At 42.4% G+C, this 144,179-nt stretch overlaps 3 protein-coding genes across 8 annotated transcripts; 2 read left to right on the forward strand and 1 right to left on the reverse strand.

Annotated features, from left to right (window-relative positions):
• Positions 1 to 8,433: 8,433 nt before the first annotated feature.
• On the reverse strand, positions 8,434 to 89,950 carry SEPTIN6 (septin 6). Of its 5 annotated transcripts, none has more exons than XM_073599331.1 (11): positions 89,811 to 89,950; positions 64,343 to 64,457; positions 53,007 to 53,202; positions 49,838 to 50,024; positions 44,973 to 45,134; positions 44,190 to 44,286; positions 43,045 to 43,213; positions 38,270 to 38,402; positions 29,378 to 29,568; positions 27,498 to 27,532; positions 8,434 to 10,083 (listed from the first exon to the last, which is right to left on the reverse strand). In XM_073599331.1, exons 1-10 carry the CDS (start codon positions 89,838 to 89,840, stop codon positions 27,529 to 27,531), a joined length of 1,284 nt encoding a protein of 427 aa, XP_073455432.1. In that variant the 5' UTR covers positions 89,841 to 89,950; the 3' UTR covers positions 8,434 to 10,083; positions 27,498 to 27,528. The 5 variants fall into 5 exon arrangements, with proteins under 5 accessions (XP_073455432.1, XP_073455430.1, XP_073455428.1 ...); XM_073599330.1 differs by lacking the exon at positions 8,434 to 10,083 and adding an exon at positions 19,486 to 19,854; XM_073599329.1 differs by lacking the exon at positions 27,498 to 27,532.
• Positions 89,951 to 110,459: 20,509 nt separating this feature from the next.
• Positions 110,460 to 115,748, forward strand: LOC141107251 (uncharacterized). The gene is made up of 4 exons (XM_073597958.1): positions 110,460 to 110,690; positions 111,009 to 111,380; positions 112,659 to 112,845; positions 113,992 to 115,748. The coding sequence occupies exons 1-4, from the start codon at positions 110,624 to 110,626 to the stop codon at positions 114,065 to 114,067; spliced, it is 702 nt and encodes a 233-aa protein (XP_073454059.1). The 5' UTR covers positions 110,460 to 110,623; the 3' UTR covers positions 114,068 to 115,748.
• A 4,984-nt stretch (positions 115,749 to 120,732) lies between these two features.
• SOWAHD (sosondowah ankyrin repeat domain family member D) lies at positions 120,733 to 141,725 on the forward strand. 2 transcript variants are annotated; one of them, XM_073599333.1, is made up of 2 exons: positions 120,733 to 120,899; positions 134,755 to 141,725. In XM_073599333.1, exon 2 carries the CDS (start codon positions 134,900 to 134,902, stop codon positions 135,833 to 135,835), a length of 936 nt encoding a protein of 311 aa, XP_073455434.1. In that variant the 5' UTR covers positions 120,733 to 120,899; positions 134,755 to 134,899; the 3' UTR covers positions 135,836 to 141,725. The 2 variants fall into 2 exon arrangements, with proteins under 2 accessions (XP_073455434.1, XP_073455433.1); XM_073599332.1 differs by lacking the exon at positions 120,733 to 120,899 and adding an exon at positions 120,910 to 121,035.
• Positions 141,726 to 144,179: the final 2,454 nt, after the last annotated feature.

Below are 144,179 nucleotides of genomic sequence, written 5' to 3' on the forward strand. Positions count from 1 at the left end.
TGTCAGTTTATTAAAGGGAGGATATATGTATAACTGTTGCTCACAGTTCCACAGACCTCTCCCAAATTCTTTTGATGTAGTTATTTTAAAAGAAGCGCCCCCTGACATTTTTATCCAAAGCTTCAAATATTGAATCAGACTTCACTAAATGTAGCAGTGTGAAAACCTGTTCAATCATAATAAATGTGAATCTAAACAGAAGGCACACATACCATGCTTCTAAGGTAAAACAAAATACAAAACTTTCTTTTTAGATTTGGATAGAGTGGTATGAACCCTTGTCAGGCTTCTATTGCTGTCTGTGTACCCTTTAGTAGGTTCACTGTCTCCAAATGTCCTGATCCCCAATGTCACGGGGCAGTTGACAAAAAAAAGGAAATCTTCTAAAATGGGAACAGTTGATCCTGTGACAGCTGTCTAAAAGGGGAACAGTTGATCCTGTGACAGCTTTCTAAAAGGGGATTTCCCTCATATTGAAAAGAAATCCTCTTATTTACTGTTCAGTCTGCAGGACAGAAGGTGAATGGAAATCTCCCGAATAAGACAAAAGTTGGGTAAAAATTTACAAAAAAAACTAACAGCAGCTATAAAGAAAAACATTTATCTAAACCCAGAACAAAACTTAATTGTTTGGCAGCTTATCAGTCTTTAGATGTGGTGGCTGCATTTACTTATCTTTTTTTTTAATTTTATATAAAGCAACACCTTGTATAAAGGTCTTGACAAAAAAGTGTGAAGCATAGTTTATTTTTGAATAGAAAGGATAATGGCAGATACCTGACCCTTTAGAGGACTAAGAGACAGATGCTGGTCCAGACCAGACTTGAGGAAGGCCTGGATGTGAAAAATAGAATATTCTCAGGCTTAAGGGGCCTGCTCTTCACTAACCAAAGTAGGCCATCCAGTTGCAGTGGTAGTTCCTACGAGAGGCAGATTTTCTTACCTTGAGAAAGAAGGGAATGAAAGTGGCAGTAATGCCCCTAGCCTTAGAACAGCCTTTCTCAACCAGGGTGCCGCAGCACCCTGGGATGCCACCTGAGGTTGTCAGGGGTGCCACGGCATCCTGGTTGAGAAAGGGCATCACATCAGACCAAGCTCCTGCTCTGCCGAACCGTACATCAGCACAGCACACAGCAGATGCTTGGTCAGGACAGTGAAGCGGAAGGGTGAGGCATCTTGCTGAGTCATCAGCTCTCTGCCTCCCCCTACAGGGCAGTGCAGGTACAGTACTACCAATTTTAAAAAGGAGGTGCGTGTGTGTGGCTTTTTAGGGTTCGTTATAGTGGCAAGGTCTGCAGCTTCTGTGAAACGAACGGTGAACAGGCAATGTTTCCACCTTACCACCTGTTTTAACACCCTAAATGCAGCATCACTGTACCACAATTTGTTTGGGCAGTTGCAGAACAGCCCCATTCAACTGGGGGTATACTTCCAGTCATGGCCATAGCATATGCACGTACCTGGAGGCTTTTCTTTAAAATCATGCCACACTAGAACCGCATTGCATTTGCCAATGTTTGGGGGTACATCACGAATAATGGCAAGTCTGCTAAAGGGCAGTCCCTTTGTTGCCATGTCAGGAACGTGCGTGATTTTGGGCATGCTTCCCTACACACAGTAATGTGAACCTAGCCTTAGACTGGGGTGCCTCAAGACTGAAAATACTTTTCAAGGGCGCCCTCACTGCAAAAAAGGTTGCGAAACAATCCTTTAGAAAATGGGTTTCAACAGCCATGCCATTTAAAGCAGTGACTGAAAATCAGGGTGGAACAGTGGGCCCTGTGACACGAGGTCCGGCCTGCTTTAAAAGGCCAAGGCTCATCCAACAGGAATCTGTGTAGGTCTGTGTACCAAGTTTTTCTTGACCATTTTTTGAATAAGGAGGATCACTGGAGTTCTTTCTTCCTCTATCTCACGGAGCAGTCAAGGGAGAATCTTGAATGAAGGGAATGTATGTGCCGATGTAAACAGTGACAGAACATCGACTGTGAAGACTAGGGAATCCCTGGACCAGGCTAAATACCTGTCCAACTTCTGTATCTGGAGGCCATGATGAATCGCTGGGATTCTGCCACTGATCGCTAATCACATTGCAATAGTGGCTAAATGCACCACACCTGTTTGGGTGCCATTCATTTTTATTGCGCGATTGCGGCAAAACGGAAAAATGAATAGCACCCAAACACACGTGGTGCATTTTATCACTATTGTAGCACATCTGCCCGCAATCCCAATGCATCAGATGTGAATGGGGCTAGGTTTTATAAGGGCAGAATTTCCCAAAGATATCAGATGTAGTAGCAGTGAAATCTGCCCCTGACAGTTAGGCCTGTCTAGAATTAGAGGAAGCAAACTGTGTCAAGATATCGGTTCTCTGTGCTGAAGAAAGGTCCTAACAACCTGAGCATTTTGCTGGTATTCCTCAATGCTGTTACAGGCCATTGGGCCCTTTTTTCTCAGCTCCTCTGTGCCTTGTCTCCGCCATCACTAAGGCTGGCCATAGAGAGATCAAAATTTGGCAGGTTCAGCAGGGAATGGTCAAATTTCAATTCATCTATGCCCTTTCCCGCTCAACAGAAGTCAATCTAACGATCGACTTCTTTCAAAACAGGGCTGTTGGAAAAATTTCATTCAATTAGTGGCTGCAACAGGAGTCCCCACGGTCAGAATACAATAGCACAGCGGGGAGAATTCCTCAATCCACCTCACTTACTGGTTGATCAAAAAAAAAAAAAAAGACCCATGTATGGGCAGCCCAAGTGAGGGAATTCCCTGTAGGGTACTTACAAAATGGATGTGGAATGAGAAGGCATTAGCGTGTCTAGGAAAGGAGCTGCAATGCAAATTTGCTTCTCAGCAGAGATGGCAGGTGAAAGAGCATCATCCAGAAGGCATAGTGTAACTATGTTATAAAAGCCAATTCTTTGTAAACCTAAATAACATTACTAATATAGTAGAGATATTTACACTGGTGAAAAACAAATTAAAGTGAATAAACACCCCACATGTATAAACAAGACCCAGTCACAAATACAGGAGAACCATGCCGTACCTCACCCATGCTGCAAGTTCCCAGAGGGAACCAAACTTCACCCGTCATGTGTGGAAGGAAAGAAAATTGCTTGAGATTCTCTCCCCCCCCCCATCAGCACTGACTGAATGCCTCCCACAGTAATAATTGTGTTCTGCTTGGGGGGGGGGGGGGGGGGGCATGGGAGCCTTCTTGGCTGGTAAAACACAAGGATTACTGCTGGCGGCTATAGCCATCAGCAGTATTTGGGTACAACAAGCCTGCCCATAGATGGATTAAATCTCAGCAGGTCCCTGCTGAAGCTGAACTGGCCAAGATTCAATCCATCTATGGCTGTCTTCAAAGTGCTGAAGTAAACAGGTCAATGTGACAGCCAAGCACCTAGGATTTTGCAGAGGAAATGGCAGCAATGGCAACCTCCATGTTTTTTTCAGTGACAGGGTTCCTTTGAAATCGTTGGAGACTTAGGCTGTAACATACATTTAAGTTGAATCTGTCACAAAGCAAGATACCACTTTAGAAACCTTCAATGTAAGCTACCATTCTTGGAATGAAGACCAGGCATACATTTCAGAGCAGTCTCTTTACTCACATTGAAGCTTAATTGTAGATGCTGACATTTTAAAATGTTCAGAACAACTTCTGGTGTTCTCATGTTTTCTAAAACATGGCTTTATTAATATTGGGCACTGGTTGACCAACACCTAGAGTGGCAAGGTTAGTGATGGGCCACACAAAGCCTCAATAATTAGAGTGTACTAAAATGTATTTTCATCTCCTCTTCTGTCAAATTCTTACCAAGACCAATTTTGTGGCAGGGCTTAACAGTAAATAAGCTCTAAAACAAACCCTCGCTGACTTCTGGAGCTGTAGATACGGTGTCAGGAATTCATCCTCAAGGCTACCAGCAGAAGCACTGAAGTCATTCTTTTGGCAGGGTGAGCTGAGCTGTCTTAAACAACTTTAGTTTTTTTACTGTGAACATTGAGAATAAACTGCTGCACAGTGCCTGCAACTACAAAGGTCAGTAAGACAAGTCTTCTACTAAAGCTCATTTACTGCTTGTTTAGGATATATAAAAACATGAATGTTCTTGGCCTGATAACTCTGATCATGTGTTCATTGCAGTGCATCCATAACAAACAGGTGTAATTTACAATAGACCAACAAGTTAAAACACACTTTACTATGCACATTACCAGTGCTCCTCGTACTGGATTACCAAATATGACCAATATTGCTAACATCATGTAATGCAAAGCATGACAAAAAAAAAGTCAAAGTATTCGTTTTTTTTTTTTTTTTTTATTTAAAATGTATGTAAAAGTATTACATGAGATAGTGTTGGTTCTTTAAGTTCAGAAAGAAATATGTATCAGCATCCTACCATCCACACCTTATCTTCACGTTTTACACCTTTAAAGGAAACCCGCATATACGGGAATATGTAGGGTGCAATTAGGGGGCTCCTTTTGAAAATGCTGGTTGCTTAGCTGTCTCTGCCTTTGATATCTTATTTAACAAGCATGTAGGTGATAAATCAGCGCTAAGCAAATCTCCTGATCTGCATACAGGTGCCAAGTCAATGATTTAAATTATCAGTAAAACAACCAGGCAATAAGCATTTTCAGGCCAGCATTGGCAGCCTACACATTACGCTTAGTACAGGCATACCCCACTTTTAAGTACACAATGGAGTTTATTTACTAAAGCTGGAAAGTGCAAAATCAGGCTCCCTTCTGCATAAAAACCAATGAGTTTCTAGGTTTTATAAGCTGGGGTTAGAAGCTCATTGGTTTCTATGCAGAAGTGAGCCTGATTTTGCACTTTCCAGCTTTAGTAAATAAACCCAATTGTGTACCCAAAAGTGGGGCATGCCTGTACAGGAGTCTTTCAAGCAAATTCTGCCTTGCTAGTTGCTGAACTATTGTTACACTTGATTGTGCAACTGGAAGAGCTTGGTGGGAATTGTAGTTCAACAGTGTGTGGTGTGCTAAAATTTTTTAAACCTTATTTAGCAAGAACAAAGAACATTGTAAAGCACTGAGGACTGTAGCAGAGATAAAAGGAAATACAGTTTCTGTACCCAGTCACTAATGAGAGAAGGGGGATAATTTTTGTATATGACCTAAATGTCACAGATGTGGGAATAACCATTTCATTGATGGGTAGCCTTAGCAATGTGGCAAGATGTACAGTATGTCACAAAAGTGAGTACACCCCTCACATTTTTGTAAATATTTTATTATATCTTTTCATGTGACAACAATGAAGAAATGACACTTTGCTACAATGTAAAGTAGTGAGTGTACAGCTTGTATAACAGTGTAAATTTGCTGTCCCCTCAAAATAACAACATATAGCCATTAATGTCTAAACCACTGGCAACAAAAATGAGTACACCCCTAAGTGAAAATGTACAAATTGGGCCCAATTATCCATTTTTCCTCCCCGGTGTCATGTGATTCGTTAGCCTCAGTTCACACTGAGACGACTTGTCAGGCGACCTAGTCACTTGACAAGTAGCGTCCCGTTCTGTGCAATGGAACCGTTGCGTCGCTCCGACTTAGAAAAAGGTACCTGTACTACTTTGGGGGCGACTTGCATTGACTTCTATACAGAAGTCGTTTTGCAAGTCACGCTGAGTCGTGTCCTGGGTCACCTGCGGCAGTTGCGCTGCCTCAGTGTAAACCGACTCTTAGTGTTACAAGGTCTCAGGTGTGAATGAGGAGCAGGTGTGTTAAATATGGTGTTATCGCTCTCACTCTCTCATACTGGTCACTGGAAGTTCAAAATGGCACCTCAAGGCAAATAATTCTCTGAGGATCTGAAAAAAATAATTCTTGCTCTACATAAAGATGGCCTAGGCTATAAGAAGATTGCCAAGACCCTGAAACTGAGCTGCAGCATGGTGGCCAAGACCATACAGCGGTTTAACAGGACAAGTTCCACTCAGAACAGGGCTCCCATGGTCGCACAAAGAAGTTGAGTGCACGTGCTCAGCGTCATATCCAGAGGTTGTCTTTGGGAAATAGATTTACAAGTGCTGCCAGCATTGCTGCAGAGGTTGAAGGGGTGGGGGTCAGTCTGTCAGTGCTCAGACCATACGCCACACACTGCATCAAATTGGTCTGCATGGCTGTCGTCCCAGAAAGAAGCCTCTTCTAAAGATGATGCACAAGAAAGCCTGCAAATAGTTTGCTGAAGATAGGCAGACTAAGGACATGGATTACTGGAACCATGTCCTGTGGTCTGATGAGACCAAGATAAACTAATTTGGTTCAGATGGTGTCAAGTGTGTGTGGCAGCAACCAGGTGATAAGTACAAAGACAAGTGTGTCTTGCCTACAGTCAGGCATGGTGGTGGGAGTGTCATGTTCTGGGGCTGCATGAGTGCTGCTGGCACTGGGGAGCTACAGTTCATTGAGGGAACCATGAATGCCAACATGTACTGTGACATACTGAAGCAGAGCATGATCCCCTCCCTTCAGAGACTGGGTCACAGGGCAGTATTCGACCCCAAACAAACACACCTTCAAGATGACCACGGCCTTGCTAAAGAAGCTGGGGGTAAAGGTGATGGACTGGCCAAGCATGTCTCCAGACATAAACCCTATTGAGCATCTGTGGGGCATCCTCAAATGAAAGGTGGAAGAGCGCAAAGTCTCTAACATCCACCAGCTCCGTGATTTCATCATGGAGGAGTGGAAGAGGACTCCAGTGGCAACCTGTGAAGCTCTGGTGAACCCCATGCCCAAGAGGGTTAAGGCAGTGCTGGAAAATAATAGTGGCCACACAAAATATTGACACTTTGGGCCCAATTTGGACATTTTCACTTAGGGGTGTACTCACTTTTGTTGCCAGCAGTTTAGTCATTAATAGCTGTGTGTTGAGTTATTTTGAGGGGACAGCAAATAAACACTGTTATACAAGTTGTACACTCATTACATTGTAGCAAAGTGTAATTTCTTCAGTGTTGTCACATGAAAGTATATAATAAAATATTTACAAAAATGTGAGGGGTGTACTCACTTTAGATAATGTATGTAAAGCACAGGTATGACTATGGCACAGCTTCAAATAGTTTTAATTTTCAGCTTTTTCATAGGATGGCAATGAATATTTCCATATTTTCACATAAAATGCATGTGCAGCTAGAGCATAGACCTATGTTGGTGGGCTTTTGTTTGCCTCAAGCAGGTTTTGTATTCCCATAAAAAAAATAAATCAACTGCAGGTCAGTTGCACCAGTTGCACCTGTCAGTAAATTCCTAATGGTCTCTGAAGCATCTTAAACTGATTCTATTGACACAGGTGGACAATATGCGGGTTAGGAGACCAAATGGTGTTTCCAGGATCCTTTTTTGAACCCCTTCATAATTTTTTTCCGACACCTAAAAACCCAAACAAATTTAAGCCCATTTGTTTCCTAAAAGTATTATTTACAGTGTGTACTTTCACAGCTTTTATTAGTTTGATGACTAAAGTAATAAGCAGAATTGTGTTCGAAGCACAGAAACAGCCCATTAAAAATGTTTTGTGCATGCCTGGGAAATTCAACCTTTGGGTTCTTAGAGTAAAATGGAGATTTATACAGTAGCTGAACTCTGAAAGCTGTGCCCAGAAAAGGCAGGCAGAGAACAAAGGGCTAGTCACCAATCTAAAGTGACACTAAACTCTTAAAAAAGAAACATGTCAGAGCCTCTAGTTAGAGCAGCACAGCAGTGACATCACCAAATCTCATGAGACTAGCAGGCAGAGGCAGCAGTGCCTTAAAATGTTACCAAACCCAAGAACACTGCATCCACTATATCTGGTCTTCAACAGTACACAGAACATGGAAATGCAATTATTTTAGTAAATATAAACTGCTAAATAGCTTTTCTCATCAGCGGTATATAGCAGTCTTATGACTTCTGAGTTTCTGGTTAAAGCTTATAGGAGGAATTCTATTTTGACTGTCCTATGAGGCTTCAGGATTCTGACCCTCTGTCTGTACAGTGCTGATTGGCACCCCATGCTGATCACATGCACCCTCCCAAGGGGGGAAAAAAAAAAAAAAAGCTCTGGAAATACACACCAAACTAAGCATGTGCTGCTTGCCCCCAAGGCATTGTACTATCAGGAGATGGATTGGGGACTGTGGAAGAAGGGAAGGATCAGAGAAGACTGAATTAAGAGCGGAGGATTAACCCCCTAGGTTCCACTGTGAGTAGAACAAGCATGCTTTACTGCATATAAAGACTAATTTTACGGTTGTGGGTTTAGTAACACTAACACTCACACTGCAGATATACAGCTATGATGCTCTGGGTCACATTCACATACTCGGAAGTGAGCTGCTTTTTTTTTTAAGTAAGAATGTAAGGTACACACTGCCGACAGTTGCCTGCCTGTTAGTGCATCAATATTGAAGCAAAAAGGTTCGCTATCACAAAACAAGTCTGCCAATAAGGAGTTCAGACATCTTCTGGGGCAGTGACTCAAAAAGAGAGGATCAGCATAAAAGTCAAGCAACTTGAACTGCCATAAAGAGATCAGCAAAAGGCAGCCATATGTTTATTTCAGGAATGGCTTATGTTATGAGCTTTAGAACCTTTTCTTCCAATATTAGGCAAGCCTTGTAGGATATTCCCTGTGTGCCCTTTTTAAAGGAGTCACAATTTGTTAACCTTTACACAGTATGATAGATAAAAATAATTTACAATCATATATGTTAAAGAACTTCTGGGTAGAGAAACAAAGAGAATTTGAGTTGTTAGTTGGGGCAGTTTTGTCACAAACTTGGTAAAATCTCTCACACACACACACACACACACACACACACACATCAATATCAGTACAAGAGTGAAGGAGGCACATGAAGGATCCATACACAACATCTCATTGTATCAATACTAATCTTACTGCATAACCGTTATTTCTTTGCAGATTCTAATCGATAGTTTCAGCTAATATTGAATTGAGCAGTAATTTTAGGGTAGAGTATGGTTATTGTGGGATTTCTCTATAGCAAATACATCATCAGCATCTATGGTAATTTAACTAATAATGAAGGTCTTGGCTTCATAAAGGGGTGGCTAACAGTTGCAGTCTTTGCAAAAATGAAAAAATCCTTTTTTTAATTTACACAAATTGCTGCTTAGCTTAAAACACTGCTCTTCTGATTAACTTCATTGCCAAATCTGAAGTTGACTAAAACAAAGCTTTCCCATCTTATGGTGGACATAGGTCTTAGTGAAAACAATGAATAGTAGGAAATCTGTACATCTTGAACAAGTCATGTGCCATCAACACCCATCAAGATCTGTCTTCCTAATCAGCAGCATGAAAAATGCTGCAATTTAAAGGCGAACTTCATCTTTTTCACCATGTTACACCCATATTTAGGGTATAATAACATGTAAACTGATGCAAATTGGTTATCTCCACAATATCTTTATAAAACATGCTGGGAATTTGGGAAACACTGTTCTGGATCCAGATAAAGAACATCTGAATGTTTGCAAAAGCTGACAAAGATAAAGAGCGTGTGCTTCAACATACCATCACACATCCACACTTACCATTTCCATTAAGCCTTACCCCACTATCAGATAAAATGACGCCCTCCTTTCTCTGCTCCATCATTGAACACATTCACAAAGCTGAGAACTACTTGTGAAAATGGCTTTGTTAGCACTGACCTGAGCATTGCTCTCTTGGTAAATAGAATAGCAATATGCATTAGCCAATGTCCATCCCAAGCATGGCAATAGTTACAGTATGTATAGGTACTTTTGTTAGTGACAGATGTTATTATGCAGTACGGTTTAATCTGATTAATAGGCTGCATATACCATCTAAATGTTAACCATTTCCCAACATCTCAATGGATACCATGCAAGTCACAGAAGCACACTGTTCAATTATTGACACCATTGGTTAGGATAATTATGTTTTTTTTTTTTTAATCTATTGTTCCTCTCTCTCTCCCAGATAAAACGGGACCTCTACATCTTCTACAGAGCAGTCTTCTCCTTTTGACAGATGCGGAGACAGATTAAAAGAAGCTATGAAGGGAAAAAAAGGAGAGAAAAGAGGGCATTATCAAGTGGCAGATAAATGCGCAGTGATTAAAGCTTATCAGCCAAAGAGCATTAACGTTATTAGCATTCAGCAGCAGTAAAGAAAATAGTAGTTAAGGAAAGCAAAAGCCATAAAACTTGACTGAGATACACAAATAGATCAATATACTAACAGCCATCCAACTTCAAGCAGACCTGTATTAAACCTAAACCTGTAAAAAATAGGTAAACAAAAGGTGTCCAAACCCAAAAGGACAAAAATGTAATTATTCAGGTGTATTTAGACCTTACATCTATCAAACTGGTAATCGCAAATAGCGCAAACCAAAGTATAGAAGGTTTCCAAACATTATACCCGTTCATAAACTAAGTACAAAAAAAGGATTAAAAATGAGGTAAATCAAAATGAAAACTTCTCTGAACAAATGAAGAAGTGCATTATCAAACCTTAAAGCGGAGCGTCACCCAAAAGGGGAAGTTCTGCTTTAAGACCTCCTCCCTCTTGATAATGAAATGGCACTTTTGAGAAAGGGGGACATGATTTAGAAGTTGTCTCCCTCCCCCTGCAGCTTTCTGGGACATGTCACAGGTCCCAGAAGACTGCGGGACTATTCACAATGCTGAGCGTGGCTCATGCATACGCATTGGGCACCCGGCGAAGCTGTAACAGCCAGGTGCCCACAGTTCAGATGCTGGAGACTGAAGAATGAAGGTGAAAACGGCTGGGGTGAGCACAGTGCTGGATCGTAGGACAGGTGAGTGGCTGTTTATTAAAATACATTTTTACACAGGAGACTGGAGCTCCTCTTTAAGGGTTTGTTCACACCAGCGCACACACACTAAAACAATCTCATGATGTGCAGGCTGGTGTTCCATGTGTACGAATGGCACCTTTTTCTTTTAACTTCATGGGAATATCACAGATGACATGTGAGCTGTGGTGCATTGTGGAACATTGTAGCATGTCTACATTTTTACACAATGCACTGCACCCCACCTTAAAGGGGAAATTCAGTTTCTGTTTCCCTACAGCACATACTGTAGCTGTTGGCTTTTAAAAAACAAGTACTTACCAGTGGCTGGAGTCTAGTGCTGGTTCTTGCAGCCATCAGCTGAACCACATGGTGCACTGTGAATTATCCTTCAGCCTCCTGCGACACAAGACAAGTCCAAGGAGACTGCGAGAGAGGAGGCATCGGGGCAAGTTGCATCATCCTCGCCTAGTCAAGGATTGCAGAAGTAGGAGCAGGTACTTGCCCCCGAAAAAAACCTGCAACTCAGTTACACGCTGGAGGGGAGGGAGTGAATTAGTGGTACCTCACATTTTGAGTGAAGTTCTGCTTTAAGGCAGCATTACGGTATGTACAAGTCACATAGAAAACAATTATTTCCTGTGTGCCCTTGCCCCCTGGCAGTGACCCTGCATTGATTTGTGCAGAATTTATTCAGTTCTGCATTCATTAATACATTAATTTTAATTTTTTTACTGCAAACACCTGAATCAGACTTTGATAAGCCTCTTGCAATCGCTGTACAGCAAAGCTCAGACTTGGAGAAAGAGAAGCAAAGGAGCCAGCAAGTTGTACTGCGGTGTTCATGTGCTAAAAAGCAGCAAGTGTGAGAGGGAGCAGGGATCACCTGTCTTCTGCTTCTCTTTTTATTGTCTAGTCTCTGACTGGGAGGGGAAGGAGAAGACCAGACCTGTGTTAATGGCAGCAGAAAAAAAAAATGAGGCTGCACTGTATGGCAGAGCTTTGTAAACCTCAGGATTAAACCCACAGAAACACAAATCCTGTGACAGGCAAACCAGCTTATTTTACACAGAATGTCTTTCTTCTGTGTATTTAGCCATTTACAAGTTCAGGTTTAAAGAATAAACTTTTTTGGTTATGCCATAACAATTTACCCACTAAAATCCTTTATCATGAATTGCTTTTTTAAACACTGCTTTTTTTTTTCTTCTCTTCCAGGTCTCTAGCTCATAGGGACCTATAGGGAGTCTCAGATGGACAGTCTACAAGTGAGCTGCTAATGCTGGGCTTTCTAGAAACCCAGAATGCTTTGAAAATAATGCCATGATAGACCATGTATTAAACATTTATTTTTAAAATGAGGCTTTTATACAATAAAATTGTGACATACCTCCACACACTTTTAGAAATTTAACAAAAAACGGGAAATAAACAGACCAAGAATTTTGTGATTGCAAAATGCAGCATGTATGATGACAACACACAGCAGGGTGTCGCGGGCCCCCTGGAGCTGAACGCGGGGTTGATATGGCGACTCCTGCACCCCTTCATGCTACGCCCATGGGCAGAACATTAACAGACAAGGTCATTGCACATAGATAGATTAGGTAATGGTATTGTTGTGTCTATGTTAATAAAAAGATTTAAGTGTTAGAGAATAATGAATTCATTATACATTACTACATTAAAGTTGATGAAAAGTCAATCTCATGTCACCAAATGTATTTTTATTTACTTCAATACAAAACACATAGACCGATAAAAAAAAGGACAAATTGAAGCCATGAAATGACTATAGGACAGAAATGCTTTGGGTGTAACATTTTAGGAAGGTATGGGTCATGTAACATCATCAAAACATTAAATGACTAAACAAACACAAAGGGTTACACCTTACAATAAAGCCTTTAATGTATAACATACTAATATTTAAAATACTCCAGAAATGTAAGGAGAATCCATTTTCCATAGTTCTAGAACAAGCCTGAACGCAATTATATAGTGCAAAGCAGTGATGCATACAAACCAACAAGGATTGGAATTTTTTAGCCTAATCACTCAAACTGAAGACTACATTCTGATTGGTTATCCAAGATCACTACACATCACACCTGTCAAGTGACAACTTAAACAGATCAAACAATCCTTTAAAAGACTTACAGACTGGAAGATTTGGCTGCTTAATGACCAGGTCATTTTTTGCGATACGGCGCTGCGCACATTTAACTGACAATTGCGCAGTCGTGCAACACTGTACCCAAACAAAATTGACATCCTTTTTTCCCTACAAATAGAGCTTTCTTTGGTGGTATTTGCTCACCTCTGCGGTTTTTATTTTTTGCGCTATAAAACAAAAAGAGCGACAATTTTGGGGAAAAAAAAAAAAAAAAAACTATATATTTTTTAAATTTTGCTATAATAAATATCCCCAAAAATGTTTTTAAAAAACAAAATTTCTTCCTCAGTTTAGGCCAATAGATATTCTACATATTTTTGGTAAAAAAAAAAAAATCGCAATAAGCGTATATTAATTGGTTTGCGCAAACGTTATAGTGTATACAAACTATAGGAAATATTTATGGCGTTTTTATTATTTTTTTACTAGTCATGGCGGTGATCTGCGATTTTTAGCAGAACTGCGACATTGCGGTGGACAAATCGGACACTTGACACATTTTTGGGACCATTGACATTTATACAGCGATCAATGCTATAAAAGGGCACTGTTTACTGTGTAAATGTCACTGGCAGGGAAGAAGTTAACACTAGGGGGCGATCAAGGGGTTAAATGTGTGTTCCCCGGGTGTGTTCTAACTGTGAGGGGATAGGACTGAGTAAGAGGAGACATATCATTTGTTCCTACTTAGTAGGAACAAACGATATGTCTCTTCTCTCCTGACAGAACAGGGATTTATGTGTTTACATACACAAATCCCTGTTCCTGCTCTTGTGCACGCGATTGCGCCCGCCGGCCACGCGCATCGGGTTACCCGCCGTGCGGCACGCACGCTTCTGCTATCGCCCTTAAAAGTTACAGACACACCCATACGGCAATTCGCGGGAACAAACCACTATGCCACCGTATATTGGCGTGAGCCGGTCGGCAAGTGATTAAAACCCAACACCAGCCAATACCTTTATTCAATATAGCAGGACAGAGTTAGAACCTCAGGTTTCTACTGCAGTCTGTGTTCTTGTTGGGAAGATTTCGCCTCACTTGGTGTCCAGGTAAAGTGAGGCTAAAAGGTTAGGAAGTGGGGGAAAATTTCTCCAATTGGGACAGACAGCACTGCACAGTAGCCTCACCCCAATTAACACAGAGAAAGGTTATCAAAATGCTACTTTTTATTTTAAATGAGAAAATTGGTCTAGAAAAAGGAATATAATTTACTGATCTATTTGAAGAACAGAAGCCAAGTTTGGAGTCAACTTGTAATATGAGAGTTATAAATAAGATAGGCAGACTAAATAGGCATGTTCATAAGAAAAAATAGCTTCTTTACGATAGAGTTGTAATAAAGCCTGGATTTACCCTCAATGTAGGATGCCATGTTTAGAGTTACATTTTGGGGACAAGCCTGTAAACATTTATCATTTTCAGTAGTAATTTAAAATAAAATAGAAGTTTCTTCTTTTTACATTTTAGGTTTTTTCAAAGCATGGCAAACAGGATGACACACCTTGACTGAAGCTTAATAGGAAGGTTTTGGGTCCTCAGTATTTTTTACAAAACACATCAGATATATATATATATCTATATAGATATATATATAGATATATATATCTATATAGATATATATATATTCTCCTTTTATCAACCATTCTCAGATCTGCAATGAGAAGATGAAACAAGGAATGTTGGTGCTATTTACAACAGCTTAAAGGGACAGTATAGTGTCATTTCAGTGAGTTTATATTTTGGATTCTTATTGCAATCTTTGCCTTAAAGTTATTTGTTAAATAACTTTCACATAAGAATTTTAGATCAGCAAACGCTGCCTTACACCTATGTATTTTAAAACCACGTATGTACATAGAAAAACACCATGTGCCTATTACCAGAAGCAGACTCTGCCTCCTGCTTTTGCAGTGCTATACATCCACCTAATAGAGAAACTTGAGTAAGCCAGCGTTTGCTGATCTAAAATTCTTATGTGAAAGTTATTTAACAAATAACTTTTATGCAGCGTACACACGACCGGACTTTTCGGCATCAAAGGTCCGACGGAACAAATTCGTCGGACAATTCGATCATGTGTGGGCTTCATTGGACCTTTTCTGTCTAAAAATCTGACGGACCTTAGAAATAGAACAAGTTTCAAATCTTTGACGGACTCGATTCCTATTGAAAAATCTGTTCTTCTGTATGCTAGTCCGACGGACCAAAAACTACGCAAGGGCAGCTATTGGCTACTGGCTATAAACTTCCTTATTCTAGTCAGGTCATTTGTCATCACGTTCGAAAGGATCGGACTTTGGTGTGATCGTGTGTAGGCAAGTCTGTTTCCTCGGAACTCCATCGAAAAGTCCTTCGGTGTTCAGTCCGTCGAAAAGTCCTTCGGGGTTCAGTCAGACTAAAAGTCTGCTCCTGTGTACGCGGCATAAGGCAAAGATTGCAATAAGAACCCAAAATATAAACTCACTGAAATGACACTATACTGTCCCTTTAAGCTGTTGTAAATAGCACCAACATTCCTTGTTCCATCTTCCCACTGCAGATCTGGGAATGGTTGATAAAAGGCAACTATATACAATGGTTCTACTTTCTACTTTTGCCCCAGTATTTATAAAAACCTTTTAAAAATGACAAAAAAAGGAAACAATTGTGACAAAAAAAGTAGGTGTAAACTAGCATACTGATTTGATCTTGGATCAAAATGATAAACAGGATATCGATGCTAATTTAGAAAAGGCATCTTCCATCACTGTAGAAGACTACTCAGTGCACAGCCAAGGGTTACTGGAAAGAAAAAAGTGTAAATACTAAGTTAATATGATGTAATCAAACATACAGTAAATAAATCACCAGTACAAAAGAAGGTTTGCATTTTTATTTAAACGTAATCGATAAAGTTCCCAAATGTATCATATATCTTCACATACAGTATATTTACTATTTATGCACTGATAAATGCACTGATGATGCTATTCCTGCTCTTACACACTCATTCAATCTGCAGGATTAAGAGAAACATGCTATAAGAAATAATGTAGCCTGGCCTGCCATTCTTAACCCCTGCTTCCAAAAGTGTCTGTAACGTGAAAAGTATGGGTGCTGCACTTGCTGATCACCCCTTTGCGTTTGTTGTATCCCTAGCTGTTATGCTGATCCTTGGGTTTCAATACTATCCAAATTCCTGACCCAGAACAAGTATAGTGATGGGGCATTTTTTTTGCACCCTTGTTTGTTCAGAAGCATTGAAGCAACTATCATTTTTAAGAAAGAACCAAAAATGGCAGCCCCCATTCTTTTTTGATGACAGAATTGTTTCCTGCCTGTCTTCCGTACTTTGAGTCACTGACCCAGAAGAGGTATGCAGATGTGGTAAGTTAGAGTGAAGTCGGAATTCCTGATCCCTAGATTTATTCCAGGTCAGGAACCTATAGTACTGAAGCCATTACAGCTGCATGACAGCCAAGAAATTTGCATTTTCCAAAAGTAAAGCTCTGCATTGGTATATTCAATGCTGTCTAAGTACAGGCTTCCTTGAAAAAGAAATTTTGGGCAATAAGTGAAATTTAATCATTAAACTACTAAAAAGGTATCCCAGAAACACTGCAGTTCTTGTAAATCTATAAAGCCCACTCATATTACTTAATTCTGAGTTCAATTAAATTAAGTGCAGCCAGATACTAGAGACTTTCTCGTGTGTGTGGTAGGTGGCCCCATTTGTGTGTTGTAGAATTTGTGTTGTGTAACCCCTCCCTCTGCTTGACAATCAACTTCATGTATTGAAAGGATTAAAACTAATGAACCCCCCAGTAAAATATATTGCAGCTTACCATTCCTTGGTAGCTGCATTACTTTTCATTTTTAAGGCAAAGAACATTTTAGAGCAAGTATAGTAAATACTTGACGATCTTCCCAGAAATGCAGTTTCCTTTTTACTTCGTATGAGTTGAAAAGGCGGCAACAACCATATTTCTTTTGTAATCTACTAATCCCCCCCACCCCAGGGAAATGTTTGCGGGCCCCCCCCAACAAGCCAGATGGCCTCCTTACCTCCTCACTCTGACCCCCCCCCAGTTCGAGCCGTGGAGCGCCGCCATGGGTGAGCCAATTCAGTGGCGGCTGATGGGTCTTCTCCAGCCGTGCTCTCTGCTCTCCTCTCTCCGCCTAGGCATCCAATAGGATCACCTGGCATTTTGGCCAACCGGGAAACTGGTCTCATAATCCGCTTCCCAATTGGCCAGGAGGGGATTTGTGTGAGAATAGTAAATATTAATTCGCTGTTGTCACACAACCGGGTGGGCTCGGAGTGCAGTGCTCTGCACCCTGAGCCCACCCTTTTTTGAAGCCTCTTAGAGCCTCCGGCTTTATTCACGTGCCGGTACCCCCCCACCAATGGAATCCATGGTCCGGAGTCCCTGTATGTAGATCAAGGGGCTGGACGCATGGATAGGGGGAGGGGGGGCAGCACCCGTGCTCCCTTTATGGATGGGCTGGGTTTCCTTCATAGATACAAATGCTGTAGCCTGAAAGGTCAAGTAGTGTTTTGTTTGCAGGATTACAGGATTAAAATAAAAAGAAAAAAGCCTAAAAAATTAAATCTAGTGAAGCTGCAATATATTACATTCTTGTTTTCGGGCTTAGATAGACTTCAAAGTATAGAGACATTTGTGTTCTTCTTTTACCAGATATTTAGAAATGACAGCCCTGTTGAGCCAAGTGGTGAAGAGAGGGCCACTTGCAGGTGGAATTTAGACGAATCAGCCAAAATATGAGCAGTGTATGGCAGGCTTTATGCTAAAGCTGACCTTTTACCTGTACAACTTCATTCACACATTTAAGAGATTCATGGTACCTCCATAGACTAAAATTTTGAACGACATTTTGTGTGACTTCCAGGCCAATGTCTCAGTTTTAATAGAACATACATTCTGAAAAACGCATGCGGAGAAGACCAGTTCTGATTTTTCTTAGCTGAGAGGAAATGCAACTATTATATTGTTTGCTCCCAATATCAGCAGAAAGTGTCCATCCGTTTTTCGTCTTCCCTGCTTGAAACTGTGATTGATTGTTGAATTGTAACCTTTAACTTTTAAAGGTAATTGAGCAAATGTTCTGAAAATGACAATTTTCTAATGAAATTCTACACTTGTAAAGGCCAGCCTAATACTGATGTACATTAACCCTAAGGTCCCTTTCACACTTGTGTGACTTGTCCTGTGACTCAGGACTGCAAAGTCACGTGATAAGTCATACCCCATGATTACCAATGAGTACCATTCATATCTGTGCGACTTCAAGTCGCACCGACTTCAAAGTAGTCCCTGTACTACTTTGATCTGACTGATGCGAGTTACATAGGCATTCCCTGAAATTGTGTCGAAATTGCAGCTTTGCAGTCATTGTAGTGTGAAAGGGGCCTTAGGCAGGTTTGATTAAAACTTCAATGCAACATCTTCACCAAAAATTGATACATCAGGCTGCCTTTTCACGAGACACCGTGAAGCCCCCTCCTATAGTAGAAATTTGTCAAGATCCTTTACCACAGGACAAAACAGGGTCACTGATCACCAACATCTCCAGGCATAAGCACCATTACCAGTGGCACACCTAGAGACCAAAAGGTGTGTGTGTCCGTCAGTCCACATCAACTTGCAGGGTGCTCACTGCTAATGAATTGGATTACACTGTGACTGAGACATGCAAATGATTAAGCAGCCAGCAGTGTTGCAGCCGAGTTATCTGTGCTACCTTCTATCTCCTCATTCATATTGTTCTGCCCACCACAGCGGCTTGGTCTCTCACCCGAGTCTGTAGCAACACTGCTGATGAAAGCATGCCCAATCATTGTGCCACATCACGCCCATATCAAGATACACACAGGGGAAGAGAAGCAAGAAAATTCTTAGCTCCTGTAAAGGGATTTTTCTTGGGGAAGGCAGGCAAGATTTTGGTCACATTTTGCCACAATTGCCCATTTTCGGTCTGCCTAATGTCATTATCACCAATATATTGTCTCCATGATATCACAATTGCCCATTTTTGCATATATTGTCACATTTGTTGCCAGCATATTAACACAATTAATTTAGTCCCCTGTAGGCCTGTCATTTTGAAGCCATGCTGCCATTATCCTTAATTTGCCTCAGTACACTATGGGTGCCACTATTAAACCCTGAATTTGATTTAGAGCACCATTATCATTCCCATGTTTGGCCATGGCACACTAAGTGTGCAGCTATTCAAACTTTGGATTGTATCCCCCCCCCAAAAAAAAACATGAGTATAAAACTAATAAAGCAGAAATTTGTATAGGATACTAGGGAAGACATAGCAGGGGAGAGGGGAGGGGAGAGAGGAGAGGGGAATGCAAAAGGGATAATGTTGTACTTGAGTGTTCGGCTCTCTACACAGAGCAAAATGTTTGCTTTCAGATTATTGCAGGAAGATACACAGAAACAGAACTTTGTGGCACCAACTTTATTACTGAAAACCTAACCCTGAGCATGAACAATATTGTAGTCAACAGCCATATAAAATTCTAGCTATGTCCCCTACAACAGACATGGAAAAAAAAATACACAGAATAGATTTTGGTTATCTCCTTGTAATTAAACATGCATATAACAAAACATGCAAATGAAAAATAAGGTGACAATGAATGTATGTTGTAAAAATTCCGCATGCTACGAATTTCATCTTCTACAAGCAGACAGAAACTTGCAGGTTTTCATGCAAAGGAGTGAATTACGATTGACCAGGGGTCAAGGATCATTAAATGATTGATGGAGGGAAACAGTGTGCCAGGAATAAGCATGTTACAGGAAACCAGAACTGTAAATGAGAAATTAAAATAACGATTAATATTTACACAATTATGACTTAGGTATCAGTTAGTGAATGAAATGCCAATTTGGCAAAAGAACAGACATGCAATGGAAAAAAAAAAAATCTCAAACAAGTAAAAAACTAAAAAGAAAAGAAAAAGGCAGAACGTGATGATCAACACATTACTGTCAGAGTCGCAGATCATCCAAGCATTTCATTTGTTTATCCATTTTTTGACATGCACAGCCAATGATCTGCTACAAGGTGGTGTCTCAACTCACTAAGAGCAGCAATGCAGATTTCAGAATACAAGCTCCAATCTCCCCTGTAAAACCTTCTATACCTGCCAAAGCCAATGTGTAGCAGTGAAAGCAGCTGCTAGGGGGTACAAACGGCTCAATGTGAAAAAACACCCTCCAACTGTAAATCCTATATATTACTAAAGGCTTTTTTTTTTTTTTTTTGCACAATCTGGTTACAGAAGCAGAAAGTCATAGGAATGTGTCTGCCCCTCTTCTCTACCCCAAGGTTTCCAATCAATTTGATTAAATGCATCCTTCTAGTATTGCTTTCATAACGTATGGTGGATAACAGATCCAACCCACAGAATGCTGGAAAGGTTTTAATGCACTGTGATTTACATAATGCAGTGTAAATGGCTTTGTATTGCATATTCCTAGAATTTTTCCATTCCAAAATATGAATGTGAAGATATAATGGTGTGAACAGATGAGGCTTTGTGAAGATAGCTAAAGTCCTTTTTAAGGAATTTTACAGAAGAAACCCGTTGTGTCCCCCACCCACTCCCTCACATCCCATACCCCCTCTGATCAAAAGGTGATGTAGCTAATTTGCTGGCCAATTTTGTCCAATGTCTTTCCAAGGCTGGGAAGGGTTATACTAGAAAACACAAAAGATCTTGCTGATGCAATAGTCTCAGAAGCTCAGTAAAGTAGATGTAAGCCCCAGTTGAATGACATTTAGAAGCATATTTATAACATAGCGAATGTGACATGTACTGCAGGCAAATCAGTAATTTGAACCACATTCACCAGAAGATACACATGGACTAAATGTTTAGTGAAGGCCACACTTACTGCTTTATACAGTGCCTTGAAAACGTATTCATACCCCTTAAAATGTTTCACATTTGGTCATGTTATCCTATAAAAAAATATGAGCTTTGAACATCTCAGGGAGCACTGTTCAATCCATCACCTGAAAATGGAAAGAATATGGCACAACTGCAAACCTACCAAGACATGGCCCTCCACCTAAACTGACAGGCCAGGCAAGGATAGCATTAATCAGAGAAGCAGCCAAGAGGCCCATGGTAACCCTGGGAGGAGCTTCAGAGATCCACAGCTCAGGTGGGAGAATCTGTCCACAGGACATCTATTAAATTGTCCACTCCACAAATCTGGCCTTGGAAGAGTGGCAAGAAGAAAGCCATTGTTGAAAGAAAGCCATAAAAAGTCGCTTTTGTAGTTTGCGATAAGCCATGTGGGGGACACAGCAAACATGTGGAAGAAGGTGCCCTGGTCAGATGAGACCAAAATTGAACTTTTTGGCCTAAAAGGAAAAACGCTATGTGTGGCAGAAAACTAACACTATAAGACAGAAGAGAGAGGCGCCTCAAAGTGCAGAATTAGTAGCTGTTTATTTCCCCAAACAAGATTAAAAACGCTTACAAAATCTGGCGAATTAAAAAGCGTGTAGTCATTGATAATGCAAATGGTCCTGCAGGCGAATGGGTCCCCGGCATGTAAAGACTCACAATTGTGTCCTGTGCTGTACCAAAAACATAGAGCTACCGGTAAGCTGATGAATGGGTACACACTGCGAGTTCATGATGGACGGAGATCCCGGAAGTGATGTCAGCAGTGAGAGACGGGAGCCAGCATGAACTGGATGTAGTCATGCTGGCTCCGGTCTCTCACTGCTGACATCACTTCCGGGATCTCCGTCCATCATGAACTCGCAGTGTGTACCCATTCATCAGCTTACCGGTAGCTCTATGTTTCTGGTAAAGCACAGGACACAATTGTGAGTCTTTACATGCCGGGGACCCATCCGCCTGCAGGACCATTTGCATTATCAATGACTACATGCTTTTTAATTCGCCAGATTTTGTAAGTGTTTTTAATCTTATTTGGGGAAATAAACAGCTACTAATTCTGCACTTAGAGGCACCTCTCTCTTCTGTCTTATTTTGTTTCAGAGTTTTCTCCTCTTTTCTGAGTGCAGCTCTCAGTGTTGGATATATATCATTGGACCCTTGCCTCTCTAGAGATACTGTCTGCTTGGTCCTCATGCTCAGAGCACCCTTATACACATACCCAGAAAACTAACACTGCACATCACTCTGAACACACCATCCCCACTGTGAAACATGGTGGTGGCAGCATCATGTTGTAGGGATGCTTTTCTTCAGCAGGGACAGGGAAGTTGGTCAGAGTTCATGGGAAGATAGATGGAACCAAATACAGGGCAATCTTAGAGAAAACCCAGCCTTTAGACTGGGGTGGAGGTTCACCTTCCAGCAGGACAACAACCCTAAACATACAGCCAGAGCTACAATGGAATGGTTTGGATCAAAGCATATTCATGTGTTAGAATGGCCTGGTCAAAGTCCAGACCTAAATCCAATTAAGAATCTGTGGCAGGACTTGAAAATTGCTGTTCAGACACATCCAATCTGACAGAGCTTGAGCTATTTTGCAAAGGAGAATGGGCAAAAATGTCACTCCTATTTTTTTTATTATTGGTTACATTTTAGTGCTCTGATCTACTGCTGCCTCTTTGAAGTCACATCCTGTCTACACATGTGCTTCAGTGGCAGCTGCACTGCATTTCTCAGAGCAGAATTCTAAATAGTGAAAATGCACATCAGATGAAAGGGTTCTGAATGATTGAATCTCTGAGTGTTTGGCTAGCTTGATTAACGCTAAATTAGATCTTTGGGCTGTACAAGTTATGACAGAGTCCTGAAATATATCACTAAACACATAGCAAAATTGTAGATCTGAAAACATTGATGCCATTCTGTCTATACATACACTCTGGTGGCAGCTGCATGGCATTTCTCAGGGCAGGTTTCCAGATGGTGACAACAGTGGACCGTGCTGCATAATATGTGCTGAAACTGCCACTTTAGCGTCCATCAAAATCCTGTGTGACATAGCAGATGAACGATTGGGAAACAGAGATAGAGGGATTGTCACTCTAACAGCAAGTATCTGAACAAGGCCCTTCATGGCAGGATCACCGGGTATAACATTTAGTAGTCTTTTGACATTACATTAACAAAATTAACTTCTATGAAATTTTAGTGATTGGGTTTGCATACATTTTCATGGCTTACTCCATATAGCTGAAGAATGGGGGGAATGAGCTATAGTAATAGTGTGCAGGAGTTTGTACATCACTGTTGTCCACCTTCTAAGTGCAAGTAGAAGAATTTTTCAACAAATGCTGCCATATCAATCAATAATTATTACACTGCTGCAGAACAGGTGTACAGCTCCCTATAGAACTATTACATAATAAACTCATGGAAAATATTTAAAACTGCCAAACCGGTTCCTAGACTATTGTGGCAATTGAAAAAAAAAAAATTATCCCAGGTACCCATATCAATTAGCACAAACTCAGGATTTTAAAAATGTATTCTGAAAACTGCACTGTAGAGTACCTTTTTTTTTTTTTTTTTAATTTGCCTTTTTTTTTTTTTTCCAGGGCTGTTTACAGCAATAATCTTTTATGCAAATCATTTACAAAAAACAAAAACAAAATACACTGCTACCACAGCTTAAGCTCCCTGGCACAAATGAAAATAAAGAAGCAACAATGTATGCGTAACACTGTCGGTTACATGTATAAAAATTATTATTGTTGTAGTAGTACAGTCGGATTGGTTACTCCTGCAGCCATTTGTATTACAACTCACATTCTGACTCCACTTATTTCCTGCTACAGCAACACATGCAGTCCAGGCACAATACTAACAGAAAAACTGCTAGGAAGAGACGTGAGCTAATCACAAAAGCAGAAAAGTTATGTTTTAGAGGAATGTTGTGCAGACCAAAATAATACATAAATTACCCCTATATATATATATAGGAACCATGCTTAATTTTTCCAGTTTTGTGAAATTGTAGGAGTCTGCAGAATGCACTGGACAAGTTGTCTTTATTAACACTGAACTACAAAAAAAAAAAACAAAACAAAAAAAAAAAAAAGGCTTGCGTAGAAACTTTACAGGCATGTGCAAACAAGTGTATAAAGAAAAAAATTCCCTGTGAAAATTTGCAAAGCTCAAGGAGAACTGGCTCAGCAGAACAGACATTTAGCAATTTCCTATACTGTTCCAGCTTTAATTTTTAAATTCACAGAAATGCCTAGTTCTTAAAGTTCCTTCCTCCTGTTTCCTTGCACAATAGCGGAGTGTTCTCCTGTAGGCATTTAAGGGAAGCTTTATAGTGGCTTATACAGAGTGTCACTATAGCTTTCTCACAAAGACAATTGCTGGGGAAAAAATGTACATAGCAGTGGTTAGGGCAGAAGTCCATTTACTTAATGCAAGCAAAAAAATAGACAATACTAAAAAAAAAATTTAAAAAAATAAAAGTCAGGCAGAATTTTAAATTCCATCAGTACCTAGTGTTTAGTATAAAAATTACCAACTGAGATGGTTTGTGGTGAAATATACAAGCGTAAAAGTTAGCAAATACAACAAGGATTAACACGTGCAACTAAATACGTTGCTTTGGTTATCAATGAGAGTCAAAATGTTTTGCATTGACTCAATTTTTACAATGTTTAACAGATGATTAAGGCTCACATTATCATGGCCCTGTGAACCACATTTTGCACAGACATGGCAGCTCATTCATTTGAAAAAAAGGAAAGGCAAAAAAGGCAGAAATCACAGCCTGCATGGGAACTGCAAGTGCAGTATGGGAGCGATTTCCAGTGTGTGCGGTGTGCCATTAGAACTACTGGCACACGCACGCATCTCCTGTATTTCACTGTGCGGGTGATTGTGGCTGCAGGAACAGGTGTGGACCCGCAGTGGTAACCACCCACACAAGTGTGAACCTAGACTTCTACAAGATTTAAAAAAAAAAAACACTTCATAAAGTGTTCTAAAGCAGTATGTGAATTTGCCTGATATGAACATAATTGTGAAAATGCACATCAGATGTAAGGTTTTTGAATGATTGAATCCCTGCGTGTTTGGCTAGCTAGATTAGCTGTAAGTTAGATATTTGAGCTGCGAGGGTCCTGAAATAGATCACTAAACAGGTGATAAAAGTAGCAAAGCATGATAATATAATAATGCAAAGCAACTCATTTAACTAGATATATATACACTCCAGTGACAGATGCATTGCAGTTCTCAGGCCAGATTTCTGGATGGTGACAACAGTGGACCACGCCTGCAAAACATGCGATACAACTGCCCTTTTAGTCTCATCTAGTCAATAGACCATTATTTCAAAAAAAAAAAAAAAAATAATAATAATAGTCTATGGACCACAAAAAAAGAAAAAGAAAATAAAAAAATAAAAAGACTGAGAAATAGGTTTCACAAAAATATGCTGTGTACGCACTGTGGGTTCTTTTCATCGTTTTTTTTTTTTTTTTAGACATTCTAAAAACTGTCCTCTGAAAGGGGTTGTAAAAGGTAAAAAAGTTTTTTCACCTTAATGCATTCTATGCATTAAGGTGAAAAAACATCTGACAATATCGCCCCCCCCCCCCCCAGCCCCTCCGTTTTATTTACCTAACCCCTCGAAAGTCCCGTGCTCGCTCCCGCTCTTCGCCACTTAGCCTGGCCGATGATTGGCTAGAGTGGATGGATTGAAAGCAGCGCAGCCATTGGCTCGTGCTTCTGTCAATCACATCCAATGACGCGGCGCGCCGGAGGCGGGGCCGAGTGATACATTGAGCGGCTATGGCCTCCGGCTGTATCACGGGAGCGCGCCCGCAAGCACTCAACACCATGCGAGGGAGCTCGCATGAAAGTGTTGAGTCCTTGCGGGGGGGAGCCAAGACAGCCGCCGAGAGACCCCAGAGGACGAGGTTCGGGGCCACTCTGTGCAAAACGAGCTGCACAGGGGAGGCAAGTATAACATGTTTGTTATTTAAAAAAAAAAAAAATAGCTTTAGTGATCCTTTAGTGATAAGCTATCTTAAGTATGTTTCTTAATAGAAAAAAATGTACATTTTTATATGCAGAACAGCTATAGGCGTGGCATCAAGTGGATGCTCCGTTTTGACCTGAAGACTTTGGACACTGGTCACTCTTTTTATGAAATTTTTTGCTAGATTTACCAAGCAGATGACCTCACGCCACAATCAACATATAGATAGAGACGTGTCAGCACAGCTCAAAAGTTAACTGAAGCACAATATACAGTATATCTGATTCAATACAATTTGCCCTCATCTCTGACTACTGTATTATGCTAATCAAAAGGGGTAAATTGGTGGCTGAGGAGTTAAGTGATGAAGCTCACCAACACATTATGAACCTCCATAAAGAAGGCTATAAACCACTTCAGCCCCAGAAGGTTTTACCTCCCTAATGACCAGACCATTTTTTTTTGCGATACGGCAATGCGTTAGAATAACTAACAATTGCGCGGTTGTGCGATGCTGTACCCAAATAAAATTGAAGTCCTTTTTGCCCCACAAATAGAGCTTTCTTTTGGTGGCATTTGATCACCTCTGCGGTTTTTATTTTTTGTGCTATAAAGAAAAAAAGAGCAACAATTTAAAAAAAAAATCTATATTTTTTACTTTCTGCTATACAACATATCCAATAATAAAAAAAAAAAGTTAAAAAAAAGAAAAATCTAATTTCTTCATCAATTTAGGCCACTATGTATTCAGCTACATATTTTTGGTAAAACAAAAAAATCCCAATAAGTATGTATTAATTGGTTTGCGCAAAAGTTTTGTGGGGGTTGCTCTGACTGGATGAAGACAGATCGGTGTTCCTGCTTAGCAGATGCACAAGATCTCCATCTTCTTCCCTGCCAAAAAAGCGATCTGCCTTTCAGGCAGATCGCCGTTCTGCCTCTCTGGGGAACGATCGTGGGTCGCTGGCGGACATCGGGTCCGCCGGATCCACAGATTAGCATCCTCTGTGTCCAATGGGATGCACAGCACCCAGTGGCTATTGCACAAAATGACACACAGGTACGCGATTTATAATAGAGCCAACCTGCCACAGTAAATATGCGGTAGGCAAGTGGTAAATAAGAACAGGAAAGTTCTAACAGACAATCAGTTTTTCCTGTTCCTGCTGCTAGAAAATGGACTGAAGTGGTTTACCATTAAAGATGAAATACAGTTTTGTGAACACCTAGCTCTTTTAAAGAAGAAAAACCTCCACTAAAGTTTTTACCCAAAACATGGCTCAGTCCAAGGGAATTCCTTTTTAATCCATCTCTTGATCACAAGCATATTACTGTGTTAACACAACATTAATTAAGTAAACATTTATGAGCAATAGCAGCATGTCATTTTTTATTAGGAGTTACAGCTTGGTTGTACAAAGTGGTTATACACATTGCCATCTTCAGTCAAGTTTGTCCTACATACAAAGCCTGAGTAGTTCTAACATGTTAATCGCTTACCAAAGCCATGCGCCCATGCAGCAAACAGCAGTTAACTGTAAAAACAGCACAGAGGTAACAACGAATGGGAGAATGAAATGTTAATAGGAAAAACAGAATAGTGAAATAAATGAAAACAGAACAAAAGAATGACAAATGAGCAAACCTGAGAAAAAAAAAAAAAAAAATCATCATATGTGGGAGTGCAGTAGATTTTGCCTCTTTCCTATTGTCATACAACTGACATTTAATGATTCCCTTGTTATGTTGCGAGCTTGACATTAGTGCCAATTACAGACTAGCGTGATCTGTACCACATCTGTGACCATAGCACTTTGACAGGTGCATGGAAAAAACACCATATTATTTCCCTTCTCCGTGCAAAATATACTGTACAGTATATTGGATGAAAGAGATGGGGCTAGGTATAGTTGACAATTATACACAGAAGATGTGAAGTCATCCACTATTTGTCCATTGAGATTTCTTTCTTCAGCTGTTGGAATTCACAGCCACTACAGTGGACCATGAAAACTGCTCATTAAAAGTGAATTCAACCTTCTAAAGAGTAGCTGTGTAGCATCTTCCTTTACCATAGGAGGAGACCACCTCCACATTTACCCATATAACCCATTCTCTAAAACACACACAATTTTTGCTGCACACCCCGGAATGCTTTTCTCTGCTGCCTGCCCCATTTCTAAATCGTCAGAAAGTTTCCCACATACCCTAAAAGATATGCTTTCATTTAAATTTTAAAAAATACCTGTTGATCCTGCAACTGAATTCCACTTTATGCTGCTTCCTGTGATGGGAAAACAATGCTGTACTACCCCTAAATTCAGAGCAGCATTGCCACCCTCATGCAGGCTGTGCCTGCTTGCACTATGGTAGTATAATGCCCCGTACACATGGTCGGATTTTCCGACAGAAAATGTTCGATGGGAGCTTGTTGTTGGAAATTCTGACCGTGTGTAGGCTCCATCGGACATTTTCCATCGGAATTTCCGTCACAAAAAATTTGATAGCCAGTTCTCAAATTTTCCGACAACAAAATCCTTTGTCGTAAATTCCGATTGTGTGTACACAATTCCGACGCACAAAGATCCACGCATGCTCGGAATCAAGCAGAAGAGCTGCACTGGCTATTGAACTTCCTTTTTCTCGGCTCTGTGCACGTGTTGTACATCACCGCGTTCTTGACGTTTGGAATTTCCGACAAGATTTGTTTGACCGTGTGTATGTAAGACAAGTTTGAGCCAGCATCTGTCGGAAAAAATCCATGGATTTTGTTGTCGGAATGTCTGATCGTGTGTACGGGGCATTAGAAGACTTTGCAAGGTATGGCTATCAGCCCTTTCCCTGCTAATTCCCAAGCCTGTAGCTTATTAATCAATAGTTGGACACATCTAGCCATACCCATTGCTTTCTGGATTGACAGCACTCCCCGTGCTGCTAAAACCTTCCCAATGTAGGCTAGTGTCTAGAAAGGAGAGTGTGTGAGACATTTTTCACTTTATAGGGCTTGTGCATAACCCCCCCCCCCCCCTTTGTACATAATTTAAGAACATCATATTTCACTTCATAACCTAGTGAAATCTCAGTGCTTGGTTGTTGTGTATTCACAGACACTTTACAGGGAAATCAGCCCTTCCACAAAGGAGACAGAGCATTCAAGTAAATAGCATTTTTGTATTGTATTGCATTGTATTTTTTTTAAATACCTTTATCTGCAGGTAAAAAATATCCATACAAAAGGAACAGAAATGTATCCTTCTCATTAGTCCATGTTCATTAAAGAACTGTCAGACTATGCACAAATATATACACCTGATATGATCCATACATTAGTAAATGATTTTCTGTACACACCAATCACTACTTGTAATAAATGTACTTACTTTTTCCTCTCCTTTTCCCTTTTTAGGGTCTGTGATCCTCCTGCTTGTTGTGCTTGGGACTGGAGTAATTCTGTTGCGGTCTTGCGTTTCTTGAATTCGTTGACTTCATCCTCCAGACTTTTCTTTTTATCCTCAAGCTTCTTCTTCTCCTCCTGGTGTAATTTCTTCAAGCGGTCAAACTTTTCATGAAGCTTTCAAAAATTAGATTAAAAAAAAAAAAAAAAAAAACACACATCAATGGGCTACCTGATCAAGAACTTTTCCAGAGCGGAAAGATTTAGCAGAATTGATTTATTTACTTATGTATTCTTGCCCAATTATACTAGAAAATCTACAATCAGAATGTAATTACTTATGAGCGCTTCAAGAGAACTAGATGCTATTGAACTCAGCAAGAAGTTATTGAAATTGAGCAGGTAATTCTTGCAAATTATTTATATCCCCCCCCCCTTTAATTATGCAGACTTGCCTGGAAAACATTTATATCCTCCCCTTTCTTATTTGAACTAAAAAGTTGCATCACAACGGGTTTTCTTTGAAGGAGTTCTACAGTGCTACATGATAAATTAACCACTAGCCGCTCCATTAACACTGGCAATAAAGCAGCCACATTCAATAATATATCTGCACAGCAGACATTTTCAATTGCTTTCAGCTGATGAGTCAAAAACATATGAAAAAAATTGGTGAAGAGCTATAGTACACTTGACATTGTGAATAAAATAAATCAATAGTAAACAAAAAGGTTAGTGTCCAGCATAAAATTTATAAATGCAACTTAAGAGTCGCCATGTCAATTTTTGCATTGTTTGAGACTGAACAAAATTACTGGTCGTGAGAAAAATTTCTTTTTAGAGGCAAATAATATATATATATATATATATACACGATATAAAATATCACAGGAGTTCTAAGAGGTGCATGTGGCTCCCACACCAGTGGTTGTGGATCATAGACACAAAATACCTATAAGGGAATTAACATCTGAATAGAGAATCTTCAACTGCAATCCATATAAAGTCAAAGCTGTTAGCTGAAAAGAAAAAGGTGTCACTTAAAGCGCAGTTCCTAAAAAAAAAATTGACAGTTACTTATAGGTAACTTCTTTTCTAGGATATCTTCCAGGACGGCACACCTGAGAGATGACTGGTCCACCTGACAGGAAACACAATCAACACATGAGGTTAAAAGGACCCTCCCTTCCCCCTGCACCTCAGTTCTACCAAAGAAATAGGTTATCCGGGTGCCAGAGAGAGAAACTCTTCCCGTAGTACTTACATCAAACCAGGGGTGGGAAGTAGGCCTGTCGTCCTGGAAGATATCCTAGAAAAGCAGTTACCGGTAAGTAACTGTCAATTTTCTCTAGTCATCTTCCAGGACGGCACACCTGAGGGGATGGACAAGAAGTTTAAGGCATACCTTAGGGTGGGACCACTGCTTTTAAGACCTTCCTTCCAGACGTCAGATCCTGAGGCGACAGCAGTTCCACTCTATAGTGCTTCTAGAAGGTGTCCTGCTTCGCCCATGTGGCTGTTCGACAGATCTGTTCTATTGAGGCCCCAGCTCTTTCTGCCCAAGAGGCCACCAAAGATCTCATTGAATGGGCTTTAAGGTTAACTGGTACTGGGGAACCTGTCTGCTCATAAGCCATTTCTATGGTTTGTCTGATCCACCTAGCCACTGTAGATCTAGATGCCTGCCCTCCCTTTCTAGGGCCGCTAAATAGAACCAAAATGTGACTCGACTTCCTGAAATCTTTCACTCTAAGTATGTCAGCAAACACCTCCTGACATCTAATAACTTACATTTTTTCTCTCCCTCGTTTTTCGTGGTTTTCAAAAAAGGAGGGCAAAATGATCTCTTGAGATCTATGAAACTGGGATGCGACCTTGGGAAGATATAGCGGGTCTTGTCTCAGCACCACTCTATCTTCCAGTACCAACAGAAAGGGCTCCTTAATTGACAGGGCCTGCAGGTTGCTTACCCTGGCTGTAGTGATGGCCAGTAAAAAGGCTAACTTAAGCGTCAAAAATTTTATTGAGATCTCCTGAGCGGGTTCGAAAGGCGCTTTCGTCAAAGCCTCCAGGACCAGCTTCCATGGTGGGAATCTATTAATTTTTACGGGGGTTAACCTCTCCCTTGATAGTAGAAATCTCTTAATCAGGGGCTCTAGCGGGAGCCTCTGGTCCAGAAATACAGACAGGGCTGCTAGCTGTACCTTCACGGTGTTTGGGGCAATCCCCTGATCCACCCCAGCTTGTAAGAATTCAAGTACCACTGGTACCGAAGGATTGGAAACCTCTCTATCCTGCCACCAGTGTGAGAAGAAATTCCAGATTCTTGAGTAGATCTTCCTAGTGATCGGTTTCCAGCTACCTAGGAGGGTCTCAATTACTCTTTCGAGTATCCCTTGTCTTGAATCTCCCTTTCAAGAGCCATGCCGTCAACTTGAAGAACCCCGGGTCAGGGTGAAGGACTGGCCCTTGTAGAAGGAGATCCTGCCTGGGCAGCAGACAGAGTGGAGGAGAAACCGACCATTTTCTCAGAGTAGCAAACCATGTCCTCTTTGGCCACCATGGGGCTATCGGGATCAGCTTGCACTCTGAGTGGGCAAGCCTCTGTAGAACCCGAGGTATTAAGGCTAGTGAAGGGAAAGCATATGCTAGGTAGCAATCCCAGTCCTGAGATAGAGCATCCACTCCCTGCGATCCCCCCCTCTTTGATGAGAGAGAAAAAACGCTCCACTTTTCTATTCCCTCTGTGGGCGAAAAGGTCTATCTCTGGTAATCCAAACCTGTGACCTATCTGGAGGAATATGTCCTGGTTTAATTCCCATTCCCCCTGGTGGATGGGCCGTCGGCTTAGGAAATCTGCCACCACATTGGCAGTCCCCTTTATGTGGACCGCCAATATGGACTGAAGGTTTCCTTTGGCCCAATCTAGAATATCCAAAGCCAGGTTCAGTAGTTTCCTGGACCTCGTGCCACCCTGATGGTTCAGATAAGAGACAGCTGTCACGTTGTCCGTCAGGACTTGGACCTCTAGTCTCTGAAGCCTGCCTACAAAAGCCTTCAATGCCTGACCCACCGCAAGGATCTCCCTGTGGTTGAAGGAAACCCTTGCTTGGGTCAGGGGCCAGGATCCCTGTGCTTGGAGGTCCCCCAAGTGAGCGCCCCAACCCCAAGCGCTTGCATCGGTGGTAATCCTTATAGGATTCCACTGGTCCCAGGGACGACCCAGCATGAGCCTGTCCTGACCCAGCCACCAATTTAGGAAGGCCCTTACCCTTGCTGGAATGGACACCTTTTTCCATCAAGCGGCTCCCTCTTTCTGTCCCAGGAGGATAGTAGGAAAAACTGCAACTCCCTGGAATGGAGCTGAGCCCAGGGAACCTCTGGAATACAGGAGGTCAAGCTTAGGACCCTCATAACCTGTCTGCGAGAGCAGTCCCTGTGTTCTGTTAGGGAGGAGATTGCTGTTACCACTTTTAACCTTTTTTCCTCTGGGGGAAAATGTTTGAGCCCCTGCATCCACCAAGTATCCTAGGAAGGTTTTAATTTTGGATGGTACGAGAGATGATTTCTCCCGGTTCACTATCCAGCCCAGGGTCTCCAAAGTGAGGATCACTGTGTCTACGTCTGCTCTCACTTGTTCTAGAGACTGCCCATAGATCAAGGTCATCTAGATAAGGTGTAAGGGATACCCTCTGTAGATGCAGGTAAGCTACAACCTTTGCCAGGACCTTTGTGAAAACTCTTGGGCTTGCAGTTAATCCAAGGGAAGAGCTCGTAATTGCCAGTGTTGTAACCCTTTGCTCGTAAGGATCCTTGAGGAGATGGGTCAGGATAAAGTTTTGAGGGGGAGGAGAGAGAAGTTCCAGCCAATATCCCTCTGTCAGAATCTGTAAGATATAGGGGCTTTCAGGGATCTTCCTCCACTGAGGGACAAAGCGAGAAAGTCTCCCCCCCCCTACCCGGACGCTGGCGTCACTTTGACTGCTTGCTGGTGTCTTTAGGTCCAGAAAAGAGCAGGCCACCCTTCTCCCACCTTCTAATCGTGTTCTTCTTGGTCTTGAATTGGCTCTGGCACAAAAAAACGTTTTGCCTTTCTCTCTCCTGGCTCTTACCGGGAACTTTTTCCCCATTTCCGACGATCGTGATGAGACCTGATCCAAGCCAGGCCCAAAAAGCTGGAACCCTTAAAAGGGCAACCCGCAGAGCTGTGACCTGGACATATGGTCCCCTTCCCACGATTTAACCCACACCGCGCTTCTTGCGGAGTTAAGGAAGGATGCTGACTTACCCGTGGTCCTGACAGTTTCCACTGCCGCATCTGCAAAATATGCCACAGCCTTGCTTATTATCTCTACAGCAGGGGTCTCAAACTGGCGGCCCTCCAGCTGTTGCGAAACTACAAGTCCCATCATGTGTCTGCCTGTGGGAGTCATGCTTGTAACTGTCAGCCTTGCAATGCCTCATAGGACTTGTAGTTTCACAACAGCTGGAGGGCCGCCAGTTTGAGACCCCTGCTCTACAGAGTCTGTGACTTCTTTGGAATTATTCCTTCTAGTAACATGGCCAGAGAGCCTGCCCAGCCAAGCATCCACATTCCTTGCTACGCAGGCTGACGCTAAGGCAGGGGCCATGGCTGCCGCATTGGCATCCCACGCCCTTCGCAGTAGCATTTCAGCCCTTCTGTCCATTTGGTCTTTAATGTTACCCGAGTCCTCAAAAGACAAATCAGATTTCTTAGAGATCTATGACAGGGCTGCATCTAATTTGCAGGTCTTGAAGAACTTTTCTTCTTCCTCCCCAAAGGGAAACCTCCTCTTCCAAGTTTTGAGCTTAAGGACCTTTCTCTCCGGGTCCTTCCACTCTCTCAAAATTACCACTTTGAGAGTTTGATGATCTGGGAATACCTTGGACTGAGGTTTACCCAACCTCCTGTACATCTTATCCTGGGCTGTCGCCTGAACTAGAGGTTCTGGGATATCCTCAGAGGCACAGATTTCCCTGACTAACTGCCCCATGTCCTCCATGGGAAAAGTGTGTCTTTTAAGTCTAGGACTATCACTACCCTGGCTCTCAGAGTCTGAGTTTTCCCCCTCTTCTAATGATCTTTCATCTGACACCCCAGAATCCTCAAACTCATCTACTCCCAAAGTGAAAGAGGAGGGAGGCCTCTGCGGGGTTCTCGGACATCTGTCGGATGTACCCCTTTGAGAGGAGGTACCTTCTCTAGAGCAGTGGTCATCAACCCTGTCCTCAGGGCCCACTAACAGACCAGGTTTTATGTATTACCTTGGGGAGATGCAACTAGAATACTGCAATCACTGAGCAGCAAATGATATCACATGTAATGCATTTCAGTTATCTTGCAAGCCTGGCCTGTTAGTGGGCCCTGAGGAAAGGGTTGATGACCACTGCTCTAGAGCAGTGTTTCTCAACTCCAGTCCTCAAGGCGCCCCAACAGGTCATGTTTTCAGGCTTCCCATTATTTTGCACAGGTGATTTGATCAGTTTCACTGCCTTAGTAATTACAACAGCCATTTCATCTGAAGGAAATCCTGAAAACATGACCTGTTGGGGCGCCTTGAGGACTGGAGTTGAGAAACACTGCTCTAGAGGACAGAGTATCTCTGCCACTAGTGCTAGGCCCTTCTTTAGATGCTAAAACCATCTTCAGAGATTGGAGCGTAGAAAGCATCTCGGACTGTACTGTAAGGAAGTCCCTCATAACCTGTGAGGTTTCCTTTCCCGACAACTTATGTATGCATCTAACAAAAAGGTTTTACATGATCTTGTGGGAGTTTTTCATTGCAATATCAACACATTTTTGTTCTAGGGGGAGGAGGGTTTTTGCCTTTAGCCTTGTGGGGTTCTTGAGCAGATCCACTGGATTCTAAGGAGACAAAAGACAAGACAGCACCCATACATTAACAGTCTGTACTCTCTCTCCTGCCCCCCCCCCAAGGGGTGTGGGTAAGACCCTTCTTAACCCACCACCAGACAGAGGAGGACTCACCACCCGTGGTCTCCTCCTGGGTTGTAGCCACCGCTGTGTCCTCCTCTTTCCATTCCTGGTCCCCGCTGGTTCCGTTCCAAGGAGCCCTGCTGTGAGGATCCAGAAGGTTATAGGGGCCTGTTGGACCTCCACTTGGCTCCACCAGACTCTTATGACCAGGGCGCGCCATTTTGCTGGAGTCCCGCCGCCAGAAGGAGCGTCTTGGTCTCTTGTCTCCGGATCCGCCATTTTGGCGTAGTCCGGAAACGGAAGTGATGCCGCACAGAAACAGAAGCGGCGCCATCTTGCTCCACCCAGTCAGAACACTCACTCATATCCCAGGAGTGTTTCCAGCGTTCCCTATAGAGCCACAATTGCGGGAAACAGACGCCCTCCGCCCCTCCAGTGGCCTGGACTCCAGCTGACCCTCCGGCTCCTTCAGCCCCCATGCACCTGGTCTGGGTGGAAGGCAAGGGATGAGGTATGTGCCCACAGGAGCTCCGGGATACATCTCTGTGCCTGGGAGGCTTCTTGCCGGGGAGTGCCCCCGGCCCTTGGGTCTCAGGGACTGAGCCCTGGCTGGACCCGCAGCCCTCCCTGGCTGTGGCGTCCAGCTCCCGGGGGCAGCAAGAAATAAACGTTTTGCTGCCGGGAAACAAAATCAAGAACTGAGGTGCAGGGGGAAGGGAGGGGCCTTTTAACCTCATTTGTTGATGGTGTTTCCTGTCAGGTGGACCAGTCATCTCTCAGGTGTGCCATCCTGGGAGATGACTAGAGAAAAAAAAATTAAAGTCAGCAGCTACAAATACTGCAGCTGGCGATTTTTAAAATAAGGACACTTACCTGTCCAGGGCGCCCGGCAATGTCCTCACCCGAAGCCAACCCGTTCCCCGGCTCCAGGTGGAGGCGCCAGCATAGCTAGTAAGGGACTCAGGAAGCGAAGCCCTGCGACTTCACAGCCTGGTTCCCTACTGCGCATGCGCAAGTCACGCTGCGCGTTCTGAGTGGTCCCTGCTGCTGTCTTCTGGGACCTGTGTGTCTCTCAGAAGAAAGCAAGCGGGGGGGGCCTTTGGGGGGGGGCAGGACATGGCGTAGATCGCCACGGATACTGCAGCGATCTTTCGCCGGAAGTAGGAGCAAAAACCTGTATTAGAAGTTCCATTTTTGGGTGGAACTCCGCTTGCTTTAAAGCCTAAAAGAAGTTTTCTTTAGGCATATCCAATGTCAAAACTTTTTCTTTTAAAACAGTTTATAACAGGGGTGTCCAAACTTTTTTCAAAGAGGGCCAAATTTGATGAAGTGAACATGCGTGAAGGCCGACCATTTTGCCTGACATTCTTTGAGCCATTAAAATTAAATGCAAATTAACTATTTTTTGCAAAGTTTACTTTTCATTTCGCCATATGGATGACAAACCTAAACAGGTGTTAAATCCCTGCCTTTCATATCAGATGGGAAAAAAAAAATCCAGGAAGCTGAAATATATGTCAGGAACATTGTAAAGTACATTACATATCATTGGTAATAAAGGTTGTCTGTTAACGTTTAAGTTAAAAAAATATGAACAGGAGCATAACACCAAGTATACATGTTGCATCCAAATATATTTAGACCAACTGACATTAACTGAGATTTTACAAAGCTATTCATCTCAATTGAAAAAAAAAAAAAAAAAACTTGCCTGCACACTGCTGTGTCTAAGGATGAGCTTGGACGTGTTATTTGGAGAATATATATATATATATATATATATATATATATATATATATATATATATATATATATATATATATATATATATATATATATATATATATATATATATATATACACACACACACATATATACATACACACACACACTGTACATACATACATACATATATACACACACATATATATATATATATTTCAAATAACACGCCCAAGCTCATCCTTAGTGGCGCTCGGGGATTAGTTGGGGGCCACAAAAGAGATATCTATCTCTAGATAGATATCTCTTTTGTGGCCCCCAACGAATCCCCGAATGCCGCTCAGTACTCAGGATGAGCTTGGGCGTGTTCCCGGCAGGCTCGAGCACGTGGAGTTGTGAAGCTGACAGTGCCAATCACAGGCACTGAGACATTTCCTGATCTCTGCAACTGCGGACCGGGAAATGTCTCGGTGCCTGTGATTGGCAATGCACGCTGTCAGCTTCCCGGCGGGCTCGGGCATGTGGAGTTGTTACCACGCCCGAGCTCATCCTTAGTCCTGAGCGGTGCTCGGGGATTTGTTGGGGGCCACAAAAGATATATATCCAAAATTACCAGTGGGGCTGTGTTAAAACAGAACACGGGCCACAATTGGCCCGCGGACCGGACTTTGGACATGCCGGTTTATTGAAAAAAAAGAATGAAACTGAGAAGTTATGTTCATAGCATGTTACACCCATATTCAGGGTGGAAGATGTAACATTTTACTGTTACAGCAGCCCCCGCACCCCCCCCCCCCCCAATCCCCCGCTGTGACAGGGAGCGGAGGATCTTCTTCGCGCACTTGTGGTCACAATTTAGGAAAACAAAACATGGCTGTTCGGGGCTACACCCACCCGGCTGCGTCATTCATTCACAGACTTCTGTAAAAATGTGAGAACTACAAGTACTAATAACCTGTGCAACTGTTGGTTTGTAGTTCTCAATGATCTACCAGGGCGCTGATACTTGCGCATAAGTTAACAGAGTGATGACTTCACAAGTGTGCAACTGCTTCTTCACCACCGTCACAACTCCAAATCCTGGGTTTTTATTCAGAGGATTCAAGCCATGAGTTTTCAGACTGATGTGGGGTTTTCCTTACAAAAACAAAGTTTGTCTGCACATGTAATTATGATGTTTTAAGTCAAACAAGTACCTCTTTTTCTGCTTCTTTTAATTCGGCTTCCTTCTCTTTAACCCTTTGCACAAACATTTGTCTCATTTCTTCCTCTTTCTTCTGTAATTCACCCAGAAACTCATTTCTTTTTGCTTCATATGTCTCTTGTAAGCTAAATACAGAAAAATAAATAACATTTGTATGCAATGTTTTAAAACAGGATGGGTTAAGTCCAGGTATAGCAGGCCTACCAAAAAATGTGTTCAGCTGGTGTATGCCCAGATACACCCCAATTTGCGTAGTTTGTGCTTTCTGAAACAAGAATGTAATTTATATATTGCACTCAGTACCTTAACACTGGGACCTAAAATCGAGGGTAATGCCATACAAAAGAACAGGATACCTTACAGGGGACAGAATATTTATTTATATTTCTAACTACATTGCCATCTACACTATATTACCAAAAGTATTGGGACGCCTGCCTTTAAACCGCACATGAACTTTAATGGCATCCCAGTTCGTAGGGTTCAATAATGAATTGGCCCACCCTTTGCAGCTATAACAGCTTCAACTCTTCTGGGAAGGCTGTCCACAAGGTTTAGAAGTGTGTCTATGGGAATGTTTGACCGTTCTTCCAGAAGCGCATTTGTGAGATCAGGCACTGATGTTGGATGAGAATGCCTAGCTCTCAGTCTCTGCTTTAATTCATCCCAAAGGTGTTCTATCGGGTTGAGGTCAGGACTTTGTGTAGGCCAGTCAAGTTCCTCCACTTTAAACTCCTTATCCATGCCTTTATGGACCTTGCTTTGTGCACTGGTCCAAATCATTTGGTGGAGGGGGGGGGGGGGGGGGGGGGATTATGGTGTGGGGTTGTTTTTCAGGGGTTGGGCCTGGCCCCTTAGTTCCAGTTAAGGGAACTCTTAAGGCTTCAGCATACCAAGACATTTCAGACAATTTCAGGCTCTAAACTTTGTGGGAACAGTTTGGGGATGGCCCCTTCCTGTTCTAACATGACTGCTCACCAGTGCACAAAGCAAGGTCCATAAAGACATGGATGAGAGAGTTTGGGGTGGAGGAACTTGAATGGCCTGCACAGAGTCCTGACCTCAACCCTATAGAACACCTTTGGGATGAATAAGAGTGGAAACTGCGAACCAGGCATTCTCATCCAACATCCGTGTCAAACACGAATGTTTGACACGGATGTTGGATGAGAAATATAAATAAATATTCTGTCCCTTCTGTGGGAATACAGACACTCCTAAACCTTGTGGACTGCCTTCCCAGAAGAGTTGAAGCTGTTATAGCTGCAAAGGTTGGGCCAACTCAATATTGAACCCTACAGACCAAGGCTGGGATGCCATTAAAGTTCATGTGCATGTAAAGACAGTATTGGGGGGTGGTAAAACCGCATAGTTAACCACTTTAGGCCTCTTTCTGAGATTTGGTGTTTACAAGTTAAAAACAGTTTTTTTTTGCTAGAAAATTACTTAGAACCCCCAAACATTATATATATTTTTTTCTAACATCCTACAGAATAAAATGGCGGTCATTGCAATACTTTCTGTCGTATTTGTGCAGCGCTCTTACAGGCACATTTTTTTGGAAAAAAAACACTGAGTTAAAAAATAACACAACAGTAAAGTTAGCCCAATTTTTTTTATATTGTGAAAGATAATGTTACGCAGAGTAAATTGATACCCAACATGTCACGCTTCAAAAATGCGCCTGCTTGTGGAATGGTGACAAACTTTTACCCTTAAAAATCTCCATAGGCGACGTTTAAAAAATTCTACAGGTTGCATGTTTAGACTTACAGAAGAGGTCTAGGGCTATAATTATTGCTCTCGCTCTACCGATCTTGGTGATACCTCACATGTGTGGTTTGAACACAGTTTTCATATGCGGGAGCTGCTCACCTATGCGTTCGGTTCTGCACACGAGCTCGGCGGGACGGGGCGCGTTTAAAAACTTTTATTTTTTTTTCTTATTTATTTTACCTTTTATTTTTTACACTGTTCTTTAAAAAAAAAAAAAATTAAAAAAATTAAAAATTGTGTCATTTTTATTCCTATTACAAGGAATGTAAACATCCCTTGTAATAGAAAAAAGCATGACAGGTCCTCTTAAATATGAGATCTGGGGTCAAAAAGACCTCAGATCTCATATTTACACTAAAATGCAATAAAAAAAAAAAAAAAAAAAAGAGAAAAAAAAAAAAGAAATTTATGTCAAAGTAGCGTCGTAAAACGACGGCGGGTGGTCCGTAATTGCTTAAGATGTGTTTTTACCACCCCCACCCCAACCGCACCCACTGCCGTCTATCTCCCACACGCCATCTATCTTTACCATTCCCGCTCCCACCGCCCCAACTGCACCAGCTTCCATTGCCTGCCAGCTTGTTCCATACAGCAAACAAGGGGTTAAAGCAGGCAGTGTTGTGTTGCTTTCTCACCATCTGCTTTAAATCCTTGGACCCTGCAGAAGCATGCAGCTACGGGGCGCTTGCAGAGCGGCCACATTTGGCAGGTGGCAGCACCTACCAAAAAAAAAAAAAAAAACAGGGGGCTTAATTCCGGCTGCAGCATGTGTACACCTTTAGCTGTTGGGGTAGGTATTGGGGGTGGTAAACTCAACCGCAGGGTTTTACCACCCCCAACGTTACATGTGAACGAGCCCTAAGGGTGCTGCTGCGGAATGCAACTAAGGGCTCATTCCCAAGTGCAGCAGGCACTGCTGTTCCTCTGAAAAGTGATCTGAGTATTTGACAGGTGGTGAGGAGGAAATATGTTGCCTCCTCACCACCTGATTTAAACCCATGATTGCAGTGCAATGCACGCAACTGAAACACGTAGTATGGCAATTAGAGGTTTAAATCATGTGTGAGGAGGTGACATTGGGCAACACGGTGCCCTGAGATCTTTGACTTCTCCCAAGTTGTTTAGGTAGATCTCCACCTCTTTAACCACTTGCCTACAGGGCACTTGCACCCCCTTCCTGCCCAAGCCATTTTTCAGCTCTCAGTGCTGTGGCATTTGAATGACAATTGTGTGGTCATACAACACTGTACCCAAACATTTTTTTTTATTATTTTCAACACACAAATAGAGCTTTCTTTTGGTGGTATTTATTCACTGCTGGGTTTTTTATTTTTTACAAAAAAAAAAGACCAAAAATGTTGAAAATATTTTTACTTTTTTTCTGTCAGTAAATTTTGTAACTAAGTCATTTTTCGCCTTCACTGTGCGCTGATAGGCTGAACTGGTAGGCATTGATGAGGTGGCACTTATGGGCACTGATTAGGTGGCACTGATGAGGAGGCACTAATATGCCGCACTTATGGGCAACAATAGGTGGCACTGATAGGCGGCGCGGATAGGTGGCACAGATAGGCACTGATGGGCATTGATCGACAGCAGTGATAAGCATTGATGGGCAGCACTGATTGGCATTGCTAATGGGAACTGATTAGTGGCACTTGTGGGCACTGATTGCTGGCATTGGTAGGAAATAGTGGGCATTGATTGGTAACACTATATTGTAATCAGGGCATTGATGATCAGTGCCCTGATCACATTCCTAGATGTCCCCCTGCGTGGAGATGCCGCTGACCGGCTCTCCTCACCACACACTCTGTCAGTGTGAGGCAAGGAGAGCCAATTACCGGCATCTCTGTGTTTACATGTGACCGGCTGTGATTGGACACGGACCCGGCTCTTTACAGAGATTGGGGTCGCGCCGTGTCCTAGCAACATGGCGCGGCCGAGAACGCCGTGCTGTACGCCCCCGTGGGCGTGCGAGAGTGGCCATTTTGGGACACTATCATATGATGTCGTCCCAGAATGAGAGCTGCACCGTCCAGCCGTCATTTGACAGTGGGCGGGCAGCAAGCAGTTAAAGTGTTACTAAACCCAGTAATATGAAAATAGTTAAACTGCCCCACCCACAGCACCCACAGCTTAGAGCCCTTGCACACTGGGGCGGGGGGCGGCGTCGGCGGTAAAACGCCGCTATTATTAGCGGCGTTTTACCGTCGGTATGCGGCCGCTAGCGGGGCGGTTTTACCCCCCGCTAGAGGCCGAGAAAGGGTTAAATACCACCGCAAAGCGCCTCTGCAGAGGCGCTTTGCCGGCGGTATAGCCGCGCCGTCCCATTGATTTCAATGGGCAGGAGCGGTAAAGGAGCGGTATACACACACCGCTCCTAAGATGCTGCTGGCAGGACTTTTTTTACCGTCCTGCCAGCGCATCGCTCCAGTGTGCAAGCCCTCGGGGCTTGCACACTGGGATGACAGCAGCGGCACTTTCGGGGCGGTTTGCAGGCGCTATTATTAGCGCAATAGCGCCTGCAAACCTCCCCAGTGTGCAAGGGCTCTTATAAATCTTTTTTACAATAAAATATTGCCACTATATACCTTTTTGGCTGACATGTACAACACGGTCAGTGATAAACTGCAGTTTCTCCAGTGCCTATATACACGCCCACATGTGTGATGTCAATATCATGTGACCTGGCTGGCTCTGAGAACAAGTAATTATTCTCTCCAGCATAAAAGACACAACTGAGCATGTGCAGGTTGGCTACTCAGCCTGTGTTAGCTGGCTTTCCCCAGATAGACAGTGCAGGAGGGAGGAATCTGTGCATACAGGATAAAAACAGTCTTTTTACACAATGCAGAGGATTAACCCCTGAAGTTCCACAGTGAGTATAACAAGCATGCTATGCTGCATATACAGACTGATTTTACTGTTGGGGGTTTAGTAACACTTTAATGGTTGCTAGAAATTATTTTTTTGTAAAAATATCAATACCTGAATGGTTTACAGTCAGGGTCGGTGTCTTTGAAGCCCATTTCATCCATCTTGCACCGTCGGTACAACTCATAATGATGCGTGTGTGTCTGTTCCCGTAGATCTTCCATGTTCACCCGTATAAGCATTTCTCGTAACTTTACAAAGTCACAGTGCGATTCATTTTCAACTGGAAGAAAAGAAAGACTGCAGTAAGAAGTTTAGATGTACACAAGTAGGTCTCTGTCAAATAGCAAGCAATGTGCTACAACTTTAAAGTGGGATCAAAAACAAAAATATTTTGTAGTTTACCAATCCGTACAGGTGGTGGCTGCATTTGTTTGTTTTTTTAAGCTTTTTCCCTCTGTTTTCACCTGGTGATCTGCCCAGTAACACTTACCCTATTAGGATGCCTACATTCAACAAAGAATCAACAGAGACATCTTTGGACAGCAGAATTTCCAGTCCGGGGGGAGGGTAGTGTTAGATGTACTAGCATATTTAGATACACTAACAAACTGGAGCCCAACTCCAGCAAATACTTTTTAAGCAGTTACAGCTACAGTTTTTTTTTTCCCTTTTGGAAGAAAGTGTTTTACATAAATAAAATCGGATTTTAAGCACCTCGGTTAGTGGTTTTTCTCAACCCTCTGAAAAACAGACTTAATGGCCTGATCACCAGGTGAAAAATAAATACATTAAAAAAAAAAAAATAAAAAAGGAATGAAAGCCTAAAAATAAAAACAAATGCAGCAATAACATAAGAAAATCGGTAAGCTAATAATAACAACATTTTTGATAGAGATTTTATATATATATATATATATATATATATATATATATATATATATATATATATATATATATATATATATATATATATATATATATATATATATATATATATATATATATATATATATATATATATATTTTTTTTTTTAGGAACACATTAAAATTTGAATACTTTTTCTTGGGCTTTGTCTGAAGTTACACCATTACAAACTAATCAGCATTAGTTTGCATCAGGTTGCCAATTGTCTACAGTAGCAGGTTACTTATTCAGAGCCACGAAAGGGAATATTTCCATGTGGAAAAGAGAGGATTCAGGCACAACCAGCAAAAGTCTATAGACTTGAAAAATAAACAAATAGTCAACCAAATACCTTGAACAGTGCCCCATGGGTATTGCCGGACCTTCATCATTTTGTTTCCAATTTTGGCTTCCTCTGTGCTCCCAACAACTGCAAACGGTAAGTGAGCCTGCAGAAACCAAAAGTGTTAAAGTGGAACTTCACTCTCTCCATCAACACTGATTATTTTTAATCCTCATGCTGCTAGCATTAGTAAGTAGATAGGAAAGTATGTCATATTTACTTGTTTTAAACATTTTTTTGTTACGGGTCTTCAGTTACTTCCTGGTTTCTTGCCTAGGCAAATGATGTCATACATACCAGGAGTCTTCAGGAGGGTCAACAACTGGGTTACTTTTTAAGTAACCCAGGAGTTCTCAGGATGGAAGGAGAGGAAGAGGGGCTTTCTCAACTAAGAACACTCCTGCATGCATGGTTCAGCTAAGGGCAGATGGATTTCAGGAAGTAAATGCTACATGTATCATTTGCCCTTACTCAAGATGGCCACAGCCATAAATGCTAGGTGGTTGTTTTTCAAAGTGATTTCTCAACAACAAAAAAAGAAGAATCGAAACATGGATGGATGGGGTAGTTTGCTTTGAATATTAAAAATAAATTAACTAGAGTTTTTGATTTGTAGTTCTCAGATGCAGTAAAGTTCTGCTTTAAATGGCAACAACAAAACAATGCAAACATTAATTCATAAAACTAGAATATATACAAAATTTTATTCAGGTTCATTTTTAAATATTTACATTCTTCGTGACAAGGTAAATGTAAAAGTTTATCAAAGAATATAGTCTGCAGAACACTTACATTCATTGTTCCATTAATTTCTGCCACAGTTTCATCATCCGTGGGAAACTGATAGATCTGCACACCATTACTGACCAACTCACTCGTGATTTTAATCTTAAATTTAGTTAGCTCATTTTTAGAAATGGAGTCTGACTTTGCAATGATAGGAATGATGTTAACCTGCAGAGGAAAATGAAATACACCACAGTTTAGTATCTTTTATGTGCCGGCCTTTACCACGTATGTACAATCATGGAGCCTGGTAAAGGGCTTGTTTGAATGTGATGGATGATTGGATTTAAGAAAAAAACAAAACAAACAATCATGCTTTTTTCAAATTAAATTGCTCAACACTGTAATAACAAAGCAATTAATAAAATTGTGACCCCTAACCAGTGCTTACTATGAAATCTGAAGGAAGCAACCAAGCTGAATGATAGACAGCTTATGCTATATATAATCTCTGTGGTGAGAGGGCACCATCCTGTGAGAAGACCCAAACGCCTAGAATTCCATCTCATAATAGAGACTAGGCACCGGGTACATCCTAAAAGCTCCTCTGATATTCATCTGGTGATCAGTAAATCTTACTGATGTGCGTTACAGTTTAAAAAAAAAAAAACACACTATAATTATATGTGTATGTACAGTGTATCCATATCTGAATTCTGCTATACAATGCTACACGATGGTTGCGCTTTGCACAATGCAAGTCTATGAGCCATCCAACACCTAGAATGCAATGCACTTCCTGTCCTGATGATATTTTAATTCAGAGACAGAGAGATTATACTGAGCTCTCTAGCTAAAAATCTTTAGATCAGGCATGTCCAAAGTCCGGCCCGTGTTCCGTTTTAATACGGCCCGACTGGTAATTTGGATAGATAGAGAATATAATAATTTATATATTATAATATAATAGATAGATATCTATCTCTCTTTTGTTGCCCTCAACGAATCCCCGAGTGCCACTCAGGACTAAGGATGCGCTCGGGCGTTTTTACAACTACACGTGCCCGAGTCCACCGGGAAGCTGACAGCGTGCAGTGCTAATCACAGGCACTTCTTGGTCCGCAGCTGCAGAGATCGGGAAATATCTCAGTGCCTGTGATTGGCGCTGCCAGCTTCCCAGCGGGCTCAGGCACGTGGGACTCGTGAATATGCCCGAGCTCATCCTTAGTCCTTCCTGAGCGGCGCTCGGGGATTCGTTGGGGCCACAAAAGAGATAGATATATAATCTCCAAATAACACGCCCAAACTCATCCTAAAGCAGGGGTGCCCAAACTTTTTTCAAAGAGGGCCAGATTTAATGAAGTGAACATGCGTGAGGTCCGACCAGTTTGCCTGACATTCTTTGAACCATTAAAATTCGGTCTACGTGTGTTCGTTCGAGCACTACACTGCCCAACAAGAATTCTCTTGCCTTTGTGACTGTGTGTGTGAGTAAAGAGAGGAGCTTGGGCATGTTATTTGGATATACCGCATTTATTGGCGTATAACACGCACCTTCACTTTAAGAGGGAAGTTTCAGGAAAAAAAAAAAAAAAATCTTAAAAATTGTAAATGTAATCCAAACTGTGAAGCAAAATAAGGGTTAGTGCCCATCTGCAGCCTCACAAGTGCCATGCGTGCAGCACCCCCATTGACATGAGTGCAGCCCCACCATTGCCAGGAATGCAGCACCCACCACTGCCATCAGTGCAGCCTGATTGATGCTCATCCAACAGCAGCCTCAGGGGGGACAGGGAGGGGGGGGCGGGACGAGCGCCAAAAGATTACATATAGGAAAAACTCCTGTTTTCTCAGCGGCCTCTTTAATACAAAGTCCCACCTCCTATGACGGACAGAACAGTCGTCCAATGGCAGCGCAGGAGATGGGACTTCCTATTACAGAGGCTGCAGTGTAAACAGGAAATTCTCCTGTGTGTACACTCGTCCCACCTCCTCCCTGTCCCCTCCAAGGCAGCCAGCATATATATCTTTTGTGGCCCCGGCGCTGGGAGATCGTTGGGGGCCACAAAAGATATACATGTCCGAAAAACCAGGCGGGCCGTTCAAAACCGGAACGCGGACCGGGATTGGCCCGCGGGCCAGACTTTGGACATGCCTGTCCTAAAGCTTCACACACACGGTACGGTTGTTGGCCAACTGAGCGTCTGATTTTTGTCAAAAGGGCGTGTGCCAGGATCTTATCTTGCATACTAACGGTACACAATTGTCGTGCAACACACGTGAACTTAGTGACGTACTACAAGGAATTTCAGCTCTTGCGTGCCACCTTTTATGCCCCTTCTGCTCATTTTGTGTGTGGCGAACATCGATTAGGAGCATACGTGTTTGTACTTTTGACTTTTTTGTGACGGATTTGTGTACTGACCATACGAAAATCTGACGTCAAACCATTGTCTGCCGAAAATTTACTAGCCTGTCATGCAACATTTGTTGGCCGAAAGTTGGACAACAATTGTCAAAAGGAGCATACTAATGGTAATATTTTAGGACAACAGTCTGTCAACAGACAATCCCCTGCCAACAATCATACCATGTGTACGAGGCTTTAGACTCTTCACCACACACAGCAGTGTGCAGGCAAGTTTTTTTTCAAAATGAGATGAATATAGTGGCGGAACTATAGGGGTCGCTGCAGTCGCACTTGCGACTGGGCCCTGACGTTCTGCCGTTGTGGGGGGGCAAGACCCGGCATCTCCCCCTGCACCCCTGGCTGTCAGTTTAACATGCACGGGAGGGATGTGGGAGGCCGCGATCGGCAGCTCTATGGTGCCCGCAAGCTGCTGAATCTCCCTGGGGCTTGTAGTTCTCTCTCCTACTGTATCCACTGGAGAAGGAAGGGGCCCCCGACCTGGGCATGTATCACCTTCACTCTTCAGTGAGTCGCTCTGCTTCTACAATGTTGCTGATACATGCCCGGGTCAGAGGCCCCTCCCCTTTCCAGTGTATAGACTCAGGGAGAGAACTACAAGCCCCAGGAAGGTCTCACCACCCACACCATAGAGCTACCAATCGCTGCCTCCCACCTCTCCCCAGGTGGGGGAGGGGAGGTACAGATATGTGCTGGGGGTCCAAGGTGCACAGCTGAGACCAGCCAGGTACAGGGGAACCTCTGGAAAGAGAGGGAGGGGGGACTCTCTGGGGACCCTGATGTTAAGGAAGGGGCTCTCTGGGGACCCTGATGTTAGAGGGGGGGCTCGCTGGGGACCCTGAGGTAAGGGGGAGGCTCTCTGGGGACCCTGAAGAGGAGGCTCTCTGGGGACCCTGATATAAGGGGGGGGGGGGAATCTACTAATGAGATAGAGAGATATATATATATATATATATATATATATATATATATATATATATACATACATACATACATATATATACACATATATATATATATATATATATATATATATACATACATATATACACATATACATATGCACACATATACACACACAATGCATTCTATATACATGTATATGCCCGCCCAAGCGTATGACTTTCTTTACTTCGCTGCTATGGGCTCTAGCCCGAGATCTTTTGTAGATCTAGCAACACCCCTGGTGGGGGCCCTTCATGGTTTCTTGCACCAGGGCCCTGAAGATTCTAGTTACGCCTCTGGATGAATACATTGTAAAATCTCAGTTATTGTCAGTTGGTCTAAATCAGTTATAAATATATTTGGACACATGTATAACTTGGTGTTATGTTCGTGTTCATATTTTTTGAACTTAAAGGTTGACAGACAACCTTTATTACCAATAATATGTACTGTACAATGTTCCTGACATATATTTCAGTTTCCTGGATTTTTTTTCCATCTGGCCTTCAGATATGAAAGGCAGGGGGAATTAACACGTGTTTAGATTTGTCATCCATGTGTCGAAATGAAAAGAATACCGCTTGCACTAAACTTTGCATAAAGTAGTTAATTGCTTTTAATTTTAATGGTTCAAAGAATGTCAGGCAAAATGGTCGTCCCTCAAACATGTTCACTTCATCAAATTTGACCCTCTTTGAAAAAAGTTTGGACACCCCTGCATTAAGGTAAAAAACACCAAGTCTTTAGAACCACTTTAAAGGCCTCGTTCACACCATCTGTGCATAAAAAAAATTCACAGATGCATAAAAAAAAAAAAAAAAAACCATACATTTGACTTGCATAGGCTTGATCACATCATGTGCAGAGACATGCATATTTATTAGGTACGTCTCAGCAAGGACACAAAGAAAACTGCTATGTGTCCTGTTCACACCATACCACATGTTGCAGATTCCGGCGCAAAAACAAAAAATCTGCACATGATACAGTGTTGTGGTGTGCACAGGCACGTAAAAGAAAAAAAAAAAACGTTTCTTTGCAGAACGCATGCAGAAAAACTCAGCCATTTTTTTCTGTAAAAAAGCTCCACACAAAGTATGAATTGCACAGATATTTAGCCCGATGTGACCATAACCAACAAAAGTGTATTTGCAGAATGATAGTCTTTAACATTAGGAGGTCATAATCAGGCATACTGGATTAGCTAGCCCAGTTATATGTAACCATGAATATGGTCACTGCCTAAGCTTGAGATAAAACATCACATGCCCAGATCTGTAATAACGGTTTAGATATACAGTAAAAATGGCTAAACCAAAAAGAAATGTAGGTGCTCCTTATTTTATCTACAGTAGTTCCACTTTCCTACGTGGGCAACACATGTATGGCTAATATTTTAGCACATGAGCAGGGCCCTGTGAACCCTCTTGCACGGAAATGTATTGTAACTGTACGGTCTTCCTTTATTTGGTAAAGCATTGGTACTATATAAATCCTGTAAAATAATATGTTAAATAGGAGACGGCTGTGCAACCTTAGCCCGTTTTCCGACACTGACCTTGCTGTCCAGTTTCTTCATAGTGACCAGGTCTATAGATTTCAGGGAATGGCCAGTGGGGGCAATGAAGTACAGGCATGCATGAATACGAGAATCGTGGTAGTTATGAAGAACTCGCTTAATCTTCAGCTCTTCCTGTAAGTAGGCTTCATACTGGGAGTCAATGAACTCGACAAGGGACTTGTAACTAAGATAAAAATGGACAAGTGTGTGGGTATTTAAAACAAAAGATCTTTTATAACCTAGTCACATGTATATTGTGTCCACTCTGTTTGGTAGAAATCACTTAAAGATTTACTGCACAAAGTTCACTAAATAGAGGGGCCAATATAAAAAGTCACAGGACGTAATATGAAGGCAATATCCAAAACAGATCCCATTACAGCTTCAGTATGGCAGATGAAAAAAAAACAAAAAAAAAAAAAAACAAAAAGCAGCAACTGGCTGCTATAAGCAACTTCAGACTTCCAGGATTTTTGTTTTTGGCTTGGAAGTGCATGCATTAGTACAATGAATATACAGTTAGGTTTATACAGGAAAGTTAAATTACATTTTTACATTTATAACACCATATTAGTACCTACCTATGACATATCTGCTATGGGTTTTCTCAATTATTGAACTCCAGCCAAATCACTAAATACCCATCTAAAATTTATGTGTGAACTTATTTATCTGAATATTCATGGTTCTGTTCATCAACATATCTCCACTGCAACGATTACAGAGGAGGGTGGCACACTCTCTATATTACAGCGAAGAATATCATGGGGTCACCTACTTGTTCCATTCCATTGACTGGACAATGAAAAAGCAGTAGCCCACTGATGAAATCAAATCTGTGTGCTCTCCTCTTAGGACTTATTGACATGGACGCACTATACTCTGTGAACAGCGTATGATTATGCACCGAGCTGTGCACTCGTCTATGGGCCCATTCAAATTGCTGCTTAAAAAAAAATATCCATAACTGTAATTTTATCCATATTTTTGCTGTATGCATGTAAAGGTTTGTGCTAATGCTTACATGTGTACAAGCAGAAAGCATTCAGAAACACTTTTGAAAGCCACCAATAGATTAGAGATTCATAAATGACTGCTCGAGGTCATTCTGCCCATACATGGTGGGTGACTCAATGACTGATTCAGACGGACAGTGCGTAATCAGCAACTACTACAGGTTACACATTGTTGATATTGACCCTAGCAGCTGCAGCCAATAGGGTCCCTGTACATGTGTAAATGTTGCACAAAACATTACATGTATACAGTGAATTTACTAATTAGGTGACTTCTGAAGGCATTAGATTTTAGTTAGGGGTAGCAGAGTAAAGGGGGCTGAATACAAATGCACACCACCCTTTTCACATATTTGTAAAAAAATTGAAAACCATTTATCATTTTCCTTTCACTTTACAATTATCTGCCACTTTGTGTTGGTCTATCACATAAAATCCCAATAAAATACATTTACGTTTTTGGTTATATGACAAAATGTGGAAAATTTCAAGGAGGTATGATATTTTTTCGAGCCACTGTATATGGACCGCACTATGCAAAAGAATCAAGAAGCCTTTCATCTCCCGGTCTAAATACGGCTGTGCAGGAAATTTTATAAACAAATTCAGATACCTGTGACAGATTTATAAGTTGGACTCCAGGTAAGGTTTTATTACATAGTTACATTGGTCCAGCTTGGATCAATGTAAGTACACATATTCCATACCTGGAGGTGAGACTGCTGTGGAAGCTGATAATCAGTACTTCTACAGTGATCACCATGGTCCTCTGGGGTAAATTTACTAAAACTGGAGAGCAAAATCTGGTGCAGCCCTGTAGTCAATCAACTTCTAACTTCAGCTTGTTCAATTAAGCTTTGACCAAAACAAAAAACAAAAAACAAAAACACAACCTGGAAGCTGATTGGTTTCTACGCAGAGCTGCACCTAATTTTGCACTCTTCAGTTTTAGTAAATCAACCACAGAGGGCCATTTCCTCGTCACACCCACCATTTACAGAACACCTTGCAATTTTTTTTTTTATATTTAAATATTTTATTAAGTAGAGTATCACAAAAAGCCACATAACGACCATCATATACAGGGAATGCTTCCACGCAAGGAGTGGTACATTATCAAACGCAATTAATATGTCAAAACAAACAACAGCTGTATACAATAGGCCAATCAAATTATGAACAAAGATATTCCATTAAATGATGGCTTTCAGCAACCTAACCTAGGTAAAGTAGAGGTTAAAAAAAAGATAAAGAGCTGACGTTCGGATGGCCCACCACAACCATGGCTTGGGGGAAAACTAGGACCAAGCAAAGTCAGCAAATTATCCAGCAATGTAATAATATACAAGAGAAAAAGGTAGAGAAGTAGTGGGGGAAGGGGGTAAAAAGGAGAGGGATGGTTCCAAAGATTGAACCAGCCACGGTCCCAAGAGCACAGTCAACCGACAAGTATAAACAGGACAGCTAAGGCTCCATAAAGGAAGCCTCAAAATTACGGGGCCAAAGATTAAAAAACCCAAGGTTGCCAGATTTTGGGGTATCATCTCACCTTTTCTTTTTTTTTCAATGAATGCATGGCTTTCTCTGAATGGATGAAGGGGGGGGGGGGAGACACCATCACAATTTCCACCTCATTTAGAGTGCTAATGTCCAAATGCTCATACACAATTGCACTGACAGAGTTCCCTTTGTATCTTGCTCCCTTGCTCCAGTGACAACTCTAAAGTGTGCATTTCCTACTATTTGTTCTGGTGATAATGGTCAGGTGAGGATGAATCACCCCAACAAGGACGCAGATAAAAATGAAGCTTGATGTTAATCTTCTCAACTCTATACAGAACTAGAAGCATCCCACTCCTGCATGTGGCACTACAACCCTGTGGCCACTGATCTGTGGTCAAGAGGATGTGCCCATCAATGTATGGGAGGTAGACATTTTGGCTGGAGTTTTATTTTAATGACCAAACTTCACCTAAATAAAAAAAAAGTCTTTATTAAAAAATCCAAAACTAGCCAACACTTGCAAACATTTGAACTGTGATCATCTTAATTCCATATGAATCGTTCTTAGGTTTTCACTTTGAATTAAAAAAAAATAAATAAAAAATACAATTGACAAGTCCTTATTACATAATCTATATAAAACTCACCTGTCTTCCTTATTAATTTGGTCCCCAAAGCCTATGGAATTAACTATAGTCATTTTCAGACGTACGTTACTCTCTGTGAGATCATAAGTGCAGGATTTCAGCTGAACTCCAGGCTGGGAGTGAGAACTTTGTTCCCCCTCAAACGTTGTGTTAAACAATGTATCCATAAGGGTGGATTTTCCAAGACCAGTTTCACCTTTAAGACAAAAAAAAAACAAAAAACAAACAACATTAAAAAGTTAAATCAATACCTACAGCAGCAATAAAGAACAAACTACTGCTGGCGAAGAAAGGAAAGGTTTTGTGTTTAAGTGTGGTAGTGAGAGGATGTTACCACCATTCATGAAGCCAGAATCTAAAAGAAGACATAATAAAAAGGTGTATGACCAAGTCCTTTGAGCTTTCCATGTAGCAACAATACGACACCCCCTCATATATTTCTCATGGATAAAAACTTGTAGTGGACAGATAGCGTCTTGTGAGTTTTCTATAAATTCTCTGTGCCAAAACTGAACATAAGAAAAATGGTTTCAGTAGGCCAGCCATTTTCAACCAGGGTTCCTCCAGAGGTTTCTAGAGTTTCCTTAAACTTGATTGACCTCTATTTTGATTGTGCCTGCATAGTTCTAAGGCCAACACCACTTGCCACAGTCAACTGCATGACACAGTTATCTTTTTAGCTGTCTGTAAGGGTGGTACTCGGACCACCACTGTACAGTAAAAGGAAAATTGATCCCCTGGTGATTTTGTACGTTTGCACACTGACAAGGAAATAATCAGTCTATAATTTTAATGGTAGGTTTATTTTAACAGAGAGAGACAGAACTAAAATATCCAGAAAAACGCATGTCAAAAAAGTTATACATTGATTTGCATTTTATTGAGTGAAATAAGTATTTGATCCCTATCAATCAGCAAAATTTCTGGCTCCCAGGTGTCTTCTATACAGGTAACAAGCTGAGATTAGGAGCACTCTTAAAGGGAGTGCTCCTAATCTCAGCTTGTTGCCTGTATAAAAAAAGACATCTGTCCACGGCCAAGACCATAGAGCTGTCCAATGATGTCAGGGACAAGACTGTAGACCTGCACAAAGCTGTTATTGGCTACAAGACCATCGACAAGCAGCTCGGCGAGAGGGTGATAACGGTGCGATTATTCGCAAATGGAAAAACACAAAATAACTGTCAATCTCCCTCGGTCTGGGCTCCATGCAAGATCTCACCTCGTGGAGTTTCAATGATCATGAGAATAGTGAGGAATCAGCCCAGAACAACACACGGGAGACTCTTGTCAATGATCTCAAGGCAGCTGGGACCATGGTCACCAAGAAAACAATTGGTAACACACTACGCTGTGAAGGACTGAAATCCTGCAGCGCTCTTTGGCATCAACTCAACTCGCCATATTTGGAGGAGGAGGAATGCTGCCTACAACCCCAAGAACACCGCCCCCACCGTCAAACATGGAGGTGGAAACATTATGCTTTGGGGATGTTTTTCTGCTAAGGGGACAGGACAACTTCACTACATCAAAAGGGACAATGGACAGGGCCCACGTACCATCAAATCTAGGGTGAGAACCTCCATCCCCCAGTCAGGGCATTAAAAATGGGTCATGGATGGGTATTCCAGCATGACAATGACCCAAAACACATGTCCAAGGTAACAAACAAGTGGCTCAGGAAGCACATTAAGGTCCTGGAGTGACCTAGTCAGTCTCCAGACCTTAATCCGATAGAAAATATGTGGAGGGAGCTGAAGGTTCGAGTTACCAAACGTCAGCCTCGAAACCTTAATGACTTGGAGAGGTTCTGCAAAGAGTGGTAGGACAAAATCCCTCCTGAAGTGTGCAAACCTGGTGGCCAACTACAAAATACATCTGACCTCCGATTGCCAACAAGGGTTTTTCCCACCAAGTACGAAGTCATGTTTTGCGAAGGGGTCAAATACTTATTTCACTCATTAAAATGTGAATCAATTTATAACTTTTTTTGAAATGTGTTGTTCTGGATTTTTTGTTGTTTTCCGGAAATCACTGTTAAAATAAACCTACCATTAAAATTACAGACTGATAATTTCTTTGTCAGTGGGCAAACGTACAAAATCAGCAGGGAGTCAAATACTTTTCCCCTCACTGGTATGGGCGGCATTCTTATCATTTACCATGAATTCCATGCAAAATCTGCGTTTGAATGACAGATTCTGCACAAGCTTAAAGGCTAACTCCACTAGTACACCCATATTTAGGATGTAACATGGTGCCAAGCTGACCCCAAACTCCCGGCGGCATTACAACTTGGAATTAATTAACTACAAATCCCTTTCCCACTCTAGAATAGAGGAGAATATAATAATAATAATAATAATAATAATAATAATAATAATAATAATAATAATAATAAAAATATTATATACTGAAACCGACAAAGAGCATGGGTGAGTGGGCTGCTTAAATACCGTCCGGGCTCCTCCCATAAATTCAGGCCACCATACTGGCCTTCTTATGGTCGTGGCCCTATGACCAAGAGAGATGTGGATCACAAACACGCGACAAGATTTACAACATAAACAGACCTGAATTGTGCCTTGGTGGTCAGGTCGGTATGCCAAGAAAAGGGGGCAAAAGACTCAGATAGGGGAAAATCTCTTGATTCTTGTGGTTCTTGAGCCAGCTTGGTGAAGGCTTGTGCCATTTCTTCCTGAGGATTTGGGATGTATGTGGCAAAACAAGCGGACTTCCATCGGCCTAGTTTCTTGATTAGGTGGTCTGGTACTTCCTGTTGGGAGGCAGCTGAGGCTGCTCCAATCTGGAAGGAATGTCCAGAGAACTGACTGGGGTTGAAGCCCAAGTTACTTAGGAGGATCCTGACATGCTTGATAAACTGGCTGCCACTCAGGGGGCTGGTTAGAAAAGGTAGCAACGAGCTACCATCAGATTGCTGGGTAGATGGGACAGTAGTCAGTCAAGCACCATCACTGGGCACCAGGCGTTGTTAGTCTGAAACAGGTTGATGTCAAGCCCGGGGCCGGTTTGTTGCGTTTTGCAGACTGTGAGATGAAGAGTGTAATGATTCGGAAAGCAAGTCAGGTGGCGTCGGAGCAGTGTCTGACTGCCGGAGCCACCGATGGTAAATTAATTAGGTTGTAGGAAACCGTAGAAGGCCTGGTAGATGGCCGCTTGGGTGACTAGGCTGGGCAAAGCCCCAAAACAAAGAACGAGTAAGGATTTCAGACATGTCCCTGAAGAGGGCACTCGTGATAGGTAGGAGTTTGTCACTGACTACGAGTTAATGCTTCTGTATGCCCTGTAGGAGGGACTTGACTGTATTAGCCGAGAATACCGATGGTTTACTGGGGTCCTGTAAGGAAAAGAAATGCTGGTTGCCGGCTAGGTATAGCCTGATAGTATTGTGAGAAAGGGTCCAGCTGCGTGCAGAAATATGATATGAAGGCTAGGACGTGTCTAACGTCGCCTATCTCTGCTCCGGGGCAAGAGGCCAAAAACTTGCGGTAAGTGTTGCAAGCAGTGCGATAGGCCTTCAGTGTGTTGCGTGCCAAGGAGTGGTTAATGAGCTGGGTTGCATTGGCGAGATGCAACTTCAGTCCATCGTTAGCAATGACCACGCGTAGTTTTTGGGTCGGCTCCAGGGTCCTGCAGGAAAAACAAAGTAAGTTTGAAACAGGACAGCACATCAGCCGCGATTTTGCATTTGCCTGGAATATGCCTACAGAAGATATTAAACTGGTGACAGAGTAACAGCTGCACGAGCCGGTGCAGGAAGGACATGATAGGGAGTGACTTGGAGCTACCTTTATTGATGATGTCGGCCGTGGCCCATTTGCCCGTGGAGAAGAGCACTGTCTGTCCTGTCCAAGTTTGGCCCCAGACCTGGGCATCTGCCACTATGGGATATAGCTCGAAGAGTGATGAAGACTGGGTGAAAGCATAAATTTAAGAGAATTTCTGGGGGCCAAGGTTCGGTGAACCAGTGGCGGCCGAAAAATGGCCGCGAAGCCAGTGGAGGCTGCAACATCAGTGACCACCCATGGTGGCTCAGCTGGCACTGCCGGGATGAACATTGAAATGCCGTTCCAGCTGGTGAGGAACTTGTCCCACATAGTTAAGTCTGCTACTGCTGCTTGTTCTAGTTTGAGAACTTGGTCTGGATCTTGCACTGGTGTGAGAAAAAGACTAAAAGCTGTGATATAAAGGATCGTCCTTGAGGAATAAACCTCACCGCGAAGTTCAGCATCCCTAGTAAGGATTGCAACTGCCTCATGGTGCACCCTTTTGACTGGGAGAAGTCGTGGATAACTGTCCTGGTACAGGCTAGTTTGTCGGGGGGAGGCAGGTTATGGCACGCGTGTCCAGAGTGACACCTAGGAAGGTGATAGAGTGTCCAGGCCTTCCACTCTATGCTTGGCCATGGATACGTTGAGATTGTCGAACACCACTCTCAACCTGTCTAGATCTGCTGGTGGCGTGCTCGGTTGTTCAGTGAGCAGGAAGTCATCGAGGTGGTGGATAACAGTCTGACAATGGGCCTGGTGTGACTTTGCCTGAAATGAACTGGCTCAACCCCGTCATGCGGCTGACCCTGGTGAAGATGCAAACTGTACGTTCTTCCCCTCCTATTTTTTTTTTATCGGAGTCCGACCTGGTGCCAGATGGAAACCTGAACTGTCCTCAGGGAGAAAGACAGGGAAAAGATGAGTGGCCCGCGTGCCACTGGGGATGAATGGCCAACTGGGTGCCGCTGCGTGTTTGTGTGGCTGATTGTTTGCCACTGACGTGTGTTTGCAAGTTAGTTTGCAAGTTAGTTTGCATGCAGGTTTGCACGTAGGTGCGTGCCGAAGTGTTTTATACTACCGGAGACAATATTGCATGGTTGCAAGGGTGTCAGCGAGTTTCAGGTTGCTGGGACGATACTGCGTCGTTGCAGGGGTCTCGATGAGTATCAAGGTTTGTTTTTGAGATGACACTGCGTGGTCGCAAGGGTCTCAGTCTGGTTTGCTGAGACGATATTGCGTGGTCGCAAGGGTCTCGATGAGTATGAGGTTTGTTTTGAGACGGCATTGAGGGGTCGCAAGGGTCTCAGTCAGGTTGCTGAGACGATATTGCGTGGTTGCAAGGGTCTCGTTAAGTATGAGGTTGTTTTGAGATGATATTGCGTGATTGCAAGGGTCTCAGTGGGTGTCAGCCTGCCAACACGATATTGCGTGATTGGAAGGGTCTCGATGAGTATGAGGGTTTTTTTTTTCTTTTAGGATGATATTGTGTGGTCCCAAGGGTCTCAACGAGCAAGGTGTTGCTGAGACAATGTTGCATTTTGCAAGGGTCTCAAATGAGTGTCAGGCTGCTGAGACGATTTTGTATGGATGCAAGGGTCTGAACGGGTGTCAGGTTGCTGAAACGTGGTCGCAAAGATCTAGAGGAATGTGAGGTTGCTCAGATGATATTGCATTTTGACGGTATTGCGTGATTGCAAGGGTCTCAACAAGGGTGTCAGGCTGCTGAGACAATTTTGCGTGGTTGCCAGGGTCTCAACAAGTGTCAGATTGCTGGGCCGAGATTACGTGGTGGCAAAGGGGTTTGTTTTTTTGATGAGTGAGGGGTAGCTGAGACGATATTGCATTTTGCAATGGTCTCAACAAGAGTGACAGGCTGCTGAGACGGTTTGGCATGGCTGCAAGGGTCTCAACGAACGAGAATTGGATTACTGAGGAAAGGATAGAAGCACCTGGTTTGTTTGGCGGCTTACCGTACCCTTAAGCGAGCAGCATAAGGGATAAGGACAACGTCTGTTTGATTCGTAGGAGAAACTAACGAACGATATGAGAGACAACAAATGGTAATGATTTGATAGGACATAAAGAATGTGGTAACAAATCTTACTTGCGACAGTGGGCCATGCGAGTGAGTTCACAGCAGACTGTGGCTGGAGTGCAAAATATCGGGAAGGTGTGGCGCGATGCCGAGCACGGGGCAAAACAACAAAGTTAGGTGTGGAAAATAGAATGCGAGAAGTGCATACGAATGATTCAGGCCACCATACTGGCCTTCTTTATATATTATACACACACACACACACACACACACACATATACATATACACACACACACACACACACATATAATATTACGGATATATTTAGCCTGATTTACTGGCGGAGTTGAGAATCTTCACTCCGTAAGTTGTGTGAATATTCACTTTAAATTATACACTCATGTGAAAAGCAAATTCCCTTTTATTTATTTGATCGGCACGATTACAGTAAACAGATATTCGCTTTTCACCTGGCTGCATAAATTGAAGTGAATATTCACACAATTTATTGAGTGAAGGTTCTCACTTCCTTTGGCAAATCAGCGTCACTGTACAGAGACCCCTCAAAGATACAGCATTTCTACAAATCTAGAAAGGGAAACAGCATTTCCTCTTAAGAGTGAAGTAATGGATTTAACACATACAGTTGTTCTCATAGGTTTACATACTCTGGCAGAATGTATGATTTATTGGCCATTTTTCAAAGAATATGAATGATAAACACAAAAACTTTTTTCACTCATGGTTAGTGTTTGGCTGAAGCCATTTATTATCAATCAACTGTGTTTACTCTTTTTAAATCATACTGGCAACAGAAACTACCCAAATGACCCTGATTAAAAGTTTACATATCCTAGCGATTTTGGCCTGATAACATGCACACAAGTTGACACAAATGGGTTTGAATGGCTATTAAAAGGCATCCATCCTCACCAGTGATCTGTTTGCTTGTAATTAGTGTGTGTGTATAAAAGGTCAATGAGTTTATGGACTCCTGACAGACTCTCACATCTTTCATCCAGTGCTGCTGCACTGATGTTTCTGGATTCTGAGTCATGGGGAAAGCAAAAGAATTGTCAAAAGATATGCGGGAAAAGGTAGTTGAACTGTATAAAACAGGAAAGGGATATAAAAAGATATCCAAGGAATTGAGAATGCCAATCAGCAGTTTTCAAACTCTAATCAAGAAGTGAAAAATTAGGGGTTCTGTTGAAACCAAATCACGGTCAGGTAGACCAACTAAAATTTCAGCCACAACTGCCAGGAAAATTGTTCGGGATGCAAAGAAAAACCTACAAACATCATCAGGTGAAATATAGGACTCTATGAAAACATGTGGTGTGGCTGGTTCAAGATGCACAATAAGGAGGCACTTGAAGAAAGATGGGCTGCATGGTCGAGTCGCCAGAAGAAAGCCATTACTATGCAAATGCCACAAAGTATCCTGCTTACAATACGCCAAATGGCACAGGGACAAGCCTCAAACCTTCTGGCACATAGTCATTTAGAGTGCTGAGACCAAAATTGAGCTTTTTGGTCACAACCATAAAAGCTACATTTGGAGAGGAGTCAACAAGGCCAATGATGAAAGGTACACCATTCCTACTGTGAAATACGGAGGTGGATCGCTGGTGTTTTGGGGATGTGTGAGTTATAAAGGCACAGGAAATTTGGTCAAAATGGCAAGATGAATGTAGTATGTTATCAAAAATACTGGAGGAACAATTGCATTCATCAGCCAGGAAGCTGATGGGACGTACTTGGACATTCCAACATGACAATGATCCAAAACACAAGGCCAAATTCACCTGTGATTGGCTACAGCAGAATAAAGTGAAGGTTCTGGAGTGGTCATCTCAGTCTCCTGACCTCAATTTCATTGATCCACTCTGGGGAGATCTCAAACGTGCAGTTCATATAAGACAGCCCAAGAATTTACAGGAACTGGAGGCTTTTTGCCAAGAGGAATGGTCAGCTTTACCATCTAAGATAAAGAGTCTCATCCACAAATACCACAAAAGACTTCAAGCTGTCATTGATGTTAAAGTGGGGCAATACACAATATTAAGAACTGGGGTATGTAAACTTTTGTCATTTGGGTAGTTTGTTATCATTATGATTTAAAAAGAATAAAAACACAGTTTATTGATAATAAATGGTTACAGCCAAACATTAACCATGACTGAAAGAAAAGTTTTTGTGTTATCATTCATTTTCTCTGAAAAATGGTCAAGAAATCATAAATTCTGCCAGGGTATGTAAACTTACAAGCACAGCTGTATGTAAAACAGGTTAGGGACATTCTGAAAATTAACCATCTCCAAGGCTCTAAAATAACATAACTATATTTAGACAGTTTTTGTTCCCCAAAGTATTTTCGGCACTAGCAAAATGGAACGCTCACAGCAAAAGCAGTTCAGCTATGTGGAAGATGTTTATATATCTTTCAGAAACTTTTCTGAATAATTTAATATGGTTTTTAAAAATGTGCTTAACAAAAAAAAAAAAAAGCCACAACAAAAATCTGATATAGTAGACATATAATTAACAGAAAGAGCCACTCTAACCATTCACAAGAACACATTTTTCTTTCAATGTTCTCTTTAGGAAACGGTCAGACCATTCATGTGTTTACAGCAGATTGTATTGGGGTCAAGCTTTCTATGGTTTTACATTTTTACCCTATTCAACTGAAATCTATCACGTTCATGTCGTACACACAATTATTTGTACTAAAATTTTCATTGTCATTTGAGCATCTCGAATATATAGAGTAAGCACACCACATAGCCAAACTGCTTTAGCAATAAGTTTGCATTAGGCATATATATACATACATACATACCTGCTGTTAGAAACCATGGGGCCCTGTACAGCCTACCTGATGGGGCCCCCCCAACCCCGCCCACTTGCCTCAAAAAAAAAAAAAAAAAAAAAAAATGCTGCATTGCCTTCAAAGTGATTTTTATCTTTCTCTAGGCTGTTATAAATTTGATTAGACTAGGATCTGAACACGCCAGAGCACATTTCTGCTAGAAAATGAGAATGCTGCAGCTGACTGTAAAGCCTAGTACACACGGGTGGAATGTCGGGTGACATCGGCTGGTTCAATAAAAACTGACATTCGGCCCGTGTGTATGGCAGCCGGCCTGAGAGTTTGGAAGAGCATGCTGGAAAACCAGCAGCGGGGCCGTCCCCCTGTGAGAACACAATAGCACAGCAGGGGAGATTGCTGTACTAACATTGGGTTGTTAGTACAGCAACCCCGACTTGAGCTGTCAGTTTTATTCAACCAACCTGCTGGGTTAAAAAAACAAAAGAAAATAGTAGGCCCCTTTCACATGGGCATCTCTGCCTGACAGACTACGCTTGCTCAGGGGGGGATCGCTCTGCTGATCCCCGCTGAGCAGGCGGATGACAGGTCCGTGTCCACTCACTTGGCAGAGCGGGAGATGGACAGATTCCCGCTCTCCTCTATGGGGAGATCAGGTGAAAACAGACTGCCTGTCCGTTATCATCTGGTCAGATCCAATTTGATCCACAGACAGATGGAAAATAGGACCACCATTTGTCTGGAATTTGCAGACAGGATCGGATCGGATAGCGGTGGATGCCAGCGGACATTTTACCACTGGCATCCACTGCTCCATTGGCTCCCTCTCTGGTGCTGCGGGCGCAGCGTGGCTCCCTCTCTGGTGCTGCGGGCGCAGCGTGGCTCCCTCTCTGGTGCTGCGGGCGCAGCGTGGCTCCCTCTCTGGTGCTGCGGGCGCAGCGTGGCTCCCTCTCTGGTGCTGCGGGCGCAGCGTGGCTCCCTCTCTGGTGCTGCGGGCGCAGCGTGGCTCCCTCTCTGGTGCTGCGGGCGCAGCGTGGCTCCCTCTCTGGTGCTGCGGGCGCAGCGTGGCTCCCTCTCTGGCTTTCCCCTACAAAGTCCTCTCTTTTTCCCTTCTCCTGTAGCACTCTGCTTTTTGCCAGGTTCCAAGTTCTCTCTCTCCTCCCTCCAGAGTGCATGTATGCGGGGGGGACCGTAACCTGCTGCCAATTTTCTGGGACTACATTTCCCGTGAAGCGCCCCCCCCCCCCCCCCACAGTGTCTTCTGATTGACCCTCTGCTTTGGCCAATGGAGAGGGAATCAGAGTGGGCAGGAAGCTGGGCGGCGTCGCAGGGAACATGCTTGGAGCCGCTCTCTCTCTTCTCCAGTTCAGCTGACAGGAGAAAGGGGAGGGGGCGAGATACAAGAACGCTGTGCAGCTCTCATCTCTCTGTCACAGTGCTGCTGGCAAACAGAGCAGGGAAAGACAACACGCTTTGCCGGGGTAGGGGGGGGTGACAGCACCTACTACTACTACTACTACTACTACTACTACTACTACTACTACTACTACTACTACTACTACTTCTTGGTGTCAACCGGGTGCAGTCCGCCCCCCACCCCCATAGCGATGCCAGTGCCACTGGATTCAGATGCACTCCCCTGATGGCAGCCCAGCTTGCAGGAGCCAGGAGGAGGGTGAGGGGGCGCCTCTTTTGCCACCCCCCGCAAAGTGCCGCCCTAGGCCAAAATACAGCACTAACAACAGCTACAGATAACAAAGTATGTCATCTAACATCAAGCATAATACAACAAAGATATTCACTCCAAGGTCTAATCATAGCTAAAAACATTCATGCATATGGGTGCAATGAGCTTCACTAAAAACATATAAGAGCTGATGTTCAGAAATCTATACTGTACAGGCAGTCAGTACCCTTGATAGTGTAGTGAAAAAGAAAGCTGAGCCAGATTCTGGTGAAAAGCGAGGAGGAGGAGGAAAACCAACGTTTTGGGGAGGCAAAAACCCCTACCTCCTCAGCTTTCCTTTTCCTTACACTATCAAGGGTACGGAATTCCTGAATGTATTTCTGAACATCAGCTCTTATATGTTTTTAGTGTAGCTCATTGCACCCATATGCATGTGATATGTTAGATGACATACTTGGTTATCTGTACCTGTTGTATAAATGTACAGTATATGCCTAATTTAAACCTATTGCTAAAGCAGTTTGGCTATGTGGTGTGCTTACTCTATATATTCAAAATTATTGTACTAACAGATTGATACACTCTTGAGAGGTTTAAGCACCCTAAATAATATATTATTGGTTGCTGAATGGTGTAGTTAGGAGTGGTGTAAAGACATGTGTTGATAATTACATGTGTTATTTGGATACATTATTATAAGAAAGTCATAATCGTTTTTCTATACCATTCTTATGTGCCTGGACTTGCACTAAAATGGTCCCATCTTTCTCAAATAAAGCACTGCAGTGTTGAATTGATCTTGAATTTGACTTGTTACAAAGCACTGTGTAGCTGGCTGTAAACAAGGCATACACACAATACTGTATTCATCCATGTCCGGCCATTGAATGGGCTCATTTTCAGAAGTCTTGGTCCTCTGGTGCTATTCATACACAATCTTTTGGATCGTTGCCTCTCCTAACAAAGTCAGCATGTCTGCAAATACTCACCCACACAGAGGATATTGAAACAAAAGCCATGATTGATTGATTTGTTAACCAGCTGGTCCGGCAGGCTGTCAAATCCCACATGTCCAGAAAGAGGAAGAGTACGGCACCCTTCACCCTGAAATAACAATAGAAAACCACAGATTAAGTCCAACCTCTTACAATATTTACTTTTCTATTGTATAAATCTGTATTCAGTAAGGAGAAAAGTATTGTGCAAACTGCAGGGGGCCACATCAGCTAATCATAATTTACCAGTCATGTATTTTGTTGCTAGGGGTTACTACAGTCTTCATAACACTAATCGTTGTGCTACCTTACTAAATAACCCCAATAATGTGTAACCATGAGCAGGAATAAAATGTGTGATACTCTGTCAAATACCTGATTGTAATATAAATAAGAGCTCATTCCCCAGATAATAACAGCAGGATTCTATAATAAACAGGATGTTCATTATTCAGCTCTGGAAAAGCTACACAGAGGTGCCCTTTGCTGCTGTGCATGTAAATCAGGTGTCCATTGTATGTGTTACATGAGGCGGAACAGATACGGGCTAAGGAGCAGAAGCCACTAGTAAGCTGCTGAACCAATGACCAGATAAAACAGGCTTCTCAGCGAACAAAAACACACAGAACATGAAGTACAGAAAGGGGGAAAATGTAATGTAATATCCTAGAAATTAGGGAGAGTGACTGAATGATGTGCAGTTTAGGTCCCAGTTTCACACTGATGTGGTGCTGGATTTGCAGCGATTCCAGTGCGTTTCCTGCACTGCATCTCAATTGCACTACGTTCATGTGAATCGCTGCAAGTGTCAAGGTTAACACCCCAAAAACAGTTTGCAAAATGCAGTGTGATTGGCTGGATAGGATCGCATGGGTGTGAAGACCCATGCCATCAGATTTCAGCAAGACAAAACAAAAAAAAGAGCACCTTTTTCATATGGGTGCAGTGCGATTTGAGCCATACAAAATGAACGGGCTCAAATTGCACTGCAAAGAATTGCATGTTTTATTTTAAACAGGAATACGGTGCGATTCCTGTCTGAATCACATGTGATTCCCTGCACTGCATCAGTGTAAACCAGGAATAAAACAATGTAGAATGCATCCTTGGAAAGAACTGAACCCAGCATTGCAAGAATGCTAGCCACTTCCCCCAGCCCATTGCATATGACGGTTTGGATAACCAGGTCATCTTGCTTAAAGCAGTTTTTAAATTTTTCCTTTTTTTATGGGTCCTCCCAGGAGGTTAATGCCATAAGTTGCACTGTATATTGGCACATCATGGCAGATTTACCTGTCAAACTGAGCACTTCAGTGCTGCGCTGTCACCACTCCTGAAGGTCCTGGGCGCTTCCATCGCCATCAGTCTATCTTCTTGGTTTGCACTCTCCAAGCAGTTGAATAGTCAGGCCACAATAATGTCACTTCATGCAGATCGGATGATGTAAATGCAGTCTGAGCTGCGCGTGTGTGGCTCAGATTATATTATTACAGGCCAGGAAAGGAATTTATGACAGAAGAGACCACTTGAGTCTCTTCTGTTATAAAAAACCCTACCTGTCAGTGTTTTTTTTAAAGAATTTACTTAAAGAAGTACAGCCAAAACTCATTTGGCTATACTTCTCCTGTGGATCACAGGAGTGTAGTCCGTTCTGCACTCCTGTGACCCAATTTTAGCAGACAGCGGACTGAAGCCGGCTGAAGTCACAGAGCCGATCCATGCTCAGACAAGATCACGACAATGAAGTCGGGATCCGCCCACATGCCTGGATCAGCCCCTGGCTCAGCCCCTCAGCGAGCCTACATGCTTCCCTTTTAACGCTTCTTTAAAGTTGAATGCCAGCCTTACCCTCAGTCTTGCACATTGTACAGGTTCCTCTCCTGTACTGAAATTGCTTGACTTCACTACACTCTGAGCTTCTCTGTGCATTAGAAGTTACAGCAAGTCAGATAGAGCCCACCTCACTTTATAGCTGGAGAACATCCAGCATCATCTAGTGTTTTCCTCCCCAACTTTACTATTCCTGGCCCATCCCTTTCATTCTGGGTTTGGAGGGGGGAGCATTTGCAAGCCTTTATACCTTTTGAGCAAATGCCACCACTGTGACCCCCCCCCTGCCCGCTCGCCTTCTGTCGGCCACTTACCCTGTCTCGGTGTGGCAGCAGGTGATGCCGGCGAGCAGTGTACTCCATGCGTCTCCTCCCGTCCTCTCCTCCTGATAGGTGTCCAATCACAGCGCCTTTCGTTTCGGCCAGTCAGGTGATGGGTAACAGACCCAAGCACCTGACTGACGGTTCAGTGTTAGGAAAGCAAATATTCATTCACTTATCTAACACACCTGGGTGGCTATTTTGAAGCCTATTAGAGCCTATGGCTCTAATCAGGGGCATCAAAAACACACACCCCCTCCGCCCCCCGCCGCTGTAATTCAGGCGCCCAAAAAGGGGCCGGGCACCTGAAAAGGGGGTGGCAGCAGCGGCCATGGATTGGATTTATGCAATGCATGAATCTATCCATTGGTCATAGAGAGGGTGGCACCCGTGCACCCTTATGGACGCACTGCCACTGCCTCCTACCCTGCTAGATGAGGCTGCTTAGGACTGGATGGGCAGAAATACAAATACTTATGACAAGTAAACAACAAGAGTGTGTGTGTGTGTGTGTATTGGTTTTAAAATTTGACAAAAGCACATTTTACTTACCAAGCTACACAACTCTGTAAACCCCAAAAACATTTATAAAAAAGACTAGAGAGACAAGCCATTTAGCTTCATAACTTGGAAATGGCCATAGAATTTTGCCATGGTAATAATGGAAGTGTGCAATACAAAATATTTATACTTGGGAGCGGTAAGGATCACACATCCGCTACAATGTACAAACACTGCCACTTAGGAAAGCCATGCAGCACACTGTTAATATTAAATGATAAACATTTGCTTTAGAGTTCATGCCAACAGGCAAAGCATGGTACATTAGGGAGCGGTGTTAGTAAATCAAGTATGACAGGTTTACAAGATATGAAAAAAACATGCAGTGTATTAAAATCATTTGCAAATGGATCCGGTTAAAAACAGTTTACTACTACAGTTTACATTTAGGCCCCTTGCTCATAGGGAGTCCAGCTCCTGTGTGTAGTCCTGGCATTGTAGTGCTCATGGGGGCACAGGTGTAATGTCCATCCCCAATATCTGCAGCCTGTCAAAGCCTATAGCAGGCTGATAGCTGTACTATGGGGTACTTGCATTTAAGTCCTCTACTTATGCCTTCAGTCTTACTATAAAGTACAAAATACTAGCTCAATGGCTCATGCTGAATCCAGAGGCTTCAGTGCTAATTCACAAATTCATAAGTATGCAGGCTAGGAGCTCCAACTTATTTCTGACTGTCTTGATTGATTTGGTTTATTGCAGAAAATTTTTCAGATCAGCAATGGCAGCCCTGTTTTAATCTCAGCGTAGCTTTCCTTTAAATTTGTCAAAAGCCCTCCTCTATAAGAAAAAAAAAAAAATGTAAAAGAAAAGAAAAAGAAAAAAGCAAAAAAGGAAAAGAAACGGAAAGGAAACCGTACTAGAAGGCTCATAAATAGCGTACCCTGTGTTCTTATCACAAGTAATAATGTATTGTATAGTGTATGTATGTGCACACAGGAGAGGAAGAGATGCACTCCACCCCTAGAAACTATTCCAAAATGGCAGCTGTACATCTACGGTACCAGATACCCTAACATGACTTTCAAGACCAGCAACATCCCCCAGATATGTATTCAGTTACTTCCTGTACTACATCAGGAAATGTGGTTAAGAAACCATTTCACCGCACCTCACATCCGTTCTAGACAGCTGAAACGACAACGTTAACATAGGTAATAATTAAAGTAAATGTGGAGACGATTCAAATATAACAAGTTAAACTCCTCTCCAGCTTTAAGTGAACACCTCCTCTCCACACCTTGTATTCCTTTTCTCCAAAACGCTCTTCTGGACAGTCACATATTTTTCTTCTTGTCCAGCATCGATTGTGGGCAGTCCTGAACATTGCACATGTAATGATTAGGAGCCTCTCAGGGCAGTAGTACTTAGGTCTGGGCTCACAGTATCTGGGCTGAATGATGCTGGGCACCATTTCACCTGGAAGGTAGCACAATCTGGTGGAGGAGAGGACTTTCTGGTGGGGACAGCACCAAACTGAAGGTGAGTATTGAAGTTATGGACCTATAATTAAAGTCTAAAATTACAAAGTGTAACTAAGATCAGTTAGTAAAAGTGCAGGCACCCTTCATTCTTTCAGCCTCACGGGAGTCAACTGGGAGTTTGACACATAGCTCTTCGGCTTCTGATTACCGCATTACAGTGGCAGCTTCATCAGTAGGACAGGTCTAACCACAGGCCAAGCTGCCCAATGACCTCTTGCTTCACAGTGCTTTGGAATAGATGACCAAATGGTCCTAGGAAAATGAGCAGCTGAAAGTAAAGGTTTTATTATTTACCGCTGACCTGCTATGCACTGGGGTTGATTTACTAAAACTGGAGAGTGCAAAATCTGGTGCAGCTCTGCATAGAAACCGATCAGCTTTCAATTTTTTTTTTTTGTCGAAGCTTAACCTGTTCACAAGTTGTAAAGTGCTGTGCAAACTGTTGGTGCTTTTTAAATCCTGTATAATAATAATAAAAATTGAAAAAGTTGAAGTTAGAAACGGTTTGCCTACCATCCACAGGTGCACCAGATTTTGCACTCTCCAGTTTTAGTAAATCAACCCCATTGCTTAATGGATACGGTTACCAGAGCCTAGGTCCACTACTTTTATTCAATACAGGTTTATTTTAAGCAAGCGCCAGTCTGCAAACTTTTACCTATATTATTTCACATTATACAAAGTACTTCTGCTACTTGCTGCATGTTCAGCTACAGAAATTCACTATCTGGCCAATTTGTCTGTTGATGACAATCAAATATAAATGCTCAGTTTTTAATACAAGCAGTGCATTTTTTTTTTTTACCAAAAAATATGATCAAATGATGGAAACCAGTCATTTACATTGACCCATGTAATGGAAAGCAAAAACACATTGGGGTTGATTTACTTCAAACAAATAGACTGGGCACTTTGCACGTGCAGTTGCACTCTGCAAACAGCTTAGTAAATGAGATAAAGCTTCACTTTGCAAAGAACAGGCAATCACGTGCAAGGAAAATAAAATATAGATAAAAAACCAGCAGCATTTTTTGCACATAATTGGATCAAGGAAATCAGCAGAGCTCCCCATCATTTACTAAGCTCTGGAGCAACAGCATTTTGAAAGTGCACTTTAATAAATTTTTGCCTTTAATAAATCAACCCCAGTAAGTACAGCATAACATGTTGGTAAGTAAGATGCGGAGCTATGGTTAGCACTTTAGATTTTAGTGCTTCTTGTCTAGGGTTCAACGCCAACCAAGTAAATACTTTGTGCACAGGGAGGATGTTCTTCTTGCACTTGTATGGGATTCCTTCAACCCCTTAGACACGGTTTGGGCTAAACTACATATAGAATGGGAGGAAGTTACAACCAACAGCCGGAGGCCTGAGGAAATCTCCCCAAAGATCTATATTCTACCTTTACTTCCTTCTGATTGATGAGGAGGAGGTAAAGTAGAGCTAAACACAAGGCTTTTTTTTTCCATTTTTAGATCAAAAAAGGGAGGGTCATAGCTCAGTTAGGGGTTTTTTGTTTTTTTGTTTTTTTTTGCCATCTATGTCACATTGGGGAGATTTATCTTCACTTCTTGTCCAATAGCCAGAATAGGAAAGTAGAGGAAATCCCTCTAAACTGAAGGAATCCCTGGTTTTCATCAGGGTCACTAGCACTAATGTCCCTATTGGAAGACTTCCCCTCTAAGACCTCTTTCACACTGGGGCGCTTTGCAGGTGCTACAGCGCTAAAAATAGCGCCTGCAAAGCGCCCTGAAACAGCCGCTGCAGTCTCTCCAATGTGAAAGCCCCGAGGGCTTTCACATTGGAGCGGTGCGCTGGCAGGACGCTGAAAAAAGTCATCTTTGGAGCGGTGAAGGAGCGGCGTATACACTTCAGTGCTCCTTCACACTGAAATCAATGGGGCAGCGCGGCTATACCACCATCATATCGCTGCTGCAGTGGCGCTTTGCGGGCGGTTTTAATCCTTTTTCGGCTGCTACCGGGGGTTAAAACCGCCCTGCTATCGGCCGAATAGCGCCGCTAAAACGACGGTAAAGTGGTGCTAAATATAGCGCCGCTTTACCGCCGACGCCGCCCCCGTGTGAAAGGAGCCTTAGGCCTCTTGCACACGGTACTGATGTTTGCGCATCTGCTTTTTTGGACGTAATTTTAGGTGTTTGTTTTGCGTGTATTCACAAATATTTATGCGCACATTTGCATGTATATGACCTTTTTCAACCTGCAGTGTGCAAGAGGCTTTATACTGTTCTAGGGATAACCCAAAAATTGTGATTTTCCTTTACTTTTGATAATAGCTGAAAACATGACAAATAAAGAGTTAGACATTAACCACATACTGCGGCAGGGCGGCCTACTGCGTGAAACGTTGTTTCCTGTAATTAGATACAGGGCGCGCGCGGTGAGACAGGATAGCCCGGTCGACCAGCGGTGGGAGGGGGTGTCCCCTCCCGCTGTTTATAATAACAGTCGAGTGGCTGCTGAGCCACAATCGGTTGTTATTACAATAAAGCCAACCGTCTGCTCTATAGAACTGTATCGGTGTGATGCCTGCAGCTGCAGGCATCACCCTGGTAAAACCCCTTGAAGCAATATCGGTCTAGTATGCGACTGATACCGATTTTTCAGAAAATGCTGATATAGGCCTGTAATAAATGGGCCTTACCAATAATCGGTCGATCTCTAGTCCTAGTCAGTCAGTCAGTCAAAAAAAAAAAAAAAAAAAAAGCTGGCCCCCCTAGTAAAAACAATAAAAAAAAAATATGTAGAAGAAGCATACATATTGGTCTAAACTGATGAAAACATTTGTTTTTTAACATTTTTTTATTGAATATGTATTCTAGCAAAAAGTCAAAAATATAGTTTTTTTTATAGTTTTTTTTTTTTAAATTGTCTCTCTTTTTTTGTTTATAGCGTAAAAAATAAAAACCACAGAGGTGATCAAATACCACCAATAGAAAGCTCAATTTGTGGACAAAATAGGAAAATCAATTTTATTTGGATACAGCGCCGCACGTCCGCGCAATTGTCGGTTACAATAACGCAGTGCCATATCGCTAAAAAAATGGCATGGTCATTAAGTGGGTAAATCCTTCCGGGGCTGAAGTGGTTAAATGAGGCCACTGCATTTCCTTGAACAGGTTTGCTTTAAGCTGAGAACGACTTCATGGAAGGATCTCTGGCATGCTACATCATTCCCATCCATGTCAGACACCATCTGCTAAGGTATTATTAACTACCTAAGCTCCAGAAGATTTTACCCCCTTCATGACCAGGCCATTTTTTTTGCAATTTAGCACTGTGCCACCAGTAGTCATACAACACTGTACCTAAATAAAATTTATATAGTTTTTTCACACAGAGACTTCCTTTAGCGGTATTTGATCACCACTGGATTTTTTAATTTTTTGCAATATGATCACAAAAAGGCGGAAAAAAATATATATATTTATTTTTTATTTATATATTTTTAACTTTCTGCCCTAAAAAAACGTATCCAATGTAAAAAAAAAAAAAAAAAAAAAAAAAAAAAAAAATCAAATTTCTTCATAAATTTTGGCCAAATGCATTCTGCTATATGTTTTTGATTTTAAAAAAATCCCAAGCAGCATTTATTGATTGGTTTGCGTGTAGGGTTGTCCCGATACTAGTATCGGTATCGGGACCGATACCGAGCATTTGCACGAGTACTTGTACTCCGACAAATGCTCCCGATGCCTGATCCGATACCTGGTCGGCAGGCGGAGTCAGCGGGTGAAGAGGGTGGACGAAGAGGGTGGGCGGAATCAGCGGACGAACTGAGTCAGTGGGCGGAGTCGGTGGAATGGAGAGCGAGTCCTCACCTTCAGTGAACTAGCTAGGCAAGCTGTCAGGGGTGCAGGGTGCAGCCGTATCAGGATCGGTGACCGGAGCCGTCATATTCGGTCACCGTCAGCGGCTGAACATCCTGACGTCCATCTTGGTACACCCTGCACTAGGCTGTAGCAAGCCACCAGTGGACATCTTGTTACACCCAGCCCATAGAGTTCAGGCTGGGTATAATAAGATGTCTGCTGCTGCTTACTGCGGCCGAGTGCAGGGTGTACCAAGATGGGCGTTGCAGCATAGCATTTCAAAATAAATTCTTTCCTCATGTCATTTATTGCTGCATTTCAGTGCCAGCCATCAGTGCCAACCACCTGTCATTCCCCTTTAAGTGCCGCCTATCACTGCCAGCCACCTGTCAGTGCCACCTATCAGTGCCATCTATCAGTGCCCAAAAGTGACAGCCATCAGTGCCAGCCACCTGTCAGTGCCCATAAGTGCTGCCTATCAGTGCCGGCCATCAGTGCCAGCCAACAGTGCCACCTAACAGTGCCCATAAGTGCCACCTATCAGTTCCCATCAGTCAGTCCCCATCAGTCAGTGCCATCTATCAGTGCCAGTCATCAGTCAGTGCCACCTATCAGTGCCCAGTCAAACTGTCACATGACATTAAAAAAAAAGTATTGGTAATCGGTATTGGCGAGTACTTGAAAAAAAGTATCGGTACTTGTACTCGGTCTTAAAGTGGTATTGGGACAACCCTAGTTGCATGAACGTTATAGTGCTTGCAAACTATAGTATATATGCACAGAAATTCCCCCCCCCCCTCAAATTTTTATACTACCAATGGCGGCAATTGGTGATTTAACAGGACTGCGGCGGTCAATCTGACCCCAACTGAGGCTGCGGGGAACTGACTAACTGCCACTGATATCACCAGTGAGATTAATACAGTGATCAGTTATAATACTTCACTGTACTAATGACACTGGCTGGGAAGAGGTTGACATTTAGGGCGATCAAGGAGTTAAAAGTGTGCCTAACTATGTGTAATGTGTGTGTATTATGTGCTGCCTTTTACTACAGATCTTTTGGTTTCTTATCGCAGTGATAAGAAACACAGAGGTTGTTCCCTTTGAACAGAGTTCTACATTCAATATCAACATTTCTAGACTGTAAGCTCTAACGAGCAGGGCCCTCTGCTCCCTCCTGTATTGATCTGTATTGTAAGTGTACTGTCTGCCCTCATGTTGTAAAGCGATGCGTAAACTGTTGGCGCTATATAAATCCTGTATAATAATAACAATAACAATAACAACAACACAGAGCTCTGGGCTTTGAGTGTACACAGCCGATCAGAAGGTCCCGGTCGAGAATCATTGCCCGGGGTTGCCGACAGCCTCCCGCTGTGTACAATTACAGCGGGGGCGTGCATGCAGGCGACCCAAACTTGTAAGAAGGCACCGACGTATGGGTAAGTCGCTTTTCCTACAGCTGCTCACCCGCAGTACAATGCAGGCGGGCAGCAAGTGCTTAATACTGTCCCCTAATAATCCACTTACACCAACTATAAGGCCAGATTCATACCTGTGCATTAAGGCACAGCAGTAACACATGAAACATGGTGCATTACATTCAGAACCGTCTGACTTCTGATTCATGGGAGGGGAGGGGGATAGATTTACTAAAACTGGAGGAACTGCAGCTTCTAGAGTCAGCTTGACAACAAAACCTAGAAGCTGAACCAGGGGCGGAACTACCACCATAGCGACCCATGCGGGCGCTATGGGGCCTGCAGCCGAGCGGGGCCCGGTGAGGATGAGAGCACCGCCGGCACAGTCTCCCAGCCAGGGGAAGAGAGAGGAGAGGAAGAGGCGAGTTGTCCGTATCAGCAGAGAGCTGAATTGCCCGATGTATTAGCTTTCATTAGAACTTCCAGTGTTCCCGGGGCTCACGTCACATAACTCCACCTCTTGGCCCAGCGCCTTTGATAGACAGAACACCGATCCAATGCAGGACATGTGACGTCATCAAAGGTGTTGGGCCAAGAGGTGGGGCTATGTGACGATGAGCCCCGGGAAGACGGGAAATTCAAATGAAAGCTGTTACAGTGGGCAATCCCGCCCTCTGCTGATCCGGGTGGCTTGCCTCTTCCTCTGCATAGGTGAGGCTGTATGGGGCACAGGCAGACCAGGCTGTATTGGGCACAGGTCACGCTGCATGGGGCACAGGTCACGCTGCATTGACACTAGGGCAGCTGTGGGGGGGGGTGTTTGCAGGGGGGCCCCATACAACATTTTGCTATGGGGCCCTGCTATTTCTAGTTACGCCCCTGAGCTGAACGTTTACAATGCCAAGCTGCACTAGATTCAGTGTGCTCCAGTTTTAGTACCCCCCACCATTGTATTCCTTTGGTTTTTATTCATCTCCCCCAGCTACTGCTACTATGCATTTTCTTGTGCAGCCCGATGCAAAACAAAATCTATAGGCAATATAGCACAATTATAAGATTTTAAAGCCATACAATGTATTTATGATGCCTTAACATGTATATCACTTCCCAACAAAATTACAAGAGAGAAATTAATTCCAGTACTTGGCAATTTGTATGTATAGCTTGTGTGTTTTTCAGACAACAATCATGTCCTGGGGCAGTGGAAAGATGTATTTGCATCAAGATATAAACAAGTTTATATAGATATCGGTACTGTACATGCATGGATGTGTCTGGCTGCTTGCCTGGAACAATACCAAGGACTAGAATCTATAACAAACCTCCATTTTCACATGACTTTATGTATGTTTTTATGCAGACACTTTACTCGGCAGCACTACATAATGTCAGCTCTAATGCCTTCAACAATCCATATTCCACCCAAAGGCAATGCTAGTATTTATTTGTTGCCAGGTTTTCCTCCCAGAACTAATTGGAAAGGACAGCAAGGTCGCCGCATCAGAGCGCCAGGCAAAAGAGGATTTTCACCAATAGGGTATACCCCCTAAACACAGAATATTCCACATTGGCTTCTCATTTAACCACTTGTTATGACCATGTTTAAAGAGGAACTGCAGTCTGCTCACATCATTTGTAATGAAAACATCTTTGCTATTCTGAAGCTTCCCTCCAACCACTTTGCATATTATTTTATATATACTGTGATTTTGTACTTGCCAAATATGCTGCAGAAATCTCCCTCCACTGAGTCTAGCTGCAATCATTTTAACCGTGGGCAGCTGAAGCTGCTGCCTGTTCACTTCCTGGAGTTACACAGACACACAAATGCACACCTCCAGCTCTCATTTGCCCTCTTATGACTCATCCCCCCCTCCCTTCCTGGCAAACTCTCACAAGAGTTTGTAGAGCTGTGCATGATGTCATAAGCCTAGGCTTTTTACCAGACAAGAAACAGGAAGTGGGCTGTATAAGGTATTTAATAATAGAGTAGGAGATAGACGGACAGATTGGGGTAAGGAGTTCCATAGGCTTGAAGAGGCTCTGGAAAAGTCCTGGAGACGAGCATGGGAGGAGGTGATGAGAGAGCTAGAGAGCAGGAGGTCTTGAGAAGATCGAAGAGAACAATTAGGTTGGTATTTTGAGACTAGGTCAGTGGTGTAGTTGGGGGCAGAGTTGCAGATTGCTTTGTAGGTAGTTGTTAGTATTTTGAATTGAATTTGTTGGGTGAGTAGAAGCCAGTGGAGGGATTGACAGAGAGGAGTAGCAGAGACAGAGTGGTTGGTAAGGTGGATGAGTCTGGCAGCAGCATTCATGATGGACTGAAGGGGGAATAGAGTATGCAGAGGTAGGCCAATGAGGAGGGAGTTGCCCATCTATACAAAGTTAAAACAAGGGCAGAAGATTTAATAGCTGGAAAGTTGAAAAAAAAAAAATAGGGTCTGAAAGTCCGCTTTAAGGAGACTAAAACATTGACTGGTGAGCAATTAATGCCCCCTGATGCTGCAAAGCTTACACAATGTAAACCTGATCTAGTGTACAGTACTCCTCTTTAAAATTGTATTTTAATACAGTCCAATGTCAGTTTATTTTCTGTTATGTTGCCGCCTCCATTGCAGTAGATTCCTGGGATTGGGAAAAGTGCTCACTCTCCCTACCTCTCACAAGGAGGCACTTGTAGCCTGACCAGCCTATCACCAAGCATAAACCTTACCACATGAGGTATGGAGGTGCATGTACAGCAGATTGGGATCCACATTGTCCCTGTTGTGCGGTGGAAACCTTCAATTGATTTTCAACTGTACATGGCAAATGGCTTTTAAAATGTATTAAAGCAGCTATCAATCTTTAACCGCTTCCTGCCCGCCGTACGCCAAATTATGTCCTCGGCTTTGAGCGGGGATATCTGAATGATGCCTGTAGCTACAGGCATCATTCAGATATCGTCTTTTAGAGCCGGCGAATGTGTGCACCATAAGAAGGATCATAGCGGCTGTTCCACCGCTTGATCGTTCTTATGGGAGGCGAGAGGGGACGTTCCCCCCCCTCCCGCCACCCTCCGGTGCTTCTACCAACTCACCGCTACAATCGGTGAGTCGAACACTGGATCCACTGGCCCCGGATGTTCAGAATAGAGATTTCCAGCGGACCAGATGGTCACCGGAGTCTCTATGATCGTTCGGAGGCCGGGCGCGATGTTATGACGTCACGCCTGCCCTCTGTATTAAAAAAAACTGCGCCGCACTGCTGCTGGGAAGCAGTGATTTTTTTTTTTTTTTTTTTATTGCAGGCTTCCCAGCCTAGAGGTGAGATGTGGGGTCTTATTGACCCCATATCTCACTGTAAAGAGCACGTGTCATGCCATTTTCCTATTACAAGGGATGTTTACATTCCTTGTAATAGAAATAAAAGTGATCTAAAAAAATTTTTTTGGGAAAAAAAAAAAAAAAGTGTCAAGCTAAAATAAAGTAAAATTAACAATAAAAAAAAAAAAATTTAAAGCGCCCCTGTCCCCGTGTGCTCGCATGCAGAAGCGAACGCATACGTAAGTTCCACCCACATATGAAAACGGTGTTCAAACCGCACATGTGAGGTATCGCCGCAAACATTAGAGCGAGAGCAATAATTCTGGTCCTAGACCTCCTCTGTAACTCAAAACATGAAACCAGTAAAAAAATTTAAAGCGTCGCCTATGGGGATTTTTAAATAGCGAAGTTTGGCGCCATTCCACGAGCGTGTGCAATTTTGAAGCGTCACGTTAGGTATCTATTTACTCAGAATAACTTCATCTTTCACATTATGCAAAAACAATGGGCTAACTTTACTGTTTTGTTTTTTTTTTTTTTTAAAAAGCACAAAACTGTTTTTTTTTTTTTCCAAATAAAAAACCTGCAAGATAAAAAGATGCAATGACCGCCATTGTATTCTCTATGGTCTTTGCTAAAAAAAAAAAAAAAAAAAACATATATAATGGTTTGGTGGTTCTATGTAATTTTCTAGCAAAAAAAAATGATGATAATTTTTACATGCAGGAGAGAAATGTCAGAATTGGCCTGGGTGGCAAGGGGTTAAAGTATATCTAAGGCCAAAAAACTTTGCCCCATTTGGATAGAGTAGTCCTGCAGATGCGACATGACGTGAAGGGATAACTTTCCAATGCGAGGGATATTGCCTCTTATGCCTCGTTTCCACTGAGTGGATCGGTTGGGGTCGGTACAGTTTGAATGGCCTAGAATGGTCTGGTCTATTCTGGTAAGCATTTCCACTGCAAGTGGGACCACAAGGGGCCATACAGGGTTTAGAAAAAATGCCTCAGCATAGCACAGCAGAGGGTTTTCTGTCAGCCAATCAGTGGAATGTATCGTAGCTCCGCCCTAACCGAACCGTTCCATTTTCTATGGCACCACATCTGAAGCAGGACCCTGAATGGAGCGGTACGGTTCGGTTATATGGGCCGCTTTCATAATGGAAGCACCCAAAATAGTGTACCGAACCGATCAGCTCAGTGGAAACGAGGCATTAGTTGTCACAGAAGCGTTTCCATTGGAAAATTTACTCTCCATTTCTGTTCTGCAACAACTCAAAATGTTGGGTTTACTCTTATGCCGCGTACTCACGACCGGACTTTCCGTCAGAGTAGACTCTGACGGTCTTTCCGACGAAGTTCCGCTGAAACGGACTTGCCTACACACAATCACACCAAAGTCCGTTCGTTTAGAACGCGAAGACGTACGACGGGACTAGAAAAAGGAAGTTCAATAGCCAGTAGCCAATAGCTGCCCTTGCATCGCTTTTGGTCCTTCGGACTAGCATACAGACGAACGGTTTTCCCGATAGGAATCAAGTCCATCAGAAAGATCTGAAACATGTTCTATTTCTAGGTCCATCAGAATTTTAAAAAGAAAAAGTCCGATGAAGCCCACACACGATCGGAATGTACGACGGAATGATTCTGTTGGACCTTTTCTGCCAGAAAGTCCGGTCGTGTGTACGCGGCATTACTTTAATTCCCAATGACAATGATGATTAGGAAAACTAGAAAGTGTGTGGACCTCCCTAATGGACACAGAAGGCAATAAAAGCCGCGTAGTGGTACTAAGCCCTCTCAACAAATAAGAGGTGGCATTGAGGAACGGGTGCTGCACATCACACACTGGATGCTCCTATGTGTTACAGATTTCAGTAGAGAAGTGTCAGGCACCGACATACTGTACTTTTATATCTCCTGCTGAAACTTGGGAAGTCTCATCCTCCTGTTGCCTTCTTAAAGTTATAAAGCAAACCTGAAAGTGTGCCTATTTGTCAAATGATAGAAACACAGTGAGACAAAAGGTATGTGTGCCTGGATGAAAAAAAAGAATACGGAAGGCAGGGGGTTAATTTCTGTTTGCTCTTCAAGGACAGGTGTGTGCACAGTGTAGAGCACTAGAGCAGGGGTATCTTAACTTTCTAAGCAAAGTGACAATTTACTGTCCTTCAGGCTTTAGAGGGGACAGATGTGGTCAGTGGGCCCATCCGTGCCCCACTGTTGATACCAAAGAGAAATATAGTGCCCCATTGATGGTACATGGGGGGAGGGGTGCCCCAAGTTATGCTTTCTTGTTAAATAAAAATAGATAAAACTCAAAGTTCAAGTTCCATTCAAGTTATTCCTGTCACAATAGAAGAACCCATGGGAAAGTCCAGAATGATATAATTAATAGAGGGGTACACAAGTAGGACAAGTGGGCATAAACGACCATAAAAGAGCCAGCTGACTGGTAGAAGCACAAAGTGGGGTAACATTTGTCTCCTGAGAAGAGATTTTCTCCCTCAGAACTTTAGTTGTGAGGAACAACTGGTAGAATACTCCGGCGTAAAAGGGTCCAAATAATATGGTAGGGATAGAGAGGTGAAGCCACAATGAGGTGGTGAAATTGGAGACATCTTTTGGCAGCACAAGGTGCAGTATACACTCACAGCTAAAGCCTTGCACTTGCAAGTCTAGTGTTATAAGAATACCTTACCGTAGTTATTTAACTGACGGATAGGTTGAGGCAGATTTTAAAATATTCACACAAACTACTTAGTGAACATTCTCAATGCCTTTGAATCAGCCTCAACATGTGTGATTCAAAAAAAAAAAAAATTATAAGTGAACAGAAGGGAAAAAGATAAAAAAATGTCTCCATGATAATAAACAAATAACCTGAGGTCACTGATGTTCATTGCTCTGATGGGGTTGTGACTGATGATTGGGTCAGGAGCACACAGGCAATAATTAGTCAAGCAATCAATAGGCAAGGAGGGTTCCAGGAGGACAAACAGCATATGGACAATGAAGGACAGACAACGAGGCCCCAATTTCAGTAATAGAGAAGCGGCCAGGCTATCTCGACAAAACCAGCCTATTATCCACAGACAGGAATAGGACAGAGAAGCTGTGGGAAGAGGTTGGGAAGGAGTATGTTGCCATATCACAAAATAGACAATTCACAAATGTCACAGCAGAAAGGCAAACATACTGTTTCCCAAAGCAGGAAACAGGAAGCACTTAGATTAGACCTTTTTGAAACGTTTTCATAACTTTTTTTTTTTTTAATTTGCTTAGTAAAAACTGCTAATCGAACAACAATTGTGCACGATCACATAGATAGAAGACTACCAGATCACCATAATGCTCCTGCCCTTAGTCTAGGAGAGGGGAGCAGGCTGTAGGAGTGTAGAGGGTCACAGGTCTCATCAGTCTATGGAAGGGTTGATGCCACCATTCAACACTGGGCAATGAATGAATGAATGAATGAATGCATCATAACCACAGAGTGGTACTGTGGACGCATATATAGTAGAAAAGTGCTACGTCCTATATTACATGCGAAAAAGAAAATAAAGGGACTTTGGACTTTTTAGGCACAGTAACATCACTAAAGTATAGTATTTATATAAATAGTACATTAATAGTTATTCGTTAAAATACCACAATTCATATTAAATTCAAATATAGATATAAGAGATACTTATTGACATTATTGCTGTTCAAACCCAGTTAAATTTAAACAGAAACATCGGACAAAAAGGACATCCATCCAAAATGTATACTAGTCCGAGGACTGTGGCTGAACAGCAGACCAATGATGGCTATTTTCATATCAAGAGGTGCTCAACATTTTGCGACTTCCTAAAACGCTTCTTCAGGAGCAAATGGAAATGTGGTTATCAAAGATAAATAACAACATACAATTAGTGTATCATAACCTAACAGTGAGCAAAAAACAGTAATATCAGGTATTAATTCAAATCAGCTAAAAACCATGCATCGGCCAGACCACAAAAGCACAAGCTGGGCAACTAAAGGGGTGCGATGAAGAGTCACCACAGGGGCGTATCACACATTATAAAAAAGTGTATACAAGAGTATTCAATAATCATTTATTTATTATTTATTTGAAATAAATGATTATTGAATACTCTTGTATACACTTTTTTATAATGTGTGCTACACCCCTGTGGTTTTTAGCTGATTTGACTTAATACCTGATATTACTGTTTCTTGCTCAGTGTTAGGTTATGATACACTAATTGTATGTTGTCATTTATCTTTGATAGTCACATTTCCATTTGCTCCTGAAGAAACGTTTTAGGAACGCGCAACATGTTGAGCACCTCTTGATATGAAAATAACCATCATTGATCTGCTGTTCAGCCACAGTCCTCGGACTAGTATACATTTTGGATGGATGTCCCTTTTTGTCCGATGTTTCTGTTTAACTTTAACTGGGTTTGAACAGCAATAATATCAATAAGTATCTCTTATATCTATATTTGTATTTAATATGAATTGTGGCATTTTAAATAATAACTATTAATGTTTTTTAATATTTTTTCAATAAACTTATGATTTTTTATATAAATACTATACTTTAGTGATGTCACTGTGCCTAAAATGTCGAAAGTCCCTTCATTTTCTTTTTAACACTGGGCAATCAGTACAGGGATTTGTAGATAGTCATTAAAGTGGATGTAAACCCAATGTCATCCTTTCTAAACTACTGCCATAGGGGTTATCTATAAGGATATACATGCCTCCTGCATGTATCTTTACCTGTCAAATGTCTCCCCTCTGTCTGTTTATTAGACCCAAAAAACTGCAGATTCTGTGGGTGGGTCTGTTGTCTGGAGCTCGGTGGGTGGAGTTGTGATGTCAGTAGACTCCCCGCCCACCTCTACACTTCCCTTGTCAATATGCATTTTCTCCTGTGTATTTCTAACACTGAACTTCTGCTATGATCTCTGACATCCAGTGAAAAGACAGGAAAGTAACCACATGACTTCAGCATGCCAAATCATGCTGAGGTGTGGAACAGCCAATCCTTGCAGAGCTGCTGAAGAAAGGAGTAGGGAGGGAATTAAAAAAAAATGCCTGTGTCTTAGGCTAGTGCACGAGATGTAAATCACCTGTCACTCACAGCAAGGGGGAGGATTTGACAAAGTTTTTCTCACTTTGTCAAGATTTTTCTCACTGAACAATAAAAGAGGATTGCTCAGAGATGGATTAACAATTAATTATACCCACACCAAAAGAAAAATAAATTTGTGGCATGCAATTGAAGAAAATCACACAAAAATATGGTAATAGTTAGATGTAACTCCAGTCTAATCTGCAAGTATATATAGATCTAGCCACCCCCTTTAGATTACTATTTACATGAATAAAACAGGAAATTTATCATAGGATTGAAGGTTTCAAACACATCTGACAAAGACAGCACCACAGACAGTGCAATCATGGGACAATTACATTATGTTTGAATATCTGCAAAACAATGTGTGGAATAATAGAGTCTTATAAGGAGGGACTGCCTGGTGAAAGCTGGCCCCGTTAATGACGGAGAAAGAATGGTTAGGTGAATAAGTGATGGGTGAGATAGCAAAATTCCATGTGAGAAACTATGGGAGAGTAGGCATGTACAATCGGAGTCAATCTTCCACCTCCAAATTTTCAAGAATCCTCCATAATTGAAAAAACAAAACCTGGAATTTTGACATACAGATCTATTACTGCAATATCCAAATGTAAGAAGGCTTCAGCTCTAAGAAATGTATATGAAAATATCAGGGAGGGATGAAGGTAGCCATGCAAGGAAAGGGAGAGGCAGAGAGAGAATAATAATAGTCCATGTGCTGTATAGATCCAACATTTTGCAGTATCCATTATCATTGGAATATTGTGAGGACAGGCAGTGGTACTTTCCCTGTAAAGCCCATAAATCTGCCAACTGCCTCCAAGGCTGCCAAGTCTGCAAACAGCTCATCACTGGGGTTCAAATTATTGGATAACATTTCTACTTTGTTTTAAAGCCCTATTCAAAGACAAAAATGCTCTGAAAATAAATACATAATATGAACTTGCTTTTTGTTTTGGAAAGATCGTACTGCAATACATTTATGAACTTCTACAGAATAACCTGTTTATCTCATTTCTGAAACAACCACCAGAAATTCAGATTTATAACAAACAAAAAAGTGTTATGTTGCAATGAATGCTTTGGCCTGCATAAACAGCATAGATATAGAATGTACCATGACACTGACAGGTCATATAGAGACCGTCACAGTAAAATTACTATGCAACTGCAGTAGCATTATATTTTTTTGTATTGTTTGATTTCAAAGATTATTCTAAACCTGTTTTGTGAATATCTGGAAACAAAGCATCTGCTACATCACCACTAATAAAACTCTACAATGCTAGACTATTAAACAGTCCCTCATTTGTAGGTCGTTGATCGCTGCTCTACCAATGCTATTGCACAGAGTGGTCCCTTTTACTCCTCTTCTGGAGTCCCACACTGGCGCTTTTCTCTCCTCTGAACACCCCTCAGCAAGCCATGTGCAGAAGCACTTCCAAGCTGGGCTGTGTGCATCCATAGATGCACACTGTTTGGCTCCCCCCCTCTCTTCTCACAGGATTCAATGGACAGCAGCAGGAGCCTATGGCTCCCACTGCTCTTAAATTCTCCTGTGAGACCAGAAAGAGAAAGCAATGGCACTGCAGATGGGACTGCATTGGATCCAGAGAGGACTCGGGTACAAACCCAATTCCAAAAAATTTGGGACACTGTAAAATCTACATAAATAGAATGCAATGGTTTGCACATCTCAAACATATTTTATTCACACTAGAAAACATATCAAATGTTTAAACTGAGAAAATGTTTGAAATTGATGGCAACACGTCTTAAAAAAATTGGGACAGGGTAACATAAAGTTGGCAAACTAAGTGGTACTATCAAGGAAGAGCTGGATGAACATTCTGCAATTAATTTGGTTACTTGGCCCCAGGTCAGTAATATGACGGGGTATAAAAAGGCATCATAGAGAGTCAGAATGTCTCAGAAGTAAAGATGGCCAGGAGGTTCACCAATCTGTGAAAAGCTGCATCTACAATTTTTCACACTGTTTCAGATAAATGTTGCTCAATGTAAAATTGCAAATACTTTAAATATATCCTCATCTACAGTACATAATATCAAAAGCTTCAGAGAATCTGGAGAAATCTCTGTGTGCAAAAGGACAAGGCTGAAACGCAATATTGAAAGCCCGGGATCTTTGGGCTCTCAGATGGCACTGTATTAAAAACAGGCATGATTCTGTGATAGACATCACTGCATTGGCTCAGAAATACTTAACACAGTTCACCAAGCCATCCAAAATTGAGTTAAAGCACGATCATGCAAAGAAGAAGCCATATCCAAACATGATCCAGAAATCCAGTAAATTTTAAAGTAAACCTGTTACCAAAATGGGGAACAGAGCACATTAGTCCTCTTGATTGTATAGAACCAACTTTTTTTGGCAATATATAAAAATTTATGATATGCCGAGTAAATCGATGATACCCAACATGTCATGCTTTAAAATTGTGCACTCTCATGAAATGGTAACAAACTACGATTCTTAAAAATCTCCACATACGACACTTTTTTTCAAGCTACCTGTTTAGAGTTAGAGGAGGTACAGCACTAGAATTATTGCTCTCGCTATAATGTTGGCTGCAATACCTCACATGTGTGTTGCGAACACCATTTACATATACGTGTGCAACTTACATATGCATTCACTTATTAAGTATGGAGGGATCAGGACGCTTTAAATTTTTCTCTCATATATATATTTTTTTTTACTATCCCTTCATTTATTTATTTTTGAGCACTTTTATTTCTATTACAAGGAATGTAAACATCCCTTGTAATAAAAATAAGGGACGACAGGTACTCTTTATGGAGAGGTCTATAAGACCCCAAATCTCCCCTCTACTTTTGAAAGCAAAAGATTAAAAAAAATAAAAACATGCACCAAACATTGAACTTATGCTAAAAAGAAAAAAAAAAATAGTTTACTTCCGCCCTACACCAGAAGTGATGTCATGACATCGCTCTTGTCCTCCTAGATCATAGAGGTGGGGAGAAACAATCTGGTCTCGCCTCGTCTCTGTGACCAGCTGTGCAAACCATCGGGTGGCTTCCTGGGCTAGCCGGTAAGAACAGGAAGTCCGAGAAACCCCGGCGAGTGGCAGGAGTGACCCCTCCCACTGCTTCTAAAAGGGATCCAGAGGCTAATCAGCCACTTAGATCACTTTTATGTGAAAAAATAATCGCCAGCTGAAAAAAAGAAAAACAGGGATATGGCTGATAGCTTGAGCCATAACCCTGGTAAACCACACACGTATTGCAGTCATTAAGCTCACTGTTGTGCAGGGAACAGTTTATTACTTAACTCCAGGCACCAGAAAAATTACCCCCTCTCTCCATTAGCGTTAACAAGTATTTAACCCTTGCAGAAAAGGGGGGGCCCACTGTAAGGGTCCCCCCCCCCCCAATCACAGAGCTGGGCTTAGGGCCCTATTCACACCCGGGCATTTTATGTTTGGGGCATTAAAAAAATAAAATACTTTATTGCACTTTTATGAAAAGTCATGTTATATACAGATCAATGTTAACGCACCTAAAACATGTAAAACGCTAAAAATGCAGTTTACAGATATAAATCAGCTCTTAAAGTGCTTGTAACCCCTTCCATGAACCCAGTGAAGTGACTGGCCTCAGGTGATACAAAGAGATGAAACAAAGTTCAGAAAAAAAAGGGGTGGAGAGCTGAAGTTGCACTCCATGGGAGGTCAGTGAGGGGAGTTCCCACACCAGATTGGAGGGAAGGGAAACCACCACCCCTTTCACACAGCACACAAGAACAGAGAGCTGAGGTTGTCAGCCAGAGGCCCCTCCCCTGTCACATTTTTTTTTTCTCTTGGTGTCTTGCTTTGTCATTCTGCTAGCAGAGGAATGAAGCAGCAGACAAAGGTGACACTTAGTGCTCTTACTTGAGACGAGTACACATTATAGATGGATATGCTTTGTTCATATTTTATGTCTGAGGTTTATAACCACTTTAAGCTACAGAGTTGCTTTAACTCCTTTGTGCTGGCGCCTCCCAAGCCTTTAAGGGTATCCAGATGCCGGGAAGTGGAGTTTATGATCATGTGACCGCCGTGATTGGTGGTCACATGATCAGAAAGCTTTGTTTTAAAAGCTGGGAACAGTTCCGGCAGCCCACAGGGAGCGTGCTCTCAGCACAGCTGTGTCTGCAAATTGGTACGCAAATACGCGGCCTCTAGACGCCAAGGCCCACCCGAGAGGCCACATATTTGCGTACTGTCTACGTCTAGGGGTTAACACAAGTCAGCAATGGCAGTTCCCAATGTGCACACTTGGCTTGCATGGATTCCCAGCAAGATAAGGAAAGGAATCCCAACCCCTAATGTTCTTCAGAAGCTTTAGGCTTCATTCCCACGAGGCGGATCCGCTGCCTTGGAGTCCGCCTCTGTCTGCCAGTTCAGCGGGAGATCTCTCCGATGACAGGTCCCTCTCTGCTCACTGAGTGGGGAGGGGCTTGTTGAGCGCTGCTGGTTGCTATGGAGAGATTGGACGAAAAACGGACAGCGTGTCCGTTTTCGTCAGATCTCACCCGATCCGATAGGGACGGATGTGAACGTAGGGCCATCCGTCTGATTTTGGCGGATTGGACCGGGTCGGATGTCAGCGGACATGTGACCGATGACATCCGCCGCTCCACAGCCTTACATGGAGCACCCGTTCAGGTCCGCCGACAAAACTGACAGGCGGACCTGAACGGTCCGTTAGCGTGAAAGTGGCCTTAGTCTTATTTTCCTCTAATAAGAAGCAAGAACCACCTTTTCAAGGCCAACAGGTTCTTTCCACCCGAAAGCCTCTGCTACAAAATGAAAAATATTTATAGATCAAGCTTTGCAAATGCTGAATAAATCAGGAGCATTGCTTCATCAATTAGAACTGATGATATTTATAAATACTACATCATGTCCCTGGAAATGTTTCTGCTGTAGAACAAACCAGATCATAATGCCTTATAAATACATACAAAAGGATGGTAATCGGTTCTACACAAATAACTAATACTAGATGAGGTCTTCTAATCCAAATATGATTTGACAGCGGTGTCTGCACACCTTATCCAGGCAGATGTGCTTAGTAATGATCACTACTCACTGAGAGGACACAAGGTAAACATGCCACTAACCTAAACCATCCAAATTGAACAGACAACAAAATGGAAAAGTTGAGCTTACCTTCAAGGACAACTACAGTACATATCTTGAAGACACATTTATAGACCAGTCTCAACTTTTCCTGCTAAAATGTTTCTGTAATTACTCCCCCCAAAAAAAGGAAATGGCACTACCAAGTGCATGCAGTACATACCTGTAGCCCCTTCTCAATACAACCAAACCAAACCAAATACCACCCTGATCAAGCAAAGTTTTGTAAGTCCTAGCAGTGCTGTATATTGCCCACGTCCCCACAAATCCCAATGGCCCCTTGATCCAGTCTTCCACAATGATGGAGTCATTGGGAAACAGAACAGACAGGCTCCTCCACTACCAGAAATGTTGGAGATCTACTCATCAGAATGACCCAGTGTCAGGGCATATCGTGTACCGGATTTCAGTTTTTTAAAAAGGACAATAATGCAATACTGTGCAGCAATGTTAAAAGAGAAGTTTAGGTTTGAAAAAAAAAGTCAATCATTACCTAGACCAGACTGATGCTACAGCTGTCCCCTGACAGCTCTTCACATGGAACTGAGGGATCAAAGAGTGCTAATCACTCAGTTCTCAGGTGCACTCTGAGGCGAGAGAGGTGACTGTCAGTTACTGCTCTCTGCTCTGCCCCTCCAGTACTCTCAGGAGCGCTGAACTGTGGCGAGGGCAGGGAGCAGATGGCTCAGGCTCCCAGCAGTGAACTGAGAGGCTGAGCCTGCTGCCAGTCAGACATCTGGGTGGATTCAGACATTAGTGTAAAGATCCCAGCAAAGCCTGGACCAGCTCTGTGATGTCAGCCGACTTTACATACTAGGACCCCTAGACTCCATAGTCATTTTCTTGAAAAGGTGAACTTAGTCTTTAAACCAGGTCCTTCATATAAAACCTTCTCACTGCCTGTATTAAAGTGTTACTAAACCTAGACTGCATTCTCTAGATCTGGTCTCCCACAACACACAGCGCATGGAAATGCAATTATTTTAGTCAATATAGATTGCTAAATACCTTTTCTCATCAGCACTATATAGCAGTCTTGTGACTTCTATCAGTGTCCATTTACCGTTTGTAGGAGGAGTTTTCATTCTACTCTAACTGTCCTATGAGGCTGCATGACTCCTTATCCTCTGTCTGGATAGTGCTGATTGGCCCTATGCTGTTTACATGCACTCAAAAAAAAAAAAAAAAAAAAAAAAAACACACACCAACAACCCTCTAACAATACACATCAAACTGAGCATGTGCAGAGTGCCTCCTAGGGCTCTGTTCTATCAGCAGATGGATTGGGGACAGTAAAAAGGGGTGGATGAGAGAAGACAGGATCAAACAGCTTTTTTATACCATGGATTAACCCCTTAGCTTTTGCAGAGAGTATAACAAGCATGCTTTACTACATATACAGATGAATTTCATTGCTGTGGGTTTAGTAACACTTTAAAACCCAAAATGCTGAGCCACCACACAGCATTCTTGTGCATTTCACGTACCTGTGATGCAGCCCCATTTACTTGAATGGGTCATGGTCAGCAATGGTACGGTCAGCCGAATGGGATACGCTGCAAAGGACTGCGTGCACGGCTTAAGCAGCTGCATTTCTGTGTTTAGGTGGGCAGTCAGTGGGGAGGTGGTAAAACCGTGGCTCAACCACCTTCTTTTACTGCTCATTAGGGATTATTTTTTAGAAATACGGATATTGTTTAGTATCACATAAAGTAGAGCTTGTCCTTGCACCTTCCACCATTCTGGATCTCCCCCTGGCCCAACACATTTTACACGTCCTTTTGCGGTAAAGTTGTATAGGAGGCGGGGCCAAGTCTGACTCATAGAAGAAAAGTCTAGATTTGCATAGAACTTCAGCTGATTAACCATTCTGCTTATACATTATTCATCATCAGGTCAGTAACAGGTTCACTTTCCATCTACATTACACACAACCAGATGATGCTGCCTGGTAGCTCTTCCATCCCCTGTGAATGATGGTGACATCTAGAAGCAGAGATGCCACCATCCAGAGACATGGGAGATGTGTCCTCCCCAATCCTTCCTTCCATGCTGGAAGCAATCAGTGGAAGAACAGGCTGCAGACAGCATTAGATCAGTGCTTAGCTTTTGCTTTGCACCTGTTATCCTCCAGATCATCTCCTTGTGATCCTCACATTGCCATCAGCATTGCCAACGCCCTGGCTGTGATGGTGTGAGTGTGGGGCGCCGATCACCGCCTCTACAATGGGGGGGGGGGGGAGCTGCTCCCCACCACAGCCAGGCATGGAGCAGGATGGGCACATGATGCAGCCTGCACCATCACACATGAATAATGCACAGCCAGGCATCCATCACAGGATGGGGGAGTCCCCGGATCAGGGCGATCAGACCCCCCTACAGCTCCCACATCTCCATCACTCACCATCTGCCGAGCGATCTCTGTGGCCGCCATGGTCAGTCCTCAAAGAAACTGAACAGGAAACCTACAAAGAGAAACTGTTACAATCTGGGCGATGCCAAGTCAAGGCGGAGGGGTGTCTGCAACACACAGATCTCTAGTTACAGTGTAATTTATAGTAGTATTTGTGTTTAATTGTTTGTCTATTTGAAGACTTTGAATACAACACATAAGAGAGGGGTTGAATTGTATTGTGGATGTGTTAGAAGGGGTGGAAGAGGAGGAAGCATACAGGACCCCCCTATGTGAGGCAGTGGATGCGTCCACTTTTCAATGAAATGTCATTAATTTGACTTGTGTGAGGCTGCGGTGCTCAGGACTGATCGCTGCAATGCATTCTCCTCCAAAACTGGTCCTATGACAGGGACAAGGAATCCTGAGGATCGAGCTGTCAGCATGACATGGGGGATCTTATCTGTCAGATCTCAGCACACTCCACAATAATAGAAGCAGACAGTCCATCCAGACTGAGCCAAGGACAACCTGCAATGACCCACAGGATAGAGGAATGGGGGGGCTATTCACCTCTTCTTCTGGAAATGTTAATTGCTTGGCTGTAACTCTGGTCCAGTAGCTTAAATTGGTTGTAAAGGTTCACTTTTTTTTTTATATAAAAATAACAAACATGTTATACTTCTCTGCTCTGTGCAAGGGTTTTGCACAAAGCTGCCCTGATCCTTCTTTTCTGGGGTGCCAAGTTGGCGCTGCTGGCTCCTCCTCTTCATTGGGTGCCCCCAGGGAGAGTCGCTTTCCATGGGGGCACCCATGCGGCTGCACTCCCATGTCCCGCTGCTGTGTCCATTGACACAGACAGCAGGACTCAGCCTAGCCCCCTGCTCTTGTGTCACTGGATTTGATTGACAGCAGCGGGAACCAATGGCTCCTGTTGCTATCAATCTATCCAATGAGGACAGAGGCAGCGGCTGGAGCCGCTGGGCTTGTGCATGTCGCTGGAACGGATGGGTTCAGGACAGTGAGAAAAAGGGGGGGGGCTCTGGGGGCAGCTGTAGCAAAGAAGGTTTTTTACCTTAAAAAATTAAAGCAGAGTTTCACCAAAAAATGGAACTTAAGCTGGCCATACACTATACAATTTTCCTGTTCAACTTTCCTTTAGATTTACCAAAACCATATAATATGAGGTCAAACCTAAACCCTTTCAATTTGTATGCAATCAGACAGGCCCTTGCACTACATAGTTGAAGGTAAATCTAAAGGAAATTGAATCAGAAAATTGTATAGTGTATGGCCAGCCTTAAGCTTATCCGGTTCCCTCCCCCACTCTGGTGTCACATTTGGTCTCCTTTAGGGGGGAGGGGGGAGCAGATACCTGTCTAATACGGGTATTTGCTCCCACTTCCGGCGATAGATCGCTGCAGTGTCTGCCGGCGATCTACTCCATGTCCGGCCCCTCCTCCGTCCCCCCCCCCCCGTCTTCTGGGAGACGCACAGGTCCTAGAAGACAGCAGGGACCAGTCAGAACACGCAGCACGACTCATGCATGCGCAGTAGGGACCCAGGCTGTGAAGCCGCAAGGTTTCACGTCCTGATTCAATTACTGAAGATGCTGGCGCGAGCTCACCCGGGAGCCGAGGGACGGGTCGGCTTCGGGTTACCGACATCGCGGGCGCCCTGGACAGGTAAGTGTTCATATTTTAAAAGTCAGCAGCTACAGTATTTGTAGCTGCTGACTTTTAATTATTTTTTTTTTCAGCGGAACTCTGCTTTAAGGTGAAAAACCATGAGACTTTACAACCCCTTTGAAGTGTACCTGTGGTCAAAATATACAATCATATCTTCACTATTGTGTTTCAATTATTTCTAGCCTACTATAAGGCCCCTTTCACACTGGAGCGGTTTTCAGGCGGTATTGCGCTAAAAATACCGCCTGAAAACCGTCCCTAAACAGCCTCCGCTGTTTGTTCAGTGTGAAAGCCCGAGGGCTTTCACACTGAAGCGGTGCGCTCGCAGGACGGTAAAAAAAGTCCTGCGAGCCGCTTCTTTGGAGCGGGGAAGGAGTGGTGTATTCACCGCTCCTAAACCGCTCCTGCCCATTGAAATCAATGGGACAGCGCGGCTATACCGCGGTAATACCGCGGCTATAGCCGCGCTGTACGAGCGGATTTAACCCTTTTTCGGCCGCCAGCGGGGGTTAAAACCGAACCGCTAGCGGCCGAATACCGCTACAAGAACGACGGTACAGCAGCGCTAAAAATAGCACTGTTGTACCGCCGACGCCCCCACCGCCCCAGTGTGAAAGGGGCCTTAATCTGAATGATCTTGTAGTTTGTAAACTTACTCTGTGAAGATGCCCATACATTTACTACTTTAATCCAGTGACACATAGTCACTATGCCCTGTGGGTTGGCACTGCTGTGTCACACATTTCACATATCTTGCCTTCTGACCTACAGAGGTGCTGAGAGGAGGAGTTTAACGGCTTGGAGACCACCTGCCCACAATGTACTGCGGACGGGCAGCCACTGTAGGCAAAGCGACATACTCGTATGCGGCTGCCTACTTCTGAGTCTATGGCGCACACAGGCAGGCCCCCTGCCCAGCACCTGCTGGGATTGCACACAGTGGGAGCCTATCAGCAAGTCCCAGCCAATGATTGACAGCCAGGACCTACTGATTGGCTGTGTACAATCACAGCCCAGAGCTCTGTGTTGGTAAACAACACAGAGCTCTGTACAGAGGGAACGATCTCTCACTTTTTCATTCCTGCAAGGCAGGGATGAGAAACTGAGAGATCTTAGTAAAAGCAGCACACATTACACATAGTTAGACACATATTTAACCCCCTAATGACAGCCGGGACCTACTGATTGGCTGTGTACAATCACAGCCCAGAGCTCTGTGTTGGTAAACAACACAGAGCTCTGTACAGAGGGAACGATCTCTCACTTTTTCATTCCTGCAAGGCAGGGATGAGAAACTGAGAGATCTTAGTAAAAGCAGCACACATTACACATAGTTAGACACATATTTAACCCCCTAATCATCCTAGACCTAGATGTTGTTAACCCCTTCCCAGCCAGTGTCATTAGTACAGTGATAGCGTATAGGTATTATCACTGATCACTGTATTAAAGTGTTACTAAAACCACAAGAGTAAAATCAGTCTGTATATGCAGTAAAGCATGCACTGTGGAACCTAAGGGGTTAACCGCTTCAGCCCCGGAAGATTTTACCTCCTTCCTGACCAGAGCAGTTTTTGCAATTCAGCACTGCATCGCTTTAACTGACAATTATGCGGTCGTGCAACGTTGCACCCAAACAAAATTAACGTCCTTTTTTTTCCACAAATAGAGCTTTCTTTTGGTGGTAATTGATTGCCTCTGCGGTTTTTATTTTTTGCGCTATAAACAAAAAAAAGCGACAATTTTGAAAAAAACTCAATATTTTTACTTTTTGCTATAATAAATATCCCCAAAAATATATAAAAAAACATTTTTTTCCCTCAGTTTAGGGCGATATGTATTCTTCTACATATTTTTGGTAAAAAAAAATCGCAATAAGTGTATATTGATTGGTTTGCGCAAAAGTTATAGCATCTATAAAATAGGGGATAGTTTTATGGCTTTTTTTTATTCATTTTTTTTTTTTTACTAGTAATGGTGGCATTCTGCGATTTTTATCGGGACTGCGACATTATGGCAGACACGTCGGACAATTTTGACACATTTTTGGGACCACTGGCATTTTTACAGCGATCAATGCTATAAAATTGCATTGATTACTGTAAAAATGTCACTGGCAGTGAAGGGGTTAACCACTAGGGGGCAGTGAAGGGGTTAAGTGTGTCCTAGTACATGTCCTAACTGTCCTAGTATATGTTCTAACGTGTTCTACTCTGTATGAACAGACGATCTGTCTGTTCTCCCCTCAGAGAACCAGAAACTGTGTGTTTACACACACAGATCCTGGTTCTCGGTGTGCCCCGAGCAATCACAGGAGCCCGGCAGTGATCGCGACCGCTGGGCACTCCCATCGGCTCCATGTGCGAGCGGGGGTCGTGCGCGCGCCCCCTAGTGGCCATCTATGTTACCGACGTAACATCACAGCGATTCGCGCAGCCGAGCCATGTTGCCGCAGTACAACTGTGTCAGCATGTGGTTAATCCTGTAGATTGTGTAAAAAGGCTGTTTGATTGTGTTTTCTCTGATCCTCCCCTTCTTTTACTGTCCCCAATCCCATAGTACACAGCCTTGCGGATGCTCTGTGCATGCTCAGTTTGGTTTGTATTGCTAGAGAGTTTTTTTTTCTTGGGAGGGTGCATGTGATCGGTACAGGGCCAATCAGCAGTGTCCAGACAGAGGGTCAGGGGTCCTGAAGCCTCATAGGATAGTCAGAGTAGAATGAAAACTCCTCCTACAAGCTTTAACCAGACATTGATAGAAGTCATAAGGCTGCTATATAGCGCTGATGAGAAAAGGTATTTAGCCGTTTATATTTACTAAAACGACTGCATTTCCATGTTCTGTGTACTGTGAGAGATCAAATATAGTGAATGCAGGCTCCTGGGTTTAGTAACACTTTAATGTTACTGGTGATGTCAGTAGCAGTTAATTGGCCCCCCAAGCATCAGTTAGTATGATATATATCGCAGTACCATTATAAGTCGTTGACCGCCGCCATTAGTAGTATAAAAAACATTTAAAAATAAAGATTCCAGTGTATATACCATAGTTTGTAGGCACTATATTTTTCATGCAAACCAATCAATACTTATTGGGGCTTTTTTTTAATCCAAAACATGTAGCAGATGTGACAGCAGGCAGATAAAATCACCTGGTTGCATCCAGGATGGCAAATATGTGTGTCCTAGATTCAGGCTCGATGCCGATTTGTACCACTAGGGGGAAGTGCTGAGAGTCCTGCAGGGTTGGAGGTAATGAGCCCAGCTGAATTAAGTTGGCTCATTAAGGCCTCTACAAAAACTCCCAGCATGCAAAGGGAGTTGCTCCAACCTGGAACCAGTTTTGTGCCTGTTTATATTGGGGCGTGCGATACCGGCCTGTGTGGCAAGCCTCTTTACTAGGGAGATAGGTGCTGGGGAAAGCACAAGGCTAGTGTAGTAAGTGGCCAAGTTGGCAAGGATTTATTTTCATGTTTCTTTTTGTTTTGCTGTTTTTGGACCATTGTAAATAGTGTAAATAAACCACGTTTGTTTTTTCACCTTCACTGTTGTTTGCTGTGCCTAATTTTTGTGTAGTGAACCCATCCAGGGGGTCACACGCCCGCTACCGAGCTAACCCCCCTCACACTTGGAGGAAGCTGGGGCAGTGTTTTTTTTTTTTTTTTTTAAGACCAGCATGGAGGAGATACTGAGACAGCTGGCTCTAGCAAATGAAAATCAGCAGCATACAAATGCAGGTTTGCAAAAGAGCCTTGCAGCTCAACAGCAGACAAATGCAACTTTGCAACAGAGCCTTGCAGCTCAGCAGCAAGCTCGCCAGCAGAATCTGGAAGCTCAGCAGCAATCTGAGGCCCGCTTCATAGATCTATTGCAGGAGCAGAGACTCCAACAACAAATGGAGACATTTAATGCAGCAATGTCCGCAGACCAGTGAGGCAAGTGGTTCCACTGATACTGCATCATTTGGTGTGAGATGTTTAATGCAAAAAAATGACTGGAGAGGATGACCCAGAGTTGTTTTTGACCACATTTGAAAGGACTGCTGAAAGGGAAAAGTGACCTAAGGAGCAGTGGGCTGGACTGATGGCCCCTCTGTTATCTGGGGAATTGCAGAAAGCTTATTACGACCTAGAGCCTGACCAAGCGAAAGACTATATTGTGCTAAAAACAGAAATATTGTCACAGCTGGGTGTCACCCTGGCCATGCGGACTCAGCGTACACCCCCCCCCCCCCCCCCCACAGGTTTCAAATGTATTTTTAAACAAAAAGCTTTTATTAATGTTTGAAAATAACATTGGTACAATCATATTAACATTTGTACATAAGTTTCATATAACAGTGAATAATTGACTTCAATAATAGAGTATTTAATGATAAATTATTTGGAAATACTCTAGCTTTGTATAGAAAAAATCTGTTATTTATAGGTTTCAAATGTATGATCTCATTCACCTGAGCAGGAAGTGGCTTCAGCCAGAGACTTTGACCGCACCAAAGATTGTGGAGCGTGTTGTTATGGATCGGTTCCTGAGATCTCTACCTTTTGCCATCCAAAAGTGGGTAAGCCATGGAGACCCAAAAACCGCTGAGAAGCTTGTTGATCTGGTTGAGAGGTACTTGGCTACAGAGAACCTGACCGCCTCTCCCAGGGACTCACGGACTTTCCACCCTAAGACCAGACCATCCCCAGTGGCGGGTAAGATAACTCCAAGGGGGGAGGGTGAGAGGGCGGGAGTTCTACCTAATGTCTGGTGAGAGCAGCCCGGAAAGTCAAGGCTGCAAACGGCAGCGAAAAATATATTTAGTTGCCGGAAAGAGGGTCATATTGCAGCAAATTGCCCAGTTGTGGATGAACTGATGTAATGTGACTTTTTAAGGGTCAGACGTCAGTCGCTGTTTGCAACAGTTGCATGCACTGCTACTCGGGGAACTGCAAAACATTTCTGCAAAATGTATTTTTTTATTTTTTTTATTTTATTTTAGCCACTTCAGCTAACTTAATCCAGAGGCAGCTTTCAGGTTAGTACTCATATTTGTCTCTAACTCAGTTACATCATTGTGGCCTTACAGATTCCTTTTCTCTTTTCTCTTTACTTTTTTTTTTTTTCTTTTTTGTATTCCAAGCTTAAATAGTCATAATATTACCAAATTATAACACATAGAACACATAACTAATACATCTAGCCCAGCTGGCCACAATCCTCTTGTTACTATTATACGTGGCTATAAAATATTGCTTTTCTATCTAATATACCCTTTCCCCCCGCCCCCCAAAATGTATATTTATGGTAGAAATGTTGTATTACTGGATTCAGGTAGCCTGGTAACGTTGATAGAAGCAGAATTAGTTACTACAGAGGTCTCTGGGAATAAAAGGTGGCTGTTATTTGTGTGCATGGGGACACCAGAGAGTATCCTGTGGCTAACGTGGTTTTTTTTTTTTTTTTTTTTTTGAGACTCCCAAAGGTAACCGCTCACCCCCCCCCCCCCCCCCACTGATGCGCCTATAGACCAGGAAGGTGAATCCCAGAAATCCTCAGAGTGGTGAGGACTCTCCAGAATTTCCCTTGTCGGTATTTCACAGGGGAGACTCAAGAAACTGGGGAGGAGCCAACATCCTCAGAAGAAAACATGCTATCTGTTGAGTTCTTGGATCTAGAGGTTCACAGGGAAAATTTTGCCACAGAACAGTTAAAAGACCCCACCCTAATCGAAGCACGGGAAAATGTGGTAAGAATAGATGGCGAGCTAGTGAACCCAGATATGACTTGCGCTTACCCATTATTCATTGTGGAAAGGGATCTATTGTATCGAGTGGCTCAAATGGCAACCGTTGAGCAACTTGTGGTGCCCAAACCTTACAGGAAGTTGGAGTTAGCCCATGGGCACATTCTTGGAGGTCATTTGGGGGCAGAGAGAGTGTTTGCAGTGATTCTATTGGCCTGGGGTCATGAAAGAAACAGAAAATTATTATTCCTCCTGCCCTGTGCGTCAGAAGTCGGCACCTATGCCACATTTCCGTAACCCACTGGTACCTCTACCAAATCCATTGCGTTCCTCTCAATGAGCTATATACATGTTAAAGTGCAGCTCTGAATTTGATAATAATGAAGAGTAACTCCAATTATACAAACATATATTAGATACACAAAATCACTTGTATGCATAAAAAAATCATGAGAAATATGAGTTATGGTTGGTGAACTCAATATTAAGCATACACAGAAAATTAGTGCAAAATAAGTGGATTAAAGTGCAATGATGCACAGTATAACGTGCATGTGCATTCTTAAGTGCATATAAAGTCCATAAATCTGTGGTCTCAATGAATAAAGTGACTTAAAAGAGGATTCGTGTAGACAAGTTTGTCTGTAGATAGTCCGCCACCAGTAAGAAAAAAGGCTTACCAGACAAGTTGAACCCAAATAGGCGTACGCCTAAAGAGCCAACAGAGCTTTTGGTGTTATACACCTAGGGAAAACGTATATCGGCATACACAACTTCCAATGCGAACATATAAACTGCATTGATCCGTCACAATATGGTTTCCAGTAGATAGCAACCAGGAGATTAGTGACCAAGGACTGGATCAAAAGGATTTTCTCCAAATAGTGCGTTATAAAAAGGGGAGAAAGGCCACATAGTGTAATTCCATTTTAAGCAGGGAACATTTATTGAAAATATAAAAATGAAGACTCACATTTGAGGAGATAAAAAAGCGCTTTGGTAAAATGTAGTGATGCAGTGGCCTCAGCAGTGTTTCGTCTAGTAAGACATCATCTGGGGTGCTAGTCCACTGTGGCCACTGCGTATTTATACAGTAAAGTGTCACCCTTAATGAGAGTCAGCTCCAAGGCAGCCAAAATGTAAATTGTATGACTTCCGGTTGGTTGTGCACCAAACCTCGCTTTGGTGTGCATTGATTACAATGGTATGCGAGTCATGCCTCATTTTAGCTGAGACAGGAGGTAATGAATTCGCTCTAATCTCAACCAAATATGAGTAAATTTCACAAAGTGTGCACTAAAATATAAGAAGGAATAAGTGCACATAAAAAACAAAAGAACAAAACAGACAAACGGCGGCAATCGATATTCGCAACGGCATTCGCCGGGAGCCAACACAATGGTGCACGAAACAGGAGGCGTCGTTCTCTACTGCCAGACATAGCAAACATGCCGCTGGGACAAATAGAAGGTGCGGCTCAAGCCTCCTTCTGGACAAATTGTAGTAATTTCCAGGTGTCAGCAAAGTGGCACACGAACCAGAAGTGCTTACAAACAGTGTTCATATCTGAATGATGACAGTTGTAAAGAACAGGAATTGGGCCTAAAAAAAAAACAGAAAATGTTTAAGCAGCGCCAAATGAAAAAATAGAAATTAAACAAAATAACATAAAAGGAAAAACATTAGAACATGTTGTGCGATGTCCACACTGGGTCATAATCCAAAAATTTGTTAAATTTAGGTGGACAAATGTAATTCTTGGTCAATTAATTCTCTAGTGACAGGGAACTGACCCTCACCATAGGATCGAAAACATCAATGATAGATGACAAACGTGCACAATTATTATTTATACATACATGTCAAGTTACCCATAACCAGGTATATAAAAATGTAATGACTGTATGTAGTCAAAATAAAAATGAGAATAAAAATTAGTAGATCTAGAAATATCAAGAGATATCAAATACACAGATAACCCCACCATAGTATTATCTAAATGCCCTAATGTATGTTTATGTATAGTAGACCTATGCTTTATTAAGAAATGAATTGATGTCCCATTCTACATTGATCCCCAAGGGATGATATGATTGTAATTTGTATATCCAATAATAGTGAGACTCCTCTTGTCATTGCACCACCCCTCCATGGAGGAATATAGCTATCAATCACCAAAAAACTTGTACCTTTGGGGTCACAGTTGTGATGTTCTCTGTAATGTCTTGGTACCGTATGTTTGGCGTTTTTTTTTCTTTTGGCGGTATATTCTCCAACTCTAATTGAAAAAGTGTGGATAGTGGGTCCTATATATTGCTTGCCACATGGACACGTTATCAAATAGACAACGTGTCTAGTGGCACATGTATGGAAGCCTTTGATTGGATATACACAATTGGTGACGGTAGATTTAAATTCCAAAGTCTTGGACCGTCCACATGTGTTTGTGTAAACACACAACACATTTTTTGCAAGGGTAATAGCCCTTTAAGTTGTGAAAAAAAGAAGGGCGAATGGGTGGATTAATGATATTTGGGGCAATTTTGCATTGTAATGAAGGAACTTCCCTAAATGTAACCTTAGCTTGCTCAGGTAGTAGAGGCCCCAAAACTTTGTCTGTCTTAAGAACATCCCAATGTTTATTCAGTATAGTTTTAATGTCCTTGTGTTGTACTGAATAGGAGGTTAAGATTGACCACTTAAAAGAATTATATTGAACTCGTGAAGGACAGTCAGCCAGCAATGAACCTCTATGTCTTGATATTGTAAATCGACAGATATTGGGTCGTATCCCTTATCTGTAAATTTCTTGGTAAGAATAGAGGCTTGTTTTTTAAAAGTCTCAGTGTCTGAACAATTCCTACGAAGTCTTAAAAATTGACTACGTGGAACTGACCGAAGCCATGATTGATGATGGCAACTGTCTACGGGAATAAAACCATTCCAGTCAGTTGGTTTGAAAGTCTGAAATTTGAACTGCCATGAGCTGATCTCGACTTCCAAATTTTAAAAAATGTACCTTTTAGTAAATTTAGTAAGTAAGTAAGTAAGTAGTACTAGTAATTACTTTACTAGTAATTTTAGTAAATTCATAGGTCAAAGAAATACCTCTATCATTGGAATTTAGAGCTGAAAAAAATTATTTAAAGGAATCGGAACTACCGTCCCAGAGGAGGAGGATGTCGTCTATATATCTGGCCTCTCAAAGAGGACCTCAATGATGGAAAGGTCTGATAATGAAGTCTGCTAGGGGGCATCAGTACATTTTGGTTATACTGGACTACACCACCCGCTATCCAGAAGCGATTCCTCTTAAAAAATACCTTGGCCAAGACAATAGCCAAGGAGCTATCTCTTGTTTTTAGCCGTGTGGGTATTTGTAAGGAACTGCTTACAAACCAAGGTACACCCTTTATGTCCCGGGTTATGAAAGAGCTATGCAATTTGTTCAAAGTGACATAATTTTGTACATCTGTGTATCACCCCCAAACAGATGCATTGGTTGAAAGGTTCAACAAAACCCTAAAGCAAATGTTAAAGAAGGTAGTGGATAGAGATGGAAAGGATTGGGACTATCTAACATCCTATTTGATGTTTGCCATTAGGGAGGTATCACAATCCTCTACGGGTTTTTCATCCTTCGAGACACCCAAGAGGGCTGTTGGATATCGCCAAGGAAACTTGGGAAAATGAGAGTTCTTCCCCACAGGAGTGGGATTGAGCATGTCGCCCTGATGCAAGATAGCATTGAACAAGTAATGCCAATCATAAAAGAACATTTAGCCCAAGTGCAGTTAGCACAGCAGAGAGTGTACAATCGTCGGGCCAAGACCCATACCTTTTCCCCGGGGGATAGGGTATTGGTACTAGTCCCTACAGTTGAAAGCAAAATCCTGGCCAAAAGGCAGGGCCCATGTGAGATAATTGAAAAAGTGAGTGAGGCGACCTACAGGGTCAGACAACCAGGGAGGTGAAAGCCGGAACAGATATATCACATTAATATGTTGAAAGCCTCGAGGGGTAGGGAATCCCTAGTCGCAGAGACTTAGGTGTCATTGGCTCAGTCTGATTGCTTGGTTTCTGAGGTTGGAATAGCAGTCACCTTTATCGAAACCCCAACTGGAGGTTAAAGAGTTTGTGCTCTGCAACAAAGAGGTTTTCTCTGAGCTGCCGGGACAAACATCTGGGGTAGAGCATGACATTTATCACCCCGCCAGGTGAAAGGGTAAAACTAAAACCCTATAGAATAAAGGAGGCCCGATGGGAGGCAATACGTGGTGAAGTCCAAAGAATGCTTCAATTGGGTGTGATAGGACTGGACCAGTCACTCTGGGACTCCTCTATCATGTTAGTGCCCAAATCTGATGGGAGCTGGCGATTTTGTAATGATTTTTGACAATAAATTGTAATAAGATTAGAACATTTGACACCTACCCCATGCCTCATATATGATCGACCGGCTGGGAACAGCCTGATACCTGACAACTACACTCGATTTTACCAGGGTATTGCCAAATTACATTTGTAACCCCAGATGGGCATTGCAATATAGAAGAATGCCATTTTGGGTTACAGAATGTGCCGGGCAAAATTCCAGTGGAAAATGGACAAGATTCTGAGGCCCCATCAGAAGTATGCTGCAGCTTACCTGGATGATGTGATTGTCCATAGTACAGACTGGGCCTCACATCTGCCAAAAGTGCAAGCAGTCTTAGACTCTATACGGAAAGCTTGGTTTACTGCCAATCCAAAGAAGACTACCATTGGACAGGAAGAAGCCAGATATCTTGGGTACACTATTGGGAGTGGAGTGATAAAACCCCAAGTCAACAAAGTTGAGGCCATACAGGGTTGGCCACGTCCCAACAGCAAGAAGCAGGTAGGGGCCTTTCTAGGAATCGCTGTCTTTTATTGGTGATTCATTCTCCATTTTGCTTCTCAGGCTGTGCCCCTAACCAACCTAACAAAAAGGAAAGAGTCTGTCATGGTTAAATAGACCCCGGAGGCTAAGGCAGCATTCCAGTCTTTAAAAAAAAGCCTTGTGTAGCCAGCCAGTGTTGTACTCACTGGACTTCTCTAAGGATTTTGTTTTACAAACTGATGCATCAGATGTTGGGTTAGGAGCCGTGTTGTCCCAGGTCTGGAAGGGGGAAGAGCACCCGGTCATTTACCTCAGCAGATAATTGAAGTCCCAAGAGGTAAATTATGCCACGATTGTGAAGGATTGTTTTTGGCTGTGAAGTGGGCGCTAGATTTGTATTTATTTATTTAAAATAATAAATACAAATCAAATAAATACAAATAAATTTATTTATATTTATTTTGTATTTGTATTTACAGTTTATCTCTGTACCCAACTCCTGATGAATGGCATATAGCCATGAAGCGCATTGAGTTTCCATGGGGTGCTCAGTCTAGTCTGACTCATTACCTATTCACTGGCCCATATATACTTTTTATACATTCAAAATTTAATTGAGTACTGTGTAATTGTTAATGTGTATGTTGCATATGGTGTACCAATGCCTGTTAATAGGAAATATCTTGTACTATATTTACAATTAAACATCAAGATTGATATCATTCATCTTATTGCCAAATGTCTTTTCTATGACATGTGTACATGTATGTATTTATACCATTTTATCAACATTAGTTACTTCTCATGTGCTGCTAAGCTGACATATATGTATTGATGTATCCATTATGTGTGTGTGTATGTGTGTGTGTGTGTGTATATATATATATATATATCTCACTTTTTTACTTGTCTCACTATTGTCACAAATAAATCATGTTTACCGACCACTCTACCTCCACAAGTCAATTGCCTCATTTAAAGTCCCACATTCCTTTCTTGTTTGGTGGTCAGAATGTCACCCTTACTGACGGCTAATGTAAGGGGCATTTTTCCCACTGAGCTCCCATGTAACGGGTATTTGTTTTACTGACCACCAATGAATTGGTTTTTGCAAGGGTTTCCCTGAGATCTATAAATTATTTTAAGGCTTCCTCTGTGGTAAAAAGGTGGAGAAAGGCTGCCTTAGAAATTGAAAGCAAACAGAAGAGGAGAATCTAAAAAGCTGTGTACATCGGGAGCTATGCAACTGGTGCTATTCTGACCACGTGCGTTACCACATCTGCTATTTCATCATGGGCAGCAATGATGTCAATGACAACAGCAATGCTGCAATGAGTCGTCGTTTGAGGTGTATTTAATGGCACGCGGGAGTGGAAGAACATCCACTGGAATACGACGAGAGATCAGGAAGAATTCAATGAGCTCAAGCCCCGAAAATGTCAAAACCATTCAGCAACTTGTGCATGATGATCATCGGGGAATAATTGCGCATGCCACTCAAAACACCTCAAACAACGCATTGTAGAATCGCCATAAACTTGCTGAACCATGTCAAACGTCTCGGTGGCAGATTTGCCCAGTTTCACACATAATTTCACGTTTGCTCTTTGTTCTAACTTGCTGTGCACAATGAAATAGCAGATGTGGTCAGAACAGCACCAGTTGCACAGCTCCCAATCTACACAGGACGATGTCTTTTGTCACGCTGATTTATGAAGGTCGGTGCTCCCTGTGACTTTGCGTGCAGCCTTGTGCTGCCCTCTTTTTGATACCACCTGATACTTACTGAGATCAGGCAGCCAAGGCTTCCTCTCCTGGCCATACCTGTGCAGTACAGCCCTATAGAAGTGTAGCACCACCCTAGGTGCATCGCATACTAGCACATTATGTGACACTTACCTGCAAACTAAGCCTGCGCCAACCCTGCTGCAGGCCACATCCATGTTTGGCCCTCTACCTTCCGGGGCCACGGACTCCACCTCTGTGACTGGCCAGAGCCGCGTGACCTCACTCCTGCGCATGTGCATGGGAGCCGCCAGTCGCGGCACTTGCTCGTGAAGAAGCGGCACGGGGGGCCATTTCTTCACAGCACATGCGCTGATGACAAACTGCACATGCTTAGGAAATATTTACAGTACTTATAGGTAAGCCTTATTCTAGGCTTACCTACACAGTAGGTACAACTTCCAGAGAGAGGTTTACAACCTCTTTAACCACTTACCCACCGCCGACTGTCATATGACGTCTTTGACTTTGCAGGGGTATGTCTGAATGATGCCTGCAGCTACAGGCATCATTCAGATATCAGCTTTTTCACCCAGCGATTCCCTACACCATAAGAATGACCATAGCGGCTGTTCTGCCGCTTGATCGTTCTTACAGGCAGCGGAAGGTGGCCACAGAGATTTCCGGCAGACCGAACGATCATCGAGACTCCGGCGGACCAGATGGTCGCCGGAGTCTCTATGATCGTTCGGATGTTATGACATCATGCCCGGCCTCTGCATTCAAACAAACGACGCCGCCTGGGCTGGGAAGTTGAGATCATTTTATTTTATTTTTTTTTATTTCAGGCTTCCCAGCCTAGAGGTGAGATGTGAGGTCTTATTGACCCCATATCTCACTGTAAAGAGGACTGATCATGCCATATTCCTATTACAAGGGATGTTTACATTCCTTGTAATAGGAATAAAAATGATCCGAAAAAAAAAAAAAAATTTTAAAAAGTGTCAAACAAAAAAAAGTAAAATTTAAAGCGGGGTTCCACCCAAATTTTGAACATTATCTCTATGCATTCTCTTCCTTGCCTAGATGCTGACATGCTGTGTTAAAAAATTTAAATCGCCGTAATTACCTTTTTTTTTTTTTCTAATCTTCTTAGCACTTCCTGGTTTTCCTCCCATGGGAGTAGGCGTGTTTCTAGCCTCTCCCAGACCTCCCACAGTCCCCTGGGAGCTAGTCTCAGGCTTCCCAGCATGCATTGTGCAACAGCGTCATCACAACATCTTGGTGAATGCTGGGAGCACAGCATTCACTGCATCCAGGAAATACATGCTTGTGGGCTTCAAATGCCCACAATGAAGATGGAAACCGCCTTCAGTGAATTTTATAAGTTATTCTTTACAACAAAATCTGACACAGGCGGACTTATTACACAGAACATGCGAGTAGATAATCATGAGAAGAAAAGTTTGTGAATGAACTCCAAAAAAAAAAAAACGATAGATAGGTGGACCCCCGCTTTAACAATATAAATAAAAAAATAAATAAATAATTAAAGCACCCCTGCTGTCCCTGTGTGCTCGCGTGCAGAAGCGAACGCATACGTAAGTCTTGCCCACATATGAAAATGGTGTTCAAACCACACATGAGGTATGGCCACAAACGTTAGAGCGGGAGCAATAATTCTAGCTCTAGACCTCCTCTATAACTGAAAACATGTAACCGGTAAAAAATTTTCAAGCGTTGCTTATGGGGATTTTTAAGTACCAAGGTTTGGCGCCATTCCACAAAAACGTGTGTAATTTTGAAGCATGACTTGTTAGGTATCTATTTACTCAGCATAACTTCATCTTTTACATTATGCAAAAAAGTTGGCTAACTTTACTTTACTTTTTTTTTTTTTTTTTTTGTAAAGCACAAAACTGTTTTTTTTTGTTTTTTTTTGTTTTTTTTTAAACGCGTTTGAAAAATTACTGCACAAATACCATATGAGATAAAAAATTGCAACGACCGCCATTGAATTCTCTAGGGTCTTTGCTAAAAAAACATATATAATGTTTGGGGGTTCTATGTAATTTTCTAGCAAAAAAATTATAATTTGTACATGTAGGAGAGAAATGTCAGAATTGGCCTGGTTGGCAAGTGGTTGTAAACTCCCATAGCTTAATTGTACTGTACCTATAGGTAAGCCTGTAATAAGGCTTACCTATGGGTACTGTAAATATTTACTGTATATGGAGCCGATGACGTCATCGGCGTATGCACTCTGAAGGAACGGCCACCCATGCCGTTCCATCAGAGCCCAGTGCTGTGACCAGCGGCATGATGTGCCCGGGAGTGACATCACGCTGCTCCGGCCAGTCACACAGACCCGGAAGAATGACAGGTGAAGATGCATGCGGCCTGCAGCAGTGACAACGCATCGTTGAGGGCTTCGTTTGCTGGAAAGTTTCACATAATGTGCTAGTATGCAATGCATACTAGCACATTAGGCTTTTATTTTGCAGGTCAGGGAAAAAAAAAAGTAACCCTGCAGTTTACTTCCTCTTTAACAGGGTGAATTGATGCAACCAAGGAGTCATGTGTGTTTAACAAGTGTCACTGTATTTTCATTGACTCATCTGTATCCAGGCAGTTTTGGAAATTGCTAGGCGGACAGGAGTGACTCATGCAGATCAGTGGCATGAATATGGATGCCATCCCAGCCAATTGCAGGCATAGGGCCCTATGCATGCTGGAAAGGGGTATTTATATACAGTGAGGAGGCAAAGGGTCTTTGCCTGGAGAGGAGAGTACAGTGAGGAGGGGTGGTTTTCCCTCAAGCCTGCTGCCATGCGAAGCTGGAGAGCTGACCCATGTGTTCTGAGGAGCTGACTGAGGGGAGCCATGCCTGAGAGGATCCGTTTGTGACTTTGGTACAGACCAAGGATCTAGGGACCTGTTCTTTGTGGGCTACCCCTCTGTGCTGGGAAAGTCAGCTACTGGGTACAGCAGAAAGGGCTAGTATCCTGAAGAGCAATAGTCTGTCTCATAAAGAAGTTGCTCAAGAATGCATGTTGCTGCAAATAGTCAAGTTTAATCGGTTGTCCTCTCTGTAATTAGTTCAATCTGGAGTATCCCACTATCTACCCTTCCCTATCCAAATTCTCAAATAAAACATCAAAAACAACTAAAACCCCTAGACTGATTATTCAAGAAACAAGCCTGGCTGTGGAAAATACTGTGTACCTGGCTGAAGACATAAAGCAAGAGAGAATGAATTCAAACAGCTCCTATGGGGGGTAGTGCTACAGAATTCTCTGGGGCTGCAATGTGCAGGTGCAACCTATAGAGGGAACCTTTTACCACTGGATCAATTAACAATCGAGGCCCTGGCTGTCTGATCTCAGTATACATCTGTGGAGGGTGAGGAGGGGGGGTTAAGGTCAAGGAGAAGGAGCAAAATGAAGTCATTTACTTTTCCTGAACGTCCATTTATACATTTAAATGTGGTGGGAAGGTATGTTACATCACTACCTGTTACTGCAGCAGCCACATATGTGCATAAAAAAAGCAAAGCTCTGTATATGCTTAGTAAAGGTTCAAAATCAATATTTGTGATGCCCACATCCCATTCCAGTTTAATAGAATACCCTGCTTCTTGGAATCTGGAATTTGCCTGTCTCTGTTCAGCTCAAATGCAACACTGATCAAAAGACAGGCATGCATTTCTACCCAGCTCTGCGGTACATTCTAGTGGTCAACATGCAAAGTGCAAGTAATTGCAAACTATTTTTGCAGAGAAATAAATCGAACCAGCTAAATTTTAAGTATAAGGAGTTTATGACACTATTGTAGATTAGTACCTTTCTAGTCCAAAAAATGTATATATTGGCCTCACCAGGTTCTTTCTGAAGCTGTTTGCAGGAGAAGGACAGTAATGTAAATGTAAAAAAAAAAAAATTAAAAAGCACCATCTACATGCTTTAATCACTTCAGCTCCGGGAGGTTTACCCCCCCTTCATAACCAGCAAATTTTTGCGATTTGGCGCTGTCGCTTTAACTGACAATTGTGCTGTGGTGCAACGCTGTACCCAAACAAAATTGATGTCCTTTTTTTGCTACAAATAGAGCTTTCTTTTGGTGGTATGTGATCACCTTTTGCAGTTTTTTTATTTTTTGCCCTATAAACAAAAAAATGAGCGACACAATTTTGAAAAAAAAAAAACCTTTTAAAGGTTTTAAAAATCTAATTTCTTCATCAATTTAGGCCAAAATGTATTCTGCTACATATTTTTGGTAAATAAAATCCCAATAAGCGTATATTGATTGGTTTGCGCAAAAGTATTAGCGTCTGCAAGTTATGGGATATATTTATGGAATTTCTATTTTTTTACTTGTAATGGTGGCAATCGGCGACTTATAGCAGGACTGCGATATTGCGCCAGACAAATCAGCCACCAAACTGACACTTTTGGCACTTTTTTTGGGAACCAGTGACACCAATGCAGTGATCAGTGCTAAAAATATGCACTGTCACTGTACTAATGTCACTGGCAGGGAAAGGATTAATATCTAGGGCGATCAAGGGGTTAAATGTGTGGCCAACATGTGTTACTGTGTACTTTTTGTACTGTTTTTACTAAGCAATGTGCTGTTTTTAACTCCCTGCTTTGCATGAAGAAAAAAACAGCACATTGCTGCTGTCAGAAGAGCCCTGTGCTTGTTTACCTACACAGGGCTCTCTTCGGTAATGTCTGGAGACGTTCGTCAGGTGCTGGCAACCAATCAGCAGACAGAAGTCGCTGATTGGTCGGTGCTGCAGCCAATAGCAGCGCAGCCCAGGCAGCAGGGGCTAGCAGGTGCACCCTCTACCCCAGTGCACAGATCACGTACTGGGTACGTGATCTGGTGAAGAGCGGCCGCCCTGCAGCGGTATAACTACGGTGGGCAATCCGCAAGCATTTAAACTACGAAGAATCTTAGTATATCAATAAAAATAAAAGTCTGATTGCAGCGGATGCTTAGAATTTGACTTCCAGCTCTGTGCAGACTTTTGTGGGGAAAAAATAAGTAAGGTGCATGTGTACTGCTGCCTGTTCAACAGAATCCGGTCTGACGACCGCCTTCTGTCAGTCATGCTGGAAAACCAGCATCATTTGATCAGTGCTTGCTACTGTTCAGTATATTCTGGGGGGGGGGGGCTGTTAGAATACAATAGAACAGCAGGAGAGATTCCTGAATCAACATCGTTTGCGTTGATGCAGGAATCTGTTTTGGTTTTTTTTCATTCAACCTGCAGGGTGAATGAAACAAAAAAAAATGGCAGTGTATATCCAGGACACTGTTATATACACAGTGTATATCCAGGAGGGGACACTGTTCTGGTGACCTGGGGGGCCCACGGGACTCCCTGAAGCCTTTGGAGCTGGCGTCTGCCCTTTTACAGGGTTTATATTGCTGGGAGGCAGGGGCTTATGGTCATGTGATTGGCAGGCACACGATCAGAAAGCTACCAATCGCAAGCGTGCCCCCTCGGCACAGCTCTATTTGCACTAATGCACGCAAATATGCGGCTGCTCAACGCCAAAGTCCACCCGCTGAGAGGCTGCATATTTGCATGCGCTCAGCGCTATTAGGTTAATTTGCAGGTATTTCCTTTCACTTCCTGTTTTGGCTATGGGACAGGAAGTGAAGGAAAATCTCTCTAATGAGACATGGTTGGCAAAAGAAAAAACCTGACATGGGTTATAACAACCGTCCCTTACTCTATCCAAAAAAAACGTTTTGCCTGTAGTTCTACTTGAATATCTGTTGTATTAATCCTTTGGTTTCAGCTCTTACTAATTTTCTGATACCCAAAAATGTATTTACTTGCTGTGTGCATATTCTTTATCAGTGATTAATAATCTAACATGAGGGACAGCCAGGCAACTAGCATTTTCACAAGAAAGTCTCACTATAGGTTTCCTTTTAAAGTAACCTTTCAAGGCAGAAATCTAGACCTTACCATTGATGACTGTTTTGTTGGACGTTCCCTGTGGTTGTCATGGTGATCCTATAGCTTGAATACCTGATGAGTCACTGGTCCGTAAGAAACATACAGCCACCGAAATCAGAAGTGATAACCAGCAGGATAGTAAGAGAAGCCTCAGGATCAACATGACAGACTGACAACTAGCAAACTTTCAAAAAGTCACCAATAGCAGCTCCCAATATTGATATCATGACAGGTCTTCTTCTCAGTCATTTATTAGCACAAAAATGAAAAGTTGTCATTTGTATACTGTAAGTCATGGCTAATGAATGGTCAGTAAATTGCAAAACCAAAAATTCAGCGAAGTTGATGCAGAAAGCCCAGTATAAAAGTGGTGTGATTAAAGTGAGACGCTGCCATTGATACAATGCTTGTAATAAAATGCTTGTGGCTTGGCTGTTATGCTGATTCTTTGGCTTCGGTACCTTCTGAGTCATTGAGCTAAACAGCTTTTAAATGTTAATTTTCTAAGCTGTGTGGGAAAACAAATCAGTTTGAAGCTAATTGGTTGTTATGAGCAACAACACCAGTTGAGATCAGTCTCAGACACTTTTTATTAATTGCCCTTATTGTGTGTCAGTACGTCTCCATGGTGACTGGAGACATGGAGACATACAGATGTCCAGAACGCCTCCAGTAATATCATTTCCTTCTCCTAAGATTACATTATTGTGCCTTGTCATATTTCTGTTTATAAATGGCTGGAAAGAGGACTTGTCATGATTCCAGGTCACAAGCACGCAAGCTGAATATTGACTTGTTCATCTGAGTACCTTTTGCGATTGAACTTTCTATCTGAGTAGTTTTGTAAATGTACAACTTACAGAGGTTTATCCTATACTTAGGAATATCTCTTCTTATTCTTCCCTTCTCGTCAGGTATGTACTGTATATATGGTCATCATACATGCAATATAATGTGGGCAACTGGGCATTAGTAGCAGTTAATATAGAAATAAAAGCCACAGACAAACATATTTCATATTAGGATATATCTTATAAGTCTGTAGCATAAACTGACGACAAGTTAAATTATAGCTATTGAGATTCTGTTTGTGCATGGCCATTTCTGCTAATTGTTTTGAAGGTGCCAGTGTATTGCTTTTTACTACTAATGGGATTTTTTACTAATTGTCAGTTTTAAAATGATTTCATTGTAATCTTCAGATTTAACAATCTGTTTTTTTCTTTCTCCAGTAGCGGAAGTTACTCCCATCACTAAAATCCCCAAGGAGGTTCACATCCAAGTGGGTTCACGGCTGCTAATACCATGCAGCTTCAACACTGATACAACAACCTATAATGGCAAAATAGAAATGGAGTGGGTGAGGAGCCCCTTCACAGGAGGATCTGTCAAATCCCTTGTTTATGTCTATAATCCAGAATTACTGGAGTACTTCGACAGCAGGGCCCATGTTTTCCTGAATAATCTTAAGCATGGAAACTGCTCTCTGGTCATTGACCCAGTCCGCCAAGAAGATGACGGATATTTTGAGCTACACCTCAAAGTAGATGGGAACAGCTATGAACCCTTTCCCTTCTCATCTGTCCGAGTATTAGAAGATAATGGTAAGGCAAAACGCATGTATGTTTTATTTAATTTTTTGCCATGTACATGCTTTTATGTCCTCAGCTCTATGTATTGTATACGCTTTTTGCACATTTCTATCTATTTCTACCTTGCTACTAAAGATACTGAGGCCCATTAACATTGTGTATTTATCTTTTTTTTTTATGCATTGTCGTGCTATACACACAGGGCAGATATTCATTTCATTGGGCTGTCCAACGCATGACAAATGCTTTAAAGTAGCTCATGCATCTTTTTGAAGGTTGACAAATACTGTAGCTGCTGACTTTTACTATTAGGGCACTTACCTGTCCAGGGATCCTGCGGTGTCCTCACCCAAGCCGATTCTTGGGTAAGGGAAACCGGCAGTGAAACCTTGCGGCCTCACAGCCGGTGTCCTACTGTGCATGCATGACGTGTGCTGCGCTTTCTCAATGGGCCGGCTGCTGCGAGGGCCGAAGTTCCGCCTGAGTTCACCCCGGTGGACCATGCAGGAAGTGGGAGCAGGTGCCTGTCAAAACCAGGTACCCGCTCCCCTCCACAAGGTGCCAAATGTGGCACTGGAGGGGGGGGCGACAAGCTGAGCTTTCCCTTTTAGGTGTAGCTCAGCTTTAAAGTGTACATAAACTCAGAATCTATTAGTATGCTTGTCATCATTCCTTATTTTTGCGACTCTGTTGCAAAGTTTCTTACCAGAAGATCCTGCGAGTAACAGCACTTTCTGTTGGCACGTTTTGCATGTGTTATAGGTGCATTACTATTGAACTCTATATAACATGACTTTTTATGAAAGAGCACCAACCGTGCAGCAAGCAGGACTTTTTGTTTACTGCAGTGCAGCTAAAAAAAAAAAAAAAAAAAAAAAAAAAAAAGCATAAGTGTGAATGGGGCCTTGGGGAAAAAGCCGAAAAATGCAGCCACCACATCTATGGACTTGTTTTGTTTTTGGATTGGATATGCTTTAGGAAAACGACATATATATTGAGGAATGATACCAGATATATTGAAAAATAGATTTAGGGTTTACATATACTTTACAAGCCTCAATGGAGTCAGGTGGTCATTCAGGAAGTTGATTTTGGGGGCCAATGCAGACCCTGCAGTTTGTGAACTGTATCATCATCTTTTTAACAGTTCACTAATGTCACTGAGCAAAATGGGGTTGTGTTCTGTGGAATCACCAGCAGAGGACATTTTCTGTTCATCTATTCTCACCAATGCTTTCTTATTTAATTTTCTTTCTTAGACATTTTTTGATTGTGTTGTGCTTGTTGCAGGTCAGGAAAACAAGGCCAATACCAGAAATGAAGATAGAGGAATGTTTGAGATTAAGAAAAAGACTATTAAGAACTTCTTTGCACATCCAGACATGAAGAGCAGGCAGACATTTAAAGCGATGATGATTTCCGCACTAGTCTTTCTAGCTCTATCCATAGTGGGATCTGTGGGAACATCCATTTATCTGTAAGTAAGCCTAGATATTTGTAAGCAGGCATTGCTATTTTTTTTTGTTAGTTGCTTCCAGAAACAAGAAAAAAATATATGTTTTATGTTTTGGTATCTCTTTTCAATCAGATAAAATATTAAAATATGCATATTGATATGCCACATTTACATTTTCATATTGGAAATCCCTTAATGCTCAAAAAACAGTGTCATAGAGATGTCCTAGTAAAGTAAAATTTTAATTAAAAAAATATGCAAATCCATTGATCAAAATAATAAAATTACAGAAAAGAGAGTAAATCATGTTTATACTGTCCCTTCCAAAGAACTCTTAGTAAAGTGGAACTTTAGGCAAAACTATATTTTTTTAAGAGAATGCAGAAATGTTAAAACAGCATTGCCCCACTTATGGCTCATTTATTAAAAAAACAGCTTGTCATTTCTGTACAAATTGCTGCTGAATGAGCAGCCTTTAGATTTTGCTGCGAGTTACCGATTATAAGAGAATGTATACTTATCCACCCACTTATGATCATATATTTCACACCTGGCCAACAATCTCTGTCTAAGCCAATTCAATGGGAAAGCCAATCGCCTGGAAAGGCACCCAAGGCTGTCACCTAAAGTTCTCTATATCACACCACCATAGTTCAAAATATGCAATTTTGCTTGGCTGACACCAAATGTCTGTAGGTAGTTCAAATCAAGAATACCCCAACAGCTAGGTGCTTCCCAATAATAGTTTGTATTAGTTCATCTACAATCAGGTACCATCAGATTACTTTCTGTCAGAAGGAGCTCCAAGTGTCCCACTGACCGTGACTGAATTTTCTAAAACACTTATATTATTGTATTTATTATAAAAAATGTTCTCACTGGCTCCTACAAGTCATTGCTGTCAGAAAAATAAGCTCTCTTTTATAACAACAATTTAGACAACCCTGGAATAGGACATCTGTCAGACCTTTACTGCTATCTGTATACTGTACTGTATGTGTTGGGAAGATTTCTCTCACTTTTGTCTCAGATACCACACAGAAAATGAGTGGAAATCTCTCCAAAGGGATCAAAGACATGTATAAGAAAACCCTTCCCCTCTCTATCTAAATCTAATAAGTAAATAAAAATTGTCTGAATGCTAACAGAATGTATTTTTCTTTACAGAGTGCTGAAGCGTAAAAAGAAGAAAAGCCAGGATGAATTAAGACTGGCAGAGGAGGAATGTGCAAGCCTAGACTGAATCTCCGACTAGAAACCACCATCATGTGACAATGCCAGCTCTTTATCATTTAGATCCAAGGATAGATATGCTTGTCTTGTCATGCAGTTCAGACAACACATAAATGCCACCAAGGGGGGAGTGGGCGCTGACCACCGGGGGGCGGGGGGAGCATGGACGCTAACCACCAAATGGGGCATGGAGCGTGGATGCTAACCAACAAATTGGACGTGGAGCGTGGACGCTGGCCACCAAGGTGGACAGGGGGAGCATTTAGGCTAACCACCAAATGGGGTGTGGAACGTGGACACTGACTACCAAGGTGGGATGGGGAAGCGTGGGCGCTAACCACCAAAGGGTGTGTGGAGCATGGATGCTGACCACCAAGGAGGGGGGGGCGGGGGAGCGTGGACCCTAACCACCAAATGGGGTTGTGGAGAGTGGATGCTAACCACCAAATGGGGCGTGACTGGTGGAAGCTGGCCACCCAGGTGGGGCAGGGGGAGCGTGGGCGCTAACCACCAAAGGGGGCGTGGAGCATGGGTGCTGACCACCAAGGGGGGGTGTGGAGCATGGATGCTAACCACCAAATGGGGCGTGGAAGCTGGCCAACAAGGTGGGGCGGGGGGAGCGTGGATGCTAACCACCAAAGGGGGTGTGGAGCATGGATGCTGACCTCCAAGGTGGGGTGGGGGAGCGTGGATGCTAGAAAACGGGAAACGCTCGCGCCTTGTAAAAATGGAAATGTATGAGCCACTGTCCGATGTTATCCCCACTTAAAGGTAAATTATATAAAATGTATATTAGGCAGCGCCTGCTCTTAAGAGCCCATTCACTTCAAGTCGCCCCAAGTCGCCCCTAGTCGCCTCAAGTCGCGCTACATGAAAAAAATCAATGTAAGTGAATGGATCTGTCTTAATGCACACTACTGCAGTCGCTCCGACTTCAGAAAAGGTTCCTGTACTACTTCAATCCGACTTGAAGGCAACTTGTACCCATTGATTTCAATGGAAGTTGCCTCCAAGTCTGATCACTGTTCATACTGAGGCAACTTTACAGGAAGCAGAAAGGAAACAGAAAGTAATTTCCTCCACTAAACAGCCAGCCCCCTCCTTCTCACACACAGCTGATAAGCTCTGATTGGCCGCTTGTAAAGTTCCCTGTCCTGGAGGCGACTTCAAGTTGTGTTGTAAGTTGCCCCAAGTCGTGCTGTGATTCATACTCAAGTCGTGTCCAAGTTGCCTCCCAAAGTCTCGCTGGAAGTCGTGTTGCCCCTGTGTGAATGGGCTCTTCATTTCAGAGTGATTATGCCTTGTTACTATCCTACAGAACTACTCATAGGTACAACATCTAAATGTTATGACAAGGATATAATTGCGCAGTATCTAAAATGAATAAACATCTAACAAATGTAAATAATGATAAGGATATGATATTGCAATTACAAAAGTGAATAAACCTCTATCAATACAAATTTCTAGTGACTATAGTTAACCACTTCAGCCCCGGAAGATTTGGCTGCTCAATGACCAGGCCATTTTTTGCGATACGGCACTGCGTCACTTTAACTGACAATTGCGCAGTGGTGCAACGCTGTACCCAAACAAAATTGACATCCTTTTTTTCCCACAAATAGAGCTTTCTCTTGGTGGTATTTGATCATCTCTGCGGTTTTTATTTTTTGTGCTACAAACAAAAAAAGAGCGACAATTTTGAAAAAAACACATTTTGTACTTTTTGTTATAATAAATATCCCCATTTTTTTTTAAACAAAGCAAATTTTTTCCTCATTTTAGACTGATATGTATTCTTCTACATATTTTTGGTAATAAAAATCACAATAAGCGTATATTGATTGGTTTGCGCAAAAGTTATAGCGTCTACAAAATAGGGGAAAGATTTATGGCATTTTTATTATTCTTTTTTTTTTTTTACTAGTAATGCTAGTGATCTGGGACTGCGACATTATGGCGGACAGATCGGATACTTTTTTGTTTTTTTTTTGTTTGTTTTTTTTTTGTTTGTTTTTTTTTAATTAAATTTTAAAAAACAGAATAAACATACAAAATACATGACATTTAAAAATCTCAACATATAAAAATACAACCATATACATCTCACCTATAGATTCCCAATTTTATTTTCCTGGTGCTCCTAAAAAATAAATTAAAAAATAAATAAATATTAAGGGGTGGGTTTTTTGGAGGATTGCACAATACGCCTACCCTCCTGTTCCACTCTTACCCTGATAAGTCAATTCCACCTAACCCAATCCTTTAGAAGGATAACCCAGAAAGTGTTATTTAATATATATGTGTGTGTGTGTGTGTGTGTGTGTGTGTGTGTGTGTGTGTGTGTGTATATGTATGTGTATATATTTATTAAGGGGGGGTGTACCCCTAAACGTGACAACCCCATCCCACCTATAAAATTCAATCTTATTATCCCTGTGCATCTAAAGATTTATAATTAACTGGTTAAATTCAAACTTAAGGGGTGGATCTCCGGAGGATTGCACAAAAGAAAAAACGCCCCCCTCTCGTTCCACCCCGAATCCGTGTTTCCCTCTTCCCCTAATACCTCAATCCCATTTACTGCAATCCTTTAAACAAATAAATTACCCCCAAAGTGTTAGTAAAAAAAAAAGGAGAAGAAACCTAAAATTTTAAAATTTTTCCCCTCTCTCTCCCCTCCCCCACTAATCTCCCATATGGCTTAAATATGTTTCTGTTTGTTTAAACTCCAGCCATCCTCTCCAAGTTCCATAGAATCTTTGTCTAAGATCATTTTATAAAGATATCAGTTCTTCCATCAATCTAATTTTGTCCACCTCCCTGAACCAATCCTTCACTAACGGAGTTTTCTTTGATTTCCATTGTCACGGAATTAGGGCTTTCGCAGCTTTTAATAAATACGATACTACTGCTGCTCTATATTTTTTCCTTGACTCCCCCGTAACGTGGAACAGACACTGCCAAGGATCAAATTTCTTTATTAATTATGGTCAGGAAATCTTTTGAATATATTTTTTAATGAGGAATATACAGTGGATAAAAAAGTCTACACATCCCTGTTAAAATGTCAGGTTTCTGTGATGTAAAAAAAATGAGACAAAGATAAATAATTTCAGACCTTTTTCCACCTTTAATGTGACCTATAAACTGTACAACTCATTTGAAAAACAAACTGAAATCTTTTAGGGGGGGGGGGGGGGGTGAATAAAAATAAAAAAAAATAAGATAATGTGGTTGCATAAGTGTGCACACCCTCTTATGACTGGGGATGTAGCTGTGTTCAGAATTAAGCAATCACATTCAAACTAGGTGCCTCTGATTAACCCCACATAAAATTCAGCTGTTCTAGTAGGTCTTTCCTGACATTATCTTAGTCGCATCCTACAGAAAAAGCCATGGTCCACAGAGAGCTTCCAAAGCATCAGAGCCACTGTGGCTGAGCTCCAGAGATGAAGTTGGGAGATGGGAGAAGGTTGTGGAAAGTCAACCATCACTGCAGCCCTCCACCAGTTGGGGCTTTATGGCAGAGTGGCCCAACGGAAGCCTCTCCTCAGTGCAAGACACATGAAAGCCCGCACGGAGTTTGCTAAAAAACACCTGAAGGACTCCAAGATGGTGAGAAATAAGATTCTTTGGTCTGATGAGACCAAGATAGAACTTTTTGGCCTTAATTCTAAGCGGCATGTGTGGAGAAAAACAGGCACTGCTCATCACCTGTCCAATACAGTCCCAACAGTGAAGCATGGTAGTGGCAGCAGCATGCTGTGGTTGTGTTTTTCAGCTGCAGGGACAGGACGACTGGTTGCAATCTAGGGAAAGATGAATGCGGCCAAGTACAGGGATATCCTGGACGAAAACCTCCTCCAGAGTGCTCAGGACTCTGATGATGTCAACAGCCTACTGGACCCAGGAGGAACCATTTCCTCAGTGCTTTTTCACACCAGCCTGCTCAGAGAATTGAGCCATGTCCATTCTGTATGGGCAGTGGGGGGTGGTGCCTTGCCACGGTGCATAGAAATGAATGGACAGACAGAGAGTGGTATGGTGTGAAAAATGCAGACATTCATAAGTAGGTTGGTTGGAAAATTCAGGAAAAAGTCAGAGTGGTGTGAGCACGGCACACAGATAAAATTGACCACAAACCACTATATTTTACCTTTAAAGTATGAAATGGTGGCTGAAGACCGCGGATGATAAACACATAAACTCAAGTTGCTTCCCTGTAGGCAATTACACATAAAGGAGGCTATCACTAGTAACAAATCAAACCCAAACCATGCCCAAATAAACAGCAATCTTATATTAAAACATAAAAGAACACTAGGGGTAGGTAAAACATAGGGTGAGGAGGGGGGTCTTTGTGATCCAGGCTGTTGCTCTGATTATTGCTGACCACTACACATTCCAAGGAACATCCTCCAACCCCCCAGGTGACAGCACTTGAGCCTGGTGATTGGTTGCTCAAAGTTTAGAGCACTACATAATGGGAGGGTAGGTAAAGTATCACACGTCCCCCCCATACCCAGAAGTAGCAGGATTTTACACTGAGATCAGGACAGCATGTCCTGGAAGGTATTTAGCTCACAGTGGTGTTTTTTTTCTTTCCAAAGACAGGTTACCCTACAGAAAGGTAATAAAATGAGCTAGACCTGCAGGTAATTGATAACCCAATTAAATTATAATTCATTTCTTATGAATAGGAGACAATTTTTGCAAGTTATTGTAACAATCAGATAATTGAAAATACTGCGCAGCATTAGGATCAATTGATAAAGTATCAAAAAATTACAATAATAACAGCGTCAGAAATCAGGACTCACCAGTATAAGGCCTCATGTACACGGGCAGAAAAATGGTCCCTTTAGAAGTATTTTTTATATATTTATTATATTTTTTTATATGTCTCTGAACACAGATCAATTTCAGCCATTGTGTCCCTGCACATTGTGGCATTTAGCTTCATATTTTAGAGATGCTTTCAGGGGCATAAAAAAATACCCCAAACCTGTGTTCAGAGAGCGGACCCAGTGGCGTATAGCTATGTTAACGGGTTTATTTCCAGGAATTATAAGAAATTACAATCACAATGAGCATATTTTACAATAGATTATCTTCCAGCTCCTAGCATAAGGATCTAGCATGTGATGGGATGGGATGGGAGTATGTCATCACGCTTTTGTGAATGCAAGCTTAGTTGAATGTTCACTAAGGCTCGATTCACACCTATGCATGTTGCTTTTGGGCGATTTTGGAGGTTTTTTTTTCATGCTTGCCACGTTTTTGAGCAGTGTTTTTGCGGCGTTTTTGCCGCGATTTGCGTTTTGCGTTTTTTTTTTTTTTTTTTTTTTTTTTACAGTCTAAAAAAAAAAAAAAAAAAAAAAAAAAAAAAAAACGGCAAAAACGCATCAAAAACGCTGCAAAAACGCTGCAAGAACGGTGCACTTGCGTTTTTGATGCTTGTCCATTGAATTCTATTACATGCAAAACGCTGCATTTTGCATGAAAAAAAGTCCCTGACCCTTTCCAAAAATGCAGAGAAACAAAAAGGCATTGATGTGAACATGTTCCATAGGAACCCATGTTAAAAAATTCCCGTGCATTTCTGCAAAATGCAAAATGCATCAAAAAACGCGCTAGTGTGAATGGAGCCTAAGGGAATCTCCAGAGCTACAGATTACTAAAGCTGGTATATTTGATGAACCGACCAAAATTCACTCAATGGGTGGCCCTACGGGCAATACTCCACCCGAAATCCTTCGACTGAAAATCAAAGGAGCTGGGTGGACATTTGTTGGTGAACAGTGACTGCAGCCAGTCAGATGCATTCACTCTTTGGGCATTTTGTGAGCTGGTGGCACTGGCTGTCAAAATACAATATCAGCAGGGAAGATTCGTTCGTTCATTGCTGTTTAGGCCTGGTTCACACCTATGCACTTTTTTTTTGTGCAATTTCAGTTTTTCAGAAACACACTACAGTCCATTTAACATGGTTTCCTATGGGTCACGTTCACATCTATGCATTTTATGGAAAGGGCCACAGACTTTTTTTCTGGTTTTTGGTTCCATAGACTTCAATGGATCAAAAACGTGTATTGAAAAACGCAAAATGCACCTGAAATATGCAAACTGCAACCTGCATAGGTGTGAACCAGGCCTCAACGTGGCTAGAGGAATGTTCAATTTCTTTTGTTCAGCCCGTAGGCTGCATGAAAACAATCTATGGGTATGGCCACCTTTATAGTAGTGTCACCCTCTGGCTATATGGTATGTCATTGTATGGGTTATAAAAATGTTTAAAAAGAAGTAGAAATATTTTGACAGGTGAATTAGTTCACATTTATACAGTTAAACATAAATGCATTTCCATTCTATTTTGTTTACAAACTTTGTACATCTGTTGAGCAGCTAGGTATGCGTGTCTTTATAATGATCATTTGCTCTAATTAGATTTCATACTGCTTACATGTAAGTGCTGCTTCTATTTTTATTACAATTACCACTCCCTGGAGTCTCAGGGTATACAGTAAGTATTATATGTGTACACACTGGCTATTACAAAGTGAAAGCTGTGTGACAAGCGGCAGTTTTGCAGCAGTCCATGTAGTTATTTACATGGGTGCCTCTTCCCTCTAAGGACTCATAAAGGAAGTAAGTCATTACACTAAGGTCCTTCACATGTGACCCCTCCGCTGTGGATACATGTTATTCTTTTCCCTTCCTCTGTCCCTTTTGTGGTCTCCTTTCTTCTGTATCATGGATCTAAGCCTGAGCATACAGCTGCTAACAAGTCAGACCTGTTTCAGGTGCAGAGGTCACAGCTGAAAAAACTACAAATATATGTAAGTAACTTTTGGCAAGCTTTCCAGGAAGGCGGAAGAAATTTGTTTAGAAGGGAGGGACTGGGGACATTCTCCAGACCACAAGTTGGGATCACAGCTCTCCTGATCACTGTCACCGTCCTCCTCTAACAGATCTGTATGTATATTGTATGTGTGTTGTGCTGATTGTTTTACACCATGGTGAGATCAGTAAAATTCTACTAATTAATATGGGCTTTAGATCATTAGTAACCGTGCTGTATGTATTATGTATTTATACCTACTGTAATTCATTAGGGACTAGGCTCATTGCGTATAGACTGGTCACTGATTGATTTTGGTGAAAGATCAGCAATCTTAGATACCTGTAGCAATGTTCCCAGAGTCTTTTTTTCCAATAAATCCTCAATGAGGACAGAAATTGTTTATCTCACCTGCTGTGATTTTCTTTTCCTGTTGTTTCACTATGGTGGCATGCAAATAACTTCCTTCTAACCATATGCTGCATTAGAAGAATTAGGAAAAGGTTTTCTATTCTATGGGTAGGGGGGATTTTACTTAATGGGTTATCTGTCTGCTGGGGAGCCCCGTCCTCTCATAGATGGGTCATCATGTTCCACAATCTTTGTCACTGTCAGTACAACAAAGGGACGTCTAGCCTGCTGTTGTTTGCAGTGCTCGGTAGACTGGAGTCCACCAATAAAAATACAGTGAGTTCTAATGAGTGAAATTATATAAAAGGTTTCATCAACAGGTCACCCAGGAGGCTAAATGTAGGAAGTATAGCGTCAAGTTAAAGTGGAACTCCAGCCAGATTCTTTTTCTAGTTTTGGGTTAAAGTGACTGTGAGATCGCAAATAAAAGCTGTACAGAAGAGTGGATACCTTATCTCTCCCGGTGCTAATGTAGCTGAATTGAAAAGAAATCTCCCCCCAAAGTCAGTACTTCCGGGAGTGTTCCTGTTCCCCTGCTGTGCTCTGTGGATCCTTATGCTGACCCATATGTCATGTCAGGTCACAGTAGTGATGTAGAAACTTGCTGGGAAGAACAATTCACTCATTTTTCAAACTGGCAGTGACATGCATGGGTTTATAGGACATTCTTGAATGCATATAATGCAAGCAATGATGTTTAACAGTATAATTTCTTACTTTGCATTTAGATGCATTCAGTTTAGCTGCATTTACAAAAAATAGAATTCTGCATGTCTGGGGGCACAGTAGATGCTCTGCACATGTCTAAATGCATACAAACAGAGAGAGAGCAAAAAGCGGGACTTTGCGTGAGACACGTCAGCGTATAAATAACAATCAATTGGTCAGGCTCATCTAGGGTTGGCCTGTATCCAATGCAATTATATAATACAGAAATCAATAATAATGTTAAAGAACGGTGGGCGTAATCACAAAGGATTTACATCAGGTGTTCATAAAAAATATCATTTTAAATCATCATTCAACATAAAAGAATTGATGTAGAATCAATCAATAGACATAATAAATAAAAAAAATACAGTTACAGTACAAATAGTTGTAAACATGTGGGCATCCATAGTTGTTAACTCAACGCGTTTCTTGGCTTATAACCAATCATCAGGAGTTCAGATGCGTAATAACTAAGAGTAAATAAAATAATGGGGCAGCCATCAGTCTAATGATTGACACATAAGTATAAAAAAAACAGATTAAGATAGTACTCACAGATTAATAAGTAACCAATGAAATGGGACTCTATGGTGGTCTGGGTCAGCAAAGTCTCCCCCGGGGTTGAGGTGAGGACCAACCCCCAAAAACCAAGGGACAGAGGCTGCCCTCCGGGCCGGGACACCCCACAAAGCCGTCTCCCAGCGGGAGAGGGAGAACCAGGCAAAGCACATGTGGGTAGCTGTGGAGGGAATGGAAATAAAGTCAGTACTTCCGGGAGTGTTCCTGTTCCCCTGCTGTGCTCTGTGGATCCTTATGCTGACCCATATGTCATGTCAGGTCACAGTAGTGATGTAGAAACTTGCTGGGAAGAACAATTCACTCATTTTTCAAACTGGTAGTGACATGCATGGGTTTATAGGACATTCTTGAATGCATATAATGCAAGCAATGATGTTTAACAGTATAATTTCATACTTTGCATTTAGATGCATTCAGTTTAGCTGCATTTACAAAAAAATAGAATTCTGCATGTCTACGGGCACAGTAGATGCTCTGCACATGTCTAAATGCATGTAAACACATGTACATGTAAGCCTTGTGCATATGGACAGTTATTAGCTCCAAAGTCCTCAAGCATAAAATCCTTGGTGCTTTCCCGTGCTCAGGTACAGCGTACAGCTGCCAATACAATTGAATGGCTGTATGTGTCCATACTCATCTAAATGCAGATCTCTTCTGCATCAGCATTTATCTGTGCATGTGTGTACAATGTATTTGCTTAAACACGCCACGGCATACCTCCCAACTTTTAGAGATGGGAATGAGGGACACTTATCAGCAAAAGTATGCAGGCATAGGACACACCCCTTGCCACGCCCACTTAAAGGAGAATTGTACAAAAAATAAATGATTGGTTCAACCCAGAAGCGTTTTTTATTTACCAATTCTAATTCCTTTATATTAGCTTTTGAAATTTACTAATGCAGCAATTTAGAAATCAGATGAAAGGTTTAGCACTGGAAAGCACTTTTTGATAGATAAAAAGTGCATTTTATATACAACTATATAGATCAGACCAAAATGAGGGACAAATGAGGAGGAAATCAGGGACAGTTGAGAGCTATGCAACTGCCACCAAACGCCGGTGAACTAAATCTGGTTATAATAAAGTTTGTTTATGCCGCCTAGATGATTTCTTTCTATTTAAAAAAAAAACTCAAAACATAGGAGGTTAGTGTGAATGTAGCCTGGGGGTCCATTTACACTCGTGTTGTGTCAACACATGCTAAAACGCATTCATTCACATGCGTTGCCACATAGCATGAACTATGAGCGCTATGTATTGTAGTGCCATTCATTGTGAATAGCATCCCAACACATTACACAGTAAACCCAATGTACTGCACCACAACGTATTTACTGTGTATTGCAGCGCACCGCATTGGTAAAAATCAGTAATGTTATTTTTTTTATCCTTTGTGGTGCATTGGCAGCCTATGCATAATGCATGGATGGCCCTCACGCAATGCATGCTAATGCATATTAGTGTGCATGAATTAACGCAATGCAGTGGAATACTAAAAGCGGTAGTAAACCACGAGGAAAAAAAAAATGGTCCTTCCCATAGGCTCATGTCATAATGTGCTAGTATGCACTGCATACAGACTTACCCAAAAACTGGATCCCTCCTGGCACCATTGACATGGAATCCATCTTTACTCGGTCTTCCTTCCAGATTCGTGGGCTCAGGCTGTTTAAATAGCCAAGCTGCGATGACATCACTCCCGGGCCGGGCCGGTGCTATCACTAGGCAAACTAGGCAGCCGCCTAGGGCGCACTGCTGCCTAGGGGCACGCAGCCACTGGTGTTCCTACTCTCTTCACCAAGCAACTAAGTCTCAGCATCAGCAGGCAGCCGCTGTTCACATAGTGTCAGAGGTGCAGCTGCGGTGGAGGACTGTGTCTGTGTCCCGACTCCCGAATGAATGGAAGCAAGCAAACATTCATGGATGGGCGCTGGTAGGCTGCAATGATGGGCGCTGGTAGGCTGCATTGATTTGATGGGCGCTGGTGAGGCTGCATTGATGGGCACTGGTGAGGCTGCATTGATGGGCGCTGGTGAGGCTGCATTGATGGGCACTGGTAGGCTGCATTGATGGGCACTGGTGAGGCTGCACTGATGGGCGCTGGTGGGGCTGCACTGATGGGCGCTGGTGGGGCTGCATTGATGGGCGTTGGTGAGGCTGCATTGATGGGCACTGGTGAGGCTGCATTTGATGGGCACTGGTAGGCTGCATTGATGGGCGCTGGTGAGGCTGCATTGATGGGCACTGGTGAGGCTGCATTTGATGGGCACTGGTAGGCTGCATTGATGGGTGCTGGTGAGGCTGCATTTGATGGGTGCTGGTGAGGCTGCATTTGATGGGCACTGGTAGGCTGCATTTGATGGGAACTGGTAGGCTGCACTGATGGGCGCTGGTGAGGCTGCATTGATGGGCGCTGGTGAGGCTGCATTGATGGGCACTGGTGAAGCAACATCGATGGGTGTTGGTGAGGCTGCATTGATGGGCACTGGTGAGGCTGCATTTGATGGGCACTGGTAGGCTGCATTGATAGGCACTGGTAGGCTGCACTGATGGGCGCTGGTGAGGCTGCATGGATGGGCACTGGTGAGGCTGCATTGATGGGCACTGGTAAAGCAACATCAATGGGCGTTGGTGAGGCTGCATTTGATGGGCGCTTCATTAAAAAGTTGGGGTATACATGGGTGGGGTCAGGGGTGGAGCTAATGGGGGGCGGCAAAAGTAGGTTTTGCCTAGGGTGTCAAAAATCCTTGCACCAGCCCTGCTCCCGGGGTAGTCACGGCTGCAGCACTGCTATCTCAAGGGACAGCACAGTGTGCATGCACCACTTTCGTAACCGGGTGCTACTCATGTAAATATCTGCTGTGCACATTTCGGAGATATTTACTGTACTTACATGCAAGCCTTATTATATGCTTACCTGTAGATACAACATAAAAAGCACTGTTTACTACCGCTTTTAGGGTGAACAGATGGTCAGGGCAGCAGTCGACCGGGAGTGTTGACTGAGCATCGGGAGACAAGATCTCTTCAATGGAGCTGTATTTTTGGGGTGCAGGCCTTAGAAAAAGTTTAGTAATCGATTTCTTCCTCACAGAAAAGATTTTTGGTTTAGTGGCTGAATTTCTTTAAAGTAGAACTATAGGCAAAACCTTTTTTTTCATTTTGAATAGAATAAGGGAGGGTTATATAACCTATCAGACTTTTTTTGTCATATGTGTCCCATTGGGGGGGACTTACCTTCACTACCTATCCCATAACCAAAACAGGAAGTGAAATAAAATCCCAGCAAATGAGTTCTTTGGGACCCCAGGTCACCAGAACCAGTGTCCACATTGAAAGATTTTCCCTCTATTTTCTGAAGACAACCCAAAATTTGGGATTTTCTTTTACTTTTACCAGTGGCAGCCAGTCCATAGAGGGCGCACCCCCTATCCATGCGCCCGGCACCCGATTTACATACAGGGACGCCAGACAATAGATTCCAATGGGGGGGAATGTTTTTTGAAGCACATGATTAGAGCCAGAGGCTCTAATAGGCTTCAAAAAATTGTGGGCTCAGGGCACAGAGCACTGTGCTCCGACACCACTCAGTTGTGTGACGATAGCGAATTAATATTTGCTATTTCCACACTAAATATCCTCCCCACAACCAGGAAGCATGTCAATTGGCCAAAACGTCAGGTGATCTTATTGGACGCCTAGGAGAAGGAGGAGAGAGGACATGCACGGCGGAAGTTGTGGAGGAAAGGACACCGGAGTCACTGCTCCCAGCACGCTGCCAGCCACCCAAAGTCACCTGACAAATCACAGCCCATTCTTTTCAATGGCACCCGTTCAAATTGGTGCATGTTAAAGTCACAGCAACTTTGAAAAGGTGCCTGCACTACTTTGATGTGACTTTGATCCAGAGAGTGTAAAGTCAAATCAAATTTGCGTTCCGAAGTCGCACTGGAAATTGAGTGACTTTGAAATCGCGCTAGTGTGAATGGAGCGTGATTGAACAATAATACGTATACAGATCTTTACATCAGTGAGACACCTTTCATACTGGGGCGGCGCGGGCCTTAGCGGTAAAACACCGCTACTTTTAGCGGCATTTTACCGCTGTTATAGCAGCGCTTTGCGGCCACTAGCGGGGGTTGCGGCACTGCCGAAGCACTTTGCAGGCGCTTCTGCAGCGCAGCACATTCACTTCAATGGGCAGAGGCGGTGGAGGACCGGTGTTTCCACTGCTTCCCCAATGCCCCAAAGATGCTGCTTGCAGGACTTTTTTGTTCCCGTCCTGCAAACGCACCGCCCCAGCGTGAAAGCACTCAGGCTTTCAAACTGGGGTAGCTTGAGAGGTGCTTTTCAAGCCTAAAAAGTGCCCCAGTGTGAAAGGGGTCCGGGTCTTACAACATAAAAGGTTGCTTCTGCCTCCCATAGACTCAGCTGCATTGACTTCCCACTTTCTGGGCACAATACATTATAACCATCCATCTGTCTACTAAGATATCAGGGATGTTAGTTATGTCTCCCAGATTCCACATAGTCTCTGGCCTTCTGGTTCTAATTCACCTCACTTTATTTCAGCCAGTAATGCAGCAGCGAAGGGACCGGTTTTCCTGCTGTCTTCAGGTCAGTCCCCTCTGGGTCTTCACCTGTCTACCAGTTGCTCTAACTGTGCAATACGGCACTGTGTCGCTTTAACTGACAATTGCGCGGTCGTGCAACACTGTACCCAAATAAAATTTACGTCCTTTTTTTTCCCCACAAATAGAGCTTTCTTTTGGTGGTATTTGATGACCTCTGCAGTTTTTATTTTTTGCGCTATAAACAAAAAAATGCTGACAATTTTGAAAAAAACAAAAACAATATTTTTTACTTTTTGCTATAATAAATATCCAAAAAAAAAACAAATTTCTTCATCAGTTTAGGCCAATATGTATTCTTTTTCCATATTTTTGGTAAAAAAATTGCAATAAGCGTATATTGATTGGTTTGTGCAAAAGTTATAAGGTCTACAAAATAGGGAATAGATTTATGGCATTTTTATTATTTTATTATATTTTTACCAGTAATGGCGGTGATCAGCGATTTTTAGCGGTACTGCAACATTGAGGCGGAAAGATCGGACACTTTTGACACTTTTTGGGACCATTGAGATTTATACAGCGATCAGTGCTATAAAAATGCACTGATTACTGTGTAAATGTCACTGGCAGGGAAGGGGTTAACCAGAGGCATAACTTGAAGCTTGTGGGCCCCGATGCAAAAGTTGACCTGGCCCCCCCCCCACTACTTCCAACATGCATGCAGATACTCAAAGTGGCTTAAGAGTTTAGAGTTCCCAGAGTTCCTCTTTGTATCAGTGGACAGGGATTACCGATGGAGAATCAGAGGACAGGGCCCCCTGGCAGGTCACTTGGCAGAGCTCCTTTCCCATCCCAGCACTGTATACAGCTCCTTCCCCCACACTACACAGGGCTGAAATCACATTCCTTTACACACAGTCTGTCAGTCTTCACAGGGTGTATCTGGCTTTTATGTTGGCCTTCTGACCTGTGAAATTCTCTGGTCGGAATGGCAGTGTAGTTGCAGTAGGCAGATACACCCTGTGCAGATCGTGGCTAACTGGCTGTGTTGTAAAGGAATGTGATTTCAGCCCTGCAGAGGAGGAACGCTATAGAGTGCTGTACTGGGAAATGAGCTCAGCAGCCGGGCATAGCATGCAGGGTGGAGGGGATGGTCAGGGGGCTTTGGGGGGTGTAATTTAGGTCTGGGGGGGGCAAAGCCATATGACACAAAATCTGGAGCCCTGCAGCCCTCCAGGTGCCCCCCCGAGGAGGTGTTAAGGGATTTGTTTTAGCAATTTCTGAAGGTTTCTCTGTCAGTGTTGCCAGGTGTTGGGGGAAGGTCACCTCCCAGAGGTATGTGTCTTTTCCCCAGTTGTCAGGGAAGTAGGGTAAGTAGACATTCCCGAGTGGGGGAGTACAGAGAATCCCAGCTGGTGACTAGGAGACACTGAGCAGTGTCATATCTCACCAGTGACATCGTTCTCATCGTGGCTATAGGACGGCACTCTCCTCCTCTTGCCGCGCTGAGCTCAGTTACCATTCCGTGTTGCCAACACACAGCACAGACACTTCCCCATCCTGGGCTGTTCTCACCTTGTGCTCCTCTCCATTCAGGAAATGCCTCACAGCTTCTCCCCAGCCAATGGGAACAGAGGAGTGTGGACTGTGGAAGGCAAAGTAAAAGCCCAGTAATGGAGCGTGGCTGTGGGGCCCTAGGGCAGGTTGGAGCTGGAATTTGTGGAGGATATGATAATATAACAGGGAGGCTGCAGGGGCCCCCTGGAGCTAGGGGCGGGGTTGCGATTGTGACCCTTGCAACCCCTTATGCTACGCCCATGGGGTTAACACTAGGGGCGATCAAGGGGTTAAATGTGTTCCCTGGGAGGTGTTTCTAACTGTGGGGCAGTGTACTGACTGGAGGAGGAGAGAGATCGCTGTTCCTAATCACTAGGAACAGACAATCTCACTCTACTCCCCTGACAGAACGGGGCTTGGTTTACACTGGCAGATCCCCATTCTGCCTCTCTGTGGAGCGATTGCTAGTGGCCGGCAGACATCGAGTCCATTGGACCCGCTAATTGGCTCCCCTGCTAGTGAATGGGCACACGCACGCGCCCACAGATCGCCATGTATGTGCCCGACGTACAATGACGGCGATTCACGCAGCCGAGCCAACCTGCCGCAGTATAACTGCGGTGGCTGGTCAGAAAGTGGTTAAAGGGAGAGACTCAGTGGGGGAGATTTACTAAAACTGGAGCATTCAGTATCTGGTACAGCTGTGCATTGTAGCCAATCAGGTTCTAAGTTCAGCTTGTTTAATTAAGCTTTGACAATAAAACCTGGTAGCTGATTGATTTCTATGCAGAGCTGCACCAGATTTTGCACTCTCCAGTTTTAGTAAATCTCCCCCATTGCACATCACCATGTTAACACTCCGTACATATTTCTTGAATCCCATTACTCATTTTTAAAAGAACCTAAACTTAACCTCTTGCCGACCAGCCGCCGCAGCTTTACTGAGACAGAATGGCACGGCTGGGCGAAACGACGTTATGTTACGTCACTTCGCCTTTTGGTCACTAGGGGCGCGCGCACCTGCGGCGTGTACACGGAGACGATGCGAGTGCCCGGCGGGCGCGATGACCACCGGGCTCCTGCGATCGCTCGTGACAGGGCGAGAACTGGGATCTGTGCGTGCAAATACACAGATCCCGTTTTTTTCAGGGGAGAGGAGATAGATTGTGTGTTCATACTATGTATGAACACCGATTTCTCTCTCTCCTCCTAAACAGTCCCATCCCCCCACAGTTAGAAACACACATAGGGAACACAGTTAACCCCTTGATTGCCCCCTAGTGTTAACCCCTTCCCTGCCAGTGACATTTATACAGTAATCAGTGCATTTTTATAGCACTGATCGCTGTATAATTGTCAATGGTTTCAAAAATGTGTCAAAAGTGTCCGATGTGTCCGCCATAATATCGCAGTCCCGATAAAAATCGCAGATCGCAACCATTACTAGTAAAAATAATAATAATAATAAAAATGCCATAAATCTATCCCCTATTTTGTAGACGCTATAACTTTTGCTATAACTTTTGCGCAAACCAATCAATATACGCTTATTGCTTTTTTTTTTACCAATCGGCCTAAACTGAGGAAAAAATTAGTTTTTTTGATAAAAAATGTGGGATATTTATTATAGCAAAAAGTAAAAGATATTGTGTTTTTTTTCAAAATTGTCGCTCTTCTTTTGTTTATAGCGCAAAAAATTTTAAACGCAGAGGCGATCAAATACCACCAAAAGAAAGTTCTATTTGAGGGAAAAAAGGACTTAAATTTTGTTTGGGTACAGGGTCGCACGACTGCGCAATTGTTAGTTAAATCGACGCAGTGCCGAATCGCAAAAAATTGCCCGGTCATTGAGCAGCCAAATCTTCCGGGGCTGAAGTGGTTAAATAGCAAAATTTTTTTCTGAAAAAGCTAGGTTCACACATAAACGGGTGAAGATAGGAGCCCTGTCAGCGGTGACAGCGCGCCACTGGAGGGCTTCATTTTAAGATAAGTATGCCATAATGTGCTAGTATGCGGTGCATACTAGCACATTATGGCTTGAACCACACGGGGCCCATGTTTTTGTTTATAAAGGAAGTTTAATAATACTTTAATAGTGCTTACCACCCTGAAAAATCTATCTTTGTAAATACTTGTAAAAAACAGTGCACTTGCTGATATGTAAATGTGCGTACAGCCTCTGTAGTGTAAGATCTAATGTACTGCTATATCCAACTGCTAGTCTGTCTGTACACTGTTCTCCCTTCTGGAGGCTCTGATAGGAAGAAGCAAAGCCCTGCCTCTGCCAATATGGCTGCCTCCATACAGAGACGCTGTGCAGAACAAGGCATGGTAAGTCAGTAATGGGAAAAGATCAGCTGGACAGAGACAACAGGTAATGCTGGTGACCAGTTCTTAAAATATGTAAACCGCAGGTGACGGAATAATCATTTTCCAACTACTCTAATGTTAATGTTATTGTTCTCAATGTGCTAAACCAAAAAACACTGAGGGTTTCATACTACTTTAAAGACGACCTCTAGGCAGATATAAAATACACAACTTGAATGTGATCTGGCATCAACCTATTGCAGTTTCTGTGCAGCAGAGCTAAAATGTGAGAGGAAGAAGCAGTGCAAGTTGCTTATCGATTTACTAAAACTGGTGCACTCAGAATATGGTACAGTTGTGCATAGTAACAAATCTGCTTCTAGGTTCTATTGTCAAAATTTAATTGAACAAGCTGAAGTTAGAAGCTGATTTGATACTATGCACAACTGCACCAGATTCTGTGTGCTCCAGTTTTAGTAAATCTCCCCCCAAGTGAAAGAAAAGTACTGTAGGTAAAATCTCTAGATAGAAGATAAATATTGCAGCAAAATCATTGTTATTTTAGCATTTAATGAGATATTTACTTGTATCGTGTGATTTTTTTTTTGCTGGAGTTCTGCTTTAACTTCTTTAAATGTAAAAAAAAATCAGCCATCAGCAAAATGTGAATTTTTCAGTGCCCAAACTTTTGCATACAGGTTTCATTTATTGAGTTTCAAACTTAATAAAAACTGTAGGTGAACAAGTAAAATCCGCCAAAACCCGTCCTACCACCACTGCGCTCTAAATAATGTACAATGAGCCAATGTGAGCTGCCACTTTAAAAAATATGCATAAAATGTCTGAATCCACCCCTCAATAGTGTAGATGAAATAGTGGCGCTATCCTCCCAAATGTGAGAATGGTATAAGCTCTAGTACACCACCTTATAACGTGAAGTTACATGACAGTGCACTAGATCACAATGGAATGAACCCTATAAATACGTGTGGGGTGAGTCACAGTGACCATACAAATACGCACCAACTACTGATGCAATAAACAAACCTTCTAGTACACCCTAGTACACTGTGTTAATGTAACCAAGTGGATAATGAAACAAAGATGATCTGACACATGAAATAACTGGAAATGCCAGAAAGTGAAAATTGATGAATTATAAAAATAATAATAATAATCACAACACCTCGTGATGACTCCGTGAAAGTGGTATCGTGATACCAGCATAAAGAGCCCCTAGTGATCTGGGCTGCACAAATGAAAATCCAAAGGATGAATGCAAAAACTATATGAAGTAAAGATAAACGTTAGAATAATATAATGATATAAATTTTAGTCCACATATGATGTGAAAAAATGCAGAGAAAGTTCCAAAAGTGAAGGTGCCTCCATACTCCTTGGGTCCGCCGTGGCCGTCTGATGCTGTGCCAGTTTTTCTGCATGTTTTGCTGTGTTATATCCCGACTGCCTTGAAGTGATTTGCCCATTGTTTTTATTGACCATGTGAGTGCATCAGTGTTGGTTTTAGTTTTGAATTACATTTTTAAAACAATATCACACTATTGGAGCATTTTTCCTTATCTCATATGTGGAACCACTATCCCAAGGAGAGTGTTCGGTGCACTCAGCAGTGGACATCAATGTTTGCAGGGTAACCCCCATGAGAGTGGGTTAAGGTTTTTGCTGGCCAAACACGAGAGTGGGAGGCCTTAACAGCCAGTGAGTTTGAAATTCATGAGGGAGTGGAATCACGGCACTGTGGTGTGGTGGAAAGCTAATCACAAATATTGTGGATCGGAGGCACCTTCACTTTTGGAACTTTCTCTGCATTTTTTCACTTCATATGTGGACTAAAATTTATATTATTATATTATTCTCACGTTTATCTTTACTTCATATAGTTTTTGCATTCATCCTTTGGATTTTCATTTGTGCAGCCCAGATCACTAGGGGCTCTTTATGCTGGTATCACGATACCACTTTCAAGGAGTCATCACGAGGTGTTGTGATTATTATTATTACTTTTATAATTCATCAATTTTCACTTTATGGCATTCCCAGTTATTTCATGTGTCAGATCATCTTTGTTTCATTATCCACTTGGTTACATTAACACAGTGTACTAGGGTGTACTAGGGGGTTTGTTTATTGCATCAGTAGTTGGTGCGTATTTGTATGGTCACTGTGACTCACCCCACACGTATTTATAGGGTTCATTCCATTGTGATCTAGTGCACTGTCATGTAACTTCACGTTATAAGGTGGTGTACTAGAGCTTATACCATTCTCACTATTGGGAGGATAGCGCCACTATTTCATCTACACTATTGAGGGGTGGATTCAGACATTTTTGAGTTTCAAACTTGTTTTGACTTTGACAAATGTTCAGATTGTAATCCATTGTGGTGAAAAGGCATCCACTGTATTTTATCAGTACTCTATAGATTTTGTTAAAGGAGATCTATAGTCACTATATTGACTTTCATTTAGAACATCAGCATTGTAATAACAATACAAACTATCGTTCATTTTGACAATCCAATATAAGCTTACTTTAAAAATCAAATTTTCTGTTGTCAGCGCTGCCTGCCTGCTGGTCATTTCTTTCCAAAACTTCCTGGATTCCCTGCATGCTTTTCAGCTTCTTCTCTACTGTATACTTTTGAGGACTACATATCCCATGGTACCTTGCTGCTTGCAAGCACTGATTCCTGTACTGACTCTGCCTCCTGAACTCCACCTCTCAGCCCCCCCATAGCTCAGAAGGCAGGCTCTGTGAAATGTGTGACACAGCAGTGCCTACCCACAGGGCTTAGTAAATACTGTACATGTCACAGAATTCAAGGAAGTAAGTGTGCGGTAACTGTCATAAAGTAAGTTTACAAACTTCAAGATTGTACCGATTAATAGGAGTAGACTAGAAATAACTGAAATTTAAAATGAAAATGAATATAAGAGTTTACATTTTGATCTCAGATATGCTTTAGCATTGTTTAGTAAAGGGGGAGTGATCTGCAGTTTCTGGTATTCTAAGGTAAATACAAAGGGGTATGGGATTGGAGTAGAATTAAAGTGATTGTAAACGATCACCTTCTAAAGCAAACCATTCAATAGAATTGAAAGGCAAAACATTTTTGTATAGATATAAAAAAAAACGTTATGAATACCTTTTTTTTCCCCTTTTTTATAAATTATCATATCCCCTCTGCTCTCAACTGCATTAGAGCTGGGGAAGGAGAAGCAGCACACTGGGGGGGGGGGGGGGGGTGACGGGAGCATTGTTTGATGCCCCCCCCCAAAAAAAATTACCATCAGCTGCCACTGGTTTTTAGCGCTGATTTTCTCCTGTCAGAAGAAACAGCGCTTTCGATAAACCAGTGTGCATTAGGCCTTAAACTTTGTTTTGGCTTTACATACATTTTAAGTTGGAAGGTTTACTGCCTTTTCCTCTTCTACTCTGAATCATGTTGTGCAAGAACCTACAGGAGGCAAAACATAACATAAATACAGACTAAGGTAATATATAAAATAATTTTAATTGGATGTTTTAATTTAATACAAGGCTGGGCATCATGGGGGGGATTTTTTTGTCTCCCGACCCTTATGCTTTAACACAGCAACTTTGTGGATGCTGATTGACTGATCTTTGTCACTTAAAGAGTTAAATGAAGTTCCTTCTGCCTTTTTTTTTTATGTACCCACAGTTTGAGGAAGCAGCCTGTAACATGTTAAAGAAGAAGTAGCTGGCAGTCATGACTTTGCCTTGTGATTCAGAAGCAGGTGTCAGCTCAAGATCAAGTAGTGCCTGAGCTTAAATGACGGCTACAGAACCAAGTTTGGGTCGATTTGATGATCATGGACACAATGGAGACAAAGATCAAAAGTTGTCAGGACGTTACTAAATTAGCAGGACAGATTATTCAGCCGCAAAACAACAGCACTAAACAGTTAAATGAATGTGCACAGGAAGAGTCCGTGACTCCTAAAGTGCGGGACGCAAGAAGCATGAAAAGGGTGGAAAGCCTGTGCAGGACTCCATCACCTGCTACAATAAGTAGGAGAAAAAGAGGCATCAGAGGGAGTCTGTGGAGCACAACTGGATCCCTGCCTTTTGGGGGAGCTTGGATCTCGGCAGCTAGTTTTGATGTTGTCGATGGCCAGGAGCAGCAGCAACTGGACTACGGGGAAAATGGCATAGTGCTTGACCCAGTTGAGCATGCTTGGATGCTCATGGTAGCAGAAGGCAATTTTGATGAGCTGCAGGAGTCTTTACAGGAGGATCCTAGTTTGCTTTATAAGAGAGATTTTGTGACTGGCTATTCTGTTATTCACTGGATAGCCAAACATGGCCACGATGAGGACCTAATACGACTTATGGATTTTGCCCGTACCAGTGGCTACCTCGTAGATGTCAACACCCGTGCTAGCGGGGGTTTAACTCCACTCCATATTGCAACTCTTCAGGGACATGCCATGATCATCAAAGTTCTGGTGGGTGCGTACAATGCAGATGTCCATATTCGGGATCATAATGGCCGGAAGGCTTGGCAGTATTTAAAGCCTAGTTCTGATACCAAGCTTCTGACACTGTTAGGGGCTCCTGAAGAAGAGGAAAATGGTGCAGTGGCTGCAAGAAATAACAATAATAACAGTCATATAAGCACACTCTGGCATATTGCACCACTAGATCGTGATGAAATTGACTCTACAGCTAAAATAACAATGGCTGTAGCACCTCTCAGGAACTTTTTTAAAAATGCCTATAGTTTTCTAAAGAAGTGGTAACTATTGGCACGTGACAGCAAAAAAGCATGAGCGATCTAGAATAAAATATTTGCACTAGATAATGTTGCAGCCCAACTCCAACCAAAATTATTTTTTGTAGCTCTTGATAGAACAAACAAGGGTTAAGGTACTCGCTGGGGGGATTTAGCTACGCTGTGTTCCCAGGACAGGATGTGAGCAGACTCTCTTCAAAAAGGATAAACACAGCAAGAAAAGCACTTTTTCATTGAAAAATAGGATAGAGTTAATCCCTGCCAAGTTTTTTTTATTGCAGGCTCTTACCCAGTTGAAAAGGTTCTTCTTGCTTCCTAGGAAGATGACATGAGAAGTGCAGGGAAAACTTATTGATAGGGACCAAAAAATTACACCAAAAAGGCCAATATTCAATGGCTCTACCCACCCTATCCATCAATACACCTATACCAATTATTAAAATGACCCATAACTTATAAACATAAAATCATTGACTTAATTGTATAAATTAAAATCAATTAAACAATTAAAAAAAACAATAAACAACATTGGCGTATTGATGAATATAGTGAGTAGGGCCACTGAATGTAGTTTTTTTTTTTGGTTTAGATATTTTTGGTGCTAATGACCAAGTGTGCTCTCCAGGTACTTGTATATTGAGCACCCAGTAATATATTTTGTGTTCTTAATAGTTAGACAAGTAAAACTTCCTAATGGTTCTAACCATGTTCCTTCTATTCATAGGAAGTAGACTTCAAGGAATACAAAAAAATTAGAAAGTGATGAGAATTATTTTAGCATTATTACAGAATTTCAAGAGAAGAGCTTGACAAATGGAACCTTAGAGCCTGCTTAAAGCAGGCCATAGACGAGTTGAAAATCAAATGAAAATTCTTGCCGATTGTCAGGTCGTTCGGTTTTTTGATTATTAGTGTGGCAGCAGTGACACGCAATTTTTGTACCACAACCAAAGGTGCCTGATCCAACATGCTCATTTTTTTGGGAAAAACTAAACAAATGATGGTACAATTGTATGCACCATTTTAGTTTTTCAATCAAATGTTCGGTTTTCGACTCGTCTATAACCGACTTTATAAGATTTTGTTTACAAAGGTGGCAGTATAAAATTATTGTTTTTTTTTTAAGGAAAAGCACATTGTAGCATTAGAAATTGTATAAAAAATCTGATATAGAAAATGAGATGAAAGGGGAACAACAACATTTCCAAAATGTTATTTCTTATCTTATTCCTCCATGTACATGTACCTACAGACATGAGGACAGATTTTCTTGCAACACTGAAGGCACACTGATTTAGCAGCAATGAGGTTCCTAGAATAGGTTATATTTTATTTACTACCTAGGAAAAAAAAGAGCATTTCCTCTAATGCCGCATAAACACGATCGGACTTCTCGTCGGAAAAAGAAAAAGAAAAGAACCATGTGTATGCAAGGCAAACTTGAGCGGAATCCCGTCGGAAATGCCGTCATATCTTTTTCCGACGGGATTCCGCTCAAGTTTGCCTTGCATACACATGGTCACGCAAAAGTTCGCTGAAATTACGACCGTCAAGAACGCGGTGACGTACAACACTACGAGGAGCCGAGAACAACACTACAAGGAGCCGAGAAAATGAAGTTCAATGCTTCCGAGCATGCGTAGGAATTTTGCGCGTTGGAATTGCCACAGACGATCGCATTTTCAGATAGGAACTTTTCCCGACTGAAAAATTGAGAACATGCTCTTAATCTTTTGCTGGCTGGAATTCGGCCAGCAAAAGTCCGATGGAGCATACACACAGTCGCATTTTCCGACGAAAAACTCTCATCGGTCCTTTGCCGGCCGAAATTCTGATCATGTGTACGCGGCATAAGAATATTAGACCACTGGGACCCTCCTATACCTTATCATAGGCTCTTGGACATAAACAAGAGTCTTTTATCATATCAAATAGAAAGGAACTACTAAGTTACAAATGTTTGGAAGTTTCTCCATGCTAGAGTTTATTGAAAACTTGTGATGGCAATCCAACTACGTGTCTTTCAGCAAAACTTTAATTGACATCTATTCGAATTTTAACCTTTGGTTCCACCTCGACTTGTCAATGATGGAAAACCTGTAGAGCAAGAAACATAAATCTATCCTTTGTGTGCCAGAAAGCACACAAATAATACACAATGTAAAAAGACATTAATATGAATTTATATGCAAGGTACATAGATATCGTAATAGAATTTAATTAATGAAATTTGTTAAAGCTGCTTAAATGTTAATATAGATAAAAAGATATTCAGTGTCATATACTTTCAATTTCAGCAGGAACGGAACAATTTTTAAAGGATGATTTGAGTATATTGGATATGGTTAGGCCACCACAGTGGAGGGTTTAAGATACATTATTGGCTTAGTTAGCAGTTTTGTAGTGCCCTAATGTCTACTGGCTCCTAAAAGCAAGTCTTTCACTAGATAGATAAAAGGAAGCTTAAAAAAAAAGTCCAGTCTGTAAAGAAAAGGACTTATACTTGCCTGTCCTGCTGCCCTTTGCTCTTTTGCAGGGCTATGGTGGCTGAAATTTTTTTTGTACACTTTCTGGTGTGTGAGATACCTGGTCCCTTGAGGCACACTGTAGTTCCATCCACTTGCATCTACATCACTACTTCTTCAAAAGGCAAAGCTCTGCAACTGAGCAAAGATTGGTGGTGCTGGCAGTGGAACCAGTAGAATTTCTCTTTTACAGTGTGGGCTTTTTTAAATGTTATATCTAGTGAAAGAGTTGCCCTAAAGCAAACCCATACTTTGCCCATGTAGGTTTGCTTTAATGTCTCTGCCCCCAACAGCTCATACTCACATTTATTTTGCTCCCCCAATGCTCTGTTCTGAAACTGCAGTAAATTACAAGTAAGGAGAAGAATGTCACTCATGTCCCTTCCTCTCCTGAGACACCCCTGGTACTTAGTATTTGGCCTAGCACTTTGGAGTTAGGAGACTTGGAGCTTACACTGGCATTCTTTTACTCAATACTGCTGTCTGAATAGAGTGGTGGGGTTGAGAAGTACAGTATGTGCTACTGGGTACAGAGTGTTAAAGTAAACCTTAGATTTTGCCCTATTTGGGTATCACATGGTTGTATTTATCACATGTTTGTATTTAGGATATATGCACAGATATGTAGCATGTTACTTGTTCCTGCTGCCCAAATCAGTTGATAGGCATCTGTGCTGTATGGGAAGCTTGATTCTCATAGCTGGATTTGAACTTTTTTAATGTTAAAAAGTAAATAAAAGGCAACACAAACTCAGATGACACAGTCAACCTCAGACTAAGGTACTCACGTGATTTCTGTGAACATAATGCACTACTCTCAGGTCCTAACCATAATGGAAACCTGTCAGAACAAAATATTCCTTATCTGCCCCCCACCACCACAATTAGCTAGACACTCTCTGGTGCCTATACTTACCCCTGACTTTCAGATTCTTGGCACCATCCTAAATCACTGGCAATAACATTAAATAGGATAACCTGTCGCCCCCATGTAATAGCGCTGAGGTCTGTCAACTGGCCGCTCCACTCCAAACTCTGCCTTTCAGCCAAAGTAGGGGGTGGGTAGTATGCTTCAAAACCAGAATTTTAAGAAACCACATGGGAAGATCAGTACAGGAAAATATAATATCAGAGGGTGCCAAAGACAGGGTGGCAGGGGGGGTTGGAATCTTTCTGTGTTAAATAGTTTGCTTTAAATGACCATGGTCATGAAAAATAAAGTATTCTGAGAACCGTTTTTAATATATATTATAGTACTCATTATAAAATTTCCTTTTATTTTTTCTCTACGTGTACATACAAAGCTCTAGAGCAAAAATGGCAAAGTCGAGTATTAGTACAAATCATTACACTCTCAGGGGTGCTTGAGCAGTTGAAGCAACAGTTTCTTTTTCAAACCAGAAGAATAAAAAGTGATTCTTTAAAGAGGGGTGAATACTGCAGCATTATAAAGATGATGTATTTACTGTATGTCTGCACTTTTAACATGGCTTTTACTGTGCTTTAGCGTGGGATATTTTACCTTGCACCAAAAATCATGGTAAAACATCACAGAATATCCCATAAAACAGAAAATTTCCTATCAAATACTTACCGTAATGTTCCTTTCCTGATAGACTCCATGGCAGCAACGTGTGGGTTAGCCCCAACTCCATAACTACCCTATAGAACACCTCTCCCATAAATCTTTGCTCTGGGCTACCAGCCGTGTCCTGTAACTAGTCTACTCCAGACATTTGGGAGGAAACTCCTGCTGCCGTAGAGTCTATCAGGAAAGGAAAATTACGGTAAGTATTTGATAGGAAATTTTCAGTTTTCCTGACAGACTCCATGGCAGCAACGTGTGGGAAATAACTTGCCGTACACACCCGTATTTTAACACTGTCGATAGACAGTACTTGCAAACCAAAATTGACAGATGATAAGGCAGCTAGTTCAACACAGTAGTGAGACACAAAAGTGTTGATAGAAGACCAGGAAGCTGCCTTACTTCGGGAGCCACGTGACGCAAAGCTGCCCACGAAGTTGAGATACTCCAAGATGAGTGTGCTGTCACTGCCTCTGGAGGAGCCAAGCCCTTTGCTTTATAAGCCCACTGAATGGTCTGAACGATCCAAGCAGCAATGGATCTAACCTAGGCCTCTGTTCCTCTGTTTTTCCCGTGGGGAAGGATGAAAAGAAAACCTGATTGCCAAAAGGAAGCTGTGACCCACTTTCCCTGCGGAAACTATGATGTGGATCAGACCTAGAAGGGCTGTGAAAAAAAAGAGCAGAAAGAAAAGAAACAAACATTAAACTGGTGCGCCCTAGTACCCCACTCTTTCTCCCCCCCCAGCAGGCAGAGGGCTGGCCACCAGGAGGCAGTGAAGGATCCATGATGTCAGAGCAGGACACTGCAGGGAAAGACACGGGTCAGCTGTCAGGCAGGGAACCTACCCATCCCCAACAGAACCAGTGCTTACCTGGGGAAGCCAAACCAGAGGCCTGGGGAAGTCGCCGAAATGCCCGCGATTTTTCCCGAGGCTCTGCAGGCTTCCCTCCCAGGATTTAAAAGTGGCGCCGCGTGACATCACTGTCAGTGCCAAGTACGAGACACTCGTGCACATGCGCGAACCAGGCCTCACTTTCGTTCCTGGTCCACGCAGAGCGTATGCCGGAACCCGGAAGAGAGAGAGAGAGCGGCGGCTGGAACACAGGAAGAACCAGCCGCCATGCTCAGGGGCAGGATACACCAGCGGAGAAAAAGACAGGGGGAACAGGGAGCCAGAAGGTACAAAAACAATATCTAAATAAAAACACTGGTGCCATGTATGATGACATCAATCTTACCACTCCACCTACAATCGCCTGGGCCGAGGGAAATACACACACCAGACTTTATGGTAGATAATGGATGCCTACTAACAGCTAGGCAATCAGGCCGTGCGCGCTAGCCTGCTGATAGTCAGGCTTCCAGCTCTTTAGCGCTACTCTGCAAATACACCCCATACCCTGCTTAACAGTCAAGGCCTATTGGAGGGACATAACACCTGGATCGTAGGGGAGTCATCTTCAGGTAGGAGAACCAATGACTTGGTCCTACGAAGCCCAGAGCAAAGATTTATGGGAGAGGTGTCCTATATGGTAGTTATGGAGGCGGGGCTAACCCACACGTTGCTGCCATGGAGTCTGTCAGGAAATACACTTTGAAGGTCTGTATTTTGTAGATCCAACCAACCTATTATGTAACTCCATGTATTAATTCACATGTATGTTTACTGTATAATACCTAAGACATGCTTTATGAAGCATAATTTTTATTTTGTTTTAAATCAAAAGTTTATATGATATTTTATTTTTTTCATAAACGAAAAAAAAAGCAAACAAACCTAATACAGTCTTTTTTCTTTATTCTCAACTGTGTTTACAGATGACAAATGGATGGTATCTGCTAAAAGTGATATCCAAGGGCTCATTCAGTTTGTGTCTGGTGGACACAGGTGGACCCGTGATAGCAACATGGGCAGTCGGATGTAAACCAATTTAAGTCTCCATTTGTTTACACCAGGCTACCTCTAACCCCCAGAAAAACAGAAAAGGACACAGTCTTTTTCTGTTTTTTTTCCCGTAACCTGGACAGTCTCATAGGTGGACGGTGTAAACAGACACAAGTCCATTTACATCAGCCTGCCCATAGAGCTGCATGGAGCTTCAGAGGTCTGACAGGTGGACCTGATTGGAAAGTTCATGTGAAGGTGCCCTAAAATCAGTCTCTGATCCGTAATCTGCAATTATTGGCCTTGATCAGTGTTTCCCAAACCAATTCTTAATGATCTCTAACTATACTTTTTAGACAAGAGTCCAATAGATGTATTCGATTTCTTTTATAAAACAAAAAGAATATAGGCATAACAAACAAAGAACATCGTATAATGTCAACAGCTGACCAAATTTCCAACCAAATAAAGATCTGGAAATGTTTACGTCTTGTATCCACAAGTTGGCAGCAAATAACAGTTGCAACATATTCCTCAAACCATATAAAGAAAAGCAGTCTAGAATTTTGAGCAATATCCATCAAACCCAATCTCAAAGGGGCCATCTGAAATAGAACAAGGCCCAGGGATAAGGTTCAGTACCCAGAATTATGCCTTTGTATAGAAACCAAAGAACAACAAAACAAGAGAAGGGAGAGAGAAAAGGGGGGGGGGCAAAGAGTGCCTGAACTATTTTTATATCTTAAGTGTCATTAAACCCAAATCATCAAAAACTGTCAATACATCCTATATTACATTGTGTTCATACTCACTGTTTACTGTAGCATTTGTTTACTGTAGACTGCAAAAATCCTTGTTGATCCTGTTGTTCACTGTCCCTCCTTCCTTGTCTGTGTCCCCACTGCAGCCTGAGATTGTGTAGACCAGTTGTTGACATCTGCAGACTGAAATTGTGTATACCAGCTGTTGACATAACTGAGCATGCTCCAGTTTCAGTTCCCTTCTAAACTGTTAATTTCCTCCTTTTTCTTATCTGTGCAACCCATGTGACTATAGTCGCACATGTGGATGTATACACAGTGGTAAATGACACTCCTCTTTCTCCCTCCTCTTAAATGTCCTGCCATTGCTAAACACTATAGGGGTGGGATATAAGATGTTGATTGATGGACTCTTCACCTCCCTGTTAGTCACATCATAGACACATGCTGGAGGGGCACGATGAAGAGTGTTATTGGCAGAACCTCTTCCAGATAGCTTACAATTTGAACAAAGTGAAAGCTATTGTCAGTCAACTTAAACTTTACCTACACCATGTTGTTGCACAAAAAATAATAAACATTTGCTTTGAAATATAGATTTGTATGAAGCTTTAAAACACTTTGTTGCTATTAACGATTTATTTTAATTCTCCATTCTGAAAGCTTTTTTATGTCATGTGACTGGCACACTAGCAATCAGCACTGTGCAGACACAGATTCATACATCTACATAGTAATAGAAACCCCACCCTCAGAAATTTCCCTGAGGACAGAAAAGACCTGGGAAACATCATGTGATAGCCGAACAGCAATGATTAAATGATGCTCTCAGATGATTTTTTTTATATTAAATTAAATACAGTGGCATGATCTTTATACATAAATAGAAGGGATGATGGCAATTAAACATAGTATTTTTAGTATCACTATATGATGATCAAATGATTGCACCAGTGTCATTTCCTACAGCTGGAAGATTATATCTTTATCTTCAAGGACCATCTCATGTGCATTGTATATACAATTGGTACTGAAAGATAAGATTGTCCATGTTTACAGAAAGAGGCTTCACAAGTCTAGCGAGCACTGCCCTTGCAGGTCATGTTTTTTAAGATGTCTGCAAACAGAATCACAGACAGGACCAGACTGACTGTCTTCCATCCCCCAGAAAGGGAGGGAGTAGTTATGAGCAGCCGGGTGGCTGTATACATAGTCATGGGTGTCTTTAAGTACAGCACTGATCAGAGGTGACAATAACGTGACTCTCATTACAATGTTAATAAACAGCAAGGTTCCCAGTAGATATGAGCATTTAGCTGTTTGTAAGGAGAGGACAAATACTGGCCCGTCTCTTCCAAGACTCAGGGATCAATGACATTTTCCATGATGTAACTAACTTTTGGCAAATGTCTGATTTAACAGGAAAGTCCCAGCAAACTGATAAGCTATTTAAATACATGTTGAATTTACAATGCATCTGATACACTGGAAAGATGACAGGTACACTTTACCAAACAAAAGCAAACAGTAAAAGCACATCATTGTGTCTGTGTTGGGTCTAACATGCATCCTCTTTCTGGCACAGCTGT

Source organism: Aquarana catesbeiana, linkage group LG09 (assembly GCF_042186555.1).
Source record: "Aquarana catesbeiana isolate 2022-GZ linkage group LG09, ASM4218655v1, whole genome shotgun sequence".
Lineage (NCBI taxonomy): Eukaryota > Metazoa > Chordata > Amphibia > Anura > Ranidae > Aquarana > Aquarana catesbeiana.

What these genes read in the sequence shown, in the direction of transcription:
- SOWAHD (XM_073599333.1), top strand. Translation starts at nt 134,900, where the DNA reads ATGATCATGGACACAATGGAGACAAAGATCAAAAGTTGTCAGGACGTT.
- LOC141107251 (XM_073597958.1), top strand. Translation starts at nt 110,624, where the DNA reads ATGTACAACTTACAGAGGTTTATCCTATACTTAGGAATATCTCTTCTT. An exon ending in TATTCTTCCCTTCTCGTCAG is followed by an intron (nt 110,691 to 111,008) that starts GTATGTACTGTA and finishes TTCTTTCTCCAG; the next exon opens with TAGCGGAAGTTACTCCCATC. An exon ending in GTGGGAACATCCATTTATCT is followed by an intron (nt 112,846 to 113,991) that starts GTAAGTAAGCCT and finishes TTTTCTTTACAG; the next exon opens with AGTGCTGAAGCGTAAAAAGA.
- SEPTIN6 (XM_073599327.1), bottom strand. Translation starts at nt 89,840, where the DNA reads ATGGCGGCCACAGAGATCGCTCGGCAGATG. An exon ending in CAGAGATCGCTCGGCAGATG is followed by an intron (nt 64,458 to 89,810) that starts GTGAGTGATGGA and finishes TTGTTATTTCAG; the next exon opens with GGTGAAGGGTGCCGTACTCT. An exon ending in CAAATTAATAAGGAAGACAG is followed by an intron (nt 50,025 to 53,006) that starts GTGAGTTTTATA and finishes TTTTTATCTTAG; the next exon opens with TTACAAGTCCCTTGTCGAGT.